At 45.3% G+C, this 127,817-nt stretch overlaps 9 protein-coding genes across 11 annotated transcripts; 4 read left to right on the top strand and 5 right to left on the bottom strand.

The window, feature by feature from the left end:
* The first annotated feature begins 6,993 nt into the window (after positions 1 to 6,993).
* LOC147336833 (uncharacterized) lies at positions 6,994 to 10,717 on the top strand. Its single transcript, XM_086287690.1, has 5 exons — positions 6,994 to 7,655; positions 8,106 to 8,271; positions 9,233 to 9,784; positions 9,921 to 9,988; positions 10,499 to 10,717. Exons 1-5 carry the CDS (start codon positions 7,452 to 7,454, stop codon positions 10,589 to 10,591), a joined length of 1,083 nt encoding a protein of 360 aa, XP_086143816.1. The 5' UTR covers positions 6,994 to 7,451; the 3' UTR covers positions 10,592 to 10,717.
* Positions 10,718 to 14,064: 3,347 nt separating this feature from the next.
* LOC147336832 (uncharacterized) lies at positions 14,065 to 19,915 on the bottom strand. The gene is made up of 15 exons (XM_086285643.1): positions 19,229 to 19,915; positions 18,889 to 19,006; positions 18,718 to 18,786; positions 18,181 to 18,555; positions 17,953 to 18,054; positions 17,502 to 17,734; positions 17,226 to 17,404; positions 17,037 to 17,130; positions 16,281 to 16,637; positions 16,068 to 16,185; positions 15,902 to 15,993; positions 15,686 to 15,800; positions 14,856 to 15,023; positions 14,575 to 14,730; positions 14,065 to 14,339 (listed from the first exon to the last, which is right to left on the bottom strand). Exons 1-15 carry the CDS (start codon positions 19,475 to 19,477, stop codon positions 14,125 to 14,127), a joined length of 2,640 nt encoding a protein of 879 aa, XP_086141769.1. The 5' UTR covers positions 19,478 to 19,915; the 3' UTR covers positions 14,065 to 14,124.
* Positions 19,916 to 29,999: 10,084 nt separating this feature from the next.
* aco1 (aconitase 1, soluble) lies at positions 30,000 to 41,706 on the top strand. Its single transcript, XM_086285642.1, has 21 exons — positions 30,000 to 30,839; positions 31,900 to 32,014; positions 32,104 to 32,272; positions 32,686 to 32,823; positions 32,910 to 32,979; positions 33,050 to 33,233; positions 34,625 to 34,764; positions 34,846 to 35,017; positions 35,111 to 35,211; positions 35,403 to 35,519; positions 35,783 to 35,942; positions 36,015 to 36,150; positions 36,706 to 36,790; positions 36,941 to 37,097; positions 37,420 to 37,544; positions 37,638 to 37,742; positions 38,355 to 38,497; positions 38,639 to 38,786; positions 39,764 to 39,886; positions 39,959 to 40,144; positions 40,218 to 41,706. Exons 2-21 carry the CDS (start codon positions 31,906 to 31,908, stop codon positions 40,332 to 40,334), a joined length of 2,685 nt encoding a protein of 894 aa, XP_086141768.1. The 5' UTR covers positions 30,000 to 30,839; positions 31,900 to 31,905; the 3' UTR covers positions 40,335 to 41,706.
* A 3,971-nt stretch (positions 41,707 to 45,677) lies between these two features.
* paqr9 (progestin and adipoQ receptor family member 9) lies at positions 45,678 to 50,006 on the bottom strand. Its single transcript, XM_086285641.1, has one exon. It carries the CDS (start codon positions 49,075 to 49,077, stop codon positions 47,932 to 47,934), a length of 1,146 nt encoding a protein of 381 aa, XP_086141767.1. The 5' UTR covers positions 49,078 to 50,006; the 3' UTR covers positions 45,678 to 47,931.
* A 1,065-nt stretch (positions 50,007 to 51,071) lies between these two features.
* LOC147336829 (leucine-rich melanocyte differentiation-associated protein) lies at positions 51,072 to 57,220 on the bottom strand. The gene is made up of 5 exons (XM_086285640.1): positions 57,134 to 57,220; positions 56,271 to 56,458; positions 55,607 to 55,798; positions 55,450 to 55,527; positions 51,072 to 53,661 (listed from the first exon to the last, which is right to left on the bottom strand). Exons 2-5 carry the CDS (start codon positions 56,423 to 56,425, stop codon positions 53,472 to 53,474), a joined length of 615 nt encoding a protein of 204 aa, XP_086141766.1. The 5' UTR covers positions 56,426 to 56,458; positions 57,134 to 57,220; the 3' UTR covers positions 51,072 to 53,471.
* Positions 57,221 to 57,328: 108 nt separating this feature from the next.
* frem1a (Fras1 related extracellular matrix 1a) lies at positions 57,329 to 77,294 on the bottom strand. The gene is made up of 36 exons (XM_086285639.1): positions 76,908 to 77,294; positions 75,863 to 75,957; positions 75,395 to 75,705; positions 74,760 to 74,956; positions 74,355 to 74,678; positions 74,164 to 74,272; positions 73,814 to 73,945; positions 72,511 to 72,855; positions 72,274 to 72,416; positions 71,664 to 71,860; positions 71,486 to 71,576; positions 71,231 to 71,398; positions 70,935 to 71,143; positions 70,188 to 70,281; positions 69,859 to 70,111; positions 68,121 to 68,324; positions 67,854 to 68,039; positions 67,590 to 67,786; positions 67,305 to 67,509; positions 66,760 to 66,904; positions 66,532 to 66,673; positions 65,937 to 66,132; positions 63,959 to 64,223; positions 63,002 to 63,419; positions 62,554 to 62,755; positions 62,340 to 62,484; positions 62,147 to 62,276; positions 61,836 to 61,908; positions 60,804 to 60,953; positions 60,527 to 60,729; positions 60,366 to 60,413; positions 60,132 to 60,293; positions 59,018 to 59,149; positions 58,798 to 58,913; positions 58,630 to 58,715; positions 57,329 to 57,974 (listed from the first exon to the last, which is right to left on the bottom strand). Exons 1-36 carry the CDS (start codon positions 77,148 to 77,150, stop codon positions 57,772 to 57,774), a joined length of 6,519 nt encoding a protein of 2,172 aa, XP_086141765.1. The 5' UTR covers positions 77,151 to 77,294; the 3' UTR covers positions 57,329 to 57,771.
* A 4,714-nt stretch (positions 77,295 to 82,008) lies between these two features.
* LOC147336827 (uncharacterized) lies at positions 82,009 to 84,999 on the top strand. The gene is made up of 2 exons (XM_086287689.1): positions 82,009 to 82,306; positions 84,052 to 84,999. The coding sequence occupies exons 1-2, from the start codon at positions 82,009 to 82,011 to the stop codon at positions 84,462 to 84,464; spliced, it is 711 nt and encodes a 236-aa protein (XP_086143815.1). The 3' UTR covers positions 84,465 to 84,999.
* Positions 85,000 to 86,688: 1,689 nt separating this feature from the next.
* Positions 86,689 to 95,880, top strand: tspan5a (tetraspanin 5a). 2 transcript variants are annotated; one of them, XM_086285637.1, is made up of 11 exons: positions 86,689 to 87,018; positions 87,552 to 87,602; positions 88,452 to 88,598; positions 88,675 to 88,845; positions 89,166 to 89,291; positions 89,401 to 89,448; positions 89,973 to 90,089; positions 90,179 to 90,240; positions 91,458 to 91,565; positions 93,499 to 93,524; positions 93,613 to 95,880. In XM_086285637.1, the coding sequence occupies exons 1-9, from the start codon at positions 86,938 to 86,940 to the stop codon at positions 91,528 to 91,530; spliced, it is 876 nt and encodes a 291-aa protein (XP_086141763.1). In that variant the 5' UTR covers positions 86,689 to 86,937; the 3' UTR covers positions 91,531 to 91,565; positions 93,499 to 93,524; positions 93,613 to 95,880. The 2 variants fall into 2 exon arrangements, with proteins under 2 accessions (XP_086141763.1, XP_086141764.1); XM_086285638.1 differs by lacking the exon at positions 91,458 to 91,565 and having other exon boundaries at positions 86,690 to 87,018.
* An 831-nt stretch (positions 95,881 to 96,711) lies between these two features.
* Positions 96,712 to 122,374, bottom strand: rap1gds1 (RAP1, GTP-GDP dissociation stimulator 1). Of its 2 annotated transcripts, XM_086285635.1 has the most exons (15): positions 122,046 to 122,374; positions 118,666 to 118,773; positions 116,043 to 116,165; positions 114,323 to 114,448; positions 110,563 to 110,709; positions 107,234 to 107,362; positions 106,494 to 106,619; positions 105,124 to 105,267; positions 104,443 to 104,574; positions 103,014 to 103,148; positions 100,449 to 100,574; positions 100,089 to 100,228; positions 99,083 to 99,209; positions 98,733 to 98,861; positions 96,712 to 98,343 (listed from the first exon to the last, which is right to left on the bottom strand). In XM_086285635.1, exons 1-15 carry the CDS (start codon positions 122,047 to 122,049, stop codon positions 98,216 to 98,218), a joined length of 1,824 nt encoding a protein of 607 aa, XP_086141761.1. In that variant the 5' UTR covers positions 122,050 to 122,374; the 3' UTR covers positions 96,712 to 98,215. The 2 variants fall into 2 exon arrangements, with proteins under 2 accessions (XP_086141761.1, XP_086141762.1); XM_086285636.1 differs by lacking the exon at positions 110,563 to 110,709 and having other exon boundaries at positions 122,046 to 122,363.
* Positions 122,375 to 127,817: the final 5,443 nt, after the last annotated feature.

Genomic DNA, 127,817 nt, shown 5'->3' with positions numbered 1-127,817 from the left:
GTCTTGTCCTGTGGAGGTGGCTCTTCTATGTTGTGCCATGCGCTTGTGAAGTGGCTGTTTGGTCTCTCCAATGTAGAGGTCTGGGCATTCCTCGCTGCACTGTACAGCATACACCACATTGTTATGTCTGTGTTTTGGCGTTTTGTCTTTCGGGTGAACCAGTTTTTGTCTGAGCGTGTTGCTGGGTCTGAAATGCTTGGAGAAAACCCTCCTGAGTTTTTCTGATACACCGGCTACATAGGGGATGACAATGTTGTTGCGTCTGTCCTTCTTATCCTCCCTCGCTGGTGTCTGATCTTCTTTTCTGTGCCTCTTTGCTGACTTTAAGAACGCCCATTTAGGATAGCCGCACGTTTTGAGTGCTTCCTTTACATGTGTGTGTTCCTTCTTTTTTCCTTCAGGCTTAGAGGGAACATGTTCTGCCCGGTGGTGTAGGGTCCTAATTACTCCAAGTTTGTGTTCCAGAGGGTGATGGGAGTCAAACAGGAGGTACTGGTCCGTGTGTGTGGGCTTCCGGTAAACTTCGATGTTGAGGTTGCCGTTCTCTTCAATGTGCACAGCGCAGTCCAGGAAAGGCAGACAGTTGTCCTTTGTGTCTTCCCTGGTGAACTTGATGTTTTTATCCACAGCGTTAATGTGCGCAGTGAAGGATTCCACTTCTTGTATCTTGATTTTGACCCAGGTGTCGTCTACATATCTGTACCAGTGGCTGGGTACTCTTCCTTTGAAAGAGCCAAGAACCTTCCTTTCCACTTCCTCCATGTAAAGGTTGGCTACAATAGGTGACACGGGGGAGCCCATGGCACAGCCATGTTTTTGTCTGTAAAAGCCTTCGTTGTACTTGAAATATGTAGTGGTGAGGCAGAGGTCTAATAGTGTGCAAATCTGATCGGGTGTGAAGTTGGTCCTGTCCTCCAAGGAGCTGTCTTCTTGTAGTCGTTTTCTGACAGTCTCCACTGCCTCTGTGGTGGGTATGCAAGTGAAGAGAGAGACTACATCAAAGGACACCATGGTTTCATCTGGATCCAGGGGAAGTTTCTGGACCTTGTCAGTGAAGTCGGTGGAGTTCTTGATGTGGTGTGGAGTGTTCCCCACGAGAGGAGCAAGGATGGTAGCAAGGTGTTTTGCAATGTTATAAGTGGCTGAGTTTATGCTACTGACGATGGGTCTGAGTGGGACAGCTTCCTTGTGGATTTTAGGAAGTCCGTAAATGCAGGGTATGGCATCCCCTGGGTAAAGGCGGTGATATGTAAGGCGGTCAATGATTTTGTCCTTTTGAAAGTCTTGAAGGCAAGCTATAACTTTCTTTTTGTAGCTGCTTGTGGGGTCTCGCTTTAAGGCTTCGTAGGTATTGTTGTCACTGAGGAGAGTAGTGATCTTTGTATGGTAATCTGTAGTGTTTAGGACCATGGTGCATCTTCTCTTATCAGCTGGTAAAACAGTGATGTTGTGATCTTTGCTCAGAGAAACGTGCAGAACATGTGATTCATGTTGCACAGCAGTGGGACATTTGAAATAAAGTCAGCACACTCAGTACAGATAGTGCATCAAATATGATGCTGCTGCCAGACGTCTGCCTTTGAACACGTCCCTGCATCGCGCACAACACCAAGGTTGCCATGGCAATCACAGCTAACAGGGACAAAGTGCACAGCTGGAAGCCTGCAGGTATATTTAACACGATGTATTTCTCAGTGTCCTGTCTGTGTGTGAGAGACAAACAGCCTCTGTATGTGTGTGTAAATACAGCATGAATATGTAGAGGACATGTTTGTGGATATAAGTAAATGAAAGCTCTGCGTCATTTGAATCTTTGACTCTTGTTTCTGTTGCAGGTCTGTGACTGAACTTCTGGGAGGAGAAAAGTTGGTTTCATGCTCTGTGATTCTCTGTTTTGTCATCTCTCTCAGGTGATGGAGAGCTCAGATGATGACCCCGTCTACGTGGTCAAATTCAAGTCTACATTCAGAACAGACCTGGAGACACGCAAGAAAAATGCCAACATTGTATATGTGCAAACTGCTGCTGCACTGGAGCCAGATTCAAGGAGCTCAAGTGTTTACCCAGATCTTACTGAACTTACTGCAGGAACAGAGGGTTGTTGGAGGGAAACCTGTGGAAGCAACAACATACGAGCCACCAGAGAAAAAGTTGGCCCTATTGGTGCTTCATCAGAGTGTGAACAGGAGGAAGACTCGGCTGAGAAGAGTGTGGTGGATACAGAGCAGAGCTCACCATCAGTACAGAGGCCTGTCCATTAGAGTGCTGCTCCAAACATGCACACATAAGATAAGATAAGATAAGATAAGATAACCTTTATTAGTCCCACACGTGGGAAATTTGTTTTGTCACAGCAGGAAGTGGACAGTGCAAAAGTTATGAGCAAAATTAGAATACAATAAGAATAAATACAGTACACAACTGTACAGAATAGAATAAAATAAAATACTATATACAGTAGAATAAAATATACAATAAGATAAAAATAGAATACAAATGCTATATACAACTGAGTAAAAATACAACGATGTCAGAAAAGTATTGCACTTAGTGTTATTGCACATGTGTGGATGTGTGTGTTTGATCAGTTAAAGTCTTTATTGTGGAGTCTGACAGCAGTGGGGAGGAAAGACCTGCGAAATCTCTCCGTCCCACACCATGGGTGCCGCAGTCTCCCGCTAAAGGAGCTGCTCAGTGCTGTCACAGTCTCCTGCATGGGGTGGGAGATGTTGTCCAACAGGGATGCCAGCTTAGCCACCATTCTCCTGTCACTCACCACCTCCACTGGGTCCAGAGGGCATCCTAGAACAGAACTGGCCCTTCGGATCAGCCTGTTCAGTCTCTTCCTGTCCCCAGCAGAGATGCTGCCGCCCCAGCAGACCACACCATAAAAGATAGCAGAAGCCACCACCGAGTCATAGAAGGTCTTCAGGAGTGGGCCCTCCACTCCAAACGACCTGAGTCTCCGCAGCAGGTACAGCCTGCTCTGCCCTTTCCTGTAGAGGGCGTCTGAGTTATGAGTCCAGTCCAGTCTGTTGTTCAGATGAACACCAAGGTACCTGTAGCTGTCCACAGTCTCAATGTCCATACCTTGGATGTTCAGTGGTTGCAGTGGAGAATGCTTGTGCCTGCGGAAGTCTACCACCAGCTCCTTGGTTTTACTGGCGTTGATCTGGAGGTAGTTCAGCTGGCACCAGTCCACAAAGTCTTGAGTCAGTCCTCTGTACTCTTTGTCGTCCCCATCAGTGATGAGGCCGACTATTGCAGAGTCATCAGAGAACTTTTGCAGGAAGCACTGGGTGGAATTGTGGGAGAAGTCTGCAGTGTAGATGGTGAAGAGGAACGGAGCCAGAACCGTTCCCTGTGGGGCCCCCGTACTGCAGACGACCCTGTCCGACACACAGCCCTGAGTCCTCACATACTGTGGTCGGTCGGTGAGGTAGTCCAAAATCCAGGTAGTGAGGTGATGGTCCACTCCAGAGTTCTCCAGCTTGTCCTTCAGAACCGAGGGAAGAATAGTGTTGAAGCCACTGGAGAAATCAAAGAACATGATTCTCACAGTGCTTCCAGCGGTCTCCAGGTGAGAGAGGGAACGATGTAGGAGGTGAATGACGGCATCATCTGCTCCAATGCCAGGCTGGTAGGCAAACTGAAGTGGGTCCAGTGATGAGCTTGTTAGGCGCCGAAGCTGAGCCAGGACCAACCGCTCCAGGGTCTTGTACATGTACTTGGCCACAGCTGCAACATCTGTACCTGTGAAAGCTTCTTCTCTGTTGCTGCTCATATTGTACAGAAGAAGAGAGTTTCTTTATCATCAGAAAATGTCAATGAGCCTGTGTGTCTTTGCAGCTGGCTCGGTGCAGAGGAGGAAGAACATGTCAAGACAGAGGAAGATAAATGCAGTTCATGTTGTCAACTCAACCTGGACTATTGAAAGAGTTTTTCTTTGTCTTGTTTCTGACTGAGATTCTCCAAAGGAAATCCAGCACAAACACATACTTCACACACTCAAAGTCCTGCACAGTAAATGAGCTGATGAGCGTTTGTGCTGCTGCCTGATAACAGAACAATAGTTCTGCTGCTTCCTGTTCTGGAAACACACATTTATAAATGTTCACTTGCTGTTGATCAAAGGTATGTTGGTGGCTCTGGACGCTGAGGGAACTTTGTAAAAAACTAGATCAAATATTAACGTCCTGGCAGAGGCAAAGAACTTTGATTTGATATTTGATTTGATTCATGTTTCAGCTCAGACTGACAGAAATGTTTGAACTGCTGCTGTGTTAAAGGGAACACTGCTGTTAGAAAGCACCTGATCTGTTTCTGCACACTGAATGTTGCACTTCTGATACTGCAGTACTATTAATATATGTTGTTGTAACAAAGCCATTAATGGTGATTCAAAGTGTTCATGGTTTCCCAGCACAACAAATGATCACACAAGTGTGACTGATCCACTTTCTAATGTGTGTGTAGCCCACACTGTGTGTCACTGTGTCACAGGTGAGTCTGTGTGTCCAGGTTCTATGAGGACAACAGGATATAGTGACTGAGTCCAGCAGCTTAAAGTCTGACTCCATCCTCCATTTAAATAACTCACAGCAACAACTGAATAGCTTTGCCTTTGTGTAGCTGACACTTCATTTTAATCTCCTTCTATTCTGGTTCATCTGGTCTCAGTTTCTATAAGCACACAGGTTTCATCAGGGACTCTATGACCTCAGTAATCTTTGCTGGGCCTTAATGCTCTGAACAAAGCTGCACATCACAAGACTAAATAGAAATGAATCAGTCTTTCATTTCTCACTGCTGTTTGACTTCAGCTCTCAATGTCCCACCATAACCCATGGAAAGAATTACTGTCCATCCAGGCTCCTGAACATGAAGCTGAAGAAGGTGGAGTATTGTGAGGGCTGATGGAGATGATGATGAGGAATCCAGGAGCAGTGGGTGGATGGCAGCATCAGCATGAAGGATCAGTGTGAGAACACATCATCATCCACAAAGGAAACCAGTCTGAGTGTCTGACGCTCTTGTTAGAAAGACGCAGTCCCAGCAGTTAGCTTACCTGCTAGTTAGCTGAGAGCTAACTCACTTGTACATTGAATACCAAACTGTGTAAACCAGGGGTGTCAAACATATGGCCCGTGGGCCAAATCCAGCCCTTGGAATAATTTCATATGTCAAATATTGAAGAATTTTCAGGCTTCCTGATACTCAATGTGAGCACGGCTGAGATTTTATTCTGATGAGCAAACCCTGTGGCCAAACACATTAAGAGACAGACTGGGATCATACCATTATGTGAAAGAAGACGGAAATGTCCCATAGACAGCAAGGGTAGTGGTAGAGACCAGTACACAGAGAAATGGGAGCTGTATTGAAATGCAAGCGTGTCAGGAAAGAGTGAAAAGGCAAAATGAGCAGCATCTGGCTGCATTTCAGTGATATTGGAGACCACAAAGCTGAGTGCAACATTTATACAGGAGATATACAGGAGACGCTGAGAGTAGAACTGATAAAATTAGGAGCTGGCTAAAGTGAGACCCATTTTTATTTCCACCCATTTTCCATTGTGGAGGACAAAAGGTTTCAAACTCGTCCAGGTCTTAAACCTCACGTGTTCTTCCTAATAGCAGTAAATGGATAAAAATAAGGCTTTTATGAAAACACTGAATACAAATTGCTGCCTTTAAAAAGACTAAATGTACAGTTCAGTATTGAATACTACATAAAATAAACTATATATAAAGTGTGTCTGAATGGCAGAGATGCAGAAATATGTGCATATAGCACAGAGCCACGGCTCAGTGTCTGAATGAGTCTCACAGACCTGAATGTGCTGTTGAAGCCATTTATAATTATAACGTAATTCTTTACTCGTTTGATCTGCTCCTTACCACAAGCGACCAGACGTGGAAGGTTTTGGACTTTTAACTATATTTTCTGAAGTTTTACAACTTTTCTTACTGTTAAAAACCTCGTTATGGCCATTCATGCTATACAAAGTAATGAGACGTGTGTTATCTACAGAAATGTCAGAATCTCAGCTAAAAGTTCACAAAACCATCTCAACAACCGCCAAACCAACCCGTTCTCACTCCCAACGCGTAAAATAATGACGATTTGTCACGTCCCTTAACTTCTCATGCTGACGCCTAAGGTACCCTTCCACGTTTTTATGTGACGCTGTGGGTTGTCAATTCATTCCAATATGAACCCGCTCGCGGCGATCAGAGACGCTTCGAGCAGAGGCTCCAGCCATCCATTTACTCCAATAATAACCCCGTCACGGCGAAACATGACGCCGAGAAGCACAATCTAACTGGAGAACCGGGGACCCTCTCCGCGAACGGGTTTTTCTCCCTAATTTAATGCTTTCTTTTAATGACATCGTTAACATTTCTCAACAAAAACACGAAAGTATCACTGATAATTCAACAATAAAATCGCTTCATGTTGTGGCCATCACACAGTGTTTTCCAAACTGATTCACGATCTGAAAGTGCGCAGATTTAACATACATAATCCTTCGTTAGGTTTATTATTTTCATTTCACACGTAAAACACATTTATAGATTCATTCACCACTCCTGCTAGTTTTGGATGCGCTCGGCTCCAACCAATCAGACCAATTTACGCAGACGCACTAATCCCGTAACTGCACACTACCCATAATCCTCAACCACCGTCGCTATGGAAATGAAGATAACAACAGCTTGGTGCTACCCGTTATTCCTTTATTTACTCTAAAATAATAACCAGCGATAATACGAAATTAAACTGGCCCAGTGTTTAATTATGTAATTAAAAATTGCAAATTTTAGTATTTTATTTTTTACAAATTGCAATATTTATCTACAGCGCGCCTTTAGCGACACGTCAACAGATCTTAAGCAAGGCGATTGGATGGTTTTTACTGCAATGCATCTTGGCAGTCGTAGTAAATGTATCTTTCAACTCACGGTCCTGCAGCTAAGTTTTCGACTGGACACGAGGCAGATCCTAGCTAAGTAAGTTGTGATAAACTGTGGGTAATTTGCATGTTCACTGAAATATTAATTTCAGTGATATTAAACTGATATTAAACTTGAAATGTTTTCACAGAGCAGTCTGTGTACCAAGAGAACTACTTCTGCAAAAGTTTATTTAAATTTTTTTGTGATGTATTCTCATGTGTAAGACACTTGCTTGGCCACCCAGCTAATGTTAGTACTGCTCTATTTTAGCAATGTATCTTTTCTGTAATCAATTCAGGGTTTTTTTTAACCCTATTCACGTAATTAACTCAATATTAATGACTTTAATCTCGTAATTGATTTTTTTTTCTAAATATGGTGTAATACTGCCTCGTAATATAAGTTATTTCTTTGGTCATAAATTATTTTTGTAATCGTTTCACCAAAACAGACCTGAAATAATCCCTACATGTTCCATTTTCATTTGCAGAAATGACAAAGCCAAAAACCAAACCATGCCCTTCCTGTCAGGCCCCAAACACCTGCAACAGGAAGACATGCAGTGGATGCCTGGGCAGCCTGAACCTAAAGGAGGGATTGAAAAAAAAACAAGAACAGTTTAAAAACAGTAACTGGGCTGCCTCTGTTAAAAAAAACAGAAATGCGAGCAGGGTGGTTAATTCAGCCCAGTTGTCAGTAAGTTTAAAAGTTCTGATCTAATAAGTGGTTGGTCTGGTAGACAATTCTTTATTAATCACAGTTGTCAATGTTTTCTTGTATATCATGAAGTAAGAAACTAACAAGACATGTATATACACATAAAATATTAATTTATAAAAGAGCATAAATAAAAAAGTTATTCACATCAGAATAACATCATCACACTGAAGACATCCAACTAGAAAAAACTTGTTAAAAACTATTTTTATTCAAGCTACTTCTGATTTTTAATTTAATCGGCTATTAACTGAGAGACAAAACATTTCAAGATGGATTTTATCATACATTTACAGGTTTGGTCACCATAAATACTTTTTAACTATCGACAACAATAAAACAACAAAGATGTGAAACTTAAAGGTTTGTTATACATCAATTTGCTTACATGAAAGACTGGCTGCATGTTTTTCTTTGTTGTTCTTGCAGGTTTCAAAGCTACATGCCCTGGGCTACCAACCAATTCTGTTTCTTGGACAGTTTGACCGTAAGGGCCGTACAGTAGGGGACGTGATCACTCAGATCGAACCACCGGAAGGTGCTGCACGTGACATCCTCATGAAGATGAGGAAGCTTTATGAACACCTTCTGAGAAGTATGCTTTGTCCATTATCTGTAACCAGGTGTCCTTATCAGGTAGCCTATCCTAGCTGTCTTTGGGTGATACTCATGGTACACCCTAGATAAGAAGGCAGATCATCACGGGGTACATAGAGACAAACAAGATGGTGAGGATGAGGATAGTTAACAGTCACCAGCTATTCTGTTCTACTCTACTCTATTCTGTTCTATTCTATTATTCAGCCAAGGTTCAGACCAGTAACCTTCTTGCTGTGAGGTGACAGCTGCCCTACATGTCCTGTTGCTAACATGAAAATAGTGTTATATCTGCCTTATTACCTCCCCATGTGTCGGTCACATCACCAAAGCTAGCCATACTGAACCTCTGGTGTTACCCACCTGAACAATTTTGTATGTGTGTGTGTATAGTATGGTCTTTCACACTCATGTATATACAAATGTAATTTTAAAAATCTTCACGAAAACCAGACCTGATAATTCTCTTCGAGACTTTCTAGTATAACAAATGTTATATAATGTTACCAATATGAACACCAAGATTCTTAAATAACTTATATACTTCTTAAGAGGTTACCTGATTACCTCCCTGAGGTAGTTAGCATCACCATTGTACAAAACTCCTAAGTCACAGTACTAGCTTGAAGTGTCAAATGTTATTCACTACAAAGTCAGGAAAGTAGTGTCATCAGAGGAAAAAGTCATTATCTATCTGGATTTATAGTCACACTCATTAATTTTTTAATGTACAATGTAGAAAAGCACTACAGATGTCACACTACCCTAGAGGGCACTTGTACTGAATTATTTGGGTCAGTGAGTGTGCGAGATGACTTATTTGATGCCAATATTTACCAGTTGTATCTTTAGTAAAAACTTAACTGAAAACATGCAAATCACTACTTATTATGTGTTTATGTGTACTGTACATTTTTTCAACCCATTTTAATGAATGTTTAATATTTAAAATTTTTCAGAATTACAAGCTTCACCTCCTGCTAAAAGTTCTACACCAGCAGCTGGACCATCCTCTGCTGACAGTGTGGATGCTGGACCAGTCCCAGACCCAGAGGCTCTAAACCAGGAATTTATTCTTCATTTAGAGCCTGTACCAACATCTTCCCTCTGTCAGCCTCCTGCATCCTCCTCTTCATCTCTGCTTCCTCCTGCATCCTCCTCTCCATCTCTGCTTCCTCCTGCATCCTCCTCTCCATCTCTGCTTCCTCCTGCATCCTCCTCTCCGTCTCTGCTTCCTCCTGCATCCTCCTCTCCATCTCTGCTTCCTCCTGCATCCTCCTCTCCATCTCTGCTTCCTCCTGCATCCTCCTCTTCATCTCTGCTTTCTCCTGCATCCTCCTCTCCATCTCTGCTTCATCCTGCATCCTCCTCTCCATCTCTGCTTCCTCCTGCATCCTCCTCTTCATCTCTGCTTTCTCCTGCATCCTCCTCTCCATCTCCACATCCTGCATCTCCCTCAATTTCTACGGTGTACACCTCGGATGTCCCAAACAAAAAAAGGACAAGGAAAGGTTAGACGTAATGGTATTGTAAATGTACGAAACACATGACATGTTCGTTAAGTTTGTTAAGATTTCTTTTTCTTAATTTTTGCATTTTTTCCAGTTTTACAGAACTCATGTAAATATTTCATTTGTTATTTTTCAGAATGCCGAAAACACCGTACACAGAAGATTTTCAAATATGAAGAGATAGTAGACAGGAGAGTTGTAAATGTAAGTAATTTAGCCTGCTGTTGTGCAGATTTGTTTGCGTCTTTGGACTTCCCGGATTTGAACTGTGCCTGACTGAATATCCATAAGCTTTTGTATTTGATGAATCTACACTAATTCAGCCACTGAGTCAGGATTTCACTCCAAATAGGACATTAAATAAGAACAGACCACCTGATACGACCTGTTCATGCTGCCTTCCTGATGTTTACGTTCTTTAAAGTCCTCCTGACATCATGCTCAGAAGGAGTGATTGATGTGGAGGTGCTCCTTCCCATTCAGTAACATCTGCTTCAGTTAGTTTTGCTTGTGAGCCACAATGTAAGCAGTGTTGCTTTGCTGACATGCACTCGATGCTGGCAGTACAAGCATTGTAGTGGTTCTTATGTTTTTGTAAACTAATTGTATAATATATTGAGCCATTCAATAGTACACAAATGTTTATAAGCTCCTTTTTGTATGCAACTTGCATGTCTTTCTTAATTAATTGTTTGTTTATATCATGTTTTTCAGGAAAAAGAAGAAGTTAAAGTCAAGTGGAAGCCCTGCTCAACATGGTATGTAGTAACAACTTTGTTGGACGGGAACAGACATTCATATTGTTGATAAATAGTTATCAACTCAATTTGAATTCATGTATTTGGACTAAAGTAAATTGGGAGCTTTTAGCTATCGAGCTCCTCTTCTGTGAGGAGCTTGATAGCTGTCCACCTCCAAAGTCCATTATGAGTTTTGGAGGTGGACATGGTCAACACTTTTAAGAGTTGGCATAAGACTTTACTTCTTTATAGAGCTTATAGTTAGGGCTGGTTCAGCTCAGCCCTTAGTTATGCTGTAATAGGACCAGACTGCTGGGGGTTAGTGTCCCCCCCTCTGTCTGTCTCTTTCAGGGTTATGCAGGCTCAGTATTGGTTGAAGATGCAGTCACGTCTCCTTTTACTGAAAACTCTCCCCCTCTCCCTCACCACCATCTGTAAACATACATGTCTCAGTAATGCAGTTCATGCATGTTACTAACTAAACTTCTTCCCTGGAGTTTCTGTGCTCTCTCATCCAGCAGGTTCCAATGGATCGTGGCTGCTGCTGTGGTCCTGCTTGACATCTACTACATATATTATTACTCTCTGACTTGATTTGATTAATTTATATTACAATGAAGGTGTATAAAGCATGACATGAATATAGAAGATATTTCATCCTAAAAAATTGTCATATGTCACAACCTAAATTGTCCTATTTTGTGTGTGGTTGTCGTTGTTGTTTGTTATGTTTTTCTCCTGACAGTGGCAAAGTGTGGGATGACACATGGGAACCTGCGCAGTTTTACACACAGTAAACCAGGCACCACAGGTCGCAGAGATCGCACAGTTCACAGCTTGTAGTTCAGCATAAAAGTTCAAAATAAAATATTTACTATACATTTCAACCAGTGTCAGTCTCTGTTTCACTCTCTAATTGTGGCTTAAGTACCTAACATATTCATAAATCTGATCGATCAATAATATCTTCCCTGCACTCGACATCTCATAGTTTTACATATCAGCCAACATTATTGTCTACATCCTCGTAAATATAGAAGTGACTTGCTTATTATAACATATTACAAGGTAAAGTAATACTGCACTGCACGTATAGTAAGTAACACTTACTGTGTATGGGAGCCTAAAGCAAAGTTAACTGCACCAGTACCAGCTTCAGAACATATTGTATATTATATGTTTCTACCTTTTTGTAATATGTCATGTTTAGATGCAGTGACAATTGCACATTTGGAGTTGTGGTCATATGTGGTCTTTATATACAGGGTATTAAAAAAAATTGACATTTTTTGCTATTTTTCTTGTTTGTTTGCACAATATTATTGTGTACATATTACATATGTAACATCATTGTTAATATTATTATTAGATATCAAAGATACAATTTGATTGAGGGTTTTCCTGTCATAATTTCAATAAAAATGCAATTACACACGTAAACAATAGGATCAAAATAAACTTTTAAAAAGTCTGTTGATCAAATGCTGATTTTCAAAACATTCTAGAGGAAAACAGAGATAAAATAATCTGAACAGTAACAGTGATTGTGGATGATGATGGAGGCTTCAATGGATTATTCTGTTTCAATCAATAGGTTTGTATCTATGACAATAATTTGATAAGTTTAACAGGTTGGTTTAGGCCTGGCAATACAGCAAATATTCACAAACTTTTGTTTTTGAAGAATGTTTATCTTTTTTGAAGCTATCTGGCAAAATGAGACAACCCTTTTAACCTAATCTTTATGTCTTTTTTGTGGCTATGATACTGGATTTTGGTTTGATGCATATGCAGGTTACAGCTGGGGAATGGCAGTATGTTGTGGATTGATTTGGCATGTTCAACCACTGTTACACCAAACTCTCTCACTTATAACATGATAAAGGCCTCTTACTCAGTGTCATGGATTTTCTATACTTTTGGGGACACAGGGCCAAAGTCTGAGGCAATAAGTCAGATCAAAGAAGGCAATGATTCTAAAATGGGAGTTTACTTATGTCATTATATATATCCAGGAATATGTGCCAGAGGATAGTTGTCATGAAATCAATATTAAATCAAAGTATTCCTTAATTACCACAGCTGACACGAGTTCTCCATAGCTGCCTGCTGTCTCAGGATCTGTCTCCAAAAAGGACCAGGGAGCGCTAACATGTTATGTTCTAAACTGATGAAGAAAATGCACATTAAACATAGTATAAACTTACTGAGTGAAGTAATGTCAAGAGGATTCCTTTAGCTCCTATTGGGTTGGTTCCTTGATCAATGCAATACAGAATCATTAATCTGGTTTGATGTAATGTCCTCAAAACATGTCAAAATGAGGCTCACTAGTCTGTGTGGCCTCCACATGCCTGTATGACCTCCCTACAACACCTGGGCATGCTCCTGATGAAGTGGCAGATGCTCTCCTGATGGATCTCCTCCCAGACTCCAGGACTAAAGCATCTGCCCACTCCTGGACATTTTGTGGTGCAGTTGGTGGATGGAGCGAGACATAATGTCCCAGATGTCCTCAATTGGATTCAGTTCTGGGGAATGGGCGGGCCAGTCCACAGCATCAATGCCTTCGTCTTGCAGGAACTGCTGACACACTCCAGCCACATGAGGTCTAGGATTGTCTTGCATTAGGAGGAACCCGGGGCCAACCGCACCAGCATATGGTCTCACAAGGGGTCTGAGGATCTCATCTCAGTACCTAATGGCAGTCAGGCTACCTCTGCTGAACACATGGAGGGCTGTGCAGCTCCCCAAAGAAATGCCACCCCACACCAAAACTGACCCACTGCCAAACTCATGCTGGAGGATGTTGCAGGAAGCAGAAGGTTCTCCACGGCGTCTCCAGACTGTCACAAGTGCTCAGTGTGAACCTGCTTTCATCTGTGAGGAGCACAGGGCGCCAGTGGCAAAGTTGCCAATCTTTGTGTTGTCTGGCAAATGCCAAACATACGGCACTGTGTTGGGCTGTAAGCACAACCCCACCTGTGGACGTCGGGCCCTCATACCACCCTCATGGAGTCCATTTCTGACCGTTTGAGCAGACGTGCACATTTGTGGCCTGCTGGAGGTCATTTTGCACAGCTCTGGCCTTTCTTTCCTACCCCACAGTACCTTCCCTTACCATTTGTTTCCTACTCTTTTACTTCTTCTTTGATGACTGTTGTCTTTCTAGATAAGCAATTTCATTTGCTCTGGGGCGAGTCAATGGCTCGGGTGCATTCTGGGACTGTCAGTTCACCAGTGTGCTGGCATGCTTCTTAACAAACACACCACTACAGCAAACATCTCAGTTGTACTTGTTGATTTCTTCGACAAAACACTGAACAAAAAATTTACTTGTGAGTGTGCTGCCTGGTGCTTTTAAATTTTGTGATTATTTGAGCAGCCCAGAAAGCATCCCATAAATTAAATTATGTTATCGTATCTGAACATGTACACTAGTCATTAAATTAGATGGGAAATAATGATTCAGGGTAAACAACTGCACCAAGGAAATTCCATTTTTCTTCTCAAAATGTAAAATGTCTGTTGAAAAATCACATTGAACAGAGATGTGATTAACTTTTTATTTTACCAAACATAACATCAATGATGACACAATCAGTCTTCATCAGAAGTGCTCAAATCACTCTCAGTGGCATCGTCTGGAATGTCCTCCTCCTCCTCCGAGTCCATTTCCAGGAGTGGTTGGTGGCTGAGGATTCTCTTGTACACGTCCTTTACTTTGAGCATTTCAGCTTTCAGTTCACTTTGTTTTTTTAAAACCAGGCTACAGAGTCCCTTCTGTGCATCCTCCGACATGCCAACAAAGGAGGCTGTAAAAAGAACAAAACAAATAAATATGAGAAAAGTAAAAAAAACAAACAACAAAAAAACATCACCTCATAAACACAAGGAATTAGGATGCTGTAATTAAACATTTTTTTTAAAAGGGAGAAGGCAGTGTTAGCTAGCAATCTAGATATAGGTAAAAGATCCAGTAAGACTTTAGCATCTACTCTTATTTTCAATCGATTCATCAAAAAATTAATAAATAAATAAAGTGCTTACAGTCTGAGGAGATTGTCCCCAACACCACAGAACGCATTTGCAACACTGTCCAGTGATGCCGCATCTCCCTGCAAAGGATCATCTCCTCCTCTCTCAGGCGCCTCACAGCCATCACCTTCTCAAAGACCTTTCTCTTTGTCCGGAGGTCAGCAGCAGCTACAGTTTAACAACATCAGATGGGAAAACATAGCAGCATATTATGATTCAAGAACAAAACATTCAACTACTGCTCAGATACTGGGAGCTTGTTTAAAAAGGATATTTATAAATCAAGAGCTTACGTTCACTTGTGCTCTGCCAGGGCCAAATATCGGTCTGCATGAGGGCATCACTGGATACGATTTGCTTTGTTGGTTCAGCGAGCTTGTTGTAGTCGTCAACAGCAGCCACCAAGCGTTTCTTCTCATCTAAGATGACCTTGCGAATTCTGTGTCGCCTCTTGTTGCTATCTGTAAATAATCATAAAAAATTCACACCTTCACATAATGTATATAGTTTCATTTTAATCTACACTCATCAATTTGTTTGCTAGAACAAATCACATCCAGCTTAAACAAACCTGGATCTGATTTGATTCTGTTTACAAAGTAGCTGTACAAACTGAGCATCAAACGGTCCGTTTCAAAGAAACTGTGACACCATTTTGTCTGTAAAGACTTTGTGTTCGCACTCTGATGATGACGACAAGCTCCTCTATTCGTGCCTGCAACGCTCCAAGGCTGCCATCAGTTTGATCACTTTCTAAGTGAGAGGAATATTAATCAGAATACAGGATGAGTAACAGTCACCAAACTACAGTGGACTCTGTAATCACTGACTTGATGACATTCATTATAAGACATCTGGGGCCTTCATGTGCTGCTATCTCATGATAATCATGAGATAACAAGTATGTTGGTGTTCAGGTTTATAAAACCAACTAGTACGACATCATTTCAACCCAGGTTCTATCCAATTTGATGAAACGCAACAACTCTGCCATAAATTTGCTTTTACAAGGCTTATTTTTCATTGTTTGTTGACACTGTCAGAAAGATCTTAACTCTAAGTTCTTTAATGAGGCCATGGTGGGTCCTATTGTTATACATGAGTGCATTATATTGAGACTCACCTTCAGCCCATTTCTTCACATCGGCCACCCATTGCTGCAGTGTGTCGTCATCCACACCCAGCTCATTTCTGGTCGCATTCAGGCTCTCCACTTGTTCTCTAAGGATCCTTATGATATAAGAATACATTAATAAATGTCATTCATATTGACATTAAAAGAGTACTGGTGTTTTCCCCCCATTACCACACACATTAAAATGGGTGTTGAAAAAATGACCTTTAGATATCGCTGGCTCAAAGTGCGGCCCAGTTGTTCCACTTTCCTTTTGTTCCACCCCAAAGCCAGGAGGGTCAGCATGTTTGTTCGCCCTGCATTTCAGTTAGTATACAAATTAGAATTAATGAGCAGGAGACTGAGTGGAATCTCAGACACGGACACATACCTGCTTTAGACATGTACTTCGTTGTGATGGCCGCCCTAGACAGGAAACTGTTTACTTGTTCCACCTCTTCTCCAACTGTTGAACCGGCCCCATCCTGAAACGCACCTCCCCATTTGATCTATAGAAAGGAGGTCACAATACATGACTGCTGAATTCATTCAACCTTATAACAAAATGTCTCAAACTAATCCAAAACTACAAGCTGCAGTATACCTCGCATTTCCAAGTGTGAGCCTTTGCATGCATGACGGAGAGAAAAGGACGCATTGACAAGAGGTTCCTCAGCTCAGGGCACTGCTGAGCCACCTTGGTTAAATAGGGGAAATATTTACAGGCCACATCGGAGCAAAGGAACGTAATATGTCCTGGGACGCTAGCTGCCAACTTCCTCTGGAGAAAAAGGGGGTAAGCAAAGATCTCCCCTCGAAACATGTTCAATGCAGCTAAGAGGACTCCGTGGCGACAACCAGCTATTTCCATGCCCTCTTCATCCAACTTCCCAGTGGACTTTTTGGACGACTCCTTTGCTGCAGTCCAAGATGAAGATCCGCACAACCCTTTCCCCGGGACCTATACACTCAAAGATTTTAACATAAAAGACATGACATGATTAAGCCCTATCAGGGACAAACTTTTTAAAACAAATGCATAACAATTAGCTGAATTAGCCTCGAGTCACACAAGACCTCATATCTCCCCAGGACAGCACTGATAACACAAAATAAAAATCATGTTGTTTTTTTTAAATACACATGGTGACAAAATTAAGTACACATTAAGATAAAGTAAAGTAAATAGTATTACGACAACACCAAGAGAAAAATAAAAAAATATCGACCCATCCATATATGTCCACACACACACACACACACACACACACACGTATTTGTATATGGTTACGGCATTAACGTCATTTTAACAAGATTAACGCTAACAGCACTAATATATATATATATATGTGTATCTTACATGATTTGTGTGTCTCTGGATGTATTTCACAAACTCAGCAACTTCCTCATCTTTTTCAATGAAGACACCTTCAAAGTTCCCCTGCTCTGAAGTGCTGAACGAACACAGTGACAGTTGTTTGAAAAGAAACATTAAAATACATTTTTCTACAAATCCATATTTGACTTATGTACACAATGCATAACGTACCTTGCATTAGACTGAAAGCGATAAAGCTTGCGGTTTCCATCAACTGAGACGGCAAGCATGTCTGGAGTGCAGGCAGGGCAGCTAAAGCATGGCTCCTTGCACATCCTGTCCACCTCAAACTTTACAGCACTCCATTCCAAGAAACTTTTACTGAAGGCATCAGCTGATATTCGACCATTCTTTTACATAGAGGACATACAACAGAATATTCAAGGACAGTCATCATAAACATTGATTTGCACAATTTCCTTAAACTTAGCAAATTTAGAAACTCACCCTTCCGAAATGGGCTGTTCGTTCATCCAGCATTTTGACAAATGCCTTAAGTGACATCCCTGGTGCAGCCTTCTTAATGTCATAGAAAGACTGAAAGGCATCCATTGAAAACAGGGTGCAGAAATTTAAGGTGCCAGGCCAATATCCACTACCCAGGATGTCCTTAACTGAGGGGGACCACATTAGGCCACAGCTGGTGCAGCTCACCACTGGCAGTGCAAGGTTATAACGGCCTTTAGAAAGGATAAGGATGAATTCAGTCATGGCTCAAAGCATTCATATTTTTCATGTTGTTTTCAAATCGGTCTGGTAAATCCAAATGACCTTTGACAGGTGCCCACATATACTGCGGGCCGAGGGTAATTAAAACCAAGATAGCAATGCACAATTTGCAATAAAACCTCCAAACACATCTATTGTGTATGTAGTGTGTGACAAAAGGGCAACTTACCATTTATGGTTACAAGAGCCACAATTGCGCCGGGTGAAACCTCAACGTTACCTGCTGGGCAGTCACACACATGGTCTGGCCTTTGCACAGGCAACAGCCGAACTAACATTAAAACACACAATATATATAAAAAGAATTAGAAATTAACTGATACACAATAAATATACAATAACAGCACCCACTCATACTCATACATAGCAAGAAATGCATAAGACTTAAAAACTGTACCTATTGGCTTGTGAAACTCTGATGAAGGCTGCAAAAACCCTCCTGTTACTGCCTCTCTGCTGTGCAGGACAAAGCGTGTGTGAACTGCAATATCACAGTCAGCACAAAGGAATGGAAGAGACAGGCAGTCCAGACACCTCACAACTACTTGTTTGCCACACTGACACACACGGTGTGACTGTGGATCCAGAGTAGCTAACATATTGTCTATAAGACAAGGCCTGGCCTCTTTCCACTTTTGCGAGGACACCATATTTCTGATCGCCCAGTGAGTAGCAGCTGACTCAGACGACGTCTCACAAGTCATGGCTGTGTCCTCTTCTCCATCCTCCAACAACTGAAGGAGCTCCTGACGAAGCACCTCAGTTCCATACACTAACAGAAAAAAAATAAAGAAAGGAAGAAACTCTTCCACAAAGTGAAAAACACTCTAGGCAGTATGTTTCTTAGGACTCCACAAAAGCCCTGCATAACTCAACTATAACAACAAATATAAAAGTAAACAGAAATCACAACATATACAAGAAGGTAAAGTACCTTTTGTTGGGTTGACACTGGCAACATAACTAGGTTCTTCACGTGGACATTGATGCTGCTCTCTGGACACTTGGGGGGGGGGGGGGGGGGGGAATGAAGAATATTTACTTACTGAAATTCTTTGGTGAAAACAAGTTGTGAGATAAAATCAATGGTTGCGTGAACACTGACCACGTGGCATGCAACTAGTACTTCGACTGGTTGATGGTCTTTGAGGAATAAAATCTCCCTGTCTGTCACGTTTTTTCCAGCGCACTGGTCTTGGCTGAGGTTCACTCTGTGCATCATTCTACGCAATTAACAAGGAAAAAAGGGAACACCTAAAATACAGTCTATGATTAAAGCAAAGATTATCAAACATCTTAAGTTAACCAACTTAATTTGACATAAACTTATACACATACATAAAAATTTATTTAAAAAAATTTTCAGATAATATAACATTTACTCCGTACAAAATATTAGACAAGCGTGTTCCCTCTTTAACAACTGTTTCCACTAAAAATGTTACCTGCATATCTTGAAGGAGTTCGTCAGCAGCCTGAAGCTCTTCCTCCAGCTCGGGATCCTCTGAATCACTCATTTTCAAGCTAAAGAGGAAAGAGATTTTTGCAGAACTCAGTGACATAAACACATAACTAACGCAATTCAAATGATTTTCAGTCTTGGCGCTCCAGTTAACGTTAGCAATTAACGTTAGCATCATCAGTTTGTAAAGAGCTAGCAGAACTCTTAGCGCAAAAACTGCTTTACGCACCATGTGAGGGTATTTTGCAGCACACAAGTCCTTTAACGTTTGTAATAGATTTAATCCATCATCGTTGGATTAAATGGCTAATGCTGCAGTAGCCACGTGTAGTCGTTACCTAGCAAGCATGCTGACGGTAGCTGTAGCCATTTTTAAATACATTACACCGTTTCCGAGATCAGTCACCTCTGTTTGTTTGAAGCTTTTATGAAAAAACTAACTTTGAAACACACATCAAGGTATTACTTTAAATATATGTATTTTTTACATACCTGCATTAGAATCAATCAGTTCCGCCTCATTTTCTTATTCTTATAAATGGGTCTCTCCGTTCTCCCATCAGCCTTTGCTTACACAGGTTGCGTCTGATTGGCTGGAGCCGAGCGCATCCAAAACTAACAGGAGTGGTGAATTAATCTATAAATGTGTTTTACGTGTGAAATGAAAATAATAAACCTAACAAAGGATTATGTACGTTAAATCTGCGCACTTTCAGATCGTGAATCAGTTTGGAAAACACTGTGTGATGGCCACAACATGAAGCGATTTTATTGTTGAATTATCAGTGATACTTTCACGTGTTTTTGTTGAGAAATGTTAACGATGTCATTAAAAGAAAACATTAAATTAGGGAGAAAAACCCGTTCGCGGAGAGGGTCCCCGGTTCTCCAGTTAGATTGTGCTTCACGTCATGTTTCGCTGTGATGGGGTTATTATTGGAGTAAATGGATGGCTGGAGCCTCTGCTCGAAGCGTCTCTGATCGCCGAGAGCAGGTTCATATTGGAATGAATTGACAACCCACAGCGTCGCATAAAAACGTGGAAGGGTACCTTAGGCGTCAGCATGAGAAGTTAAGGGACGTGACAAATCGTCATTATTTTACGTGTCGGGAGTGAGAACGGGTTGGGATATTTAACCCCCCAGCAGGGTCACATTTTGGAGGAATCTGGGAGAGACAAATTCGCTCAGTTAGAAGAATTCTTAACCAGATCCTAAAGCAGCAACCTCTGGATGATGAATGCTTGCGGACATTGCTATGTGAAGTTGAAGCAATTGTCAACGGCAGGCCAATAACAAGAGCGTCTAATGACCCCAATGATTTAGACGCACTTACACCTAATCATCTACTTCTTCTTAAAGGGCAGCCAGTACTGCCACCTGGATTGTTTCAAAGAGAGGACTTGTATGCAAAAAAAAGGTGGAGACAGGTGCAGTACCTGTCAGACATTTTTTGGAAGCGTTGGACTAAAGAGTATTTGCCGCTTCTACAAGAAAGACAGAAGTGGTTAGTGACTAGGAGAAATCTGAGACCAGGAGATGTTGTTCTCATAGTTGATGACAGTGCACCAAGAAGTTACTGGTTAATGGGAAAGGTTGAGAGAACAGTTCCAGACTCACATGGACTTGTCAGACGTGTGTTTGTCAAAACCAAAACTAGCGTTTTGGAGAGGCCTATCGACAAGTTATGTTTGTTGCTTGAAATGGAGGCAACAGTTTGAATCTCAGCCTCATGTGTAACAGATATAGGTTCAACACATATGACTTATGTTTCATATAATGTTTGGTTAAGCCAGTTAGATTATGAGTGTTGATATTAAATGACGCTTTATTGTGTTAATGTGTAATTGTTATGCCTTAGCAGTAACAATTAGGGGCCGGAATGTTAGCGCCATTTATAGTTATTACATGTTTTATTTTGAAAGGCCTGAAAAGGATATGGTGCTTTTGTTGTGAAAGGTTTGTGAGAAATAAAGCAAGCGACACGATGGTTTTACCGTCGTTGTTGCACAAACCGACGCGTAAAACAGCCTCTGTCCATCCAGACTCTTATTTTAGATATAAGAGAAATAGAGAACTCCAAGAAGAAACAAAGATAGCCATTACAAACAGGGTCCCAGCTTCTCCTGGGAAAAGTCACCACTGCCATAATCCTCACAGCCCAGACCCTTCACACATCACACATCAGACTGCGGAGACAGGGCATGAAGGTGGTAAAGAGGAAGTAAGGGGGGCGAGGCTGGGCAATGTGACTTCGATTGCTCTGTTGAGGGTGGGGCTCGATGGCGAACCTTTGGCCGCTCTGGTGGGGGGTTTATGGGGGACAAAAAGGGATTGGGACGGGGGGTAGATCTGAGCCCAGCATTGACCCGCTCCATCATCTCCTCAGTGAATTTCAGGTGTGGGGAGGAGGGAGAAAGGGAGGGGGAGGAGGGTGATGGCCTGTCAGGGGTTTGGGGGACTGGGGAAGGTCGTGGTCCCTGGTCCTGGTCGTTGGTGTTGTTGAGAGAGTTGGAGGCAGATAGGGACCCCTCTTCTTGCCTTAGATGTCTCTCCTTTCTGAGGCTCTTCCTCAGATGCCTTAGATGTCTCTCCTTTCTGAGGCTCTTCCCGGGTGGGGGCAAATGGAGCTCCTCCTCAAGGTTTCTGCTGGGCTTTGTCTGTTCTTGGAGTACTGTTTGTTCCTCTTTATGAGATAACTCCTCGTTTATCTCAGCCTTGGCACCAAGCACAGATGGATGACGTATGGAATAAAACAAGTTGGAGGTGAACAGTTTCACCCCTGACTTGTTAAAATTAAATCCATTTGCTTTAAACAGATGCCTGCGTTCCCAAAAAACTATTAAAGTTGTCGATAAAATGCACTGAGTGGTCAGCACATGCTGATATAAGCCATTTATTCAGTGTAAACAACCTGCTGAATCTCTCGTATCCTCTGACCGGCGGTACAGGTCCACTGATGAATACAGCTGCATTCAGAGAGTTTACAGTATTTAATAATCCAGTAAAGTCCCGTTTCAGGACCTCCGACTGTTGTTTGGACACATCGTTTGACCCTGTATGCAGAACAATGTTTGTCACAGTTGGATATTCATCTGCAATTTGAAGAATTCTCTCCTTCAGGTTGTTGACCATATCATTAGGAAAGCAGAGGACTTTAGTGTTCTTACCGCATATCCTTTGTACATCCTTTACGGCAGAGTCACCCACAATCAGAGTTTCAGGCCTAGCCTTTAGCTTTCCCTGTGGTCTTTTACTTTTCAACAGATTTTCAGACCTTACTTCGCTGCTTTTAGATGGATGGTTGTCCGATATAGATCCAGGGTCCTTTGATAGTGGAGCAAATCTGTTCTGCAGTTTCACATTCAGTTGTTTTGGAGGTTTGTTGTTATCCTTCCTATTCACGGTTGTCCAGTCCTGTTTCCTCCCGTATACAGGGGTAGAAGAGCTTCTCTGTCTCGTAGGAAGTGAAGGCCAGTCGGTTTCAGAGATTTCAGCTCGCTGTGCCCTGCCTGTGGTACGTCCTCCCCCTTCCAGGAGACATGATTTATGTCTTGGTTTTGCACCAAGACAGTCCAAGGGGGGATTATCACTTGAGGATTTATAATAATGCACAGAGTCTACTTTCTTGGTCATGTTATCTGTGCTCCTTAGCTGTGTACTAGCTTGCTCATCGCCATTGTTTTGAATCAAAGGCAAGGTTGTTTCATTTCCACACAGTCCATTTACCTCCACGTTTATTTCTAAGCGATGAATTTTTGTCTCCAGTACTGCAATCTTCTGCAGGAGGCTGTGGTAGTCATCTGTGGAGAGGGAAGGCATCTTGTTGCTAGTTAGCCTAGCGGTTAGCCCCTTTCCAGGTTATTGAGGCTGTTCGGTGCCCAGACGCTGTAATCAGGCTTCAGCTGTGTCTAGGCCACAGACACACGGAGCGCTGAGGATAAGGTAACTATAAAAATGTTGCTGTTTCTGTTAAGAACACTTTAGTCCTAATGATCTATAAGTGTCCAGAAGCTATCGCAGGTAAGCTCATACGGAAAAAAGGGAAAAAATCAGCATAAAAATCAATAAAAATCAATAAAAGAAGCAAAGCATTTAAAGAGCAAAGAGATGAAGCGTCCACACTCACAAAAGGGGAGGAGCCATAGTAGGAGAGCAAAGTGCTGCCAGACTCTTATTTCTGACAGGAACAGAAGAAACCACAGCAAACTGGTCCAGTTCTTCATCTTCATCACAATCTGTTTATTTCTGATGGTGTCTTCAGTCTGAGGTTTGAAGTTTCCATGTCTGTGTGATGTGTGGTGTGAAGGCTGCTGGTTAAACTGGGACTCACTGGTTAAAGCACTGAGTGCTCATAGAGAGATGCTCCATGAGTCCCAGTACAGACTACAAACATGGTGGAAACTTAGCTTTGATATCCACACACTCTGCACGTCTGTGAGTAACTGTGATGAAGATGTGCAGAGATCTGTGTCCAAACAGGAGAAAGACTGTAAAGACTCTGTGCTTCTAACATATGTGAGGCTGTTTGTTGTTGTTGCCATGGAGCTTTGCACTGTTTGGGTCAGCAGGTCATGTGATCAGGTTTGTTCTGCTGGACGATGGTTCAGTGTCAGGGTTTGTTTGCATTCATCAATAAATATCTAAATAAATCAAAGACTCCATGTTTGTTCTTTCATCATGTGACCTCTGCTCATCCATCTCTGTGTGTATCAGGATACATTTGGCTCATAATACACAGAAAAATCAGAGTTATTACCTGTAATAAATGTGAAAGATTCCTGCAGTGATAACCAGGCAGGACTGAAACACATCCAAGCTGTCACCACGGTAACAGCACCGTCCATCCACAGGTGAGGGGAGGAGCAAAATCAGAATCAGAATCAGAATCAGAATACTTTATTGATCCCTGGGGGAAATTATTTTTTGTTACAGTGCTCCATTTTAAACCAACATTAAGACAAGACAGACAATACGCTAACTAAGAATAGTACAATATATACATATATATACATACATACATACATAAGTCACTTATAAATAAATATTTGGAAAAGAAACATGAAAAAGAGGGACTTTCACCATTTTATACTAAAAACACTCAACTAATGTTTCTAATATGAAACAAATAAGCCCACATTAATGTGAGCGTTTATTAAATAATAATAATGATGATTTCCTCCTGATCTCATTTCCACAGCAGAGAAAACTGTGGTGTATATTGAGGTGGAGGGTGTGGTCTGTGGCTCAGGTGTAGAGTGAGGGTGGGGTGCACCACAGCAGCATGCTGGGACTGCTGAGGGTGGAGGAGGGAGTGATGATGACATCAGAGCTGCAGCACAGAGACCAGTGAACACACAGTCTGTTCATCTTTGCATAGATACAATATACAGCACAATATTGAATGACAGACACGCTGTGGGAGCTTCCACAGATACACTGACGTCAGCATCCAGAGTCCTCCTGCTGCTCCCCCCTCAGAGCCCCGTGATCAGCACCAACACATTCAGTTAGATGACAGAGTCCAGCTGCAGCTAGAATCAGCTCCCCTCTGTGAACAACAGCACAGCGTCAGTGTTTCACACTCAGTGAAAGGAGGAAACAGCAGAAGAACACCATGTGTGCTACGTTTCCCAGGACACACTACAAACTGCACAAATACAGAGCAGCACGTGGAAGGACCTGGAGCTGCATTTACAGAGCTGCAGACAGCGTGATGTCCTGTATGGACAGGTGGAAGGAACCAAGTCCTCAGCTGGAACACTCGTGTTTGTCCACAGACAGGAAACACAGCAGGAAACTTCCTCACAGAAGTGCAGCTCATGGATAACACACTTCCTGTCAGTCAGAATGAGGCTGCAGCCAAACACAGAAAGGTGTTTTTGTCCAGATGAGCCCAGAGAAGAAACACGAGTGTTCACAGACATCAGAAGCTCAGAGAGGTGAAACATGAGGTTGGAGTCCTCGTCAGCATCCAGAAGAGCTGCTGTGAAACCCTGAGTACTCATGACAGACTCTGATGGCACAAACACATCATGATTCAAACAGAAAGACAAACATGGAGCTCCTGATCCTCCTGCATGAGAACAAGCTGACATGAGCGCTGTGTCTGAGAGTGTCTCCCTGTCACAGTGACAATAACACAGCTGCTGCTCACAGTCATTAAACTGACCTGAGGTCAGCTGTGCTCCTTACATATGAACCATGTGACCTCACATCAGTGCTGTGGATGACTGTAGTCATAGAAGAGTAGAGCTGTAGCAGGTGGTGTGAGGAGGAGGTGGTGTATTGTAGTTAACGCAGTACTGAAACACTCCAGCAGAGGGCGCTGTTAAGTCCTTATTGTAACACAGTTACTGTGTGCAGTTAGACTTCATACATAATCTGCACTTATTTCCATCAGACATGCTGTCAGTAAATGATTGGTTTCTATTGATTCTACTTCCTGTTGACTCGTTTGATGACAGTGAAACAATCACAGCTGATTGTGTGATGATGTAAACTGTCACTGTTACATTCAGTGTGTGTGACATAATGTTAGTGCAGGCTGATAACAGCCTGGTTCTGTTAGAAACACATGAACGTGTCCATAGATCAGTGTGTGTTTAACATGAGAGCTTCAGCCCTGCTGATGTGTTAAATAAAGACATGCAGGAAAACTGATGAGACTCTGAAATAACTCTTTATATTTATAATGTAACTCTGCATCAAAAGAACAACAAAGGATCCCAGACAGGTTTCTGTGAACAAAGACCATTCTGATGTTTCTGTGTTTCTAACAGTTTGACATTATTAGTAAACAGACTGCAGTGAGCAGCATTTATAAAGAGCTTCTATACAGTGGGGCAAAAAAGTATTTAGTCAGCCACCGATTGTGCAAGTTCCCCCACCTAAAATGATGACAGAGGTCAGTAATTTGCACCAGAGGTACACTTCAACTGTGAGAGACAGAATGTGAACAAAAAAAATCCATGAATCCACATGGTAGGATTTGTAAAGAATTTATTCGTAAATCAGGGTGGAAAATAAGTATTTGGTCAATAACAAAAATACAACTCAATACTTTGTAACATAACCTTTGTTGGCAATAACAGAGGTCAAACGTTTACTATAGGTCTTTACCAGGTTTGCACACACAGTAGCTGGTATTTTGGCCCATTCCTCCATGCAGATCTTCTCGAGAGCAGTGATGTTTTGGGGCTGTCGCCGAGCAACACGGACTTTCAACTCCCGCCACAGATTTTCTATGGGGTTGAGGTCTGGAGACTGGCTAGGCCACTCCAGGACTTTCAAATGCTTCTTACGGAGCCACTCCTTTGTTGCCCGGGCGGTGTGTTTTGGATCATTGTCATGTTGGAAGACCCAGCCTCGTTTCATCTTCAAAGTTCTCACTGATGGAAGGAGGTTTTGGCTCAAAATCTCACGATACATGGCCCCATTCATTCTGTCCTTAACACGGATCAGTCGTCCTGTCCCCTTGGCAGAAAAACAGCCCCATAGCATGATGTTTCCACCCCCATGCTTCACAGTAGGTATGGTGTTCTTGGGATGCAACTCAGTATTCTTCGTCCTCCAAACACGACGAGTTGAGTTTATACCAAAAAGTTCTACTTTGGTTTCATCTGACCACATGACATTCTCCCAATCCTCTGCTGTATCATCCATGTGCTCTCTGGCAAACTTCAGACGGGCCTGGACATGCACTGGCTTCAGCAGCGGAACACGTCTGGCACTGCGGGATTTGATTCCCTGCCGTTGTAGTGTGTTACTGATGGTGACCTTTGTTACTTTGGTCCCAGCTCTCTGCAGGTCATTCACCAGGTCCCCCCGTGTGGTTCTGGGATCTTTGCTCACCGTTCTCATGATCATTTTGACCCCACGGGATGAGATCTTACGTGGAGCCCCAGATCGAGGGAGATTATCAGTGGTCTTGTATGTCTTCCATTTTCTGATGATTGCTCCCACAGTTGATTTTTTCACACCAAGCTGCTTGCCTATTGTAGATTCACTCTTCCCAGTCTGGTGCAGGTCTACAATACTTTTCCTGGTGTCCTTCGAAAGCTCTTTGGTCTTGGCCATGGCGGAGTTTGGAGTCTGACTGTTTGAGGCTGTGGACAGGTGTCTTTTATACAGATGATGAGTTCAAACAGGTGCCATTCATACAGGTAACGAGTGAGGGACAGAAAAGCGTCTTACAGAAGACGTTACAGGTCTGTGAGATCCAGAGATTTTCCTTGTTTGAGGTGACCAAATACTTATTTTCCACCCTGATTTACGAATAAATTCTTTACAAATCCTACCATGTGAATTCATGGATTTTTTTTTTCACATTCTGTCTCTCACAGTTGAAGTGTACCTCTGGTGCAAATTACTGACCTCTGTCATCATTTTAAGTGGGGGAACTTGCACAATCGGTGGCTGACTAAATACTTTTTTGCCCCACTGTATAAAGATATGACAGCTGTTTGACAAGTTTATCACTCTGTGTTTGGACCTGATCAGTCCAGCTGTTTACTTGAAACATGTTCATTTACCTGTTCTGTTATATTCATGTTCTTGTCTCTGTTGAAAACACATTTTAATGTCCCTCAGATTTTTCTCCCAGATGAATAAATATAAAAATGACACAAACTGACTGCAGCTACTTTTTGTCCTTTCTGTCAAAAACCTTCATGTGACTCATGAGAGACATGTTTCAGCTGTTTGTGACAGATCAGAGGCCAACAAGTCATTTATAACACTTTCCATCATTGTTTAGCACAAACACATGTTGACACAGCAGCGGGGCCGCAGTGACAGTCAGAGCAAGGAGATAAAAACTCCTGTTTGACCACAGCCTAAACTCAAAAGGAGTCAAAAATGTCCGGTTGTATTTCAGACCTCAGAGGGTTAATCCAGCAAATCATGAAAAATGAGGTTTACATGTTTGTTCATGACAGTGCAGATTTCTGACATTTTGTGTAATTTAAGCTGTAACAATGTGATTGTTTTCTAACAAAAAACAGTGAAACTTAAGTTAGACTTGTGTTTGTAAATGAAGCGCCCCAAGTTGTGTAGCTTTCTGGAGTTTATACTTATTGGGCTACATATTTATTTATTATACAGGCTATACAGTACATAACATCAAAACACACATGTTTCATGTAACTAAAGTGTGTAATCATGTGGGCTACAGACAATAATTAAGTTACAGAATATATTTATATGAAAAACGTGCATACTTACTGCATTTGAATCATTTTAACCATATGTAACCACCTGCATATGTGTTTGGAAAGGAAAGTGTTGCATAAGTAAGTAGTTCTGCAACTACAAACTATAAAGATGTGCTAGTTTAACACGAGCCACGAAGCAAATGACACATGTAAGAACATAGCTGCTGCTGCAGCACCATCTACTGGTCATTTTGATAAAAGCAGCTAATCTTTTAGTATACAGTCTGCACAGCGCTACATTGTATTCGTTTTTTGTTCGGGGGCACATTTTACCTGTGCTGGATTATGGAGATATTCTACATATGAATGCTTCTGCTCCGGTTGATACTGTGTATCCTTCTCTGAGGTTCATCACTGACTGTAAATCTCAGACTCACCACTGTGAGTTCTACTCTCAGGTAGGACGGCCTGTCTATTTTATTCTATTGTATATAGTATTTTATTTTATTGCATTCCAGTGTTTTCTAATTTCTGCTACATAACTTTGTACTTTTGCTGTAACGAAACAAATTTCCCACCTGTGGGATTAATAAAGGTGTTCTTATCTATCTTATCTTGTGTTCCCTGGCTGCAGTGAAACATGCTGGTCATTATTCTCTTTATGAATGTGTACAATATAACAAATCCATTATTGCGTTAGGTTTGCTGTTCCCCATTTTTGCTTCATGTTGGTTTGCTCATGATAGTTTTTAATAGCATTGGTTAACTTCTTGCCTAATACTAACTAAATGGCAGTGTTGGGAAGGTTACTTTTAAAATGTATTCCATTACAGAATACAGAATACATGCCCCAAAATGTATTCTGTAACGTATTCCGTTACGTTACTCAATGAGAGTAACGTATTCTGAATACTTTGGATTACTTAATATATTATCATGCTTTTTACAACAACGTGAATGTACTATTGCTGTGTGATTTATTACTATTACTGAAGGTCCGCGACATGTAGTAAAGGGACCTCTGACTAATACGGCGGGGTCCCTGTCGGCTCGTAGCCGAAAAATAGCTTTACTTTGTTGTGTGGGTCAACTTTTCTTGCGAGAGACAGAGAGAGGCGTTGAAAGGCTGCTCCAACGGAACTTATTGTTTTCGGAGGAAAACACGAACACGGTGTACAGTCGAGTCTTAATAGCTTACTTACAACTGGGCTCGTCAGGCACTCTTCTTGGCTGCAGTGGTTATTATTATATTTACATGCTTCCAGCTCCCGTTTTTCCTCGACGACAGCTCGTACCTTTCCACTCACCTTTTTCTCCCTCCTGGCGCTCACAGACCCATAACGTGTATGGCAGTCCATTCTCCCAGCAGCACGGACTACACTGCCCATGATGCTACATTCTTTAGAGCTATGCTTGTAGCATTCTGCCTGTTAGCTTAGCACAACAACAACAACGAAAAGGCGCTCTCTCACCCAGGAAACACGCAGTCGCAGAGAGAGAGAGAGCGTCACCCTGTAACCATGGCAACCGTAACGCTGCCGCCTGGAACAACAGATCGTAGCTGTCAAACAAAACCCAAACAGTCCTGACCCGCGACAAAATGAAACAGGAAAGTACTGCAGTGTAATCCATTTATTTCAACAAAGTAACTGTATTCTGAATACCACCTTTTTAAACGGTAACTGTAACGGAATACAGTTACTCATATTTTGTATTTTAAATACGTAACGGCGGTACATGTATTCCGTTACTCCCCAACACTGCTAAATGGCGAGACTTCGTGATATTCTCTTAATCACCTAGTTTGTTTGTTTTTTAAGCTTCCACTGGTTTTCTATGGGACTGAAGTTTAGAGACTGGCTAGCCCACTCCATGCCCTTAATGTTCTCCTTCTTTAGTCACGGCTTTGTTGCCTTGGCAGTGTGTTTTCACTCAGTGGTATGCTGGAAGCCCACGACCCATCACCACCCCGTGTTCTGGCTGAAGGAAGGTTCACATTTTATGGTGCAAGACCCGTCTGGCCCTCAATGTGGTGAAGTCATCCTGTACCCTCAGTAGCTCCAAAGCATAACAGTCCATGCTTGACTGTGGTTCTAGGGGTCTTTCTGTCATACTCAGCATTTCTCTCCCTCTTAAAATATAAGATAAAATATATAAATGCCAAATAATTGTTTTGTATTATGCCACCGAAAATAAATAAATAAATGAATAAATAAATAATCCATTTCCCGTTCCAGTTCCTTTCCATAGTTGTCAGATATACGTGGATATGAAGCTGCAAAGCCCGGCGTGGGTTCAGCTTTTATTCTGAATAAAAACCTAACCGGAAGTGTCCCCAGTGGAGGCGGAACCTGGGCGGAACAAGCAGCAGGTTTTGTGGCGACTAGCTGGTTGTGACCTAACTGCTGTGATCTGGTGATACTTCAACACTGCATCTAAAGTAAGCAATAACCATCCGACCACATTCAGTTTCTTGGCTTATTAACGATTTTCCAGAAGAACGTCTGAACTGAAATTCTCGTTGTGTCGCTACGAAAGCTAATTTATCCAACTGTCACATTATGCTTTATACCAACTCACACTAATAAGATATCATGTCTGAATTATTAGCTAATGTTATGCTTCTTTCCTTCGTTTTAGTGTTCAATTTAAATGTTCATCTTTGAATAAAAGCCTGATACCTGTCTTCATAAATGCTGAACTTTGACCCATGAGCTATGCTAACTGAACACGTAGCATCAAATTTAGCAAGTTTTGGTAGAATTCGTAAATGGGTGCAGTTAACCGTGATCGTTAGCAGGTCAGGTTTTCTTCGCACGTTTTTACTGATAATATATCAACGTGACGGATGTGGAGACAAAGCTGTACTTTAATCAGGCTTCAAGTGTAAAACTTTCTGATTGAAACTGGGACCATTCTGGGACCATTCTGGTAAAAATGGCATAACCGAGGCTACAAATGTGACCTAAAGGTCAGCGTCACGTTTTATATCGGCAGGAGTGACAGTAGTTGTTACACAGGACTAAACCATTAGAAGTAAAGCTGTCCGGATATTGATGTCTTTGTCACTGTCGTGGCAGTTTGACTTTGCACTTGACAGCAGAGGTTTAGCCTGAACTTCAGCTAACCAGCCAAGTCTGTGGTCATGTAAGGTGTGCAGGCATGCGCTGTTTTCACCTTTCACACAGATAACGCCTCTTTCTAACAGGCCCCAGAACCTGAATTTCACTTAATGTGTGTTTGAGCTGCAAGTGACTGACACACAGTCAGCGTCACATTTTTGTTAAAGGAATTGAGTTACGCAATGTTCATAGAACGAGGTCAACGACCCTCCACCACTAACCCTGAATCCAAGCAGATCCACCTGCCGTTAGGGAACGAGTAACAGGCCCGAGCTCTGCCTTCCTGTCAGTCTTCATTTGGTTTGTATGTTGTTGACGTATTTGAAAGGTGCTTCTTTAGTCTGCATCATGTAAGTCAGGCTTTTGATCTTCTTTTAGGAAAAGATGTCGGCAACTGTGAAAAATCCTTTTGAGCACATAGTTGAGCCTCTGGACCCCAAACACCCAGAGCAGCAGTTTTTCAATCTATCCAAGCTTGGAGATCCCAGATATGGTAGGAGCACATCTACACTGAATGCTAACATGAAGCATCTCGTCGGTGCACACAACCGAGAAGTATTGACTTGCACGTGCGCTCCTTAGACCGTCTGCCGTTCTCCATCCGGGTCCTCCTGGAATCTGCTGTCAGGAACTGTGATGAGTTTCTAGTGAAGCGTTCGGATGTGGAAAGCATCCTGAACTGGAAGCAGACGCAGTTCCAGACTGTGGAGGTGCCGTTCAGGCCGGCGCGGGTCATCCTCCAGGACTTCACGTATGTCTTTTCCTCACAATTTGAGTGTCAGTGTCTTGTTTTAACTTTCACACATTTAATACGTTTAATGCACCTGGTGTGTCAGTGATGTCATCAGAGTAACGCTGGTCTGTAAGAAGAACGTTGTGTCACGAGGTGTTTGCAGGTGTTGTGAAATCCCTGTTTACATCATCTCAGGTGCAAAAAGAACCTTTGAGTGAAATAACCAGCTCAGGATTTAAGTGCAGTTTGCAGCAGCATCTGCTAAAAGCAGTCTGGACTTTAACAACAACAAAGTTATTCCCTGTGTAAGCAACAGGTTTCTACGGTAACATAGACTCCAAACACATGCTTTTGGGGTCTTATTAGTGATGTTTAAAAAGGTGACATCACATTCTGAGCGGTCCCTGATCAGCCTGTGCTGTGTCACGCAGCGGTGTTCCTGCTGTGGTCGACTTCGCTGCCATGCGTGATGCAGTGATGAAACTCGGTGGCGACCCAGAAAAGATTAATCCAGTTTGTCCCGCTGACCTCGTCATTGATCATTCCATCCAAGTGGACTTCAACAGGAAGTAAGATCTCTCGCCTTTCTCCCACCGTGTGTCAGCTCATAGGTGTTTCATTCACTGCTTCATTTCACTTGTTGTTCTTCACGCAGGTCTGACAGCCTTCAGAAAAATCAGGATCTGGAGTTTGACCGCAACAAAGAAAGATTTCAGTTTCTAAAGGTATGAAACTGTCGTGTGTCCATGTAAGTCTGATGGTTCGGTCCGTAAATATGATCTCTGGTCTTTGCAGTGGGGCTCCAAAGCCTTCAGAAACATGCGAATTATTCCTCCTGGTTCAGGAATCGTTCACCAGGTCAACCTGGAGTACTTGGCCCGCGTGGTGTTTAACCAGGATGGGCTCTTGTATCCGGACAGTCTGGTGGGCACCGACTCTCACACCACCATGATCGATGGTCTGGGCGTCCTGGGCTGGGGTAAGACGTTGAATATTTAGGAGCAGCTGTTTGTCTCACTCTCTTTTACAGCAGTTATGCTGCTGTAGGCTGCTGCTGGTCCCAGTATGAATGCAGCTTCTCTGTTCCATCATTAACTAGATTCTCTCATAGTTTGTTTTTGCCGTGTTTATTGTTTGATTTCTTTTGCTCTGTGCAGGATCCTCACCTCATGAAATACACACTACTAGTCAGAGGTTTTAGAATGCACACATTTTTCCATTGAAAATGATTAATGTCTCGTTGCACTCTGAAATCAAAGCACAGCACAAAGTAATTGGAGTCAGTTTTAGACCCAAACATATTCTAACCTTTGACTCGTCAGTCGCCTCCTTTGGCAGATGTAGCAGCTGAACGCAGTCGTGGCTTCTGTCTACAACAGAAATCAAATCTTCTCCCACATCTGGAGCAGAAGTTCCATAAATGTGGACCTTTGTAGCTGCTTTGCTTTCAGTTCAAACCAGCTCGATGGGCTTTCAGTCTGGAGGCTGTGCTGGACACTCGTTCTGGCACAGCTTGGACTGATGTGTGGGTCGTTATCCTGCTGTAGGATGAAGCCCTGACGGAGCGCAGGGTGCTGCATGGTGCTGCAGAACGCTGTGGTAGCTGTTTTGGTTCAGTCAGCAACCCTGGATCCAGCAAACAGCCCCAGACCATCACACTTCCTCCTCCATGTTGATGCCACACACTGTGGAACTTTGTCCTATTCTGACGTCTGGCTTTCTTTCTGCAGCTCGTCCTGTCAAACAGTAGAAACTGAGACTTTCTTACTACGACCACTATGAAGCTGCTTGAAGCTGTTGTCCTGTGAGCCGCCGTCACACAGCTGTTAACTCTCAGAAACTTGACTCAGTCGTGTCTTTGGCTCTGCAGACCTCTGCCTGTCACAGGTTGCATTTGATGCTGAAGGAAACTGGACTCGCTGACACCTCGACTCTGTCTGCATCTCTCTGCAGCACAGACCTGCATCTAGAAGTGTTGTGATGGTCCGTCTCTCATCACTCTGTCTGTTCAGCTGATGCTGACGAGGGTTTGTGCCACAGTGTGTCCAGCACTGCTTCATGCAGACGGGGGGCTGGAGGTCACACCTGTAGGAGCAGCAGCAGCGTCTGCACTGTTAGCCCATGTTGTTGCCTTTTTGTATCATTGTGAATGTGCATTATGTTGTTTAACCTCTGACAGTTCAACACTTTGTTAACATAATTAGTAGTAATAGTGTTGTTTTTAGTTATGCATCCACACATAAGTGCAGATTGTTTGATTTGCAGTAAGATCACTCAGAAACATTTGCATTAGCTGCTTGTAATGGTGTGAAAGTGAAAAATCAGGTGTGAGCTTGGTGTCCTAAATAAAAGTTGACCTTGCCCCTTCAGGTGTGGGTGGGATTGAAGCAGAAGCTGTTATGTTGGGTCAGCCAATCAGCATGGTGCTCCCCGAGGTGGTGGGCTACAAGGTGCACGGCGCTGCGGATAAGTTCATCACGTCCACCGACATCGTCCTGACTGTTACCAAGGTAGGAGGGCGTTTGATGCAGCTGTTCCAACAGCAGTCAGCGCTCTGACGTCACAGCTGTGCTTTCTGCATGCGCCCGCAGCACCTCCGTCAGGTGGGCGTGGTAGGAAAATTCGTGGAGTTCTTCGGCCCAGGTGTGGCTCAGCTGTCGATCGCTGACAGAGCCACCATCGCCAACATGTGTCCAGAGTACGGCGCCACGGCAGCCTTCTTCCCCGTGGACGATGTCAGCCTTCAGTATCTGGAACAAACCGGTGAGCTGGTGGCGTTTGACGTCAGCACAAAGGTTGCATTCATTCATTGCAGGCGATTCTTTTTGTTTATGCGACTCGTTTGTCTAAAATCAGGACGGGAACCAGAGAAGTTAGCATACATTACCAAGTACCTGAAGGCGGTGGCCATCTTCAGAGACTACAATGATGTTTCCCAGGATCCAGAGTTCACTCAGGTCAGCCTCTGACTTCCTTTATGTTTGTGCACATGTTTGCTGAACCCACAAAACACTCCATGTGTTCATGAGGAAGTCTATTTTCAGGGATCACAGGTCATTGTCTGTTTTGTCTTTTATAGATTTTAATGAAAATTGTGACATGATGCAAATGTAATAAGAATAAAGCTGGATGTGTCTGTCTTCCTCAGGTTGTAGAGCTGGATCTGAGCACGGTGGTTCCCTGCTGCAGTGGTCCCAAAAGACCTCAGGACAGAGTTCCCGTGTCTGACATGAAGAAAGATTTTGAAGTTTGTCTGGAAGCAAAGGTGCGTTCCTACACATTTACAGGTGGAGGCTGCTGACACTCAGCATTAGCTCTGGTCAGTATCACTGCTTGTAGCATGAGGTGATACCTGCCTCTAGCACAGGTGCACAGGTGTCTAGCTGCTGTAGGGGGGCTCATTAGTGCAGGCCGTTCACTTCAGTCTTACCAGGAGTCACTCGTGTGCTGGTACAGGCTTGTTGCTAACCGACACGTCTGTCACATAAGATGCTCTGAAATCGTTCTTTTCTATAATTCTCGCCTCAGCAAGGCTTCAAGGGCTTCCAGGTGGCTCCGCAGCGCCACAACGCTACAGCCCCCTTCCAGTTCAACGGAAAGGAGTACGCGCTGAGTCACGGCTCGGTGGTTATCGCTGCCATCACGAGCTGCACCAACACTAGCAACCCATCCGTCATGCTGGGAGCAGGTGGGTGTGCTGCGCTTCACTGTCACACAGTTTTCTGACACAGTGACTGAATGAGAGTCTCTCGTATCTCAGGACTCCTGGCAAAGAAAGCAGTCGAGTGTGGTTTGAGTGTGAAGCCGTACATAAAAACCAGCCTGTCCCCTGGCAGCGGAGTGGTGACCTACTACCTGAGAGAGAGCGGCGTCATGGACTACCTGTCTCAGCTCGGGTAAGCTGCTTGTTGTTGAAATGATCCCACGTTTGTGTTGACTGACTGTTATTTCACTCACACCTCTCACCTGCTAGAGACCTGGTAGGATCCAGTGTAACCAGTGTTTAAAAGCAGGACATCAGCACAGTGATCAGTGAACGTTTCAATGATTGTTTTTAATGTTGTTTACGTTCAGAAGACTTGAGGTGTTTTAACAACACAGAGTTAGGGTTAGAGTTATTTCTGAGCGCTCAGCATCACTGCGTTAATGTCTCGTCATAACTGCTGTTTGATTCTGAAGCGCCCCTGTGTGCTGCACGTTTGTGGCGCCCCTGTGTGTTGCACGTTTGTGGCGCCCCTGTGTGTTGCACGTTTGTGGCGCCCCTGTGTGTTGCACGTTTGTGGCGCCCCCGTGTGGCGCCCCTGTGTGCTGCACGTTTGTGGCGCCCCTGTGTGCTGCACGTTTGTGGCGCCCCTAGAACTGGTACTCCTGTGTTTACATCTGAGGAAGTGACAGAGTGACAGAGTGTGTGACGTGCAGATGTCTAATAATCCCTTTGTGTCTTCTGCCAGCTTTGAGGTTGTTGGCTATGGTTGCATGACGTGTATAGGCAACAGTGGGCCGCTCCCAGAGCCGGTGGTGGAGGCCATAACCCAGGTACTAACGGCTTACATCGGAGGCTCCTCCTCCTTCCTCCTGTGACGTTTATTCATTCCTAACACACTCTTTGTTGACTTGAAGCAGCTCCGTGTTCAGTCACCATGAGCCTTCTGTGTGTCATGTGACTGAGGTGTTTTTGTGCCTCAGGGGGATCTGATCGCTGCAGGCGTCCTTTCAGGCAACAGAAACTTTGAAGGACGAGTGCATCCCAACACCAGAGCCAACTACCTGGCTTCCCCACCGCTCGTCATCGCCTATGCACTGGCTGGCACAGTGAGAATAGACTTTGACAATGAGCCCATTGGTAAGTCACTGATTGAAACAGGTTTGAGTTGGATCTCCAAGCTTTCACTTACTAACCCAAAACATTTGAGATACTAAGCTGAAGCCTTTTAGTTATAGATGGCTGGTGGAAACAGGTCCAGGTCTAAATAAATAGGAGTGATATTTGAAAGAAAGAGACGAGACAACCTGCGCTCTGGGTTTAAACCTGCAGCTCACTTCCAGCAGCTCTAAGTGTGTTGATGAGCTTTAAGCTGAAGCGTCTGTATATGGTTTAGGTTATTATCACAATCAGCTGAAAAGACGTTTGACTGCTGTCCTCTTTCTTTCTCTATCCCCTGTAGGGATGAGCTCTGAAGGCAAAGACGTTTTCCTCAGGGACATCTGGCCCACTCGAGAGGAAATCCAGGCTGTGGAGAGAATGTTCGTCATCCCATCCATGTTCAAAGAGGTTTATGAGAAGATCGAGGTAGTGTGATCTTACGTTTGTTGGGGAGATCGTGCACTGCTGATATGTCTCGTTGACAGAAAGCCTCGTGCTGTGTTTGTGGTTTCGCTGCAGCACGTGAATGAACGCTGGAACTCGCTGGCTGCTCCCTCTGATAAACTCTACACCTGGGACCCCAAATCAACCTACATCAAGTCTCCGCCCTTCTTTGGTGGTTTGGTAAGTACATGCCGTACACGAATGTTCGTCTGCAGACTTATTCAAAGGTTATGTTTTGCCTTCATTGAGAAGAAGAGTGGACTTGCCTCCATAAAGCAATTGGCCCCACTAGTGTAGGGTGTAGCTTACAGTGCCTGGAGGTGACTGTGGTGGTGAACTGTGCTCCACCACAGCTCCACAGTCTGTCACAAGGAGGCTGTCGTGTTATTGGTTGGGCCTCCCTGCAGTAGGACACGCCCGGTTCCAACACCTGACCCAGGTGACCTTAGCCAGAGAGGTGGGCCTACTCTAAAGCCCTTCCGAATGACCTCCGCCCCCTGTCTGGAGCCCATCCACCTTTCAGAGAAAGCTCATTTCCACCATTAACAATTGATTTGTGCCGTTTCTCACTAACAACGCCATCTGGTGGAAGACGGGTGCATAACATTTATGACACAGTAATGTCCCGGCTTCAGTTAAAACAAAGTGACAGCTCGTTGACTAGTCTTGCACATCATTTAGTTAAGACAGTGAGACATTTTGAGCCGTGTGGTTTGGCGAGCGTGTCCCCGCTGCACACAGGAAACCCTGTTGTCTGACCTGACGTGTCTTGACTGTGTTGTATTAACTCAGACCAGGAAGCTGCAGCCTCCTGCCTCCATCACAGATGCCTGTGTGCTTCTGAACTTGGGAGACTCGGTCACAACCGACCACATTTCACCTGCGGGGAACATCGCCAGGAACAGCCCCGCAGCACGCTACCTGACCAGCAGGGGGTGAGTCAGCGCACACGTGTTACTGAATAATAATGGTACTTAGCCCACGTCACAGACAGTTTTCATATGACTTCATCTCTTGATGAAAAACACTTGTCGGTGTGAAGCCATCAACATTTTCTGCTGCTGCTCTTTTGGCAGTTTGAACTCCCGAGACTACAACTCGTACGGCTCTCGGCGAGGTAACGACGCCGTTATGGCCAGAGGGACGTTTGCCAACATCCGTCTCTTCAATAAGTTTCTCAACAAGCAGGCGCCACAAACCATCCACCTGCCGACAGGAGAAACGGTAGGAGCTCGTTACCACTGAGCTACAGGAAGCCTCACGCTGCATCGTTGTGCAGCACTTGTTTATAAGAAGAAGGGGCACGGCTGTGTCAGCTCAGACTGAACCCACATGCTGAAATATCAGAGCCAGCACAGTCAGGGCTGCATGCTGCCCTCTGGTGGACAAACTATGCAACTTCAACTTCTCAACAGAAGTCAGACACAAGCTGTTTAAACTGTGATGTTAAATTACATTTAATTTATGCCTCGAGCACATTTTCTTTATTTAAATTACAAACCAGCTAATATTATTATAGCTATATATACATGACCGTCAGTGCATCTAAAGGAGTGTGGAGAGCAGATCATAAATGTAAGGTTTTCTGATGATCTTGAGTCAATGTTGTGATATTAATAAACTGAAGGAGAGCCTGCGGACACTCTTGTTTACGAGTTTTGAGGTTGCATAGTTTGTCCACCAGAGGGCAGCATGTACCTAACAGTACCTACCTAACCCTAACAGTAACCTGCAGCTGTTTCAGGAACGCCACCAACACCCAGCTGATAATAACTGCACATAGCAAATGTTAGACACATCTATATGTTTCCCATATTTATATCAACGGTTATGCCTGAAAGAGAAAAATCAGAGCTTTGTGCCGTGACTCTTTATCTCGATAATAAGTGAGCTATGAGGAAGTGTGCGTTCTGGTTCTTGGTTGACATCAGGAACTACAAGCTGCATGTAGATTCATTAAACACTGTTACAGTAGCTCTAACGGTGCTCTTAGGTTTGTTCTTGAAAATGAAGTTGTGAAATAAAATGCAGCAGTAATCTAAAGTAGGGCAGGGTTCAGACCTCACAGGGTTAATTATCACTGTTGTGTAAAAGCATCAGTGTAGACCATGTCAGATGTGTGGCATTGCTGACCATGGTAACAGATGCAGTGCTGTTGCCGGGCGTATCTTATGATTGGAGCATCTGTGTTCTTGTTTCAGCTGGATGTGTTCGATGCTGCAGACAGGTACCAGCAGTCCAGAATCCCTTTGCTCGTTCTCGCAGGGAAGGAGTACGGCTCTGGGAGCTCCAGGGACTGGGCTGCAAAGGGCCCCTTTCTGCTGGTAAACTCAAACTACTTTGTTTGTATGCTCACATAGTTGTTTGCAGGTCTCAGGTGTTTTTTGTGTTTGCAGGGGATCAAGGCTGTCCTGGCAGAGAGCTATGAGCGGATCCACCGCAGTAACCTGGTGGGGATGGGAGTGATTCCTCTGGAGTATCTACCAGGAGACACGGCCGACAGCCTGGGTCTGACCGGCAGAGAGCGCTACACCGTGGTCATCCCTGAGCTGCTCACACCCAGGATGGTCGTAGACATCAAGGTACGGACAGACGGTACGCTGCTGCAGGCGTGTTGGGATGTGACGCTGACCTGCTCTCTCCCTGCTCCCACAGCTCGACACGGGGAAAACATTCCAAGTGCGCCTGAGATTTGACACGGATGTGGAGCTGGCATATTTCCGGCATGGAGGCATCCTCAACTACATGATCCGCAAGATGTCTGAGTCCTAACTGATGTGTCACTGTGGGCTACACAGCATAACTGTAGTGTGTGTGATTCTGGTTTTACTACTGGTGCCAGCAGCTGTGTTTGAATGGCAAAGCAGACTGGTGATGATGATGAGTATTTATTAACCGTACTAAAGATAAGATGAAGCTTGATTCAAACATGGGAAACAGCATCCGCCTCAGTCCAGGGCTCAGCCTCAGCAGCTTTACTGCTTTTATTGTGCACATGAAGGTGACCCGTTCAGTCAGGTTTGCCTGGCCCACCGTCCTGTAACCATCCTGCTTTATGAACCATCAGCTGTGTACATGTCACAGACAGACGTGGCTCTCTGCTGTTGGTCCTTAAAGCAAAGACGTCCCCCTGTGCCATAAGACCAAGTGCTTCTTCATTTTAAGACTTCTTGTTGTTGACCTCGTGGACCACAGTTAGTATCACACACATGTCAGCAGCAGCCAGACCTGCACCTTGGACTGTTCGATGTAACCATATATATGACGATGTAAAAACGTCTGTCGATTCCTATCACGCTATCGTTTGTTTCGTGGTGTCGCAAAATAAACTGTTTACTGCAATATTTGTTCATGGTTTTGATGTCACTGTAGTATTAATTTCTTAAGTTCTCTCTTTCTCTTATATATAATATAACCACACTACAGACGGACAAGCGCCTGTTTTTACATGTTGTTGTTAGCAACAACGACGGTAACACCATCGCGTAAACCTTTCATAATAAAGCTCAAGATCCTGTTGAGACTTTTCAAAATAAACTGAATCACGTGAAAGATGCAGAGAGTTTATGGAGGAGAAGCAAAAAAGAGCCGTCAGGTGCTAAAAATAAACCTCAGCCTGAAACTTTGAGAGAAAACTGCGTCCGTTACAACTTATGTCTAAAAATATATCGTTTCATGCATCGGTTAAAACACTCGACTCCAGCTGCAGGACGCACAGCTGGAAAAACTAAACGCCAGTCGAGCTGCACGAGATTCACAGGAAATATCACATGTTTGTGATTTATATCGTTGCCAGGACGATAAATGTCTTATATATATGAGATTGTGGTCATATCGCGCAGCCCTACATGCACCGATGACAGCATAAATATGGTGACAATGACCTCGTTAGGTGATGTAGTCGTTCAGCAGGCAGTTTTAAAAAAGCTGCTCTCAGACTCACAGCCAGTGTTTTAACTGGAAACTGAACGTTTCTCCCAGTTATTCCTGCTGGGATTAAAACCTTCAGTCCATCCTCGCTGTCTGCGTGAATCCTTTATTCACACATGTTGCTGTTGTCCTGCTTTTCATGGCTCTGAGAATCACAGTTTTTGTAGCTCTCACATGTCAGATGAAGTCTCAGAAATAAAAGCTGGTTTCTGGCTCCGCTGTCCTGTCGTCTTTATACTTTTCATCATGTTCACTTGTGTAGCTTGCGTTAGTGTGCACTCTTTGTTGGTTCTTAGACGGAGCCTTAAAAGAGTCACTGGACGGCCTTCAGCTGCATAAACAGGCTGCCAGCTGACTGAAGGTAAAAGTAGGTCTGAAACGGCTTCAAATATCTTTCTGACAGGAAGTGAGAGCTTTGTGGTTCGCTGGGTTCCTCTGACGTGCCTCACGATCTGCTCCTTTCTGACACTAGAGGGTGAACAGAGCTGCAGAACAGGAAGTTTACTGGCAGACGAAGCTTCCTGCTTCTCAGAAAGGCACAGGCGGCAGCATGAAAGCAGCTCTCCATTGTTTAAAGTTCTGCTCTCACACAGCACTGATTTCTGGAACACCAACAAACGAGGCAAAGATGCACACGCTTCCTGTCTGCCAGCAGTTTTCTCCAGCACCTCCTCTAAGCCACGATCCCATCCCTGAGGTCTACCTGATGCAAAAGCCAGGTGACCAGAGGGCCTGAAGCACCTCAACCAAAGCAGCTCGCTCCTCTCAGTGTGCAGCAGCAGGTTTACTCCCAGTTACTCCCAGTGTGCAGAGAGAAAAAGCCCAGACACGTGGAAACAGATTTCAGCTTGTACTGGTTCAGGACCACAGGTGAGGACGGCACAAAGAGCAGCTAGCAAACTCAGCTCCCTCCTCTCCATGCTGTGCGTGTGTTGCTTCCACAGCCACCAGCAGACAGCTGCTGTGGGTTATGAGCTCACCTGGAGAAAGAAGTGGAGCTTCCCCTCTGTGGAATACCACCTACTGGATCTAGAGATCCACCAGTACGCCTGGCAGACTGACACCAGAGGCCAGTGCCTGCTTCAGGTCTCAGCAGTCCTCAGCAGTGAGCCAGCCAGGCTGACCCAGAGGCGTCTGTGAGATTGTTTAGAGCACAGAAACATTCAGGGAGCTGCTGAGACTTGCATGCATGAGACTGGGGCTGTGTGGGTGGGGACGAGCTGATCAGCCCCAGCCAGGTGGGAGAAAAGAAGTGTGGAGAGTTTAGTGACATTACTCAAGTAAAAGCTGTGCTACATTTCCACAGAGTCCTGCAGAGCAGGTCCAGACTGAACACAGCAGAGGAAGCCTTTCTGTCTCCCACACAAACAGCAAAACCACAGTTCACACACAACAGCTGCTTCCTTCTGGGTCCACTCAGCACCCTCCACTGGTCCCCACTCTCCGACATGTTTCAGAGTCCTGCACAGCGACCAGCTCCTCCCACCACCTGTCATCATCCTGGGATACTCTCTCTCTTCTGCTTCTGTTTGGTACTCAGACAGCAAAGCGTTTCCCTGCTGGGTGCTTCCCTCACTGCATGATCGAGGACAAGAAGCTTAAAACATTGCACGTCATGTAACTGACAGTGGCGATGGATGAAGCTGCAGCTGTGTTCAGACTCGTGATTATCTTACCAGACAAAATAAATCCAGCACAGTCTGATTATTTCACACTGTTTCACCGACCTGCTGCTTTTCAGGGATCACTGTGTCAGTTTCATGTGAAAATAACAGAGAGCGCATCGTCCTGTATGAAAGCTCAATAACCAAACGTGATAGGGTCGTGTTTTCCCTTCAGCCTATCAGCGGTGAATACCACACTGCCCCTCCCCAGTTCAGACCACGAAGCTTATCTCAGCTCACAGCTGTCAGAACTGAATGAGTAGATGAAACAAACAAACCCTCTTTGTTGTGAAAGTACGGACATTTGCAAACGATGTTCCACCTGATATTTGAATAGTCTGACTTCAGCTTCTCATGTTGTTAAAGTTCCTCCCTTAAAACTGGACTTTGCACAGGTTTGAAGCCCACACACTGAGCCCATATGAAATGTTTTGCATACTTGTAGTAATTTGCATCACCAATTGAAGAAGCTCATCAATCTATATGTAAGATATCAAGCCTGAAGAGGTTGCATACATGTAAAAACTGTATGTACCCATACAGCCTTTGCCATGACACTCATCATCAGCTATCAAAACAAGCTGACTGGAGTCCACCGGCTGATAGGACATGTGTTGACAGTGCATGTTGGAGCACTAAGCCATGAAGTCCAAGGACTTCTGAGACAGGACTGTATTTAGGCACAGATCTGGGAAAGGGTATCGAAGCCATCCTCCAGAAATTGAAGCAGTTTGGAACAACCAGAACTCTTAGAAAGGAACTCAAGGTGACCACGAAGCCAATGTTCACCCTGACAAAGCTCCATCACCGCTCCTTGGAGAAAGACAGGAGCCACGCCTCAGTTAAAAGCACAGGAGTCTGATCAGAACCTGGTCTGATGCCAAACGTCATGTCAGGAAGAAATCAGGCAGCGGTCATCACCTGGCATGAAGCATGGTGGCAGCAGCGTTTGCGTGCTGCGGAAACGTTTTTCAGCAACAACCAACCGAAAGACGTGTCGGGGTGCCGAGACTTGAGCTGGACTGATCATGAAGTGGATCTGACGTTCAGAGAGCTGCTGTGGGGCTGTTTGCAAACAGGCTCTTGCTGTTCGCTCGTTCCTCTAACTCCCTCACTCGCGCTTTTTCCTTTTGCTTTGGTAAATCCTCGTAAAACAGATAAAACCATTAAAGAAGTCAGATTATAAAACAAATCTCTTTGCCTGCATCTGATGCTGTGACAGTTATTTCTCACTCTTCATTTCGGTCGCAGCAGATGGCCCCGCCCCTCCCTGAGCCTGTTTTTGCCGGAGGTTTCTTCCTGTTAAAAGGGAGTTTTTCCTTCCCACTGTCGCCAAAGTGCTGCTCATAGGGGCTCATATGATTGTTGGGTTTTTCTCTGTATGTATCATTGTAGGGTCTACCTTACAATATAAAGCACCTTGAGGCGACTGTTGTTGTGATTTGGCGCTGTGTAAATAAAGCTGAATTGAATTCATTTACATTAGCCTTTGCCTCCATCACTCTCCCCTTTGCTTTCACCACCTTCTTGACTGTTTAAAGGCTCCCTGATTTAGCAGCAGCTCTGCTTGAGGATGATCTCCACTCTGATGTTCATGTCTTTCCTGCAGCTGTGGATGTTAAAGTCAAATGAGACAAAGTGATGCAGTGGGGTAGAAGTGGAAAAGCCAGCTGTGCGTGCAGGTACGTGCACGTGGCAGAGCGTAGGGTCCTGCAGACCTACAGCACACACAGCATGCAGCAGGCTGAGAGGAGGAAGTGCTAGACTTGCAAATCAGGGCAGGACAGGGAACTTCTTTGAAAACATTTGAATTATTCAAACCTCTGAGATCCCCTGACTTAGCGAGTCTAAACACCTATAGACATGTTTGCAGCTGTGTGGGGCCAGGAACCAGGACTGTGTGCGATGGCTGAAACTCAACACGTCACACTTTCATTTGCTTTCGTCTGTCAGTTAGAAGATTAATAACAAATCCATTCGTTCAAAGGTTAAAAATGCACCTGCTAGCATCTGCATGGACACAGATAAGGGTGCAGTTAATATGTTTGATCTCACTTCTTTAATCCAAACGACGCAAAAGAAAAGCTGGGAAACACCGGAGGAGCTCAGCTGCACACGTTAACGCCACGACACAGGAAGCAGCAGCAGGACTTCCCAGTGTTTGTTACGTCAGCTTCAGAGTTTGCAGTTTCAAAACGACGCTTGAAGTGAAAAACAAACTTTCTGTTCTGCACATGAACCAAACATTATTTTGTGATGTCTGCTTTGTGTTCAGTTGCTGCCCACAGCCCACATGACTGTTCTTCAGCCTGCTGTGTTCAGCTTGTCGTCGCACGCTGTTGTCACTTTGTAGAGGCTGGTCTCTGACCCACACCAGCTTACAGGAAGTGTTTGTGTTGCACTCATTACAACGAAACCAGCAGTGCTGTTTGTGCAGCTGAAGCTAAGGACAGCATTCAAGTGGCATTGATTATGAAAGCAGTAAAGAAAATAAAGACCCACAATGACAGAAGTTCTCTGTGTAATTTATTGAAAACTCAAAGATACACTATTTGATTAGGATTTGTACACTGAGTGCTAGAATTACCCTCCTGAAGTCATTCATAATTAAATGCATGTGTAAATAATCTATTAGAGTTTTCTTCACCCTGAGTACTTCACTAGGTAAGATGAGTAGTCAGTGAGTCTAACATCCTCATACTGAACACAGCTTAACAGATTCCAGACTCAACCGGACACGATCGGTTCCAGCGATGGTTTTTCTCAGCAACACAACGATTCGAATGCTGAATTGAGGTAAACACATTGCTTCAACACAGACGAGTCTCTCAGGCCGTTCATCAGACAGCAATACTTTAACCTGAAATGAAATATCACAGCACCACAGACCCTCAAAGGAGCCACACGAGGAGCCTGAAGAAAGTGCAGCATGATTTCAACCTCTATGTTCCCTCCGTACATATTCCAGTGTCACGTGTAATAAACAACTCTGATCCATGAGAATTAATTTCTGGTGTGCAAGTATAAGCAGGTATATGTGCAGATTTTAGTACATGATCACAACGTCACCACGTGAGATTAACAAACAGGTCAAAGAGAAAAAAAACCACCGATGGTCACTGTCCGTTTGAAGAGCGCAAACCCGGCGGGGTGGAGGACCGGACCACACCGATGTCTCGCTTCTTTTTGTGGAAGACATGAAACTAAATGATCAGAAGAATATTTCTGTTTAACTAAAATCATCATCATCATTATTACACACTTACGTTTGTGTTCAGCAGTACAGATTTGGGGACATTAGTCACTGTATGGTAAAATCTGGCTCTTATGCAGCTTTTCTAATCTGCTCAAGCACTTTATACAGCAGGTCTCTTTCACCCGTAGATTCATACGAGCATCTTTTCTACATCTTTCACACTCAAACGCATCTGCAGCGACTGGTGCTTCGAGTGTCTCGCCCAGTATACTTTGACATCCAGCAATGAAGCCACCAAGCTGACCTGCTCCACCTCCATGTTCGAGTTCTCAGCATATGAGAGGTTATATGTCCACTTCATCCACTACTAATGCTTCTCTGGACAACCCACATCTAAATAACACGATGTACATGGATGGTGTCTAAACCAAACCCTACAGGGTCCAAGTCTCACGGCTGAGGAGGTGTGATCAAGCAACGCCACAAAGCTTAACTTTGCTCAATCAAGACTTGGTGGTAAAGTTAACATTTAACTCGACCGTACAGCCTCAGGCTGTTCATGACTGAACGTCGCTGGTTTCAGCCTGTATTTAAAAAATGGACACACTGAGCGTATGGCTGACGATAACACACGTGGTCATATCAGCTCGTAGGAACTGAAATTGTGATGTTAGCTCAACACTTTTCAAACTATGGCTTTGACTCTGAAGGCTGCTCAGCACATGAAGGGTCTCGGACACAGAGCCCACTGCTGCAGTCACTGTGCTCACGCTAACAAAGCAAACCTTTAAAGTGGAACAGTGCTCTGCAGACTTTGCTCTCATCATAAAGATATAAAGTCTGCAGTGAGCAGCAGAGCCTAAGGGGAAAACCACACAAACAGCAGAAACAGTCACACAAACACATTTCACCTGTCAAAAACTGCGGTGTCAGAAGGACACGGTTATTTGCTTTGAAGTGTTGTGTCCTTACAGAAAGTTAAGCATGGCTTCTTAATGACGGGGCGAGTATGTGCGGCCCCTGAAAGTGCTTCACTGTAAGACTGAGAAGAGCTCTCAGCTATTTCTGTCGTCGTGTGCAACGCACACTTCCTGCTGCAAGGGTCACTTGCAAAACAGACAGGAAATGAGATTCGTGTGCGAATGTTTGTGCAAGTAAGAGGAAGAAAAGGTATGTTATCAAAGGAATCATTGGACATGAAACAATGGGCTCGGCACAGGCCGCAGCAACACACCGTTTTAGCTCGAAATAAAAAAGGGAGGAGGAAGAACAAAAAGAACCTAACAGCAGACAGCTCATCAGCAAATGTTCTTAATGGTCCCACTAACGTCTAACATGTTAACCAGTCGTAAAGTGGAACATTAGTTCTCCTGGGCAGCAACCATAATTGCAGAGCCCTGAGAGGTAGTTGTTGTCCCAGCGCTCAGACGTCCTGTTAGGAGGTGCTGGAGCAGCTCTGGGGAAAGAACTGGCAAAGATATGCACTCAACCACACGTGTGAGCTCTACATATAATCCTTATAATCCAAAGGGGGCGGGAACATACGGCGGGTCTAATGATGGCGGTGACTTCTCCGTGATCAGTGACATTTCAGGTGCTTCTTGGGGTGCTCCTTTTCCAGCTGTTCTCTCTGGGATCCATAGATACAGTTGGCCCGCCAGGAGAACCATACGATGATGGAGACAATGGTGGTCTGGAGGAGGAGCATCACTCCGTAGGTGGACGCAACGGTGGGTCCAGGGAGGTGGGAGAGGGAGGTGGGGGGCAGCAGCAACGCTGGGCTCAGCAAGATGGCCTTAATCTCAGCCTTGATCATGTGAAGTTCATCCAGGATGGACAAAAACGTGCAACAGTGGAACCACTGGTGGCTGTGCCCCCAGATGTCAAAGCGTCCTGGCGCAAGGCGTTCGGGGAACTTGCTAATGTTGAAGATGGCTGACACCAGCAACCAGAGGCAGTGGCGATAGAAGAAGCGGGCCATGGGGGTGGAAGCGGTGAAGGAGGAGGAGGAGGTGGAGTAAGGCGATCGGGTGAGGAGGCGGTAGAAGATTGGTGTGGAGGAGATGAGAAACGGAAGGAGAAAAACCAGCGTCCGGATGATATAGCGATGCTGCCTCCACCTCTGCCGAGTATTGCAGCAGGATAAAACACAGATGATTGCTACAACACATGCACACGGGATGTAGTAGGTCTCAAAGAACACGTTGCACTCTGGGATTGCATAGGCTGAGGGTGCAGCCTCACGGTTCAACTCCACCCGGGAGCTGCTCCCTGTCTCTGCTATTCCTGCCTGAGGGTGGATGTAGTAGTAGTATGCCAACGATGAGCCGACCGTGTACGCACTGATGGTGCCGTAATCCACGAAGAAGCAAACCTCTCGTACCACAAGAGACATTGAGTTAAGCAGGTGAGCCATGCTGCTGGCCATCAGTAAACAGGACACCCCAATAAAGTAATTCCACAGCGGATAGAAGAAAGGCTCACCGCTATCAGGCGCACCTTCCCAACCAAAAACCTCCACAAAGTAGTAGAAAAAGATGAAAACAGGAAGAAAGTGCGTCCAGAAATTGCCCGTTTCATTGGTAGGCCTGAACGCTGACAGTAAGCAGTCCCACAGGCTGTAGTTTGGGAAGCGGTAGCCCGTCAGGATAAAGTTTTCTATGACTCGAGGCGGCACGTCCGTATGCCTCAGGAGAGGCAATGGCTGACCGCAGTTCAGAAGCATAGTTAGAGTTTATTTATGCTGCCGATGGACAAAAACCTCCGCTGGGATCTCTGTTTGCATAAGTTCTTCACTTTTATTGCTTGGCTGTTGACTTTATTGCTGATCACATCGTGGTTTGCGATTCAATCCGTTGCTTCTGGGTGGATAAGGCATCTACAGACGGGCCCAGCTCTAAAAGACCATTCAGCACCCTCTGTGCACCTCCAGGCCTCGTGAGCTGCACACTAATCCAGTGAGCAGCTACTACAAAGCCCAGGAGTGAACCAAGAGCAAAGAAGAGTTATGCAATATCCAAAAAGCTTAGGCCACTGGTTAATTTTTCATTTTGGTTTCCAAGGTCAGCAGAAACATCCAGCATGCAAAGTCCATCTGCCTGTTGGTCGTTCCTTCTTTTGCATAGTGGATCACACACACACACACACACACACACACACACACACACACACACACACACACACACACACACACACACACACACACACACACACACACACCTGTCTTGTGATGCTTAGTTCTGCAGCAGCGAATAAAATGGAGCTCAGTTATTACTGTGTTACAAGGTGGAACAGCGCGTCAGTGAAGGAGTCCGTACAGCTGGTGTCCTGGAGACTCCGTGGCATGTAGGCCGTGTTGTTCATCAGCACTGTCCTGTTTGCTGCAGCGAGTCTCCACGGCCCGGCTTCTATTCATTCAGCTGCCGGTGTGTTGCAGTGCGCTGCGGGCACGAAGAAATCCTTCAGGACTGACACGAGCCGGCGTTCAGTCCTTCGACGCAAGGTCACGTTTAAAAATAGCATTTTAGAGCCGAGAGCGCGCCTTCATATGTTCCACGCGTAAAGGGTCGATGAGGCAGGAGAGCGCGATGCCCGAGGAGGGCGACGGCAGCCGGCGTTTCTGCGAAACACCGAGCGGAACGGCGCTTTGACAGGCACCTGCGTCAAGTTACGCGCAGTCACAGCGAGTTTCCGGTCAGCGCTTTCAAACGGGAACACCGAGGCTGTGACGTAACACTTCTAAGAGGTCATTGTGTCCACCATTTGAACCGCCGCCGCACTGCCAAAGCGCAGTCTCTAACTACAACACAAGGCAGCACCAAATACAGGACGTGTGAGGTGAAACTGTTATTTGAGCCGAGGTTCATTATTATTCATTATAAGGAACAACTGAGCAGCTGCACTGGGTGCAGAGGGCAGCAGAGCAGAGCTGGCAGCACTATCAGTGTGGCAGGACGTGCGTCTCTGAATTCATCATTTACGTTTAACTACGACCACAAACTGCTCTGGAAAGATGCGCCCGCGTCCTTGTTACTGCTGAATCTGATCCTGAGGCAGGCTTCGTGTTTGACACCTGATCGGGAGTGTTGTGATGTAGCAGTGCGGTGTGTTGAGCAGGGGTCCGAGCAGGCAGACAAACGCAGAGAGATCACTCTAATGCGGCCTGTTATTGGTCTTTATAATGGGAAGCAACATGACGTCACTGCTGTTGTGATTTGGCGTTACAAACAAAATTAAATAAAACGGAATCGAAGTGAAATCTTCCAAGAGCCTTATTTTGAAGGGGATTCACTCAGTTTCCGGTACAGTTACGACTCGTGCAGCTGATACAGAAATCTTGAGTGTGCGTGTGTCCGTGTCGTGTGGTTGAGGTTTGCTGTAGTCACACTGGGGACAGATGAGGACTGCACTGTTAGGGGCACCATGCTACACCACTGCATGTCTGACAAGACAGGGAAAAACAAAGGGAATAATCTTCAGTGCAGAGGACGAAGTCTGCTTCCTGTCCACTACCAACATAACAACTCAGTTTTTCAATATCCTAACCAGCTAGTTAGACAGCTATTAATCACAAAGGCAGCCAGCAACATCCTGTGTGAGAAAAACTTCATTCCTGCAACCAGTTTGATGAATTCCTGTACACTGAATTATTTATTTAAATAATCTTTATTCATCTCGTGTCCTCCTTATTTAGACAAGTGCAAAGATAAATGCAGAGGTAGAGACTAACAAAAGTTACACAAAATACAAACAAAAACATGTACTTGAGAACAGAAAGCTAGTGTAGAGAAGTCGCTCTCAGAGTGAAGTATTGTGTTCCACAAGAACAGGAAACTTTTACCATTTAAAGATATTTGGTTCATATTTCACATTTGGTGACTATCTGACCTCAAACCTCAACACAGTCATCTGAATACAGGACAAGTGGTCTTAATGTCAAAACGTCCTCCTGTTGTAATGAGTGAAGGGTTCAAATATGACCTTTACAGTTTGTTCAGGGAATAAACAATCATGTCGTGTAGACGAAGCCCAAACGTGACACTGATAGCAAGAAGAACATCGTGGAAATAAAGGATATAAAGATGACACAGTCAGCAACCAGCCCAGTTCCCCTTTTTACGAGTATTTATGTCTATATTTTTAAACACATCAGCATTAGATCCAGACAAAAGAAATCTAGAACATGTTGTACAAGACGGAAAGTTTATATGAAAAGATAGAGTCAGCAAAGGTGAATGTCAGGTTTGATGCATGTGTTGTAGGTAGAAAGCTAGAGTGCTTCTGTTTGCTAGGTAACCACACACATGACTGCGTGCACGACCTCGATAAGGGCAACAAGCAGCCTTGAGACGAACAGATTCTACCGACAACAATCTGGGAGAGCTGCACTCCCATCATGTAACCACACATTGTATAACCATGCTCGCACAATCACACTTTGTAAGCAGTTATAGGAATTTCTCATAGGTAATACAGCATCAAGCTTTATGAATGTTCATGTGTGTAACCAATAAAAACAGCCTGCAGGGGGAAAGCAAGCTGAAGTGGTTTGGAGATCAACTGCTTCCCCTCACGAGTGAAAACCTGAGCTCTGTGTGACCTCGTTCCTGAGTGAGCTTCTGTTCATCAGTATCAGGGGAAACTCTGACAGCAACACAAATCGATCATACAGGAATAATTGGATTCTGAATGCCTTCAAAATGACTAAAAGCCACAACTTATACAACATTGCGCACAGAGCACAGATATCTGCACCTGTTCCAAACGCTGCTCAGAACTATAGCATGCTCAGTGGGGCTGCACATCTGCCCAGAGGTTCTGTCAGCGCATATGTGAAGACGTATCCACAGGGCTTAGTCGCAGTGTCCCAACCTTAGCCGAGCCTGTGCAGCTGACGTAAGTGAACTAGATATGGAAGCTAACACATCACATACACTCCTGACTTGCTATCATATGTGGTCTGTGGGCATCATTAATGCTAGCGTGCGCTGTCAGGTTACCTGCACTGTCTGTTTCACACAGACGTGAGACGTTCTAACAACACTTTGATCTTTGAAACGTGGTAACAAATAACATGTCTGTAACTGCTAGCATGTTGTGACACAAATGTGAGAGCTCACGGCTCCTTCAGTATAAGCATGCAGGACCACATGCTGGGAGACTGAGAGAACGTCTCATACTGAGAGCTGCAGAAACACACTGAGGGTGTCAGCTGAAGCACAGGAAGGAACCGAGAGAGCAAAACACAGAACAGAGAAACGAGAAGTCATGTGAAACAAAGGTCTCACTGCAAAGCATCGAACATGAAGAGTCGGGTTTCTGACCAAACAGAGCTCGCAGTAGGAGGCCGGCGTGTGTGAGTGCAGGGTGAGCCAATCAGATGGTTCGATTTTCTAAAGAAACACAGGCTGTGCTTCACACAGCGAAGAAAAGTTCAAGGTTTGTTGATTCAATTAACGTTTGATGTCGTTCTTTTCTCTGGGAAACTACCAGATGTGTGAGTTTGACAGTGGTGCCTCCTGCTGAAAATACCGACTGTAACACATGCAGACACAACCTCACTCCCTCTTCCTGTAGCTGATGCAAAGAGACTGCTGAGATCAGTATGCAGAACAACATTAATCTGAGAGTGTTCTGATATCTCCACAATCACAAACATCATGATTGGAGTCATTCGGAGTCCTGCCTGTTGCAGCTCTGACGCTGGTGACCGAGCAGACAAACAGTCGATTTAGTGTTGTTAAAAAAATGCACGTCATTAAAGTTATGATGCGTTTTATTGCACACAGTGATTTTGATGCACTGCTCAAAAACAAAAGGAACACGTTTCTGTCAGCAGATGCAGGAACATGTGAGAGCACCTGTGTGAAAGCTGATGATGGAAACATTACAGGCGATAAGAGGAAGAATCCTCTGGCTGCTTTATTATTCATTCAGTAAAACAGGTGCTCTGCATTAAGAGCTACTCGCTGCACTTCCTGTTAATTATTGATTGTTTTTCAGATGAAGCCCAGCAGACACACATGCCCATACATGACCACAAACCACAGCTTTAGATGAATGTTAATACAAGCAGACAAAGAACGCACAATTATAACATTAACACGGGCGACACAGGCTTTATTTCATGATGCTGCTGGGCTTTTTCTGAATGCGAGTGTGCTTCTTGGATGAGTCCTTTCTCCGTTTTCTGCTGCTGTGACCGCTCTGCTGTAGCCGGTAGGTTTTCCGAGCCTGGGCTCTCTCCTTCTCCAGGACCTCCGTGTCATCCAGGATCTCCAGACCTGGAAGCTGACTGATCACATAGAGTCTGAAGAGGCAAAGCAAGAACAGGGCCAGATGGGTGAATGCACCACGGATAGACTCGTAGAGAAAAAGCACACCGACTGTGTTGATTCATAACCTTTTAAATCATCACAGCTTACAAGTTTAAAGTTTCTTAAATGGGAGATGTTCCACTGGATGGAGGTCAGGTGGCCAGTCAGATCACTTCCTTCAATCTCCAGGAACTACCTGCATACTTTTGACACGTGATGACAGGTGCTGCTGTGCACCAGGAAGTATCCAGGGCCCACTGCACCAGTCTGACAATGACTCCAAGAAACTCATGCCAACACCTACCAGGCAGTTAGACATCTGTGTGTGGATGATCATAGATATGCCTCCACACAAGTGGGTGGTGTTCCCATAAAAACCATTTGAACAGCACTGGTATTATAATACACATGCTGAGCACTGTTACAGGCACAATGTCTTTGTAATGTCCACAAAACATTTACATGTTCGGACTGTTTTGGTTTGAGTCATTCCAAAGATGGGCTTACGTATAAACACAAAGACAGTGGTTTGCAAATCTCATAAACACATCAGAAAACAGTTCAAACTACATTTTACTGTTTTTCTCTGTTTGGTTTTCAACAGTTGGAACAGGGCAGCAGGTGGCTGAGAAGTGATAGTAAGAAGAAACAGCTGGACAAGCAGTGTGCAGCTGTTGTGGTTCACTGACAACAGTAGCACAACATGATGGAAGAGGTAAAATCTACAGCACACAGTATGAAAAGATTTCAAGGACATGGAAAAATCTGTGCACGAGGGCCAACAGCCAACACTGATGCACGACTGTGAGACACAGGAACAGCCGACAGATGCAGACTGAAGATCGTGGTGCAAAGAAGGCTCTGCTGTTTATGTGAACATGCAGAGTTATTGCTGTGTTCTTCAGGCATCATTAACACGGAGCAGGAAGCTGTTCTGTGGTCAGCCATCAGACAGCGTTCGTCTGGTTTCCTTGGATACCACGTGTTTACTGTTTATCTTAAAACTGTATGTTTTTCTGTTTTACTGTGAAAACATGTGTTTCATGCACTTCCGTCTGTCTGCACATGTTGGCCCGTAGAGGAATATTTCAAACCATAGCTGTTTCTAAAAGCTGAAGTTAGCGAGGTGCCCACAGCAGCTGATCCTCTGCAGGTGTCACGGCACACACACAGGCACACACAGCATGCTAATGATTTCACAGGCTTGTGTTACGGCTAAACTGACCTCCTGTAGTTCTGTGCTCGTCTGTTCAAAGTGTCCGTACAGCCGACCGTGGCCATGAAAACAAAATGTTTATTCTAACACAGGACATCTTGGCCTTGTGTTCTTGCACTGATGACTCAGATGGGGGCGCTGTATACAACAGACAGCGTGACTAGATTTTGCATGTAGTGTTTCTATAAACATCATGTGGTAACGGTGGTAACAGAGGGACACAGGTCATTATGCTGTGTGGAGCACATGTTTGTATGTATCTTTCTTTAGAGAGTGTGCGTGTTAGTCCCCATAGGGAAATAGTTCCTCTGCATTTAACCCATTCACCCAGTGAAGCAGTGGGCAGCCACCAGTGCAGCGCCCGGGGAGCAGTGTGTAGGGACGGTACCTTGCTCAGGGGTACCTCAGGGTAGCCGTTCAGTGGAGTCGAACCCCCGACCTTCCGATCATGGGGCCACCACTCTACCTACTGAGCTATCCCTGCTCATACTGATAATATGACGTTTGCACACTGTGTGTAAATTCAGGAGAAAGCTCTCGCTGTGAAAGCAACCTGCACGCTCACCTGTAGTCTGTGTACTGGGTCAGACTGCCTCCATTGAAGTAGCTGGGTGCTGCCTCGTTGTTCATCATGCTAAGGATCCTGCGGTTAGAAGGAACAGAAACACATGAGGCAGCAGTAACAGCAAACACAGACGCTTCATCAGAGAGAAAAAGCTCACTTGATGTTGGGGAACTTTCTCCAGATCTCCTCCACAAACACAGGCAGGTTGTTGATCTTGTTCTTGTTGATGCACACTGTGGTGACGCTTGGCATGTAGGGGAACTTGACATGAGACGTGTAGTTGTTGCAGTCCAGGATCAGAGTGCTGAGCTTCTCCAGGCGGCCCAGCAGAGCCGGGTTCCAATAAGGACTGAGTGAAGGACACTAGGCTTGTACGTCAGTGAAGAAAGCTCTGACACCCCCACAGCATCCCACCGATCCACAGGACCCTCATGTCCAGGAGTGGGTAAATAATAACTGACATCCTTCTGTTTGCTGCCCACAGTCAAACTGAGATTACATGAAAAACTTCATTAATACGAATAAACTGTTGTCGGGCGGATTGCTACGCAGACTGTTTATCAGCGTCCAATGTTTCTTCTTACACTGAAACTCGGATCAACACTCGATGGCTTTTTATTGACTATGTGCATCACTTACAAAACCAAAGCAGGATCATCATCTATATGAAGATGTTTGCTAAAGAACAGAAGCCGTCAGGTTAAAGTTAGAGTTGGAAACAGTTAGCGTTATTGCCAATACACAGATATTATTCAGCATTTTTAAGCACACACAGCTTAGCAAAGGGTCGGCACGCTGCTGTGCTCTTTACAAAAGGATACTCATCCAGCAGGTTGTAGCTCAGGTCCAGCACCTGCAGGCTGTCTGTCTGTGTCAGGATGGTTTCATAAGGGATCTCTGTGAGGCTCTGGTACGCAAAGGAAAGCCACTGGAAATGTGCTGCATGGCTTTGTTGGCCTGATGCATGATGATCCATGACCCAGCAGTGAAGTGTCTTCTGTTCCTCCAGCTGGCAGTGATCAAGATTAGAAGTCAGATGATCAAACAGCAAAGCAACAGCTGGTTAACAGTCTGGATGCTTCTGGAAGAAATGTTGTTTTTCCCTCGAACATTATCGACTCTCAGGACAGTCGGGAAATTACACACTCACACAAAACTAACGTACAGACAGCGTGTCAGTGTGTGAAGAGCATATTCACACGTGTGTGCTGTTACAGAAGGCAGGATTCAAGGAAAACATGCTTGTGCTTCAATCAGCAACGCAGCATGAAGACAGAACGTGTGAAGAGTCGACACATTTTACAGCTGGAGACACAAATCAAGTCAAACTGAAGCAGATTAAACAGATGGTAGGCTACCAACAACACGTTTTACTGTTTGAAAGGAAACAACAGGAAAAAACCTAGTAAACAATATGGGAACAAAATGTACAGCAACGATGTCAGCAACAGGACCCGAAACATCAAACTGCTGCAGACTTTATTTCAACGCTACCATGGATTTAATGTGGAGCTCATGAAACAATGATTTCAGTTGGTCTGTTGCAACACTGTTCAGCATGTGATGAACCAGAAATCACTAAAAAAAACGCCAAAATGTGTCTAAATGCCTTGATTGGTGTAGATGGAGCAGCCTGTTAGTGTGAAAGCAGCACGAACAGATATTCAGTTTGATCAGGACTCACCGAGCTGAAGAGGATCAGATGTAGCCTGCATACCAGCCTCTGAGAACTGCTTACAGCTCGTATAAAAGGCCTCCTTTCATGCCCGGCCTGCTGATCACATGATGCGGATAATCACAATAACAGCAGCGCTGGCTCGGGTCGGAGCAGCAGAGATAATGTTGAAAAGAGAAAAACGACAGCAGCAGCAGCTCGTGACAAACAAAGCCTGTTTTTATTGGTGCAATAACATTAACTCTGTTAATATGTGTTTAATAAAGTCGATAATGCAGCAGCAGCTGGCTGTCACTTATAATTGCACACAAATACAATATCAGCACATTTACATGATTCAGTCTTTTAATAAGGAAAATAAATGAACGGATTCAGCTTCATCTTCCCACGTTTACATACTTATGAACGAAACGCATGAATGTTTAATAACTGTGGTTCAAACAGAGGCTGAGGAGCTGATTAAGGCCCCAAGGACATCTTCACTGTAACACTTGCAACACTTGCACTGTAAATATGAGTCCAACATGAACTGTGTTTGGACACCAAGCTCTCTTTTCACGTGTTAATTGTAAACAGGTTGTGAATTTCTGTCACGCACAGTGGCAGCTCACTGCTGCCGGACCGCGCTGGACTGGACGGTGCTGAACTCAGATTTTAACCGAGCAGACAAAGCGATGACCTCTGCTCGTCTTACACTCCCTGATTTGCCACTTTGCCCTCCTCCAAACCAGAACACACTTTCTGCTTTCTTTCTTTTTTGGCTGAAGAGGCATTTTTCTCCAGTTGGTGTAGCCGACCGGCTCGCCTCCGGCCCACTCCCAGCGTCCTCGGCCCTCCCTGTCGTTCAGACCTGGCGCAACAGAGAAGATGAGCTCGTTACATTCTGCATAAAAAATGCACGGACAGAAACGTGTGGGGCTTTGGCCCTGGGCTATACGGCTCCCTGCAAACACAACATACAGATGTGCAGCGTCGGGTTTAGCTCGGTGGGTGAGCAGCTGCACACGGTGGATCGCTCAGCCCACTGAACTAAACCAGCACCCCGTCTCTGGACGACTAAAGCAGGAGTACCGGGATTGAATCCATGTAAGGATGGAGAGAACAGGCAGGGAGCAAAATCAAAACCTTCTGCCTCAATAAAACGAATCAATACTTTCACTTTGGGGACCAGATGTTAGAAAATAATGTTCTAGCAACGCTGTTGTTATTGAATTCACTTTACTAACTTATTTACATACTATGATTATATTTTTTAAACACATTAGAATTCTTTGCACTGGATACAAAAATGTTTCGTTAAACTTAACGAATGTTCCAGTCAGATGAGGTGGAGGTTGTAGTTACTTTGTGTCCAGTGCACTTTAAACTTTACATATTAAACTAAACTGAAAGTCCATTTTTACACAGTGAGTGATTTTTTATTTAGAATGCATTACAAGCGAATGAGGAGCCGGCACCATTGACACCGTTACATTTACTCACACATGTAAAAACAGGACACCTACCGATCCAGAAAGGCTTCCTTCCACCAAAGTCCCACAGCCAGTCCATGTCAGCTTGAGACGCAACACTGGCCAGTGTTCCTCTAAACCTGCCGTTAGGAAGAAAAAGAAGCGCCTCATGCTCATCGTGTTTGTAATGCACAAAGTGTTTGTGGGAACACACAACTGTACCTTTCCCTGCAGGCCCTGTTTGCTTCACTCCATGTCAGCTTGCGTTCAGTACTGAGGGTGTAGCAATAACCACCATGAAAGGTGGAGCCCTGAGGACACATCTGAGCACTCACCATCTATTCAACAGGAAAGATGATTTTAGATCTGCAGCTTTTCAGTTTCCACGTGTTGTCACAGGTTAATGTGCTTGGCTTGTGTTGGTGTTGTGAAGCTGTAGTACCTGATCAGTTGGTGCCCAGGCTTTCCAGGAGACACCGTTGCAGTGAAAGAGCTCGTTGGTAGCTTGGTGAAAATGAAGGAGGCCTCTAAGTCCTGGCACACAGGGTTTGTGGACGGGGTTGCCAGCTGTAGTCTGTGACCCACAAACATTCACACAGATTATAGTGCTGCTCCACAATAATATGCAACATACTTCACAGTGTGTGGAGCAACAGAAGGTCCAGTATGTGCACTAGCAACAGAGCTACCACCGTGTTGCTAGCACATCATGCTACGCCAAAGGTGCACACATCTGAACGACAAGAACGTAAACTCTACTGTGCTCTACATGACTCAGTGCTGCAGCTTGCCTGGACTTTATAGAGCATATATGTCTGCGTCTGTGACCCAGCATTTTGAGTTTATTTTGGGTTTTTGATTTCTTATCATTGGAATAATGTTACCTTGTTGTGTTATTTTTAGTTTGGGGTTCGTTGAGTTTTAATCTATTTTGTTTCTTCTATGTTTCCTTGTTTTCTTTTCCTGTTTGTGCTTGTGTCTCCCTTGTCTCTTCTCATGTTTCTCTCCAGTCTGTCATGTGTTTCATGACAGACTGTCTGCGTGTTTCATGTTTGTCAAGCTCGTGGTGTCGTCTCTCCAGGTTTCCTTTTTTATTTTGAAAGTCTTGTGTTTCCCTGTTCAGTGTGTTTAGTTTTGCTTCCTGTGTGGCGTCAGGTTTGTGTCAGCTGTGTTTCCCCAGCGTTTCCACTTCCCTCATTACCCTCCTGTGTATTTCACATCGTCTGTCCATCTCGCTTCATGTTACGTCCAGTTTCAGGATGTTTTCAAAGTTGCTTTGCCTTGTTTTGCGTTCGTGTATTCAGCCTAATAAACGACTCGCTCTGTGTTACACTTCTGTGTGTGCTTTCAGGTCCAGCGGCCGTAACAACATGTGAGTGTGAGCAGCTGTTCTCCAGCTGAAGTGCTTGGTGGAGATTGAAGTGTGAATTTGCAGCAGCATGAGCAGATTCTTTCCTTTTCTTTTAAACAGATATACAAGCAAAACAAAACGATTCAGCGTTCCTAAAAGCCGAGCTGATGGAGTTCGAGGGGGAAGAAAACCCGCTGGTACTCACATGTCCCTTCGCCACGCCAGCTTTCTGAGGTTTTAAGATGTTTCTGTGAGGGTGGGACCGATGCTGTTGTGCCCCCCTGCTAACCACCTGGATGTTTGCCTTTCTGCCCTTCCTGGATGGTGAGGTGTCGTCTTCTACTTGCATTTGGATGATGCCGTGATACTGAAATTGAAGAAGCAATAGAAGTGAAAACTTTCAGAAGTCTCATTGGTAGGAGTGGGGAGTGCTACCTACTGTGTAAACGGTGTCTGTTCCATTGTGAAAAACTGATGACGGTGCAATCTGAAAGAAAAACCCAGAGCAGCAGTTTACCCACGCGCCACTGCAGAAAGATTCAACTGCAGCGATTTCATATATAATACATTCAAACAGCAGAGCTTACAGGATGTACTTACTGACTTTGCATTGCCTCTGACTCTGAGTTTCTTTTTGGGGACTCCTGGCCTGGAGATGCTGTCTCCACGGGTCCAGATGATCGAGTCTGTCCCAAGAGGAAGTTTCTCGAGGTGTATGGATCCATGCTGAGGGTACGTGTTGGCCTGAATCTCCTGTCCTCCAAGAACAGGAGCCTCCTGATTCTGGTCTAGCCTGCACTGCCCTGTGGTTTTAGTTCGGGGGTAAGATAAGTCTATCCTCAAATGCCATCATGTGTGGCAAAATAATCATTTTTACCTCCTGCTGAGTCTCTGATGGTGAGCGTAGCTTTGTTGGTGCTGCCAATGACGGTGCTTTCAGGAGAGACCAGCAGCACTTCAAAAGTCTCGTCAGCCTCCTCGAGGTGATCTTGGATAATCTCAGTTTGCCACCTTCGCTTTGACACTCCTACACACAGTGTTTGTGTGTGTGTGTGCGCGCACAGGTCAGCAGTCCATCACAGTGTTTACACAGAGACATTTAATCATTCATTCACAGTAGAAAACGTAACCAGGGACTGAGTGTAAAAGCTGCACTTCCTAAGCTTCCTAAACTGTTTTGTGTGAAGGATTTAGAAACATTGTTACAGACATTTTATTTGTTTTATTGCTCAAAAGGATGAACGCACGATGTTAAAGTGCATCCAGGAAAGAGGAAACATCTGCATTATGCTTTAACACAATCCACAAACTGCGTCACTGTTTTCTTCCTCCAGCACATAAACTGAAATCAGCTGATTGTAGCACAAGTGGAACTAATAAGGGGAACAAACAGGCAGCCAGAGGAACATGAAACTACTGGGAACCGCTTCTCTACGAGGCTTTCATTCAAAACTCTGAGGAGGACCGTTAACACGTCGCACTAAGCTGTTGCTGCAATAATAAGAAATTCAGTCACAACACAATTAGAAGAACGTCATCATCAGGGTGTGTCTGTAGGGACCTGAGGTTTGTCCTTTTCTTTGGACTCATCTTCCACTTCTGTGTTTTCAGTTTTCAGTATTTATATTTCTTGTTTTTCATGTTTGTTTAACTGGTTCTTTTCACGTGACTGGATCCAAGCTCGTCTTTAGACTGTGGGTGAAAGACAGTATATCCGGAGGTAGCCCACACATGCTGCCTCCAGCCACTTATCATCAAACTTCCAGTGTGAAAGACACTGACACAGATCCTCACTGAACTTTAATGACCTTCTTTCATTGCCTGGACTCAAACTCTGCTCCATAAACGGGGACTTTTGGCCTGACCCTGCAGACAGACAGACCTTCTGTCTCTATTATCAAACACATACCTGGATCAAACTGGACGAGTGCAGATGGGTTTGTGAGGAAGTCCTTTCCAGCTGTTGCAGTGACCTCATTTACCTAAATAAAGACACAAGTCGCAGAACCACATGTTCATCAATCTGCATACAAGCTAAATGTCCTGTAGCTGAGTTATCACAAATCTCTTTTCACCTCAGTCATATTTGTGTAGAGCCAGTTCACAACAACAGTCACCTCATAGTGGAAACTATACGTATAACATGTCTTAGTTAACCATTGTTAGAATAAGAGAAATCATAACTACGCCTCAGTTTCAGTAACCAAATGACGTGCAAACCTTGACAGAAATATATGACGATACGGCCAAATTCCCCCGACGAACGATGTCCAGTGAGATCGTTCCCTGCTCCTCACAGGCTGACGTCTCGGTCTGCAGCAGCTCCACCCTGGACCACCTGAACTCGAGTCTGCAAAGAACGAAGTTAATACAGGACAAACTCTGCACTGTTTATTTAAAGTATTGTTCTTACAGGTGACGAGGCCCTGTGTTCCCCAGCAGGTCGGACACTGTGAACTCCAGGCTGTCTGAGACAGACTCCGTGTCCAGACTGATGATGTACACAATAGATCTCTTCTTTAGCTCCATCTGCAAGAAGCGCTGTGGCACAAAACCCCCTGCACAAAGTAAGAAGGATGAGGCTACAGGTTTCTGGTTCAAAGTTAAAGTGTAAACATCGTCCTTACCTGTGGTAATGTTTTCTAGGAAACCAAAGTGTGGTGGACGAACTATGCAGAATATGAGCTCTTCTTCTCTGCTGTTGCTGTCTCGAGCCTTCAGTTCTTGGGATGACAGGAAGATGCCGTATCGGCCATCAGCTAAAGGCTCTGCTTTCCAAAGGGGAAGCACTTTCACAACCTCAGGAGGCGACTTATCCAAAGGCCTGATCTGAAATTACACACAGCTTGATGTTGTACTAGAGATGGCACAGCGTTAGTACATTTCTACTGTGCAGTTTCCATGTCCCTCTCCTTCTGTGCACAGCTTTCAATAATGACCACAAAAGTGGTTTAGCACTGTGTGGATAAAACAGCTAACCAGTGTTTGTTTGCCTTAACTAGTGCACATGTTTCCAACACAATTATGGCACAACCACAGTATCTGTCACAGGTAAAGCCAGCCCTTATAACCTACCTGAAATATGAAGAAAACAGGCTCTCTGTGTAACTGCCCATCCAGCAGGAACCCTCGATTAGTGCTGTCTGAGCCAGTGAAGGAGAATCGGTCTATCTGTGATGGCCCCCCGTCATGTTGATATGCCACCTCCAGCTCCTCTATGTCTCTCTGGGTGAAATTAGAGCCTGTGCTCAGTGGTTCACCAGCTAAAACTAGTCTGCCATACTGTGGAGGCTGTGAAAGGACAAATGTCAGGGTGCTGGGAGGAGTGTCGGGGTCTGACAGAGACAGGTAGTCTGGACCCAGGATAATGGACGATCCCTGGGGCACCGTGAGGACTTTGTTGGAGGACAGAGATGGTAAGATACGATCCACCGTTTCCACCCCGATCTCAAAGCTGCCATTTACGCTAGTTTTACCATTGCTCACAATAAACCTGTCAAAAGAAATGCAAAGGACTGGGTGTTAGGTGTAATGTGATCAAAGTGATGACTACAGTACATCAGTCGCTAATTTACTTTTGAGGTTAGCTTTCACCAGACAGTTTAATTCGATTCAGCTCAAATCAATGTAAGATTATTTATATGGTGCCTAATCACAATAACAGTTCCCTCGGGGAGCTTTATATTGTAACGCCAAGACCCTACAATAATATAGTGAAAGCAGTGGAAACACCAACAATCATATGAGCCCCTATGAGCAAGTGCTTTGGCAACAGTGAGAAGGAAAAACTCCCTTTTAGCAGGAAGAAACCTCCAACAGAACCAGGTTTAAGGGTGGGGGTGGAGGTGACCCATGTGCTGTTTGATTCTCCACCAGTTTGGGTTATTAGTCTAACAACCAATAACTGAGTGAATCCCACTGAAATGGGATCTTGAAAGGTCTGTCTCATTAAGAAAAGCTGCAGGTCAAAGTTAAATACGAAGCATCGTTTGAAAGAGCTTTCCTTGATCTCAGACAGCGTTTCAGACTCACTGGAAAGTTTCTTTGGGCGTGCTGGCTCTGTTATCGTGAACATAAGCCACCAGGTTGGCTGCTATGTCCATCTGGCTGAAGGTAGAAATGATGATGCCAGGATGTTTCATGTACTCTATGTGTCCATGAGCAGGTGGGCTGGTGATGACGTACAGAAGCTCCTCTGGCTGGTCTGTGCCATCTGTGGCCTGCAGCACATGGGTGGTGAGAACGATGCGATCTCCACGGCTGACGTTCGCTGGTTTCACAAAGATGACGATGTTTCCTAAAAAGACAAAGTACACGGTGTGACTTCACTGCAGACACTTCCTCTCTTCAGATTTGCATTTATTACATCAATGACTAAAATATTGTTTTGTTGGACTGAGATTAGGTGGCTGTATGCTATGGGTGTATTAGGTATCGTTGCCGGTCACCAAGACTACATCAAGTACTCTCAGCAGGTTTACTAGACGATATGAATGCAGCATCACTTACAATCCCTGCTGTGACCATCACTGAAACCAACCAGCTGATCTACACCAGCAGCAGAGACCACGGTGATGCTTGGCTGCAAGATGAACAGCAACAAGGAGCAGTGTCCTCCATGGAGACTACAGGCCATCAGCTAAGGTGAAGGTAGCACGGAGGGACGTTAGCCAACTACTAAAAGGTGTGATGAAGAAAGGGGTGCCTAAGAAGCACAGCAAGCTGCCAGCATCGAGACATTGAAGTCTGCCATTTGAAGAGGTATACCAGAGAGATAGAAGGCAGGAGAATGAACCAGCTACACTCCAAGGAAACATCCATCCATGGTATAACCTCAGTGGCAGGGGAGGAAGATGAGAACACCAAGCCTGGAGACAGAGCAATACCGGAAGAGCAAACAGGAGAAGACACAACAGCAATGCTCAGTGGCTAATGGATCTAATAGCAGACCACAGCAACCTTCCTATGCAGGGTCCCGTAACCATCACCGTGGCAGACATCCTATTGGCCGATAACCTGCCTCAGCACCAGGTGGAAGCTCCTGTCAGGCATCATAGCGGCTAAGATGAACAGGCACATGAGTGGGGCACAGAAAGGGGCAAGAATACCTGAGGAGTGAAACCCCTGTTACTGGTAGACTGAGCAGCCTGACCAGCCTGTGCACTGCTGATTTGACTGAAATAAAGTCTATGACTCACACCTGGATCCTGGGATCCCAAAGCTCTACAAGATCAACAGGACCCTCAGAGGCTTCATCAGGAACTCAGTGGGAATGTGAAACCATCAAGTGTTGTACCAGGGAGAAGCTCTGTCCCCACTGCTGTTCTGCACAGGCTATCAACACCTACGCCCTGCCCGTGACCACATACCCTGCTGGCATAATAAGCTGGCCAAAGGAGGAGATGCTGACATATAGACTGTCACAGGTCTGGGTCATTTCGACCCAGCGTTTTCAATTCATTTGTGATTTATTTCTATGGTTCCTGGGTTTGGCTTCCTTGGCCCTCGTGTTTCTCTTTGCCCCCTCTGTCCTGTGTTTGGATCCCAGTGGCTGGACAAAGCTGGACAGAGGCACTAATCACGGCAGCACAAGAACAAGCTCTGAGTACAAGATCCATAGAGGCTGGGGTCCATCACACCAGGCAAGACCCCAGGTGTAGGGTGTGTCCAGCACATAAAGTGTGTGTGTGTGTGTGTGTGTGTGTGTGTGTGTGTGTGTGTGTGTGTGTGTGTGTGTGTGTGTGTGTGTGTGTGTGTGTGTGTGTGTGTGTGTAGTTGACTAGAATATTCCAAGATTCCTGCTATTTTAGAACATTTTTGTTATTTGTTCAAAAGGATTCAGTCTGTGTCTCTCAGATCTTTCCAGTTGTCAGTAGACTTGCTGACTCTTATCTCCCACATCAGTGTTTTAAAATATTATAGTTGGTATGACTTCTGCTTACCGACACTGAGCAGGATGAACGTTCGTCATTGATCAAGAACCTACACAAGTTAAATGAAGCTGCGATACCTTTGTCTAGGTCTTTGATGGAGATCTGGAAGTGCTGTGAGGGTGACTGATTCTCTCCATCCAGCAAATGGAAGACAAAGAAATCCTGACTTTGAGCAGCCCGACGGCCTGTGTTTACATAACGTAGAAGGTTCATGTCGACCATTTCTTGGGTGCAGTTCTTCCCAGCAGCCAGTGTGACCCAGCCCTGATTCTCCTGAGATCAGATGAGACATAGTTAGGAACACAGCAAATTCCTTGGTAAGGGAGTAATGGTCGGTCACCCTTGAGTCTTAAGATGCAGATGTAAAGAAACAACATGGATTAAAGGAAAAGAATAAAAGTGCAAAAACAGAGTTGGCAAGGAGAACAACATCCCAGGTGCCCTTATCCTTGTGATTTACAGCAGTATAATAAGTGCTGCAGACTTTTAACATCACCATCGTTTGTGTCTCAGAGACAAAAGCAGCTCTGTTAAATTAAAACGTGCTGCACATCAGAGGCTCTCGATGTTTAAGTTGCTTCAGACTTATTGTGTATAAATGTAACATTTAATCTCTTCTTCCACCAAACAAACTGATATATTTTATATATAATAAAATGATACTGCACTAACTTTAAGCTGAAGCAGTCCTTGGGTTGGAACACTTTCAAACATGTACATGAGCTCTGAAGGAGGGGTATCACGGTCCTGTGCGAACAGTGACGCGCTGGATATCAGTCTGCTTTCACCTGGATCCACGTCTAGGCCGGCGTTCCTGAAGGACACAAGATGGTACAACGTTCACTTTATTTTGCACAATCGATGCTGCACCGACTTTAAACGGGGAAATGTTGGTCCAACCTGGTAAGCTGGGGCTTCTCGTCGTTCACCTGCAGCACTTTAACCGTCACCTGTTTCAGGACGTGGTGCCGTCCGTCAGTCAGCTGGATGGTGAAACTATCCTCCACACTCTCAGAGTCATCGTGCACGTACACCACACCCACAGCTGTTGGACAGTGACGAGCACGTTGTTTTGACTCAGTTCATTTATTTAAATTATTCATTTTTAATCAAATGTGCACATTAGTGGGGTTTGTATTCGGTAACATGAGTTTATTTAAATATCTTTCATGTAGTTTTAACTTTTGTTCTGATTTAAAGGTTCCAGATTTTCAAGTCTTGGATCTTTTTGTAACTTGGCCTATATTAATATTCCTATTTACTCTCCACTCATCGCTGCATCAAGGCAAACTAATAAAACTGTTATTGTTTGTTTGAATGCACAACAGAAGACAACATGTTGATGTGCAGCTGGTTAGATATGGCTTGTTTGGATCATCTGTAGTAATTTAAAACATTTGTAAACTATTTCAGTCATAACTGAAGCTTTAACATGTAAACAATACCATTTATAAGATCCTCCACAGTAAAGGCAACCACAGGAAGCTGACGCTGGGCCTCTCGTTTCTCTCGCTCTCCACTGCTGTGGGCGACGATGCTGCCGTGTCGAGGGGGTGTGGCCACGCTAAAGAGCAACACGTTCTTGGGGATGTCCAGATCCGTCGCATGCAAGACAGACGAGTCTAGCCGCTTCATTTGTCCTTCGTGTACCTTTACATAAACGGACGTAATGACCATATTCAACGAACAGTCATGAGTACTATGATCAATAAGAGTTGATAAAAACTTACCGTGATGTTGTGAGCCACCAGCTCTGGCACTTCATCATTTGTGGGGTTTATAATGATGTAGAAAGAGACGTGGGCGGAGCTGTGTTTGCCGTCTGATACACTGAGCATCAGGTGGTCAGCTGTTGGCTCCACCCTCTGATGTCTGGACTGCACATAGTTGACATGACCCTCAGTGATGTCCTTGTATGAAAAAGAAGCTGAGAGAAAGAGGTTGAAATAAACATCAAATATTGACTCTGTGGTCACGTACAGCGAGATGCTCACCTGTGCTCACTCCTGTGTTGCTTTTCTCAAATCCAGGACTGGGGAGGACATTTTCAATGTAGCCAAACTGAGGTGGGGAGGTCAGGCTGATGACCAGCTCGTCCAGCACTGTGTCCACGTCGGAGGCTTTCAGGTGAGCCGCAGTAATGGGGGCCGTCCCACCTTCATTCACTTTAAAGATGTCTGCTACAAACAAGCAAACAGGGCGTCGATATCAACAAAGTACATTTTGCTTTTTCCCCGAGTGACTAAAGGTGAGACGCTCACGTGTTTCTAGCGTAGGTGGTTGGCTGTCAACAGGAAACACGGTGATCTGCAGGTCGTACACGGGTAGCGTCTGCCTCAGGTGAGCGGTGCTGCTGGTCCTGACAGGACTCCCTCCACTGCAGCATAAAGCCAGCGTCTCCGTCTCTCCGTCAGAAATGACAAAGGTGACGGTGTCATGGCGAGGAGGGAGTCCGATCTCTACTTCTAAAACCACAAACGTGATAAGAACCTTTAGAGAAGCAGCTGCGTCTCTGTCACACCTCAGTAACATTTATATCATGTGAACTGATAATTTGACAGCTTGGTGGGAGACCACAGACGGGAATCAGTCGAGGGTGACGCAGTATTTTCTGCTTCCACTGAGACTCTTTGGATTATTCTTTGTTAGTGATAGTTTCTGGTTTCCTGTTCTGTGTCCACGTCTCAGTCTGCATGCTTCCTGTTTATTGTAATAGCCCCTGATGTGAGCAGACCTGGGGATGCCACCCAGAGTTTTTACATTATTCATGTTGATTTTGATATTACTGATCTTTTCTGGCCTTTTGGTTTCTGCTTTCTGCTGTATCCCCTTGTCAAGTCCGCGTCTCCGTTATGTTTCCTGTTTTACTTTCTGTGTCTCAGGTTATTGTATCAGGTTTTGCTTCCCCTGTCTCGTTAGCCCTGATTTGCTGTGTATTTAAGCCCTGTGTTTTCCTCAGTGTTGTGATGTCCACACTGTGTGTTCTGTCTGCTTAGTTTGTTTGTGTTCTCAGTTTTGCCACTTTGAGCCGTGTCTGTCTTTGCCGTAAAGAATACAAAGAACCGGATTTAATACTAACAATAAATCTAAGTTTACTTTCCGCCTCTGAGTGTCTGCACGTTGGGTCCTCCTCACCACCATCATCTGCATAATATCCTTCTGAGAAAGGAAAAAGTCTCTTTCAGGTGAACTTTTTTGTGATTTCTGCCTCTTTGGAGGCCACGTGAAACATCATTGTTTTAGCAGGTAGCTCACATAGGTCAAAAGACACAGACAGGGAACATAAACTAACAGTCTGGGTCTCAGGAGGATGTCGTCAAAAGATTTTGAAAATCTGAAGAAATTTGTGATCCAAAGACGAGACCAAAACCAGCTCTGATCAATGCTGAAACAAACATGACAAAGAAGAGCTCTGGACTGTCCTCGACATGAGAACAACAAGAGTTCAGCACCGGGTCTCCAGACGTGCATCAACTGCTGCTACAAGGAAAGATTCATTTCTTTCATTGAATTAAATACATTTCTCATATTTTCAATGTGTTTCATATATTTGAAATAAATGTGTGTTTGTCTGATTTACATATCATTGCAATATTTTACTTGTGTCTTATTCAGCGTCCCGGCTTTTGTCGGGGCCTTACATCATTATGACAGTGTTTGAGAGGCAGGTGAACCGGATGACACGAGGTGACATGTGTGCTACTGAAATTTCCAGACTGTGAGTACCGATGGCTGACAGGCACATCCTGAGGTTACATGTTTGTTACCCATGACTGTGGTTTCTAAAAGGAGCAGAATGAGACCAGGTCATATCCAATCACAGAAAACGTTGATGTTACCAAGCGTTCAATGAGAGAAACTGGTCTTAAAATATGCTTCTAAGACCATCAGTCACATGAAATTCCTGATGTTACTGTTACCATCCATCCAACAGCATCAGCCATCACACTAATGACTTGCATATATCTATAATAGGTATACGACTCTCTCTGTTTGCACCTGTGTGTTTATATGTGACGATCCCTGCAGTGATGTCTGCCTGGATGAAGCGATCCACCGCTGCACCTTCTCTCAGCACCACACCGTGATGCGGCTGCTGCACAATTAGGAAGGACAGGCTGCTGTTGTCGCTGTCTCTATCAGTGGCATAGATGTACTCTGCGGTGAGGACTACTTCCTGCCCCTCTGCACAGCTGAGACCTGCTTTCAAACCTGCACCGACTACTGGGACCTCATCATTGATGGGCTTCACCTGGAAATGGACAAAGAGGGTGAAGCAAGTGCAAATTCTCTGTTTTCTGTTGGATGTTGGGCATTTCTTTAATTACCATCACTTGCAAGACAAAAATGACTGAGCTGGTCCCATCTGTTGCAGTGAATTCAATGTTGTCCTGTGTAGTTTCTGAGCTGTCATGACTGTACCTACATGACAGATGAACACAGATATGACATGGATGTGTCATCTTAACATGGAATCAGATGTTTAAAGTAATCACCTACAGAGAGGGTGAAGAGGACGGTGACTGAGGAAGAACAACAGTAAAAACAGAAGCGAAGACAATTTAAGATCCTAAAAATGAACCAATGAGTCAACAGCAAGTACAAATACTGCTATTATACAATAAGCCTGGTTTGTATTGATTGTGTTTGTTGAGGAAATGATGGAACATTTCATTAATCATGCAGAGTCCTGAGCACCAGCACCTTAAAAGGACACCTTGTGCTCACAGAGGCTCCTGTTGTCACTATCCAGCAGCAGCTACACCAGGTTACTTTAGATGCTTCTATGGTAGCAAGATAAAATTGGAAACTCCAGATACTGGGATGCTGCATGGATGCTCCATTAAGACAAGCACATGACTGCATGATCCTGAGAAAGGAATAAACAGTTTCTGCAAAAGCTGGCAGTGCAAATGAAAAACTGCAGACAGAGGTGATCGGCTGTAAAAGAAGATTATATGTGCAAGATCCAGAACGCAGTGTAGGAAGACGTAATCCCAATCGTTCCTATACATGCAAGAGACATGCAAAGCATTTTAAATCGTCAGCGGCAAACAGAACTAAGATCGTCTGACCGAACGTTGTGGCTTTGCAGATCTTGCAGAGTGAAGCTTTGCCCTGGTTTCATCAGGAGGCCACTGAGATGCAGAGTCCCATGCTGGGGTTCCCTCTGCAGCTCCACCCGCAGAGCTTCTTCTGAAGAGTCTTCATCCGACAGCAGCAAGTGTTCAGGGCCAAGCCTGCACTCCCCTCCCTCATCTACGGTCAGAGGCTTGGAAACAACCTGAAGGAGAATGTAATCACGTTTATTTTATGCATTCACATTGCTGCATGTGATAAAAGATACGAATGTGATCATTTTCTTTTCCACCTGAGGCGGCTGGTTGTCCACCGGCTCTACAGTGATGTTAAAGCAGATCCCAGTGACTGTTTTACCTCGATGGTTGGTTACAGAGAGAACAAACTGGATTTGCTGGGGGTGCGGGCCGATGTCCATGATAGGAGGCATGTAGGCTACTTTCATGAAGTTTACTGCATGCTGAAAACAGGAAGGAACCAGAGTTTTGAGCCAGACCACATATGTGCAACATTACAACATCTACCTGACTAAGAAATAAAGGTTTACCTGAGTGAAGACCCTCAGCATTGGCGCGTTGGCGTCTTTGGTAAATTTGGGTATGCTGTCGACCAGAAACAGCCTCCCCGCGTCCGGATTGCTGCTCAGTAAGACGACAACACAAAGACAGCAAAAATTCAGACCGAACATTTCCCCACAGCAGGTTTGTGAAGCTGAGGCGACTCACCTGTGGGGACGAGCGTAAAAAGGTGGAGTAGTCACAGTAAACGTGAGCTCTCTGTCAGCTGACTGCTGGTCTACAAAGTGGAGCTGCTGCCGTGTGATGTGGACTACGTCCGTTTCTTTGAGCACAAGACTCCGACTGGAACCTGGAACCTCTTTAGGAGGTTTGTTGGGAACCGGCTCCACGTGCACCATCACCACCTCCAAACAAACAAGCAAATAAACAACAAAGAATCTGACGAGATAGGTTATGTATGCGCCCCATGTGCTGCCAGTGCACGTTGTGTGGGGCACTCTGGGCTGTGTTCCTGGACATCATGTGAAATCAAAGACAAAGGGAAGAGTTTCAGCTTCTTTTTTCATGAACTTTACAAGGAAACGAGATTTCACTGTGTTCACCTGTTTAGCCAAGAGCCGTTTAAAAACGTATCCATAGATGTGAAGCTCTCTGCTGCTACATTTAAAGGTTAGCTTAAGAATGAGGAGTATTTAGTATTTGGGGAATACAGATAAATGTGACTGAGCTGTGTCAGAGCAGCCTGGTGCTTCGCTCAATAGTACATCCTCATCCAAACTAAATTACAGTATCTTTATGGTGAGACAGTGCTACACACCTGAGCCTCTGATAGGTTGGGTGGGTCATGGAAATCAGACAGTACCACCTCAAACCAATCATCGGACACCTCATGTCCAAGATGACGATAGTAAACCTTTGACTGAGACAGGTCCTTCTGCAAAAAGTGGCTGACAGGGTAACCTGGATTAAAACCAGTACGTACGATACGACGTGGTTAGAACACAAAGAGACGCTCGGTACGATACAAGTATAAACACATGATTAATTTTCCGACCTGTTTTCCCTGGTCCAGGAATTTTCATAACCTCTCCTGACTGAGGGGGGCGGGTAATGTTAAAGAGGATGTAGTCATCACTGGAGTCCATGTCAGAGGCCTGAAGGATGGAGCCTCTCAGCAGAGCTGTGTGGCCCTCAGGGACCTCCAGCAGCATGTTGGTGATAAGAAAAGGAGGCGTGTCATCCTTGGGGAGGATCTTGATGGGGAACTTGTGCCGGGTCTGATGATGACCGTCAGTGATGCGAAAGATTATGAAGTCTTTGGTGGAGTCACTGTCGTCATGGTGATAGCAGACCACTCCCCCTTTTATGTCATTGACAGTAAACATGAAGCCCTTTCCACCTGGAATCATATCAAACAATTACAGTCAAACAGATACAGATACAGGCAGCATCCGAACCAAGACGTCAGTGCAAATATGACCAAATGGTGACGTGTGAAACTGTGCACGGGACAGATCCCACTGTGGGGGTCAAACCACTGGCTGGGTGATAACACTGTTCCCACAGACAGCTCCAGACAGACTAAGCAAGAAATGCAACAATATAATTTCATTTTTTCAACAAAATGGACAAAAAGATGACATCAAACAATTTTTGAACACCAACTTTCTCCGGCTTAAGTGATGGAGGAGCTCAAAGGCTCATATGAAATGTGAACAGGTCTCTCATTTAGATTCAGCTGCGACTACACAATGACACCATTCGTTTATTAGCATTGCAACACTTTCTGTCATGGAAATAAGTCTGTTTCTGATCGTCTGCAGAGGAATGGTTTATTTGAAGAGTTTCAGTCAGGTTTCAGAGCTCAGCACAGAAACAGCTTTAGTGAAGGTTACAAATGACCTTCTTATGGCCTCTGACGGTGGACTCATCTCTGTGCTTGTCCTGCTAGACCTCAGTGCAGCGTTCGATACTGTCGACCATAATATCCTATTAGAGCGATTAGAACATGCTGTAGGTATTACAGGTACTGCACTGCAGCTGTTTTTCACAATCTGTGTGTTTATACAAATCTCTGTATTTAATTGTTAGTTATTATTAATCTCTGGCTCTCTTCCACAGCGTGTCTTTGTCCCGTCTTCCTCACCTCAGCCCCAACCCGTCGCAGCAGATGGCCCCGCCCCTCCCCGAGCCTGGTTCTTCCTGTTTTTCCCTCCCACTGGTATCAAAACGTTTGTTCATGGTTGAGTTTTCTCTGTTTTCTCTCTATTATTGTAGGGTCTTTATCTTACAGTGTAAAGCTCCTTGAGGTGACTGTTGTTGTGATTTGGCGCCATATAAATAAATTGTGTTAGCACCTCTGACTGTTAGCCGTCCATGCTGCAGGCCGTCCACAGTTATGATACGAACGGCATCCAGGTTGTCGTTGTCCACAATCTGAAGCTGTTCCCACGTTATTGGACGAGACTGACCCTCTAACAGGCTGAGACCTACAAACCAAAGTGTTAATGGTTAAAATTCACGTAACTGGTCATTCTGGAGGACACCAGCAGCACCAAAGATGGAAAGATGAAATGTCTTTCTATATGTTTACAGCAAATTACAAACATCACTTTGTTTTCTTGAACACCAAAACAATAACCTGTCAGTCTATATTTTTAGTTCTAACCAACCAGAATGCTCAGGTCATGTGACAGTGATGACGTACCCATGTTCCAGGACACCCTGGGAGCGTTTGTGTCTGCAGTCCTTACAGACATGTGAACAGTAAGTGGTGGGCTCTTCTCAAAATAAAAGTCATGAACTTCAAACTCCACCTGTAATTAAACAGAAGCTTTACACACCAGGACACAAAGACATAATGCATGAAAAAAGAACAGTAAAGCTGGATGTGCTGACCTCATAATTCCTGCGTTGGTTATGAGAGAAGTTAGCAGGCTGATATCCAATGAGCATGTCATTGAGATCAAGCCACGTGAAGGAGGAGACTGGGCGAGTGTGGTCAGACAGATGTGTGATAAAGCCGTCCTGAGGAGGTGTCGTGATGTTAAACACTAAAAGCTGTTTGGGAGTTTCTTCGTCGTCAGCATCCAGTGTAGCAGTGGACAGCGGAGTAAGGATGAACTGATCGACTTCCAGAACAAACGTGGACATGTAGGCTGGTGTAGGAGGCTGGTTGGGCATTGCACCAGTGATCTGCACTGGGATCCAGGCTTGTTCAGACTTAAAACACACCAGGAGAAGAATTTTGTATCAAATGTGTAATTCATGGAAACTTAAAGTACATATAAAGTGTATAATTACCTGATATATGCTGCCACTCCTGGTGTCCTTCAGATCCAGTCTGACTGCAATGTAATCCACATGTGGAGATGGAGGGTCTGTATGTTGATACCTCAGCCCCATCACCAGGAAGTCCTCACAGGAAACTTTGGTGAGCTTCACCAGCTTCAGACCCTTCAGGCAGTCTTCAGATCGACACGTTGCTCTGGCTTTGTTGTCTACATGATGACACGGCACGTAACCATGACCAAACCATAACATCACCATCTGGATTTTGGTTATATTCAGTGTGACACCTCAAGTAACTGCCATGCCAAAGGTAAATATAATGAAAATATTGTTATTGCGTGACGGTGCTCCAAATTGGTATATCTAAAACTGATTTGACATCACAGTCAAGATGACTTTGCATTTACATAATTCAGTGTGTTCGACATTCTGTGAGCTTCAGTCACACCAACATCTGATCAGGTCATCCTGGAGTCCAGGTCAATGTTCACTTCATGTTTTAGATGTATTCACAAGAACATGAAGGCTGGGCGTCCATGAAATGCCTCGTGCACTGCTAGCTGCTCTCAGTGAAGCATAAAAATGACTTTTCCTTGTTATTTTATTTTGATTTTAGGATCTAATATTCAACCAGTGTCATGGATTACCCAGCTGCTGACGCAAATGGATGAAAGTCTCCGGCTCATCCCCTCTCCTTGTGGCTTTCTCTGGTTCCCCTGTGACCAGCTGACCGTGGGTTGGCAGATGGGTGTCGTGACTATTCAGATGGATGCTACAATCCAAGCTTGACCTGCTTTCATAGTGGAAGGAGACCACATTTCCATCCACAGCATTCGAGAGGCTGTAGAACTCGGGAACCTCCAGGGATTTTGGCCCCAACCTAATGATGGTGCACTCAGGTTCCATAATTTCTACATGGATGGCAAAGACCTCCATGTATGTCTCTGTCTCTGTGAATCTGATGTCAAAGAAAAACAGACCTTCACAGATAAATAACAAACTGTGTCCCAGTAAAGAGTCTTGTAAAAAGGAAATGATTCAGAAATGTTTTTCTTCATGTGTGAAATATACAGTCTCTTTAAAAGCCTGCATGAAGGACTTCAGCAGATGTTTACCTGTACAGGCGAAGCTTGACAGTGTCTTCTGTCAACAATGGGCAGCCGTTGTGGACGTACTTTACTTCATCAGCCAGATAATCACAATCAAACACCTGTGAGGTGAAAATCACCAAGCACAACGAGTCAAAGCCATCGTCACTGAACAAACATGTTTCATCATACAGCTCAAGTTTTTCACAGTAAGTTTATTTGCAGCATTTTTGGCTCTTTTCAGAAATGTTTCCTGGGTGCTGCTTTAGCTCAGCGTCACGGCGACTACATGTCACATGTCTGAGCTGCAGATCACTGCTGTGGGTCTTCCCCCTCTACTTCCCCACAGTGTCCTGTCTAACTTTACACTATTCAACAAAGGCAAAAGAGTATATATCTCTAATTAAACAGAAAATAAATAGAAACGTGGGTTTTCTAAGACCTGACCTATAACTGGACATTTGCAGTGTAAGAAAACCACACTGAGCGGTTGGAGGTGAAATTTGTCTGAGATCAACAGAGATCAGCCTCTGGTAGTCTGAACAACACCTGAATAACATCAAAACACTGTCCATTCAGTTTTTTCTCTTCTATACTTTGGCAACCAGGAAAGATTTATTTTTTCAATAGGAACAATATGGCAATGCTATATTATTATTGTTTATTTATTTACTTTATTTTAAATTATTACAAATTGGACAATCACAGAGAAAGGGAGGAAGAGAAACAGAGGGGACAGTAAGAGAACACTGAGAAAACCTGTTGGATCACCTGTTAAAAGAAGAACAAAGAGAACAACACAGAGATGAGAGCAACAACCTGCACAGGTGTAAGTAACAGTAAATACTAAATATTGAATGTTATTGAGCAGCACACAACACGGACAGCGCACGATGTGCTTTAAGTAGCTGCTCCGTCACTCATCATGTCATAATTACTGTTTTATACAATTAAAAGAAATACTAATGGATCAAATCCACTTTTGACGTGAAATACTACAACTGGGTGTTCAGTGGTCAATAAGAAGTTTAGTGTGAAACATGACGTCCAATAACAGCTTTGCTTTTATTACCTGAGGCACCAGTTTTCCTACTCGCTGAGTTATGGGCTCATTCACTACCACCTCCAACTTGCACGAATCCTTCTGATGGGGAATGTGGAACTGCAAGTCCTCCACATGAAGGTAGGCCGATTGGCCTCGTTTCACTTTTAACCCCTTGTTGACTTTTACAAGGGAACCATGCAATGCACAGGTTATTTCAACCAAAAGCAGAGGAAGGCACATCCAGGCCAGGAGTCGAACAGCTGAACCCATTGCTGTCAGTCACAAGCCAACGTCTCGAGGATCCTTCAGGCCTGCAGCAAACAAGAGCACGATCACCTTCAGGAAAACGCTTCAGTTCAACTCTTCAGCCAATGAAAGGATCCCTGCTGGACTTTACTCTGGCTGCATGCTGATTCAGCTTCCTGGCTTTGAGCTTGTGCCAGGCGGGAGGATGAGTCAGGAACTGCAAAGGAAGTGAAAAGATTTCAGTTCAAAGCATTTCATACATGAAGAGTGTCAGTATGACCCCTGACCTCTGTGACACCATCAGAGTGTAGGTGGGATGGTAATGGGAAATAAAGTGAACAGGATATGATGACACTCATGATGCTGTGAGCATATAATGGCTAGCTAGTCACCAAAATATTTGCAGTCTCCAGCGAGTTGCTTCAAGACAGTTTGATTCCCAAACCAGGCATCAGCCACTGATGATGGAAACGTTTGCCTTTATGTGTTATCAGTGCTGTTCCTGGGGACTCTGGTCCCAGACGCCTCCAGAGCATCAAGCTCTTTCAGTGAGGATCTTTCTGATGATCATCCACACCCCATGAGGCCAGATGTTCCCAGGAGCTCCAGACCAGAGTGATTAATGGTTCATTTACATTTCTTCTGTTTCTGAATGACTGCACCAACAGTTGTCACCTTTCCAACAAGATCTACAACCCTGACATCCTTTGACCAGTCTTTGGTCAGGTCCATGGTGGTGGAGAGGCTGGGGGGGAAAACACCATCATTCTGTGGACAGATGTGCTTTCTCCAGCTGCTGGGTGGACATCAGGAGTATCTGTAATGGAGCCAATCACAGCCTGCAAATCATTGGAACTTTTATATGACGTGTTTTTGGATTTGTGGGTGATGTTCTCTCCATTAAAACTAAAGATGCAAATGAGTGATTGTTCATTTCTTTCTAATTTATAAAGGGTTCAAATAATCATTTCCCCCAAGCTGCTGGTCACACATCCTGAATAAGACTGCGAGAAAGACCCCCCACCCACCCAGTGTGTTGCACTGAGTAATTATGTGCTCTACAAATGAAAACGATTGGAAACATGATGCTGATATAAACTTACACTATTGGGTCTAAATGAACATGTCAAACCAAACAAGCAGCTCCAAATGAAACAGGTGTAATAGAAGCTTTCACCTTGGACATGTTTCAGTATGAATGTTATCTCTGTCACTCCTTTGTAGCTCCATCAGTGGCACCAGAAACAAAGAGCATGAAGCTGGAGTAAACACACCGGCGCTTTCTGAAACCAGCGACACAAAGCTGTTTGTGGTTTTGGTAATTATAAGTGAGGGAACAGCAACGAGACAGCTCCAGACATGTTTGGGACACATACGCCTGCTCCTGCCAAACTTCTTTAGGACAGCTCCAGTGGGAAAGGCTTCATTAACCCAACTGCTAAATAAATTCCTACAGGATGCTTTAAACGTTTTCACATGCTGCCCACTTCAGCTTACACAGACCGTCTCATTTCTGGAGCCGTTACTTTTCCACAGTAATCAAAACAGCTTAGTCCTGTCTGACTGTCGATCAGGCTGAGGATGCAGATCAGAGCTGTTCAGTATCTGAAAGCTGATCTCAACCCTCCACATTCTTTCAGCGTGTTCCTCAGGTAGGACAGCTGTCCCAGACCTCACACATGAAGCACCTTATAATCACCCTCTGTGCAGAGAACATGCTGCAGCTTGTCCCGCATGTGTGGGAGCTGTGTGGGAAAACTGGATTTCCACTGGTCAGAGCTTTAGTGTGTCTCAAGAAAGCTTTTCTGATTGTTCATCCTCAACCTCTCGATGTAGTACTACGCATTTAAGTGAAAAAGCTCCCCAAAGTGCGCTGGTCCAGGTAAAAATGAAACATTTGTTTTGCAAAAGCGTGTGAAGTTACAGTGTGTGCTTTCTGTCCTCCTGTGTAAATATGCTCCATGTACAGTCAGCATAGATTTCCAATGATGCTGATCAGATGTATAACAACACAGAGCAGTTGAGTAAATGATGGTCCTTTATTCTGAAACTTCAGTGAAACCCAAGTATCCTCCTGAGCCTGCTGGAGGTTTCTTCCTGTTCAAAGGGAGTTTTTCCTTCCCACTGTCGCCAAAGGTCTTGCTCACAGGGGATCACATGATTGTTGGCTTTTCTCTGTATGTATTATTACCTTACAATATAAAGCACCTTGAGGCGACTGTGTTGTGACGTGGCGCTGTGTAAATAAAGTTAAATTGATTGTTATTAGAGATGCAGTGCGCCCCTCTGTCATTCCTGGCTGTCGGTCAGAGATCTTCTCTCTGTGGTTTTATTCACCACACTGATGTAATGAATTCCTCTCATAACGATTTATAATCTGGTGCACACAATAACTATTGATGAGCTTCACAAACTGACTGACATGCTTTGAGCTCCCAGTTTTCATTTAGTTTGAACAATGCTTTGCAGAGTATATAACAGCTGTTGTTCAGAACTTTTGTTTATTTTTAAAAGATGTATTTGTTGGCTGCAGTCGTGCGATCAGACTTCCTCAGACACAGCTCAGGTCAAAGGTGCTGGAGTGGAAAAATGCTGCTGTGCTCCAAATGTTTTTCAAAACGACGACAGCCGCTACAAGATGTGTTTGCATGTCAAGTACACAGCTGTAAATATGCAGCACACATCTGTACCTGCAGACAGATACTGTGTGTTCGGGTACAGTAGCTAATGGAGCGTGATGACAGCAGTTTGCTCTGTGTGGATGCACAGAGTCTCTATAATGAAACTACAGAACCAGCCTGGACAGAGTCTGGACACGGACCTTATCCAACACCTTTGGACAGCCAGAGCTCATCACTCAGCATCAGTGTTGTGGATGAGATGGAGCGGACAAACAAAGCATGGCAGGTCAGATAACTGTCCAGGACTACATGGCACTGCATGATGCTGATGTCTGTGTGTCGAACTCTCACAGAGCTGGATGTCTCTGTGCCTGATGTGCATCAGTGTGGAGGCAGGAGTCCTGGGAAAGGTCCAAATGTTACGCTGCCTGCAGCACTTTGGGTTGATCCTCTTCCTGTTTTGGCTCTTGTGTTACAGTCCTTACACAATACATCAGCAAGACATGTTCTGTCTGCTGTCCACTCCTGAACCACAGGCTGTGGTGATCCTGTGGGATGCTGGTGGGGGACACACAACAAGCTGACATGTGGTGCGTCTCCGATAAGGTCATAAAATATTCTTAAGGTCAAACAGCATTTCATAATCCCTCCCTTAAATAAGATGAGGACCTCCCTCGTTTCTTTTCCAAGCCCAGCACACAACGCTGATGTGTAACTGCTCCATTCCTTCGTCTCATCATCTCATCGACATAATGACGGGACCTTCAGCAGCCAGCGCTTTTAAAGCCACGAGGGGAAAAAGGTAACGCTGTTGAAATCACAGGCTGCTAACATTTCACTGCTATTGAGTAGAGTACAGCAAAATGTCCAAGAGACTGCATATAAGTGAAGGAAGAAAGAGGAGCTCAGAGTGATGAATCTGTGCACAGCTGAACATCATGCAGGACACAGCACGACCATGTTTTGTTGTCTGAAGCTCATCATCCTCCTTAAATGCACAGTTAGTAATAATTACAAGTTTTAATAAGTTTTATATGGAGCACATATCCTGCTGTATTCAAGCTCAGTGCAGTCCTCAGATTTAAGGTGAATGTCAGCACAATAGCATGCACACATGAAGACAGATGTATGAAGCTAAAAAACACACAAGAACAAAAAGAGATGAAGAAGACGTGCAAGGAAACAACACAAGGTCCTCCAACAAAGATCACCACTTAAACATGTTCTTACCTGAACAGCTGGCACTTCCTTCCTTCTCCCTTCAACTGCCTCATTGAAAGAATCTGACTCCTTTCTGGGTAACAAACTCCGCCCCCGAGAGACAAGTAGAGACGCCTTCCTCCTCTTGCAGCCAGAGTGGAAACACTCTGACAGCCAGTGTGTAGTAGTTTGTAATTACTGAACGAAAGCACAGATTAAAGGCTTCACAGGGCACTAATGGAAAGAAGTGCCTCTGGGTAATACATGACCTGGATAGTAGCTGCTGCTTACCTGCAGGGGGCAGCACCATGTTCCAGTTGTATAATATCATACATGCAAAGCCACACAACTCCAGCAGGAAAAGCAGCTGGTGTTTTGTTTCCAAGGATCACATAGCTGATGGATCCTCCTCTCCAGCACTTCCCAGGGAAGCTGAGGATCTGCTTGAAGTTTGAGCCCAGCTTTCAAGAGGCTGAGCTAATCTAGAGGCACCGTCCCAAACTTGATGCTGTAAAGGGATGTCAAACAAGACACCACGACAGCCAACAACCACCACTTCAGCCACTTAAGCAGTGAGGTGTAAACACTGAAGGGGAACGTGGGTCCATGTAGCAGTCCAGGTGTGCTCCCACAAGCTGGAGGCCTCTTCTGTTACAATGCAGTCCTGCCTTCTTACCATCATCAGGGGAGTAGAGACTGATGTTTGATCTGTAAGGTTATAGAGCTGTGTGAACTAATAAACTCTCTTCTAAAGCAGCCACATATTCATAAAGATGCTTTCATTGCATGTATTTCTGCATAAATGTATCAAGACTGATTAATGGAGAGTATGTGGGGTGAGTCACATGGCCATGGTTTCCAGTGCATCGGCCCAGTGGTTGGTTGTTCAGAGAGTGCAGCACTGTGCTTCATTAAACTCCATTTTCGAGGGGAAGTAGCATTCCTCAGGTTCACTAAGCTCTGACAGCTCCTGGGGTTCCTGCACACACTGTTATGCTGCCGGGTGGACTGTCTGCAGCAGCGCAGCAGAAGTGCTGATATCTGATATAAAGGTGGAAACAATGAAAGTGAGAATGGCTGGACGAACACGTTTGGAGGTTTCGGATGTGGCGCTGGGTTTCCTCCTGCTGTGCTCTGTAACGGGCTTGTTGTTGATGGATCAGCAGAGAAACGCCGAGGATGAGCAGGAGCTCGACAAAGCTATTCTGGAAATGCTGCATATCAACAAAGTGTCAGCAAGCCACCATGCTAAACCACATCCTTACATGAGGAAGGTTTACCAGAAGCTGGACTCGCTGGAGGTGCAGGATTTGGGGAAATCAGACGGGACGCTGGTGCAGGGGTTTCGGAGTGTCAGCGGTAAGGATTTCAAAGTCTTCCTTTAACACAGTAATCCTTTACATGTTGCTTTGACAATAACGATGTGATCAAAGACCGTGATCTGCAGTAAAGCAAGAAAACAGCAAGTTCCCCGTGTGTGGATGAGGAACTGGAGCATGGTGTCATGTAAGGGCTCATATGTTTCACTGGAGCACTTGCAGAGCGACTGTGGCCACAAACATGGCCGTGCAGGGCTTCAAGGTCCTGCACGGCCATCTGACAGCACATGAACTGTAAGGGTTCTGCTGCCAATCACAGTGTCATGCTTGTAGTGCCTTGTAATTAATATTAATGAAATGCAGTCAGTCCCTTTCACACGTGCAAACCTCAAGTCAACATTAAAATGTTGCCTTCAAAAGCAGCTTAATTAGTTGGATATTGTAGCGTTTAAGAATAATCACAGATCCAATCCTGCAGTTTTAAGGTGGAATCTTTAGTTATCAACAGGTTAAAGCACCATTTGTGCCAAAGCAGCTAAAGTGAGAAACATGCACATTATTTCAGTCTGTTAATCTCACAGAGACAGTTCAGCGAATCAGCTGAAGTAGCATCATTCAGCACAGACACTGGAAAGTCCCACTGCTGCTCCACAGACCTGTAGCACAACAAACTGGTGCTATAGCTGTTTTTTGAATCCCCCCTTTGTCGTGCAGACTCACCACAGAGCTTCATGTATCCCTGTTTCATGAGTGGAGAGGAGCGTAGTGGCAGCCATGCTGTTCATATCCATGCGTGCTGCTGGAGGCCGCACAAAGCCTGCATAAAATAACTTTTTCCAGCAAACTGTTCTGTACCATCCTCCCCCTCCTCTTCATCCTCCTCACTCCACTAATAACAACAGTACAGCCCACTGCTCAGTATAGTTATGTGAACTCATCATCATCAGCGTGGCTACAGGACAGCTTTGTAGCTTTGGTCACTTTAAGTGTAGGCGTGAACATTAGCTTATAGCTGTGCTCCAGCTGAACACAGCTGCACATAGACAGGTAACATCTGGATCTGGAGCTGAAGTCCAACTGGACCAGAACAGGAACAGAAATGTTTTAACAAACTACAATAATAAAGCGCATCAGCTCCTTGGCTGGTAACGAGCAGACGAGCGGATCTTTTATCATCTGCAGTGATTTTCGATGTCGATGTTTTTGATGCTATTTAGAGGACAAATAAAACTAAGCTGACACTTTGTAGTTCACAGCAACATCCCTGCGTTATCAGAACAGCTTGAACTTTGCTATATGTGTTTTAAATTTGCATCACTGACGTGTGACATGAAGTAACCGCTGCATCTTCTTTCTGCTGCAGCAACAAACGTCTTATTGTTCACGAGAAACCCTGACGTTGCATGTTTGGCCTTGAGTTTGGACTTCCTGTATGGTCCCTCTCGTCACTGTCATGTGCTCCCTCTGATAGTGTTTCCTTTAGTTTCTCTGCTTTCAAATGTCTTCACATGCAGACAGAACGATCTTCAGATGTTTCCACTGAAATCTGCTCATCGCTGCTGCTGTAAAGTTTCTCACCACCAAGAGAAAAAAGACGACATGCAGTGCTGACTCGCCTGATCCACTGCTGATTTTTCTATTTTGTTTTAATTCTTCAAATGAATGAACCTTTGGTGCATATTTACAATCATCTTTGAAGAATACATTGGACTTCATTGATTCTGAGCCTTTACACGGGCGGAGCTGTGTGAGTCCTTCTAACACTCTGTATTTGATGCTTTGCAGGCCCGCAGGGATGGATCTGGTTCAACATCACCAGCTTGAGCCCCTTCATGATGGGTGCAGAGCTGGTCCTGTTCAGGAAAGCCCTCCACCCTCAGCCGCTCAGCGTGTCTGTCACTCTGCACAGTGTCATTGCTTCACGAGGACGCCTGGACGAACGTCCCGTCCTGGAGGAGAGACAGCTGGCCCTGGACCAGCGGCCGCCGTCTGGCTACGACGTCTTCGATGTGTCTGCTGTGCTGACTGCGAAGCCCGTGGAGGCTCTGGGCTTCCAGCTGCGCTACACGGACGAGAGCGGGAGTCTGGTGCTCCATGAAGCCCTGACACAGAATCTGTACTGTCTCCACAGAGGCTCTCTGAGCGAACCCTTACTGGTGCTCTACCAGGCACACCCTCGCTCGCTAACATCAGTCTAATGTAGGTGGAGCCGCCCACCTATGGCTTTAAAGCTACTTTACACGTCACAGACAGTCACGTAGGAGCACGGCAGCACTGAGGCGGGAGCTCTGGAACATTTTGAGGTTAAATTGTGCTCAAAGATTTTTAGGTAACATTTGCATTTTGTTTTTGTAAGACTGCTTAATATTAATAATGCACATGTAATTATTCCCCGGGGAACAGCTCGTGTGCTGAGTCAGTATTAGGGAGCTGACACTGCTGCCTGCATCAGAGGATGATGTAAACATCAGCAGCGTCTGCAGGCGGCTCTGTTCTGTGTCAGCGGAGCTGCTACGTCAGCAGGTGGAGCTCTGTGGTGTAAAGCTGTTACTGTCTTCTTCATGTCAGCGGTCTTTACACTCGCACAGATCCTCTGCCGCTCACGCCTCACATGAAACGACTGTTCCTAAATGTTCTTCTGCCTATTACATCACTTCTATCCACTGTTGCTTTGACCTTTAACCTCTCTTGAAAACTGAACTGAAATAAACCCTCAGCATAAAGAACGGACTGTGGCTGTGCTTGGTTTCTGCTGACTGTGGTTACCGTGATGGAAAACTAGTCAACATGTTAAAGGAACTAGTCAAAGGGAAAATGAGTTGGTGAGGAAACAATATGTGCACACATCCTTCCTGGATATACACAAAAGGAAATGAAACATTTTAAGGCTGACGACAGATCCTTGGAGAGATTTGAAACTCACTTTAACGGAACAGAAACAACACATAGGGAACAGAGAGAGATGTGCCAGCATTGTCCCGGCTCGTAGGAGGAGCTGTGTGGCTCCTCTGATGTGAGGAAGCTTCATTAATGGAGGTGGTAAATACACAGCGACAAACAGAACTCCCTTCATTGGCTTCCTGTTAAATCCAGAATTGAATTCAAAATCCTGCTCCTCACATACAAGGTCTTAAATAATCAGGCCCCATCTTATCTTAATGACCTTGTAGTACCATATCACCCTATTAGAGCGCTCCGCTCTCGCTCTGCAGGCCTACTTGTTGTTCCTAGAGTATTTAAAAGTAGAATGGGAGGCAGAGCCTTCAGTTTTCAGGCCCCTCTTCTGTGGAACCAGCTTCCAGTTTGGATTCGGGAGACAGACACTATCTCTACTTTCAAGATTAGGCTTCAAACTTTCCTTTTTGCTAAAGCATATAGTTAGGGCTGGACCAGGTGACCCTGAATCCTCCCTTAGTTATGCTGCAATAGACGTAGGCTGCCGGGGGATTCCCATGATGCATTGAGTTTTTCCTTTCCAGTCACCTTTCTCACTCACTATGTGTTAACAGACCTCTCTGCATTGAATCATATCTGTTATTAACCTCTGTCTCTCTTCCACAGCATGTCTTTGCAACCAACCAATCACAGCAGATGGCCCCGCCCCTCCCTGAGCCTGGTTCTGCTGGAGGTTTCTTCCTGTTTAAAGGAAGTTTTTCCTTCCCGCTGTCGCCAAAATGCTTGTTCATAGGGGGTCATATGATTGTTGGGTTTTTCTCTGTATGTATTATTGTAGGGTCTACTGTGCAATATGAAGCACCTTGAGATGACTGATGTTGTGATTTGGTGCTATATAAATAAAGTTGAATTGAACTGAATGTATCAATATGTGCTGGCATAAAGAACACGTGTATCAATGCCAGCATCGGATGATCCAATAACTTCACATGAATCTGAAAATCAACCAGAAACATGTTTTTATTTATTCACCAGCTGTTTTAACTGGACCACGCGGAACAGAGCGAGGCCCCGTGTTTCCTCCACAGACTCAGTGACTGTAGCAAAACATTCATTTAACTATGATTATAGTTTTGCTGCAGCGTATGAGCCGCTGTGGGCTCCTGGAGAGAAAGAAAGAAGCTGCAGCATTGAGATTTCTACTGTGTATGAATGTGTGTGTCGTTTCTCTCCAAACATGAATGTCATAAACTTTGGTCTTGATCTGGTTCCGTGGGTCTGACACGACTGTGGGTGAAACGCTTCCTGTCCGCGCGCTTTAAGGCTTCTCCGTGTAATCCCGGGACAGTTTGCGCGTCTTCATTAAACACATTCAGGAGAATTTTCCAAACTAGTGTTTGATCTGGAACGATCGCTGCAATAACGACACGGAAGTACATCAGTGTTCCTTGGATCCTATTGGTAGACTGTCCTGCCTTTGTGTCGTTCTAACCAATCATCTCCGACTCTCCGTCGCACTGGCCCCGCCTCCTGCCGCCTTCGCTTGTCGGGAGCGGCGGAGATGCGCTGCACTTGTCCGGCGTAGATCAGGGCCGCTGTTTGTTTGCTATCCGTGTTTCCTCCGTGTTAGCGGGTCACATCCGTCCGTGTGCCAGGGCCTCTGTGCGGACCGGAAGCCCACGGTGACATGCGTCCACGGAGCGCTGAACCTGTTCCCTCCCGCACGGCACGAACCCCGTGAAGCAGCAGCAGGCCGTGTCTCCTCCACCCACGATCATGTCGGGGAATCATTACAAAGGCCACGAAGTCAGCTGCTGCATCAAATACTTCATCTTTGGATTCAACATCCTGTTCTGGGTGAGCAGCTGTGCGTGGGTGACGTGTGTTATTATCAGTAACGGGGGAGGCATCGATCCGTTACTGACACTTCAGACCACCACCCGTTGCCTACCGGTGGTGGTCAGAGGGCCCGGTGGCGCCAGTGTCCGGCAGCCTCGCCTCTGTCAGTGCGCCCCAGGGTGGCTGTGGCTACAATGTAGCTGCCATCACCAGTGTGTGAATGTGTGTGTGAATGTGTGGATGACTGGATATGTAAAGCGCTTTGGGGTCCTTAGGGACTAGTAAGGCGCTATATAAATACAGACCATTTACCATTTACTCAGAGTAACGTGAGCGTTCCTGCTGCAGCTTAGTCCACAGCACAGCTAATCGGCTTTAATGACAGCTGAGGGCCTCCGTGTGATGGACACGCACACACACTGCTTATTGTTGCTGAGTGACACACGAGAAACGTCACGGGGGAAACCTTTAAATAACACTGAGTCAGTGACGTCATGTGATTGTGTTCGCGTGCATCTTCACCTTAATGAGATGTGGTCCGTGTCTTGCAGCTGCTGGGCATGGCCTTAGTGGGAATCGGACTGTGGGCGTGGAGTGAGAAGGTAAGAACACGTGAGAACAACGTCATTACACTGACTGAGACGTCAGCGTGTTCCAGTGTGACGGACGCGTGTGCGTGACTCCGTGAGCTGCTCACGAGCGTGGAAGCAGCACAGAAACCCACGCTCCTGTCCTGCAGCGTGGACAGCCAAGCATTTCAAAGCAAAGTCAGGTGACCTCCAATCCAAAACCTGATTCATTTAATGAGCCGTCAGTCATTTTCCACACGTGTGTTCGTGTTGTTTAGTGTACTTGACTTTCATGTGAACTTTACTAAAGTCAGAAATGTGACGCAGCTGAGGGCTCCGTGTTTCCCAGGGTCATGTGACAGCACTTCTGTTTGAACGTGGGAAGTGTTCACAGAACTGATAAACGAAGCACTGAAATAAGCAACTTTGGAAAGATGATGTCAAATGTTGGTTTTTGCTTCAAACACTTGTAACTGAAGCCAGATAGCACACACCAATGAGTTAAACTGCAGGAATGTCTTAAAGACATAAAGACCTGGACGGCCGCTAACTTTCTGCTTCTTAATTCAGATCAAACTGAGGTTATTGTACTCGGCCCTGAAAAGCCTAGAAATATGGTATCGAACCAGATTCTTACTCTGGATGGCATTACCTTGGCCTCCAGTAACACTGTGAGGAACCTTGGAGTCATTTTTGACCAGGACATGTCCTTCAGTGCACATATTAAACAAATATGTAAGACTGCTTTCTTCCATTTGTGCAACATCTCTAAAGTTAGAAATATCCTGTCTCAGAGTGACGCTGAAAAACTACTTCATGCATTTATTTGTGGCCCTGTTGACCAAACCGGCTCAGACTGAGTGCTGCGTCTGTCCTCTGCAGGGGGTCCTGTCCAACCTCTCATCTATCACAGACCTGGGGGGTCTGGACCCAGTCTGGCTCTTCATGGTGGTTGGGGGGGTTATGTTCATCCTGGGCTTTGCCGGATGCATCGGAGCGCTGCGGGAAAACACGTTTCTACTGAAGTTTGTATGTTCCAAATCGTTGTCACGCATCAACAAGCAGCAGGCTTCAGTGTGCTGAGCGTCTGCTTCTTCTGTCGTAGTTCTCGGTGTTCCTTGGAATCATCTTCTTCCTGGAGTTAACGACGGGAGTTCTGGCGTTTGTCTTCAAGGACTGGATTAAAGACCAGCTCAACCTGTTCATCAACAACAACATCCGGGCGTATCGGGACGACATCGACCTGCAGAACCTCATCGATTTCACTCAGGAATATGTAAGTACTGACGCGTGACAATGTTATTACACCATCATCATACATGATCATACTGGTATTGGTGTCGTTGTAACAGCGTCCGCGTCACGCCTGCATGCTAATACACGTGCCGTGTCCATGAAGCTGTAAAGCTGCGGTGCAGTCTATGTGCTGGACGGGTTCATTGTAGTGAAAGTTTGTATTTGACATGAACTGGATCATTTAAGGAGTAGTGTCCATTTTTAACGCGCGTCTTTCTACGTGTCCGTCCTCGGACCACCTTAAAGCGTGTGCTGATCGTGTGCAGTCCTATTAACAGGAGTGTTTGTGCCTGGCTGCAGTGGGAGTGCTGTGGTGCTTTCGGAGCAGACGACTGGAACCTGAACATCTATTTTAACTGCACTGATGGAAACCCCAGTCGGGAAAAGTGCGGCGTTCCCTTCTCCTGCTGCACCAAGGACCCAGCGGTACGACTTCCCCACACATCGTTGTTGATGTTGGCGTTTGTTTGTCACCGGTGTGGTCAGCTGACTCCACCTGCTCACGGCTAAACCCAGGATTGTTTCTTGCTTTCAGGAGGACGTGATCAACACTCAGTGTGGCTACGACATTCGAGCCAAACCAGTAAGTAACTGGTAAACCAGTGAGTAACTGGTAAACCAGTGCGGGGGCGCAGAGTTGGGTCATCGTAATGATTTATTGGCCTCACAACAACATATAGAAGGTATAATACTAAGATTTAAAACATGTCATATATGACCTCTGACCTCTTGTTCGAGGGCAGCAGATTGGATCATAATAAAACTAAATGTGTTTCAGACTTCCTGTCAGTGTGTGTGTACACGTGAAGGCTGTGATACATGCATGTAGCATGTGATTAACCAGCATCACATGCTCATCCATCAGCTCCATAACGCTGTTAAAGGCCCGTCTGTCACAGGTCAGGTCACGGCAGTCGTGACAAAAACGCCACGTTTGTTAAACTTTTAGTAATCGAGGATACAAATGATGATCTCCGAGTATCAGAAGTCTGAACGTTGCAAAGAAAGAAGGAAACAGACTCGTTGTTACAGGTCATTTCTGTTCCTGTCACGACCAAAGCCCCGGGACATGAATATCTGAAATGACACATGTTTGTGTGCACGCAGGACTCCGAGCAGAAGGACTACATCAACGTTAAAGGCTGCGTGCCCCAGTTTGAGAAGTGGCTGCAGGACAACCTCACGCTGGTGGCGGGGATCTTCATCGGCGTTGCGCTGCTGCAGGTCGGTGCCGCGCACCTTCGGGTGTCGAGCGAACGCATCGTGCTCTCGGGTCCTTCGGGTGTCCAACTCTTCTTGTGTTTCATCCACAGATCTTTGGAATTTGTTTGGCTCAAAACTTAGTGAGCGACATCGAGGCCGTGCGGGCGAGCTGGTGAGAAAATGCTGCACACACACGTTTCACTGATTGGCAGCTCGAGCCACACCGACACGGGCTCTGTTATTAACTGATAGCCATACTTGATGTGAGAACAGACAGCTCTGCTCCCAGCAGCTGGTCCTTACAGCAGTCAGAGCGCCCTCTGCTGGATCCACTGTGCAACATCTGTACCAGTAAATGAAACGATTTGCAGACAGCTGCTGTGGCCAGTACGTGTCCACACATCCGTCAGTACTGGGAGACAGTTTTCCCCAGTTTTGGGACAAACTGTGTAAAATGTGAATAATAACAGAACACAACAATCTGCAAAGTCATAAATGTGACAGCAGAACAGCTTTATAAAGAACAAAGGTTCGTTTCATTTGATGGCAGCAGCACGTCTGAAAGAATTATAGTTCGTTATATCCAATCACTGTTATTGGGATCGTACTGGTTGCCATGACTGGTTTGTTAAATGCACTGATGGAGAGCGTCTCTTTTTGCTGTGTAAAGTACTCTCAGGTCTTAACATTTCATTGAACAATAACCAACCATAATGACATTTGTCTGTAAACATCGTGTGACCGTACAGATGTTTGATGGCTCTGTGTTTTCCAGCCTCAGTAGAAATGCAAACGTACCTCTGGGAGGTGTTAAACACTCGCACAGCTAGGCGACCTCATGGAGGGTTCACGCTGCGCTTTGATTGGTGTTGCTGTTTGAAAGAGTGGAGGTCAGAGGTCAGACTCACTGAGCAGGGTACTGAAGTGGACTGCTGTTCTCAGGACTTTGTGAATCTTCAGTGAGTCAGATAAATGTGGCTGCACTTCCAAACAGGACTTCGACACACTGGGTGCAAAACGCCCTTTTTCACAGTCGGTTCACTTTGCAGCAAATGATCATCAAAAACATTCGTAAATCGTTTAAATGTTCTGCAGTAAGAGCTGTCGTATTAGTGAGTGTAACAGTCAGCAAACATCAGCACAGCTTACGGCTGCAGTGTGAACTAAAGAGCAACATTTCTTCATTGCAATGCTCCATAATAAACCTGCATCCACACAAACACTCCTGTCTGCTGGGACTCGTGTTTGTTTTCATAGCTGTTGTAACGTCACAGTTTTATCCTGCAGCTCTGACGCATGAATCAAGCGTAACATTCAGTTTGCTGTTTAGGGACAAGGCTTATTGAGCTCCATCATCACACTCATTCTTCCTCCTCCATGCTTCATCAGGGTGCCCCCCCCTCTCTACATGCGCCGACTCCCACCGTACTCCAGCAAGAAAGCGTCGGCTTACTACTCGTGAGACACTCGCACACACCGCATGTGTGTTTGTCACCGGTGGGTGTGATGGATCCATGTGGAGACTTCTCTTGAGCTTTGCTGTGTGATCTGTGTGCTGTTTAAGGTGCAGCTGTGGGGTAGTCATGTGACCCTAACAGTGTTGTGTGGAAGCAAGAATGTGCCACAAACTCATCATTTTTCATTATTATTATTATTTAAAAATAAATGTGAATATATAACAAATACATTTTATTTAAAAAATTCTAAAAAATAAATTATTAAATTAATAATTCTTTAATTACAATTAATGAATTCAGTTTCGTATTAACACCTAACTACTACTAATTACTACAAGCTGGCAGTAGAAGAACCCCCACCAGCAGCTAGCATATTAAAGCTTTGTTAGCACTTGAACACGTACGTCTGTCCCACCATCCACACGCTGTATTTCAAACCAAAGCCTGGCTCTTTGCTCTCCATGCAGCATGTCCTGTTGTTTTAGTGTAGCGGTGTTAGCTAGCTGTAGTTAGCAACACGTTAGCGACTGTCGCAGCAGACCATCTGTCCTGGTTTTAAAGTGCCACAGTTAGAAATGAAATGCTGATATGATTTTGATCACACACATAACGACGCCATGATGAACAGAAACACAGGAATCCACGTGCCCAAGAAGCTGAAAAAACAATGCAGGAACTAGCTAACAGCTAGCATGTTTGGCTACAGTGGCACAGTCACAGCTCACTTTCTCCAAACGTGGCTCCTGTTGTGCTAAACTGCACAGAAGCCCTGTAGCTGCATCTGAATGCTACCAAAGCATGCTAATATTAGGCTTGCCTTCACTGTGGTCAGTGTTGTACCCACAACATTCAGCAAACCTGAGGTCAAAGGTCAAACTACACTAATGTATTTACTACTTACTGTGCTGGTAGCACAGCAGCTGACGTTTAATCAGAGTATAGCATCACGTCAGTACTGCTTGCTGTCTGCTAGCATAGTCTGCAGTAGCAGGCAGGTAGAGGACTGTACGTCCATAAACCATCAGCAGGACCAGTATTTGCTTCTTTATGCAACGAGGAACAGGATGACCTCTAACTGGCCACTGTGTAATGGCTCTGACCAAACAACAGACTTCATGGGGCGGCCTCCAGTGGACTCTGATTGGCCTTTGCCATAGAATACCAGAACTGGCAGGTCCACCAGTGGGGCCCTGTGCTTTTCATAGATTCACCCTGAGCAATGTGAAAGACACGAAAAGGGTCTGGAGAGGCCGTGGAAATGTTATGCTGCCTGTGACGTCCTTAATATGATGGAAAAGAGTTCAAACCCACAGAAACAGAAGAAAAAAGATGAAATAACGATCAACAATAGTCCAGGAAAATTAATAAAAACGTTTGTTTGCAGCAGAAACAGCTGTTTGACCTGCAGGAACAAAGCAGGCTGTCAGGGTTAGGGTCCAGCACAATGCAGGGCCTTCAACATAAGCACTAAGATGTTCAGACCAATGCTGAAATGAACCGTAAGCCCATGTAATGTCTAAGTGCAGGCGTTTTATTGTTGTGCTGTGAGCAGTCGATGTAAACGCATCATTTCAGGTAAAACAGATCAGAGGTTACATCAGGTACAGGTGCAACTCAAACATGTGGAGCAAACATGCTGTTCATGTTTGACTGGACCCTGTTTGTCAGCGTCCAGTTAAACTCATAAGGATCAGTTGTCTGTTACTGAACAACATCGTCATTCAGGAGTCTAACAGTACTGAGTGAAGTGATGCTACTGTACATCAGAGATGCAGTCATGGTCAGCGGTCAGAGTTGGGGCACTTTGCTTTCGAAGCCGTAACCTGTGATTGTTGCAAAGTCTTCCCTGACCCTGCAGAAGATCCTTGGTGGTGTCACCCTAAGCCTCAGCCTTCTGTCACCGCAGCAGGCTTGTTAGTGACGCACCGAGTCGTACAGTTACTAAACGCCTCTTTCTGTCTTTTCCTTTCCAGCTTCTTTACCTAATGCAGCGTTTAAGGTAAACACTTAAACTCAACCAAACTTACACGGTGATATAAAAGCAGATGTGACCTGTAATATGTTTTGTCCTTCTTCCCCATGATCAGCTCCAGCACGTCGGGGAGATCAGACCCGATCACGGCACCATCCCTTACTGAACCAGCACCTTTGTTCCAAGGCACTAATATGTGAAATGACTTGTATATAAACACTGTGAGTAACTACTGTACAAAGAAGGAGAGCACTGTTAGCATTCGCAGCGCTCCAGGTTTGATAGCTACATCTAGAGTAGAAGTTTTGATAATGTTTTTGATATTAGATATTTTTCACTGTAGTCATTACGGGCCATCGTTAGGACTGCGGCTCGTGCTCCTCACACTCAACCACTCGCTTCCTGTACCTTTGCATTAGTTGCGCTTGACTGCAGCACCGTAGGGAGGAATCTGTTTGTAAGTGGATATCTTTGCATGCTGCACTGACAGCAGCTAAACATGCTGTAAATACACAGTACGAATGAAAGAAGGGATCACTTCAATGACTTCCTTCTCTACTGAAGAAGGGAAGTGTTTGAGGATGTTGCTGCCACGTTCATCACCACCTTGTAGCTCTGCAAGCACTGGAGTGGATCGCTAAACTCCTCCCACTGCCCTACCCCTCGCTCCGGTGTGACACCTCAGTATTCTTTAATCGGCTCGTTTCAGATTGAAATCAGTTTTAGTGAAGACGTCCACCTTAGAGCTCGTTGAGACTGACCTGGAACTTGAAAAACAGAAACCGTTCTTCTGTTTAAAGAGGATTTATTATTTGTTCTTATCTTCTTGGATCATTTTAAAGGCAGCAGCTGTAGCTTCTCTCAGTGCTGCTTGGCTCAAAGGGAACCAGTTCCCATGGACTCGTGAGAAAATACCCAACTTCACAGTATTTCTAGAACAGCGGTCTCCACCCTTTTTTGCACCACGGACCGGTTTATGTCCGACAATATTTTCACGGACCGGCCTTTAAGGTGTCGCGGATAAATACAACAAAATAAAACCAGTACTGGTACCAAAAAAGATCAGATTTATTCATAACACACGGGAAAAGACCCAGGGAAACTGAGTTAGCGAAGAAACTGATTAAAATAATAGCACTGGCTGACAGTCGGGCTGGCCTCCACCCTCTCGTCTATAAAGCTGTGGCTCCTAACATGGCTGCAGCCCAAACCTCCACTTTTCAGCTTTAGATTTCAAAACTGTGACACCACTTTGTTCTTGTCTGTTTGATATCATCTGTGGAAACTACAGACAAATTATTTAGAAAATGTTAGTACATTTCAGTTTGCATCACAAACACAGAGTTCAGCTGATCTGAGGCTCCAGCTGGGCTCAAAGACAAAGCTACACGTGACTCCGCCCAAAACAAATCCTGATACTGTTGCTCAGTAAAGTCACAGCTTTGGATACAAAGACAAGAAAATGATTCTAAAAACGACCTGTTCAGTTACAGTAACTAATGATGAAGGACAGAGACGTTTGAAGAAAGTAGTTTGTGTTGTTGGACAGTTACTCGCTCCGTCACATGTGAATAAACGAGTCATTATTACACTTGTGCTGTTTTCAGGTGTCACTCTGATTATACTCGTTGGTTTGTTGTGTCCTTACATAACGTCACGCGCCGTCTCGTTCCACATCTTTACTTAAACACTGAGTGAAGTTTGGTGAAAATTATCATCCTCAATGCTTCATACCCAGCGTTTTTCACTTGAATCAGGGGTGTCCAACTCCAGGCCTCGAGGGCCGGTGTCCTGCAGGTGTTAGATCTCACCCTGGGTCGACACACCTGAATCACATGATTAGATCACCAGGCCTCTGGAGAACTTCAGGACATGTAGAGGAGGTCATTTAGCCATTTAAATCAGCTGTGTTGGATCAATATAACATCTAAAACCTGCAGGACACCGGCCTTCGAGGCCTGGAGTTCGACACCTGTCACTTGAATGAAAACAGACGTCGTTCACCAAACGAGCTCATGTGCTCCGTGTTTCCTTTGGTGATTTAAAGTGATTTGATTGGCTCACAGCATGTACTTGTATTAATGTGCTAACTACCTTGTTTTCCTTGTCACGGCGGTTATCAAGTGTTCCCCGGAGCTCCACAGAGTTCTTTTCTACTCACAAAGGGATCAGTAATGTTTTTGATAATAACTATTTTACAGTGAACTTGGTTTTCTAACTCTACACCTGTCAGTACTACTGAATCTGCAGCGACACGTTTGGAGGTGGTGACGATGCCTCGGTGATCTCAGAACACGCCATAGACACTGGACTGTAACCGCCTCCTTTCATGTCTTTGTCTCAAACTGCTTTTAATATTAATAAAGGTGATGACATTACTGATCATTGTGCGTCTGAGTTGTTCATATTTATGGTTAGTAAATATGTTTATGAACTGCACTTCCCATGAGTCAGTGTGCCGACTGTCACTGCTGATATTGCAGAGACGTGTTCGTGAAGCAGAGCCATGCTCCAGCCTAATGAGTCAAAGCCTTGATTCTCTGAGCAGAGCACTACGGTGAGCATGAAGAACACTTAGGTCCTGAGACTGTCAGAAGAAGAACCAGAGGTCATGGTCGAGACGAGGCTGGAGGAGCTTTAGAACAAGTCACAGATGTTCCTGAACTCTGAAGATGTTTCTTCTGCAAAGAAGACTGTAGTTCCTCTGTAGCTCTGTAACAGTGTTTAGGCTACAGGGAACTACAGCTGTGCCACGTGCCCACAGCAGAAGTGTCATGATGACGAGCAAAGACTGTGACTCTCACTTTGTATCAGTGGCTCCTGTTCTCCAGCCTTTCATTCAAGTGTAACTGAATTAACGCCATGATGTGTATTATTACACATGTATGTGTGAGGAGGCGAGCGCCACGGGGACAGGCCACGCGAGCACCGGGCGGTTCAGTCCCCCAGCACCTCCTGCAAGTGTCCTTGGGCAAAATACTGAACCGTCAACACTGAGCTGCAGTAAAAGCTGCTGCACTGACTGTTTGTGGGGAATAAAAAGTGACTCGTCCTGAAGTCAGATGAACTCAGTGGCACTCTGGTCCACACCACACGACCCTTCATCATGTGACCCGTCTGTGTGCTTAAATTATATCTTCAGTTCAAATCTAAAGATTCTTTGACTTCACTCGAGGACTCGAGCTTCACTCTAGACAAAACAAGAACACGTGAGTCGTCACCAGCTATCGTCTTTAATTATCTGCATTACAATTATCTGAGTTACAATCCTCCAAAATATACAACTCATGACATGTACAACAAACATATATGCTTATAGTAGTTGATGCAGTGACTAAGGATCTCTACTGGCATGTGTCATAGAAGAGCACGACTCTGATAAATAACCATTCATACCTTTAAAAAAGAAAAGGACCAGGTGTGGGCCCGGACAGGGACAGGGTGAGGAGCACGGACGACAACCTGCTGCATGTAAACCAAGTCTGTCCTCCAGAGGGCGCCGTGCGAGGGCTGCTTTGTGTCTGTCCTATTAACTGTTAATCCCGGTTCCAGCTGTGCGGCCACAGAGCGTACACAGCAGTGACCCCACGGACACTCGGGGCTGCGTTTGTGGGGCCTGATCTGAGGTTTCCTGACAGTCTGAAACAATAACAGCTCACTGATGCTTTTTGTGTTCAGGCAGAGCTACCACGTACTAACAGGAAGGATGTCATATATCCGACATGCAGCTCCTACTGACCCTGTGGGATTTGACCTCTCCTGCTGTTACTGTACGCTCTACAAATTCCTGTGAAACTTCCGGAGTCTGCAATTAAAGACCATTATTCACAGTATGATGTCTTGGATAGAGTCCAGGAGCTCCTGCCGAGGCCATCATTTGTTAGGAAGGGCACACGTCCAATTTGCTCCTCTGCTCGTATTTTGTTTGTTTGAACTGTTTGAACAGCACAATTTAAAAACGGAATAAAATCGAGTCCAGGACTCGAGGTGTCAGCAGGAAGAGGGCTGGCTATGCTCTGGAGCATGCAAGCAGCGGACAGGTAAACGCGGCACACCTTGAACGGGACTAAAACATGCACAGCTCCTAGTCAGCGTGTACTCTATCTACATGGGACACAGCTGGGCGCGTCATGGCTGTCTGCTTCGAAAAACCAAAGAAGATTCACAACAGGAAGGATGTTCTGTGCACACTTTCTTGGACGGCTTACCGGCAGATGGCGTCACAGCTATGGTCATAAAGGAGTGTCGTCTTCGATCTATTGCATCAGGCAGTCTGTGGCGCTCTGGTGGAGCTACGGAGACGCATGCACGTGTAGAGGGGGTAGGGTTAGACTAATGCGTTCGTTAGTGGCTCACACATCAGCTGGTGTGTGAAGCCTCCTGCTAACCGTCTGAATAAAACTACAAATATGGCTTCCAGAGGACTGTATCCGTCGCGCGTCTAAAAACAGGTTTTCACTTTGACTAGTTTGGAATGATGGTGAGGTCTTCAAAATAAAAGCTGAGCTTGTAGGTAAGCACAAAGTATTACACATCAGTCTAACCCTAGTGGAGGTGGCAGAGACATGAGTGGACATCTGGCTCGCAGTTCACATGACATGGTACCTTGGCACATGACGATGGGGCACGGGGGAGCGCAGTGGTGAGGTGTCACTGGAGAGGTGGGTATCAGGCAGGCATTGGGGTGGGCAGGTGTGGGCGGGGTCAGACTCAGTCATTTAGCTCTGGGCCGTTAGCCGCTGCTCTGTGAGCGACGCCTGGTGTGATACCGTCTTGTTTTCGTGAGCCCTCAGCTTGGAGACGATGTTGATAAACGCCAAGCTCTGGACCTCTTTATGAAGCGGCTCTGAAGAGAAACACAGGAGGCAGGCGTGTTATCAAAGGCACAGGTCCCAGCATGCACAGTGTTTAATCACGTGTTTAAACACAGCAGTTTGTGCAGAGACCCTCCAACACTCCTGCTGCTGAGGCAGTCCATCGCTTGCACACTGACAGTGAGACTCAGGCAGACGCAGTGACCTCAGCGCTCTGACGCCAGGGCGCCGAAACACCGACCGGTTGAACCGTTTCAGCTTTTATTTGTCCGTCTGCTACCTTCTTGTCCTGCTGTTATTTCACATTTTTAAAGCTGCGTTACACGAAGACATCCAGAGTTTCATCAGCACAACACATTTGATCTCTGCAGCCAATCAGCCGTCACATAGAGCTCAAACATGTGAGTGGTTACAGTCTCACCTGAGCCCATGACTGCACAGATGAGGATCATGGAGTTGTACTTGATCTCCGGTGCGCTCCTCTCATCTGACAGCAGCTTGTGAAGCACAGACACCAGGCCGGCTCCCACCAAGTCCTTCTCAGCTGCAACTGAAATGCAAACTTTCATCCAGCTGCAGTGCTGCACAAACGTTACAAGCTTCAGCGCCACATTTCTAAACACGCTCGTGTGCAACACGGCTCCTGAAACGCCTTCAAAGTCCATTATCTGAAATTCAACAGTAGCGTGTAACCACAGCTGCTCACACCTAAAACATGTTCTGTGTCACAGATGGTGACGACAGGGATCATGGATCCTGCCTGGAGCTTACCTAAATCCAGGGCTGCTATGAGACCCAGAGCCACCAGGGCTTCATTCTGCATGATCATGTGCTCACTGGTTGCCATGGTAACTAAGTGTTTGACTCCTCCTCCCTGGATGACAGTCCTCACTACCTCCTAAAGAGAGAAAAACAAAACCACAGAATTAAAAACACGCAGAGGTTCAGCGCACTGTGAGCTGTTTTAAAGAGAACTACATGTAATAATAGTTACATGTGACAGGTTCTATCATTTAAAATAAATCAAACAGTCACATCTTCCATAAAAGGCCTCTCATCCACACATGCAGAACAAATCCAGCCACAGGAGTCCAGAAATCAGGTGTAATAATCAGAAATCACCGTTGGGCCTGAACATTGACTGTTCAGTTCAATGTATGTAGCATATTCGACTGTCAGTACCTTCAATGCTAATCGCTCTGATAGGACATTATGGTGGACATTATGGTGGACAGCATCGGACGCTGCACTGAGGTCTAGCAGCACAGAGACGACTGTCAGAGGCCATGAGAAGATCAGTTGTATGAAAGCAAGGGTGGAGATTGGCCTATATTAGCTAAGAAAACGAATTCACAAATATGGGTGGAGGTGACAGCGTCCAAATAAAAAGCAGTGTTAGTGAAATGATCCTGAATATTCTCCTCTGTAAAGGTCAAAGGTGAGCGCTGAGTGTTTACCAGCCTGGTCTCTGAACAGTGATGTTCCAGCTCCAATAACGCTAAAAAGAAGCTGCTCAAACATGCAGGATGAACTTTCTGGGAAACTCTGATCAGTGCCAGCTAACTGATCTTCACTACACAACATAATCAGCACGTGTGGGTGGAGTTAGCTCTCAGAGCTCAGTCGTTATCGATGCCTTTGACTTCCAAACGTCTGCCAGGCTGCGATCCTGGATTACCTCCCACTCTGGAAACCTGAATGTGGACCGGCTGCAGACTTGAGCAGTTAGCAAGCACAGCTGCAGTGTTGGAGGGTGAGTGATGGCGTGTGGTCTGACCTTGGACTTGCTGTGTCGAATGAGGGCAGACAGAAGCCTGTTGGACTCGCCCATCACGCCTGCGTGGTCCTTGGCTTCGCACCACTCCACCAGCCTTTCCACCAGCTTCCCATTGGTTCCCAGGTGGTCTGCTGCTTCAGCTGAGCCAACACACAGTGGGCAAGGCTGCCGTCATTGATGCTGCACACGTGAGTAGCTGCTTTCATATTTGTCTTAATGACTCAAAATGAAGGCTGTTAAGAACCTCTCCTCATTGCCCCGCACAAGCAGAACTCCAGCAATCACCATAATGATGCCTTTGGATACCAACGGTTCCAACATGAATAAAACTGAACATTAAAGACAGAAGCCAGCGTTTACCTTGGGTGTCGATGAGCATGCGTAGCGTTCCCAGCAGTTTGAACTGCACTGGAGGCATCTCCGACTGCAAGAACTTCAACACCACATCTGCCACTCCAGCTGACAGCATCTTGGATTTGTTCACCACTGCAGAGGAAATAACAGAACAAACACTGTTCACAACAAAAAACAAAGTTATATCGCGCTGACAGCATCAGGCACACCGCTCCTCCTTCACTGTGAAGCAGCTGGCCTTCCCAACCCTGAACAACAGCTCGGGAAGAACTCCCATTTCAGCATAAAGATCCATCAGCTGACTCACGAGGAAACATCAGCTCTTTAACTACCAGCAAAGAGAACATCAGCAATATGCTGTTATTAAACCCGTGGCTGCCAGACAGTATTTGGTAAGAGCTGAGTGATTATTGCAGGCTGGATGAGTCACAAGTGGATCATGACGGAGCAGATCACAGGGAGAAGTGTGCCATAAATCCACAGCTGAACGCAGCAGAGAGCCCACAGTGTGCAATAACACACACAAAGAGCAGAGCCACAGGATCAGACTAGTTCCTGGCCTGAGCAGCAGAGCTGAGGATGTAAAGAGCTGCAGACGGAGCGGTGACATCAGTCAGTCCTTATGTTGCCGTGTGCAGCTCCGTGGTCAGTGTGAAGATGCAGGCAGTGTTCAATCCTCCACAGCGAGAGCTCAGCGTCTTTATCTCAGAGCTAATGAGAGATTTTATCCAAAGAATAAAACTCTTTCTACAGTAACTTATTTATTGAGATGTTAGCATGAGGTAGCATATAAGGTAAGGTAACATATAATAACAGAATAATCTAATAACATGTATCACGCTGTTTGTTTTACAGTTTGTTTACTAGTAGATTATATGTTACACCCTCAGAATCTGTTGATTGTTTTGTTGAAAATAAAATGAACTTGTTCATGAATGACTTCTTGACGAGCATGTGGGCGAGTCCTCCGACTGGGACCACCGTCACCCTCCACATCCTCTCCAGCTCTTCTCTGAGCCCTTGGTACCCCTACAGCTTCTCGTGTTCCTTCTTCCTGATATTGCTGTCATTCGGAAGCGCTACATCGATCACTACGGCCGTCTTCTTCTGTTTGTCTACCACCACTATGTCCGGTTGGTTAGCCACCACCATTTGTCCGTCTGTATCTGGAAGTCCCACAGGATCTTAGCTCTGTCTTGGGGGCATCTCCCATTTTGACCTCGGGACTTCCAGGTTATACTCGGCACAGATGTTCCTGCACACTATGCCGGCCACTTGGTCAAATATCCTTGGGGAAGATACTAACTGCTCTCCAATGCATCCATCAGGGTATGAACTTAGCGATAAAACATGGAAAGAGGTGCTTGTGGGGAATGACTTGTGCAAATCCTCAGTCCTGACTGCCTCCCCTCAGGACTAAAGACTGAAGCTAAAGACTTTCTTGCATTAACTGACTCTTAACCTCGTTCAGTGGGTAGATGAACCTACCCAGGCTAAGGGCCACACCCTTGACTGGGTCTTTTCCTGAGGCTTGGACATTCGCATAAAGGATATAAACAACGTTGGGATCTCCGACCACGCCCCAGTCATGGTGACTTAGATACTGAACTGGACTTTACGAATAGTTGATGCTGAAACTGCGGCAGATTTCTCTCTGTCTTTCCTGAATTCTGCATCCACTACTTTTGGTTGTTCTGCCTCTCATATGGTTGAAGACTTTGCAAACACCTTGTTATCTATCCTTGACGCTGTTGCACCTAAAATGAAGCGCCCTACAACCTTTTCCCAACGCTGGTTAAACGACTCTACGCGCCTTAGGACGTGTCTGCCGCCGTGATGAGAGGAGGTGGAGGAAAGATCAACTCCAGGTATCCTGTGAAATCCTACGTTCGAAATTTCAAACTGCTTTTCAAACCTACTTGCTGATTATAAGTGAAGTCAAATAGATTGGCAGCACTTGGCTGCCACAGTAAGGGTGTACGTAGTTTTTCTCAGGACTGCACGCGGGTCAACATTTTCTAAGGAATGGGTCGATCTCTGGAGCTCAGTGGACAACTGTCAAACTGTGAAACGTCTGAATATTCCAGCCAACTGTTAGTGGAGGTAACTGGGAAGGACAGCAGCTTAGCCACACAGTCCCCAGACGGTACATGTCTGCCTGCGCTCTGTGTGACTGTTTAAGAGTTTGAATAAACACTTGGAAATCGTAACCCTTCCCAGAAGAGTTGAAGCTGTTACAGGGAGGGCCAACATCATATTAAACTCTGTGGATGAGACATCACCCAAGATCGTGTGCAGGCAGACAATACGTTTGGTGATATAGTGTGCATGTGTAGTGTGCACGTGTAGTGTGCATGTGTAGTGTGCATGTGTGCATGTGTAGTGTGCACGTGTAGTGTGCACGTGTAGTGTGCACGTGTAGTGTGCATGTGTAGTGTGCACGGACTTGTAATCCCATTTTCATGCATGAAGACTTCACAAAGCTTATCATTACAGCAACTATGTAGCTGCAGTGTCCACATCTGGTTGTCATCAATCAGGTGTCACCTGTAACCTGATATATTGACCCACCGGGTATAGCCAGGTTCCTCAGGGCGCTCAGGGCTGCGTGCTGAACAGTGACGTTTCCTTCCTCAACGTGCCGATCCAGCAGCTCCAGAAGCTTCTGCACGATGCCAGTGTCCACCATGTGGATGCAGTTGCCATCTGCAAACAGCAGGAACAGTATAGTTGGGTGCATAAACACATTGTGTGGTTATGTGGGTACAAATGATCCTTATCTGCACTGTTTAAAGCTGCAGACGACCCCCAGACTCTAACCCAATGAATGTGGCCTAAATGAAAACAGCCCCAGACAGGAGCCTGTGATACTGGTGTAATGGATCCCCACAGGTGTAACCCTCCCAGCAACTGGGAGACTGGATCATAGATTTTAGTTGTTGCTACTGAAGAAACTGCTTTTCTCCAACTCTGTGTTGAAGGATATGAATCGAATACTGTGAACGAGGTGAAACAGTGGTGAGCATTTGGTGCTTATTGGAGTACTGAGGATAAATCATTAGTCTGGATTCTAACTGGTGATAATGGAGGGTCGATGCAACTAAAGCGTGTAACAGAGGTTAAATCTAGTTCAGGGTGCTGACTGTGAGCATCCTCACAAAGTGGCAGAACGCTCGACTTCCTCTCAGTGATGTCTATTGATGGGTTAATAAACACACAGAGTGGGCGGGGCCTCTGGCAGGTCTTCGTATGAGAACCATGGCCTTGGTTTACTGTTGTTCTGATTTGTGTTACTTTTGGGAATAATGGTGGTGAAACTGGTGTTTCTAAAGTTTGCTTTGTGTGTCTGTACTGGGGATACTGGTGTAGCAGTGTGCTAACTGATATTTAGGTGCTGCTGTCTGTGAGTTTCAGGACGTGGCTATGACATCACTTCCTGTAAGAGTAACGCCAGGAGTTCATCTCCAGAAAGAACGGCCGCTCTCTCCTAGTCGATGAACACGTGGGAGCGATGAAGCTTCAGCTTCTGTTACATGTGACTGAAACGTTGCAGCCATCACAGGTGCTGGATCTGTGTGCTGCACTCTGTGCATGAAGGCTGCTCCGACTATCACCAGGTCATTAAGGATTCAGTGTTTTATTATCAGCTACCAGGTGAGTCTGGCCAACGATGCCTCCTCGGTAATGCTAATAACACTCTGTGCTGCTTTATTCCTCATTACTGACGTTTATTTTCAGTGAGGGAGAAAAACATGGAGGTCAGCGCGTTTCTTTCTTCACTCCATCGTTCAACTGGGATACCAGTGAGTGTCATTAAACTGGTGTGAGTTCCAGAGTCACTGGGACTAAGATACAGGGCTGACATTTCCAGATTCCCATCCCCTCAGTGATGAAACGTCTAACGCTGGTGCTGGAGGGCACAACGTTCCACAGTGTGGCATCATGTCACTCCATAGTTCACATTTTGACTTCCTCAAACATAGAGCGACTCACAGCTTACCATTGCGAGCAAAGTTAGCGATGGCCAGCGCCCCGGCCAGCTGCAGCTGATGGTTGTGAGATGGTACCCAGGACAGGACCCTCTGGAAGACGCTGCCCTTTCCTCCCTCAAACAGCTTCTGCATGGACTCGTCTGCACAAAGACAGGAAACAAGAAGAAAGGAGGCAGGAACAGAGCAGCTGTCAGCACTGTTACTGTTGGGTTGCTAATGTGTGGCAAGACTGCAGAGAGCCAGGACCACGCATGGAGCAGCAGAGATGTCAGGACTAAACTAAATGAATCACGTGATCAGGAGCTAGTTCCATTTCCAGCATTTGAACTGGGATCAGTGGTTTCCTCCCAGCGTTTGCTCTTCCTCTCACCCACGTGAGCCGTCTGCAGCACTCGCTGCTTGCTTCTTCTCTGGCGTGCTGGCCTCAGAGAGTTTCTGCCTCCAGTTTGCTGTTTCTACTTTTACCAAGAACAATCTGGTTGCATATTTTGCAAAGCATTGTGTTTTTATAAGAACTTTACTAGAGGAGCACATGCAGCTCCAGCTGCTCCGACACGTGTCCTTGTTTTAAGCTTTAGGGACCGTAAACACAATGAGACCACAATATGAGACATTATCACATACAGACGTGGATGCTATCGTAGCTTCTGAAGGCTGCTGTGGAACAACTGTATTAAGGAGAGCCATACCCCCGAGCAGCAGGAGAACCATCAGGTCAGAGGCGGTCTTCAGTTGGGCGATGTCCTCCTCCCGCTCTCCATCCACCGTCTGAGCCACGACTTCCAGCAGACACTCCACCAGGCCCGCCTCCACCAGCTGCAGCTTTATGACATCTGGCACAGGGAGGCAGAGAAGACCTTCAGAGAGCACCAAAGCCTGAAACTATCTGCTGCAGCCTGTCCCTGACTGGCCCGAGCTCTTCAGGAGCCTACATGAAAAGTACTGGTGGCCACCAGCGCTACTGTTCAGCCTCCTAGAAGCTAGAAAAGCTGAGCTCTGGAGGTCACTGAGATTCAAACAGGTCCAACGTTTTAAGACAGGCCTGTTGTATCAGTCTAAACTGCTACGGTCCCTCAGCCCACCCAGCGGGGTTTGTACCCCAGAAGGAGCCAAACTGGCTAAAACAATGAGAAGTGGCAGGTCTGTGGTCATGAACTCAGGACACAGTGTTGGTTTAATCAGATCGTTGGTACTGAGGCTAATGACAGTCACAGCCGGATCAATGCAGATAATTAAATCATGCATGATTTTAAAGCTCCAGGAACAGGAGACAGAGCTGCACCAGGTTCCTCTGAAAGACTCGTTTCACCTGTAACACAAACAAGACAAACGTGACACAATGCACCCTAACAACAAACAGTTATCCCCAAATGAGATCAAAAGTAATGAGAATCACCAATCACCACACAGGTGATGCTGCAACCAGTGAGCCGGCTGCCGTGGCAACCAGAGACAACTAAACAGAAAGGCTGTTTGCTGTAGGCAGGCCACAGAGGCAGAAACAGGCTCGGGTCTGTGCAGACGAGACGAACTCGCCAGTACGTCGTAAGCAACCATCCCTCTGTCTCACAGAGCACTGAGCCACCCTTCAAGCTAAAGGCTCGTGTTGTCCCAGCACAGCCTGCATGCAGTAACCAGCGTTTTCCCAGTAAACCGATGCTACACTGAAAGCGTGGCTCAAAGCGTGCGCCACCAGGACGCTGACGTTCAGGTTATTACAGAACAGAGCTGTCTGTCCAATGAAAAGCTGCATGACAAATAAAAGGCAGAGCGTCTCTGGAGTTAAGTAGGACGTTGTCCTGGAGACTGACAGTGTGGGAGGACTCGTGTGCCTGCAATGGTGATAACAGTCAGCTCTGTGCTGCTCACACACTGGTGTGTGAAAGCAGGCAGCTGAGACCCACAGGAGCTGCCATGACTGTGCAGTTAGCCTGATGAGTCACAGCATCGTTTACTATACAGGAGGTGGTGAGCATGATGTCCATGTGAAGCCCTGCAGCCTCCACGGCCTCCTCCTGACTGAAGAATAACAACGCTGTTAAAGAAAATAACCCGTTACCATTTTCTGCGAGCGGAGCCAGAACTTCAAAAATCATTTCCTTCTTCTCGTGCTCCATCTGTTTCTGGAAGAGGTGCACCAGCTCCTCAGCAATGTTGGTGGATGCAAACTGCTCTTTGCTGGACTCTGGAAAACACAACAGGAGAAAGCTCACTAGTGCACCGAGTGTGCTCACTGCAGCTAACTGAGCTAACTGTGTTTCATGAGAGCGTGTCTAACAGGTTAAACTCTGTACTGGAACATGAAGCCAGACGAGCCACCGCACCACGTGGGACATGGTGCACGATCCTCCAGGCCTGGAAGGACTGGTACACATGGGACTATCTGGAAGCTATGCATCAATATCATAGGGAGGCGGAGACTGCTACTGTGTGTGTGTGTGTGTGTGTGTGTGTGTGTGTGTGTGTGTGGGGGCTGAAATGTCAGTTTGTGTTGTATTAAACACAAACCACATTTTAATTTCCATATTTAGTCTATTTGCTTAAAATCGTACTGTGCAGCTTATTTAAGCTGTTAAAGAGAAAAAACACTGATGAAGTAAAAGTCTCTTTACCACAAAAACGTAAGTGGGAACAGCCGTCACATGTGACAGGAGGAAATGATGGTCTGTAGCACTGCTGCTGCTACTTATTCATGGACTCAGCATGTGAAGTTTAGAAAAGGCTCAGACTGGTGCCACACATGTTACTGTTGTTTTTAAAGTCCTGTCACAGACTAAATGCACGTGTACATGAACTCACCGAGCTCGGCCAAGTTCCCAAAGGCAATTAGACACATTTCTGTCAGGGCTGTGTTGTGGGAGTGGATGCCAAGCAGCCTCACCAGAGTGGGAATTACACCCATACTGATCAGCTGGGCTTGTAGGGAATCTGTAAAAGCAGAGAGGCACAGAGTTGTCAGTGTTACATAACTCAGCTCAATGTTATTTTTACACAGCGCCAAATCACAACAACGGTCGCCGCACCTATTGTAAGGTGGAGCCATTAATAACAAAGAAACACCAACAATCACATGACCCCCTCTGAGCAGCACTGTGGCCACAGTGGGAAGGACAAACTTCTTCTTCCAACGTACTTTTAATGCAGCTACACCGAGGATTTGTGAGCAGGCGTGGCCTGTCTAAGGTCACGTCCACGTGTCTGACTTGGAGTTCAGACTTCGTCATTTGGTTTTCTTGCTGTCTGTCCATGCAGAGATGGACATCATTGGGCTTCACAAACTGTTGGCCACACATTCTCCTTCAGACTTTGTTAGCAGACTTCATGGTTCCCTCACAGTCCTGAACCACATCATCTCATCACCACTGCCACGCTGGACTGTTGGTAATAATGCTCTCAGACTTCTTCATCGGCTCTTCAGTCGCTTCACTGGTCAGACTGATTTAAGTGAAACAGTAATCAGACCAGGCTGTGGTTGGAGGAACTCACAAGAAGGTGGTGAAGTCACTGAATTTATACTTCAACAAGAAGAGGCCAAAGCCTGAGTCAATGAGACAGCAAAGAGAAAACTACATGTGTTTATTCTGAGTCCAAACAGTTTGGTCCAGACACTCAAACCAAACCTCTTCAGTAGGACTCAAGTCCAGACTTTGACTTGTCCATCAGCTCCAGGACGTCCTTTTGTCTGTAGACGTGTTTCTGCTCAGCTTTGAAGCTCACGCCCGTTGTCTTGTTGACCAATCAGGGATTCGGTGAGGATCTTGTGGCAGACTGTCGTCTTCATGACGCTGCCGACCTTCCAGAGTACAGCCTTCTTCTTCAAAATGCTCCTCAGTAATGTGAATGGCCGCCCATGTGTTTAGTCACATGCCTTCAAAGGTCGGTGTGTTGCTCCATGGATCAGCCAGACCATCACTGACCCACCAGCAAACCAGTCACGTCTGTGAAAGGCACAGACTGGAAGCACTGGACCTCCCAGCTCTGCTACTCCATGGCTATAGGTTCAAATCCACTGAAGGGCTACCCTGATGTACCCCTGAGCAAGAGCTGCCCACTGTTTCACTGAATGAACGGATTAAGTGCAGAGGACTGAGCACATTAATTAATAAAATATACATTATTATTATTATTATTATTATTATTATTATTATTATTAATAATAATAATAATAATAATATTATTATTATTATTATTATTATTATTATTAAAATACCACAAAAATATTTTTTAAAAACTTTCCCCTTTAAATGTGACCTATGACCCATACAGTTCAACTCCCCCACTAAACTGATACTCTGAAATTATGAGTGTAGGTCACATACATGTCTTAAAACTCACACACACGCACACACACGCACGCACGCACACGCGCACACACACACACACACACACACACGCACACACAGTGCAGTAAGCATGAGTGTGAGCTGCTGTCAGAGCTGCAGAGGTTGCAGCACAGTGGAAACAGCAGTGAGTTTATGGACACGATGGCAGGAGGAAGAAGAGTAATGAAACTAGATGAGGCACAGTTGCAGTGACAGAGCAGTGGATGAAGACTTAACACAGCCACCCAACGACATCCCTGAAATGCCCCAAACCAATGAGCTGATATATCCCACAGGCCTGAACCACCCAGTGAGTCAGTGAGTATCTTAAGCTGTGTGGACGCTGGAAACCAGTGTGCCATCATGGTTCCCTTTGATGGGGACAGCTTGCAGCCATTCGAGGCTGTTTCCCCTCTAATGCAGTTACTATTGGTCAGTCTCACTGGTTCATCGCTGTCAGAAACCAACCATTAAAACGAGCGCTACCAAAACCACCGGTCCACATTCCAGCTGCCAAAACTGTCACGCTGAAGGTGAGCTAGACGCCACCGATCCTGTTCAAACCCATCTCTGCACATTACACTAGGCTATGATCAAACCCTGTGTCATTGCTTCAACAGCAGCTACACGTGAAGTCAACCCCACCAGTGCCACCTGTCAGCCTCCATCTAGGGTCACCTACAAATAAATGTGATCTTTAGAAACCATGACCTCTGACCTTGAGGTCAAACATTTTCAGTAGAAGCACCCATGATGTTAACCTTATTCACAGTCACAGGATTTTTAGAAAACGTGACCTTTGACCTCGCTTCTGGTTTGATTTATAAAGACCTACGTCACCTCACTGTCATGTAATCACATTCACAAACTCGAGTGACCACGCCACCCAGCGGGACGCCGCCTACACCACCCAGAGGGGGCGCTCATTTTATTAATGAGCGACAATAAAAACAACAACACTGGTCTTTCAAAGTGAAATGTTCATGTTAGAAATCGTCCCGTTTTAAAGTGTAGCTGCATTTGACATCTATCAAAAAGACATGAACACCTTGATCGCATTCATGTGCCAACATTTCCACGTGTGCGTGTTTACGTGTGAATGATTGTTCGTGTCTGTAAGACTTTAGAGGCCGAGGAAGAGCTGCGAGCTGTCAGCATCCTGACCTTTGTGACCAAAGTTTTGGTGCAGCTGAAAGCCAGCCGTCATGAAGTGTAGCTGTTCATGTTAACAATAATCCAGTGTGTTAAACTGTGCTCGTGTCATCACCGCTGCTGTGCTATCAGTGTTGTTGACAAACTGCTGCAGGTGTGGCAGCGCTGTGCATCAAACTGAGCATCGAGTTTGTGTGGAGAATGTTTTACAATCAGATTTCGTGATGCACGGCTGCAAACAGACATGTTTGAGTCAGTGTGACCGGACGTGCCTGAGAAAAGCGTCACCTTTCAGAAAGCTACGTCCATGTTTACAGCGTCTGTGTGCATATAGAAGCTACCTGTAACCAAACAAAGCAGCTGCTGCTGACCAGCCGATACACAAACGTCAACAAAGGATTACAGCCGAATGACAGTGACAGACACGCCCCCTGGAGTCAGGCAGAGCAACATGAGGCATGGAGGAGCGCTAGCCTCGCAGCAATAATGGCACATTAGATGTGAAGCTGAAACAAAGAACAGGAGAGAGCACAGGAGAGTAGAAACCAGGCAAGAAAAGAATCTGTCGGATTCTACTGTGTCTGCACTGAAACAGAACATCCGCTCATTAGTTAGGATGAGTTAGAGTGCTTCTTTGGGGGAGATGGTCATTACCATTATCATTGCTATAGTTCATCAGCATGCCACAAAAGACAGTCAAGAGCTTCTCATTTGCCGGCTCAGTATTTTGGGAGAGGGACTTTATGTGTTCAGCTACTATCTGAGCCCCTCCTGCCAGGTCAACTGCACTCCTGCCCTCATCTGCAAAACAAAGAGGCCGGGACACAAATCAGCCACACAGCAAAGACAGATGGTCAAAAACAACCTGGAACATGGAAAAGCAAGGTTAAGTGATCAGAGCATTCATAGAGCCATTTAAACCACGGCTGTCAAAGGTCAAAGGTGAACGACAAAGGAAAGGACTACGGCGACGCTTCAGGTCCAGTCCGAAGCAGACGGGTCGTTGTCATGGTTCAGCGAGGCTTCATAGATGTTGTTTGTTCTGCTTATCAGCCACCGTTCATGTAAGTAACCCAGCTCGCTTTGTGTGGCAGCAATAAGACGCAGCGAATCAGCAGCTTTGCAGATGTAATCAAAGCTCCAGCGAGCCAAAGCGTCCTCAGACAGGACATCGATCCCCGAGCTTTCAGTGCGATACAGGAACCATGTGCCGCTCACCAGAGACCTGTCTGCGCTGCTGCTGGTCTTTAACACCACTGACTGGACTGAAGCCCATCACTGTGTGACGCTGTAGACACTCGGACACTCGCCTCCACACGTAGATAAAACCAGCATCCACCGACTGTCATAAAGCGTTCCCTACCAGGAATCAAGAGGCCAAATATCCAGCTGGGATTATGTTTGTTGATGGCAAAGCCTGGTCCAGGTCAGGATCCACACATTAGTGGATTTATATTTCAGAGAAAGAGACGTGTAACCAAATGTGTGTTCTCTTAAAGTCGTATCCTGTGATTTCACTGGAAAAAACAAACAACTCAAGATTGCGAGTGTAGGTGACACATCCGAGGCCTCTGCTGGGCTCTAAGCCACCCCAGTTACCTGGACTGGTCTCCTGCTGTGTTTTTGCCTCGAATAGTCAAACTGTGGTTTCCACATGTTGCAGAACTGGTTTCTGTGTTGTATTGTTGGATGTTGCTGAGGTAGAGCCTTTGTAGGTGCTAGGGTCCACATTTAGTCCTGCGTGACACCAGTTTAAACTGGGTTTGGGCATAAAACACGTACTGTTGGCCTTTATAAAGAGCGCACAGGCTTCCATGGACGAGGCGTTTTTGTGACCCAGGTCCTTTCTTGATGTGCAGACGGCAGGGAGGGAGACATTTAACCTGAACACACCGACAGTTGTGGGCTGGATATGGTGTCACAGCTGCACAGAGGCTTTGCTGAGAGTCGCCCTTCTCCATTGTGAGGAACGACACAAAGATGGGACATAGATCAACAAACCACCTCACTCTGATCAATGAGGTGACCGAAAGCTCCAACTTGAAGGAGTCAGGTAACATCACCAACGATCTTCTTCCATCTGCAGTCGGAGGTGTTGGTTCTTCTGACCATCCTGAGGCACAACTTTCACCTCCTGTCCACTGAAGTTTAAAACAACATGGCTGAAGAACGCAGCGAGCGAGGGATGACGATGCTGACCCATCATCGTAGGACAGCAACGACCATCCAATCAGACAGTTATCTTCATACATCACTGACCGAACAAACATCTGTTTTTATTACACTGACAAACGGTTTCATGCTGATTGAGCTCTGACACCATGTGACATTAAACACACACACACACACACACACACACACACACACACACACACACCGTGTGGCATATTTAGCATCAGCAGTCTCAGAGCATTGAAGTAACTTTGGGTCAGTCCGGCGCCTCAGGTTCGTCTGTACTCCACTGCGTTGACACTACAGACCCGACATTAAAACACTGTGCGACCCACAGTCCTCCACCACCTCCACCACCTCCATCACCTGAAGCCTTTCTCCTTTAAGGACTTAAACTGCCACCGTAAGCCTACATTTAGCAAGTGCATATAATCTGGTGTGAGACGGTCATCAGAGGCTGGCACTGATGGCGGGCCGTGTCTCGTTATGCGTGCTCGGAAATGTGACCACATGTGGCGTTGCTATAGCAACCGTACTGCAGTATGACACATAAAATCTGGATTTTTGGACAACATAATATAGCACAAAGTAAAGTGTGCATGAAGCGGCGCTGAGGTAACAGAGCGTCACAGCTCTCTGCACACGCTCCCAACGACGTGCCGTCCTGGCAGGAATGCTTACTCCCAGAGATTTACTGGTGATTCCCACGTTCAGGAATCCCATCTAAACTTCACCCTGACTACTCTGCCTCCATGGTGATTCATGCTGTCACCCACCTTGTTGACACAACGGCTGTATCCCAATCCAGGGTCTGCAGCCTCAAAGGCCGCATTTTAAGGCCGATTACGCCACAGCGGCGCGACGAAGGCTGTCCCAATTCAAAGGCTGCTCAAAATGCGTCCTTCATTTCCCTGAATTTTAAGGCTGTGGCAGTGTAGACTTCGTGGCCCAACATATCCCAGAATGCATAGCGCGGCGGTGGGTGTGGATAAATTTGCCGAAAAAAAAACGGCGGATGATGGGCGGCCGAAGAGTAAACTTTAAGTAAGTACTGAATATGATGTCACTTATTTATGTGCAAATGTTTAATAACGAAGAACAAAACATTACTGTTGGCCACACAAAGTCATGTGACATTAGTGACGTTTGTACTAACTTGGTTTTAAAGCCTTTAAATATACGCCGTCCAATAGCTGAGCTTAATCAGAGAATGATCAAAGCTCAGGTAGAAACAAACAAATGAACAAAAGATTGTCTCCTTCATCTCTGTCAAACACAGCTGTATGACACGTTTCCAGCTGTTAGTATCATGGTTGCTAGGCAACCTGGGCAGCGCAACGGAGGCTAGACCGTCCCTCGCATTTCCGGCCTTAGCGGTCTTTGAGTACGCGGCACTCGAGGATCGTTGAGGCTGCGTACAGCCATACAGACAGTGTACAGCAGTCTGTGCTTTAAACTGCCACACAGCTGCACACAGCTGCACACAGCTGCACACAGCAACGACACTACGAGGCACCTTAAGAAGAAAGCAGCAGTTTGTCACAACATGGAGGCTCCGCCCCACAGCGCCTCTCACAGCACCTGCGAGGCCTTTAAAGTCGGCTCACACGCACACGTGCGCACACAGCAAAGCACAACTAGCATGAGTGCACAGGAGTGCAGGACGCAGCACAGATCCTCCCTGCTGCAGGAAGGACGATGAGATTTCTTTAATGGTCATTTCGTCTGTGGTTTGTGCTGGACAGACGTCCTGTTGGGTACGAAGGTTGGGGTATTCACTCCTCCACACACCCAGCTTGTTAGCAACACAACAGAATATGCACGGACCTGACAGCTGTGACTTACATGTCACTGTTTACATGTACCAACTGCATCTGCACTGCAGCCGTCAGCACTGCAGCTGCAGTGTCTGCAGCAGAGCGTCATCGAGGCCTGAAGCTTCTAGAGCTCAATCAGGAGCCCGACCCTCAGACACAGGCTACATGTACCAGTTTCAACACTATCATTAAGATGAATAAGCTGTCTTAATTACACAAGTACAGCACTCACACACTTCCCCTCTAATGTTTCTAACTAGACACGGTACAGCTGCAACACTCAAGGTTCAGGAGGCGGGACAGTCAATCAGTGTGTCGTCAGAACATGTGAACATCACATTATCCATAAATAAATGACGTACCTAAACTCCAAATCCTTCTGCACCACGTGCTGTGAAGACTGAGTGTGTGAGACTCCTACTTACGGCTGTCGTAACAGATGTTGCCCAGAGCTCGGCCAGTCTGCAGCAGCACCTCCTGATCGGTGGAGTTGAGCAGCTGGACTAAAGGAGGGATGAGGCCGGCTTCCACACAGGGACTCCGCATGAACTCTGGAAGCAGAAAACAGGTCAGCATCCAGCTGTGTCAGATTACCAAGCTCAGAGCATCAGCTACATACAAAGGCCGTTATTTCATCTTCACATGCTTAAACCAGCTGAGCCCAACCAAGAGGCTGAAAACATCGTCCTTTCATCAGACACAATCAGACTTTCTGTTAGGCAGTGGTCAGGGATGGCTTCGTACCAGCACTTACTAATGTTATGTTAGAGACCAGGAAATGAAATGAAAAGAAGAAAGAAATGAAACAGGAAGTAGATTACTGACTGCTGAATGAACAACTGACAGTCGTCGTATCCTGTCTGTGGGAAGGAGGCCTCATCAGTCAGTGTGGATCATTTGGGCTGTCGAGTGGATAAGACGCTGCAGCAGCAGCTTGATATAATCAGGTGAAACTGCTGGACTGTCTGTAGCCCAGCAGAAGTTTCCAGAAGCAGTGGCATAAATGCCAGCAGGTCACTGCCAGGCTTGGCAAACTGGTGGGGACTCATCATCAGCTGCTGGAAAGCCAGCCATCATCCTGACCTTCTCCTGTTCTGATCATTGTCTGTCTTTAAACCACACTCAGGAAACAGAAGCCATGCATGGATCCTGTGCTCACACAATAACCTGCACGGACAGTTTGGCTCTGAAATCCACATAAACATGACCCCTGTGACCCCTGTGACCCCTGTGCGCCGACAACGCTCACGCGAGTGTCAGAACTGATCCGCAGAGAAGCCAGGTAGGAATGCAGACACCCAGGAGGAACGACAGGCTGCCCACAGCAGGAGGAAGAAGCCACTGATGCCAAGACTAGGGGCTGTGAGTGTCAGATCCACAGTCCGGGATGAAACAAAGTGTCAGCACATACGTGTGATGAGCTCACATGTATGTGCAGCTACCGCAAACAGGCAGCTGAAGACTGATTGTGACGCAGAACAGTCCCCTCCATGAGGACTTGGTCACCCGTGAAGCTTCCCTCCTATCATCATCATCACTGCACAAAGGTGCCCCAGAGCAGAGCAGAAGATCCAAACTGGGAGCCAGCAGAGTGGCTGGGACAGGCCTCAGGAGCCGGAGTCCTGCAGCTTTGAGATCACCCTGGTGAACACGCCTGAATCAGGTGAAGAGCTCACGTTCAGGGCCTCATTCAGGATTTAACTCAGCTGACATGTGTAAAACCTGCAGGACACTCGAGGCCTGGAGTTCCCACCCTGGTAAAGAAACATCTGTGCCGCATACGACGCGAGGTCCCCAAGACGCCACCACAGCTGCTTCAGAACAACTGGGCTCCTCCTCCTACGTGTTCCTGCGTGACGTCAGGTCCCGCACAGTCGAGCAGCTGCTAACCAACCAGATATACGGCGTTAAGAACCCCGACAACAGAGGAGCAGGGTCCAGGCGTGACATCAGGTGTGTGTGCAGCGCAGCCCTAAAACCACCAGGATACTACACAGGTAGATGAAGGAAGGAAGGAAGGAAGGAAGGAAGGAAGGAAGGAAGGAAGGAAGGAAGGAAGGAAGGAAGGAAGCAGCTCGCTCCCTCTTTTGAGATGTAGGAAAGAATCGTGTTAGTGGGGGAATAAACCTAGAAAGCAAACCTCACCATTTTTTGCCACCTCGGCTATAATGTTGGCGACTTTGGGTGTGCAGGAGGACTGTGGGTGTAACAGGGTGGGGAACAGGGGCAGGACGCCCATCTCATGGATCTTCATGCTGGCTTCAGTGCCTGAGGAAGGAAACACACTATTTAGTCGAATCATGTGAACGCATCTGAAAACCTTTATTCATGTAAAGCATTCATGTGGAAGTAACAGTGGTTAACGTAGCTCCATATCTACTGCGGCACTTCTCCTCTGCCTGCACTGACATTAAATCAGGCGCAGCTTTACTGTTGTTTCTTACAGAATTAAGTGTTTATTGGAACACTGCTGAATTATACAACCAGATACTGTCAGGATGGTCATTTTGCTTCAAACATCCTGCATTGACTCGTGCATGTGGAACTAATGTGTGAGGGAAGAAATCTTTGTGTCCAGTGAACAATTATTTACCATCTTAACACAAAACTGCTGTGCAGCATCAAAAGAGGGATTGTTGTGAGTTATTGTGCAGGAAGTGCAAAAACGATGACTAGGAAATGTTCCTGTGTTGTGTCGTACGGTGATGTTTGCAGCAGCTGAGCAGAAACAAAGATCAGGGACACGTTTCGTTTGCTAAATTCTTTTAGAGAACATGTTTGAGTCTTTACAGCTCCACCAACTCCACGGTTGTTCTGGGCTGCATTTCAGAATAATGACAAAGCCTGATGAAAGTTTTTGAAATAAAGCTTTGGACAGATTCTCTGCACTGGCAGACCAGTGAGCCCAGTACAGAAGAGGGCAGGTCCACTGGGAAAGAAAGGAACTGGATACGTCTTATTTATTTTGCAGACCTCTGCTGTCACAGGTTGTTTCTCAGAGCATTTGATGGTGCAGGAAACTGGACTCACTGACACCTCCACTCTGTCTGCAGCACAGACCTGCATCTAGAAGTGTTGTGATGGTCCGTCTCTCATCACTGTTAGTCATCTTTTCCTCACAGCACCGTTCATCTCAAATGGGCATCTTTATATTTTTAGTGCCGTCATCACGACTGACGCGATTAACAATGAACCCCTCTGAGAGCAGACCGAGTCTAAGGCTGCGTTCACACTGCAGGCGAAAGCGCATCAAATCCGACTTTTCTGACCCTCTGCGACCATCTATCCATCATGGTGACAGTGTGAACGGCACAAATCCCATATCTTCAAATCCGATCTGGGTCACTTTCGTATGTGGTGCTGAATCCGATACACAGCTGATGTTTCAGAAAGCGACTGCTGTGTGATGGTCCTGTCACATTAAATCCATTTTTTACGTCACTGACACAAGACAGACGGCAATTATCAGCGCCGGAGAAGACATCGCGAACGCTTCCATCCAGTGAAACTGCTGGGAAGACAACGTGAACATTTTATTTGTTCTGTATAATCTGCAGATCCTGACAGAAATCTGCAGCTGTGAAGCAGCTCCTCTAAAACAGCAACAAGGATCATTATTAGGCCACATGTAGATAACACAATAACTTTAGAACTTAAAGCTAAACTGGGAAACGTAAATCAATGAGCGTTCATTCTGAAAGACCTGCTGCTTTTCTCTTTGAACATTTGTTGTGGCTCATTAATAAGACAGAAGCACTTCTGTGAGCAGCTGTAAGCATCGTCTCCTAAACGCACTTTATTCACCCCTGAAACATACTCCTGTCAGAAACACGCACACGTTGGATTTTGCATTTTCTAAGAACATAATCGGAGCAATGACATAATCGCGCTGTGCTTCCATGTCAGCATAACCCGAGTGCGAGCATCACTTGGTCTCACTTGCTCGGCGTGCACAGCTGCTCCAAGCATCTACAGCAGTACTTTAATGAAAGGCTCACATTATGATTCTGTCCTAATGATCGAATCCCTGAACAACTTTCAAAGGCACACATACAGGTAAGTATAACAAAGTATTTGCTTGTCTGCCTTCACGTATGAGCCTTTCTTAATCCACAGGTTTAATACGCAGCTATAACAGGTCCATCAGGACGGCACCGGGTTAGGGCTGTATTTGTCTCACACTCTTCACTCCAGTTCATCCCAAAGGTCCTCCTGGGTGGAGCTCAGGACTGTTGCTCCACACCAAATGCACTCCTCCGTGTGTTTTACGGACCCTGCTTTGTGCAGCGGTGAGCAGTCGTGTGGGAACAGGAAGAGGCCGGCCCCCAACTGTTCCCACAAAGCTGGGACCTTGAAGTTGTCCAAAATGTCTCAGTGTGCTGAAATGAGTTATTTTCAGTGGAACTAAGCGGTCCAACTCCTATAAATCAACCCATCACCCCCACCAAACATGGCACTGTGCAATAAGTCACGCTGATCAGTGCTTGTTGTTATAGTGGTCCATCTATGAAACTGTGTGTACTGTAACTCAACCAATCAATTCATTTATTCAGAGCACATCTGAAAAGTGATCATTCTGCGAGGACATGCAGAAGACTAAAAACCGAGGACGGGTTAAGTACGGTTCATTTGTAAACACACGGATTTACGAGCTCAAGTCCAAACATGAAGACTGATATTTATTCACGTTTCTGAGTTGTAGTTCAGAAACGTGGTCCAAGGGAGGCGTGCTGACAGATGCACGCGGAGGTTACACGCCTGTACTCACTGTTGTTGGCGAGGGCTTTCAGCAGGCAGTCCAAACAGCTCTCCACACTGTCAGTCGCGCTGTCTGTTGACGCGATCTTCAGCTTCTCTAGGGCGTCACTCAGGTTGTCTGGAAGCAGAAACATTTCATCACCAAAGGTCTGACAGGCAGACGTAGACTGTGGAACTGTGGGAAAAAGCTTTGAATGAAGTTTAACATTCAGCCTTCGAAGCTAATAAAGTACTGTACCTGCAGACTGCACGTCTCCACACCACACACATGATATTGCTTTTTTAATTTTACACTGGTTTCATATTATGTCTGCAGCTTCTCTGTCTCTGGATCTACAGTAACTGCACCTCACCGGTGCTCTGGACAGTACACCAGTTGGCTTAAGTGTGGTACAAACAACCCATAAATACAACAGATTACTAATACTTTCCAGTGCTGCCATCATCGAGTACTAATCTAATACCACTGTTAAATTATGCAAGTGTAATGCTCAGTGGGAGAAGAGACTGGGAGTTGTAACCACACAGCTCAACTATATTTCCAATAACATCAACATCATCTGTGTGGTGTGCTGATGATTATGTCACATGATGCAACCACAAAGTGGCGAGAGTTCAAAACGTGCTGATAAAGAACTAAAACAAAGTCACGTCTACTCTGAAGAAGCAGCCTCACATCTGCCATTTGGCCTGACGCTCTGTCACATGTTTCAGTACGACTTTGCTAAGCTACGAAGCTGCACCGCTTGATGGATTGTTGGAGCGTTACGGCTATCGTAGGCGGAGCCTCGCGGAGTGATACGTGCTGTGCTTCAACATAATGTTACCGTATTGTGTGTGTATAACCTCTTTTTAAGTTTTGTGGATATTATACATGGTTGTGCTGAGGATATGTCGGCCAGTTTCCACTGGAAATGCCTTTTGGTTAAACTGTCAGCGAGGAATTTGCACTGTTACATTTTTATATAACTTTAATACACATAAAAACAGCTGCTTGTTTAAGTGCAAATACATTGATGTTTGTTTGTTTTTTGCACTAATAAAGTTGTGGAGTTGTAAAGTATTTTGTCTCGTGTCAGTTATATCGTTATCGCAAATTTTCTAATGTATATCGTGATAAATGTTTTTGGTCATATCGCCCTGCTCTAATGCAAAGTATTAAAACATGTTAAAACACAACAGCCTTTTTAAACGTAGTGTAGTTTACTCATACGTCATCACTTACTGACTGCATATCCCACCTGTTTTAATGCAGTACAGTTATTGTTATTATCACTCTTACTGTTCATGACAGTTAAAATGAATAACAATCATATAAGAAATAAAATTGTCGTATACGGGGCCCCATTCATGAGTGAATGAAACCAAGAGTAAACAGAGTAACTGTAATGTTGCTCATGTCTTTTCCAGACTGATTTAAGTGTACATGTTGTCTCCGTGTTCATTTTACATATGAGGTATAATGAAAGTGGGTGAACAGCACGAGGCTGTGTGGTTAGGTGTTGGTCATGTTGGAGCTCAGTTAGAACCATCGTTGAATGGCTGACCAGACTCCCCAACACATGTTTCCAGTGGACGTCTACCTGTAGACGTCCACCATCTACTTACAGTTTGTAAGTCAGATTTCTACCATATTATTCCATTTTTGCTCCTCACCTGTCAAGTGCGCCAATAAAAGCAGAAATACAAAACTAATTCAACTGCCAGTGTTTGTCATCTAGGGTTTAATTCTAATAACTCTTCTTTTTGCTCCCTCGTCTGCCTCTGCCTGAGCTAATATCATTTTCAAAGTGTCCCATTCTGACATATGCTATTCAGATAGCTTGAACGACTAAATATTAACATCAGTATCAGGTCTATAATGCAGTACTGGTGGGCAGAGAGAGCAATATGTCAGGAGGACAAAGGCAGAGTAAGAGCTTAGAGTGGGATGGAGGCGTTGATACGGGAAGGAAAACTGTCAACATGAAACATCCCTGAGGATCTGGTCACGTACTGACCTCATCAGCCTCCTGTCCAAAATGTTTAATGATCTGATTTCGCTCATTCTTCTTCTCTTTATTTTATTCAGTTCAACTATGAGCAAGTAGTTGGCGACAGTGGGAAGGAAAAACTCCCTTTTAACAGGAAGAAACCTCCAGCAGGAGTGGCTTATTGTTGTGCCCAGTTACGGGTGAAAGAACAGGAACAGGACAAAAGACACGCTGTGGAAGAGAACCAGAGATGAGTAATAACTGATTATTACACCTGTCAGCATTTAATGAACCAGAGTAAAGAAAAAAGGTGAGAAAAGAGGAAACTCAGCACAGCGTGGAGAAGCCCCCACAGCCTACAGCTAGCTAACAGAGGACTCAGGGTCACCTGACCCAGCCCCGACTATCACGAGCACTACAAGTCATCAATCTGCTGATCACGCAAACTGAGTCCCACGCAGCAACAAACCACTTGTTGTTTGGATTCATATCTAAAACAGATTATAGGATGTTCGTCATTAGTTAGTGTAGTAGTGACTATGGGCAGCTTTAAGTGTTGTGCACACAAACAGTTCCTTAAAAAGTATCACAGGTGCTGATGCAGTGATCTGGCTGTCAGCTGCTAATGCACTGCACAACCCACACAAATGGCATGAACAGACATGATGGACATGATGCCAAATATACAGTTGGTGGAGTATTTTGCTTGCTTGAGCTGTCAATCACTGACGCCTCTTCTTCACAGCAGTGCTGCATTTGAAGCCTGACAGGTAAGCAGTAACACACAGTGAATGTACAGCATGCTTTAAGGCCAGCTCACACACACACCTACAAAGATGCAGTGGTACATGAGCTCTGTGCTCAGTCTGTGCACAAACAAGATGCAGAAACAACAACGTCACACAGAGCAGTGCAATGCATCCAGCAGCACAAAGTGGGCTGCTGGATGCATTGCATAACAGCTGTGGACATGGAAGAGTGCCATGAGCTCCATCAGCAGCAGCGCACTGCCATTTCAGAGGATGCACATTCATCCAACCGAGCGCTGCTTCGACCGCTTTCCAGTCCCAGCTACGCTGCGGGGAAGCGGTGATCAAACGTAATACTCGTCCGGCTAAAGCGTTGTTACAAAGGGAGGCGCGGACAGTGGGTAACGCTACCCCACCCACCCAGCCGAGCACACGATCCAGCTACACTCAGCTTTTCATTAAAAACAGCGTTAAACGGGACACGGTGGAAGCAGAGCAGCACACGCAGTGGCTGCAACGCCGACACACAACGCCCGCCGTCAGACACACGTCGCATGTTGCGGCCGCTTTCATAACAAGCATCTGAGGATGCCCCGACTGAATGGCGAGAGCCGAGCTGGTTAGCAAACCCGGCACAGAGGGAGTCGGCTAGCTAGCAGTCTACTCACCCATCGTGGCAGGACGTGTCTGTGGAAGAGAAATTGGCGTGTTCAGCTCCGTAAACAGAGTAGTACTAGCGCCGCCGTTCGTCTTTTAAACTGCCTCAGAATCGTGAAGTTAGCGGGTGTAGGTTAGCTAGCTCGTTAGCCACTTTAAATAGCAACCACAGCCACAGGGCTGGTAGGTCAGGCTAATAGATCTGACTTCCTCTCACATCCACTTTCACAGTTACGACGTGTAGGCTGGGTCTCGTATCAGCGACTGGCTTTGACATGCCACTGTCAAGGTAGCCGGGCGGGCTTCACGCTGCGGCTTCCGGTCTTTCAGCTTAAAACATTTGGCAGCGCTTTGAGACCTGTCGATGGTGCTCATCGCTGCCCGAAAACGGAAAATGTGGCATAAAAGAGCGCACGTACTTTCCTTCCGTTACTAAAAGAGTCCTTATTTTCTCTCTCGCTGTCTTTTAGGACGGTCCTACACGGACTACAACTGTTTCTGCAGCCTAATGCAAAAGATTTCATGACCGCAACAGCGGAAAACAGTACTCAAAGATCAAAGGCGGAGCCGCAGCAGTGGCAAAAGTACAGACCTCATGTTTTTAACTTAAGAACAATTTAATTTAATTTTAAAAAGTACAGGCTCTAAAATGTACTCAAAGTCATAAAGGTCAGTATTTTGATCCAACCTTTGAATTACACAGTTAACATACCTCTGTTTGTTTTGCATAGCATTTTATTTTTATATATGGATCCAGTATCTGATTTTTTTTTTTTTAAAGCTTTAAATTTCCAGTTTCTCAAACACAGCAGTCCTTACCTCTCTTCTTCCTCCTCATCTCGTCCATCTGACTGACCCTCTTATTTCACTGGGAAATATGAAAGACACACTGTATGTCAAACTGCAATTCAATTCAATTTTAGTTATATAGCGCCAAATCACAACAAAGTCGCCTAAAGGCGCTTTATATTATACAGTAGATACAGAGAAAAATCCAACAATCATATGACCCCCTATGAACAAGCACGTTGGCGACAGTGGGAAGGAAAAACTCCCTTTTAACAGGAAGAAACCTCCAGCAGAACCAGGCTCAGGAAGGGGCGGGGCCAACTGCTGTGATTGGTTGGGGTGAGAGAAGGAAGACAGGATAAAGACATGCTGTGGAAGAGAGACAGAGGTTAATAACAGATATGATTCAATGCAGAGAGGTCTGTTAACACATAGTGAGTGAGAAAGGTGACTGGAAAGGAAAAACTCAATGCATCATGGGAATCCCCCAGCAGCCTACGTCTATTGCAGCATAACTAAGGGAGGATTCAGGGTCACCTGGTCCAGCCCTAACTATATGCTTTAGCAAAAAGGAAAGTTTTAAGCCTAATCTTAAAAGTAGAGATAGTGTCTGTCTCCCGAATCCAAACTGGAAGCTGGTTCCACAGAAGAGGGGCCTGAAAACTGAAGGCTCTGCCTCCCATTCTACTTTTAAATACTCTAGGAACAACAAGTAGGCCTGCAGAGCGAGCGCGAAGTGCTCTAATAGGGTGATATGGTACTACAAGGTCATTAAGATAAGATGGGGCCTGATTATTTAAGACCTTGTATGTGAGGAGCAGGATTTTGAATTCTGGATTTAACAGGAAGCCAAAACAGGAGAAATATGCTCTCTCTTTCTAGTCCCTGTCAGGACTCTTGCTGCAGCATTTTGGATTAGCTGAAGGCTTTTCAGCGAGTTTTTAGGACATCCTGAAAATAATGAATTACAGTCGTCCAGCCTGGAAGTAATAAATGCATGAACTAGTTTTTCAGCGTCACTCTGAGACAGGATATTTCTAACTTTAGAGATGTTGCACAAATGGAAGAAAGCAGTCTTACATATGTGTTTAATATGTGCGTTGAAGGACATGTCCTGGTCAAACATGACTCCAAGGTTCCTCACAGCGTTACTGGAGGCCAAGGTAATGCCATCCAGAGTAAGAATCTGGTTAGATACCATATTTCTAGGCTTTTCAGGGCCGAGTACAATAACCTCAGTTTGATCTGAATTAAGAAGCAGAAAGTTAGCGGCCATCCAGGTCTTTATGTCTTTAAGACATTCCTGCAGTTTAACTAATTGGTGTGTGTTATCTGGCTTCATGGACAGATAGAGCTGGGTGTCATCTGCATAGCAGTGAAAATGTATGCTATGTCTTTTAATGATGCTGCCTAAGGGAAGCATGTATAATGTAAACAGAATTGGTCCTAGCACTGAACCCTGTGGAACTCCATAATTAACCTCAGTGTGTGAAGAAGAAGAAGACAATCGACCTCTGTTGGGGTAGCGTTCAGATAGCTGCTCTGCTCTGTGTTGGTACAGGGCATTGGAGATGATAACAGTGGGTGGATTATATTCTTAAACTTAGCTACAGCGCTTTCAGAAAGACATCTACTTTGATAAAGTCTACTCTTTACCGCTGTGTAATCAATTATTGTAAATGTAAATGTTATCAGGAAATGATCAGACAGGAGAGGGTTTTCAGGAAACACTGTTAAATGTTCAGTTTCTATGCATATGTTAAAACAAGATCTAGAGTGTGATTAAAGTGGTGGGTGGGTTCTTTTACATTTTGAGAGAAGCCAATTGAGTCTAATAACAGATTAAATGCCATGTTGAGGCTGTCATTTTTAGCATCTACATGGATGTTAAAATCACCCACAATAATTATTTTATCTGAGCTCAGAACTAAATCAGATTAAAAGTCTGTACAAAAACACAAATACTTGCCAGTATTTGTTGCTCTGAGAGAAACTTCATCCATTTGCTTCCACTTATCCTTTTCAAGGCGCTGGAGCCTATCCCAGCTGTCATAGAGCGAGAGGCAAGGTACACCCTGGAAAGGTTGCTAGTGTGTCGCTAACACACAGAGACAGACAACCATTCACACACAATCAATTAACCCATCCCTACAAACTGCATGTCTCTGGAGTACCCAGAAGGAACCCACGCAAACATGAGGAGAACATGCAAACTCCACGCAGACAGGCTCTGGCCTGATGGTGGAATTGAACTCAGGACCTGCTTGCTGTGCAGCAACAGTGCTAACCACTGTGCCACTGTGCTGACAAACTTTGCACTTGAAATGATCACCATTTGAAAAAATGTTACCCCCAGCACAGTTTATGGGCATCTGCACCAAAAGATGCTCTTCTAGTTAAATGGTAAATGGACTGATTCTTGTACAGCGCTTTTTACTCAAAGCGCTCTATGCAACATGCCTCATTCACCCAATCACACCCACTCATACAAGCACTTCTAAACCCAAGTGCAAACTAATCTACATTCACACACATTCACACATGAACGCATCAGAGTATGAATGTGAGTATGAATCAGTTCTGACTCACTTTAATCAGTGTTATAAGTGATGCATATGTTACTGTACATGTTTAACTGTTTGTATATGTAAGTGTTGAGTTCCACCTTGTGCTCTGGCCTTTTTGCTTGTTGTTCTCTGCACTTGGGTGATCTTTACACTCCTGGAGTTGCTGCTGCACCCTCCACCTCCACTATTTCTGTGGCTCTGCCCCCTCCACCTTCTGCCTACCTCTTCTGCTCCATCCCCACAGCTTCCCCACAGGAGACATCACAGGAGACATCACAGGAGACATCTCCTGCATCCTTCTGAGCGACCCTGAACATTCCCTGACCCCTTCAGGGGGAGTGAGAAAGAGCCAAGGCTGAGACATGGATCAGTGTCCTGTGGGCCAGTGAGGGGCAGCAGCCTTATTAAGGTGGCTGTGAAGTTCCAAAGGAGCTGCATCCTGTATCCTTCTCTTCCATGTCGATGTTTAGCATTTATCTTTATCACATCTTAATTTGAGGAAATTGTCTCGTTTAAAGCTGAGTAAACCCAAAACATTTAACTTAATCACCTTGTCAAATGACAACATTTCTTATATAAACATTTAAAAATTGGTTATATTCTTGTCTGATAACAGTAATAAACTCTGCTGGCTTCTCACAGTTCTGGGTCTTTCTGATGGTTTATGTTTTGAGTCCTTTGTACTGTGTTTGTTATTTCCCTGTGGTTTCAGTTCTGGTTATCACAGGTTTAGTTCTTAGGTTTTATAATGTGGCTTCCCTGTGTTCCATGCTGTGTCTACTGCGCCTTTCTGTCCCATGTTTCAGCTTCCTATGTTCTGTCTCCCCAGTTGCTGCTCAGTTTGCATGTCTAGAGTTCAGTCAGTGTGTTTCCTGTTTTACTTTGAAGGTAGTTCAGTCTAGTTTTGCTTCCCTCGTCTCGTCCAGCCTGATCACTCCCAGCTGTGCTCTCCTTCTGTGTCTCATCCCTGTATTTAAGCCCTGTGTTTCTCTTTGTCAGTGTCGTAGTCTCCCTCATGGCTGTGTTTCCCTGTGTCCCAGTTTAGTTTGATGTTTTTGTGCCGTTCTGCAATAAAGCAGCTTTTTGAGTTTGTTTTTGCGTTTTTCTCCTGCCTGCACACAGCCCAAACATGACATGGCTCGTTTCTTTTCCCTCTTTTTTAAAAAACATTAACACATAAATGAGAGTGTGTTTTGAAACAAACTGTTACATTCTCCTTTATTAAATGTATCTGTGTATGTATTCTGCCATGTTTAGTGTGTTTAAAGAGTTCAAAAAAGGTTACACGTTAGCAGGAAACAGGAAGTAGGTTAAATAGCACAAATTCAACACACAAGAAATAAAAACGAACAGAAATCAGGCGAAAAATCTTCCTTTTTCTATTGATTTTAACTTGAAGTGCTGAATCAGTTATGTTGGTAGTTCAATTCACTTCAAACTGTATCACGCCAAAGGAAATGAAATGATGGTCTTTTTAAGGCGCTTCATACTGTAAGGTAACAACTTTATGTATTACTGTGAGTTTGTTGCCTCAGTATTAAAAGAAAACCCAACAGACGAACCCCTCTGAGCGAGCACATGGCGACAGTGGGAAGGAAAAACTCTCTTTTGACAGGAACAAACCTTCAGCAGAACCAGGGAGGGGCGGGGCCATCTGCTGCAACCTGTCATGGTTTTCAGAAATGACTCGATTAAAGAGCTATTATGATTTATAACCAGCCAATTTAAAGTCTCTAATTAGTTTTATAAACATGTTTTGAGTCTATATCAAGATCTCCCTACATTACAGAAACCTTATTTCGTTTCCTGGTGAACATTCGGCCTGTAAATGCGAAAAAACAAGGTATGGGACTTTTTAGATGGTTTGGCTGCCTCGTCTATGAAAATGTTACGATTGTGATGCTGTGGTCTGGACAATCCAATTCCATGAATTCCAGAATTCTTTTTGCATGTTTACACCTTTTACAGAGGGCTTTGAAAATCCCCTTGTGGGAGTTTTTGAACTTCTCTAAGGTGATTTTATAAGATTCATCGTGAGTTCAGCACAGATTTGGGTTGTTGGTGATGGCAGAAACTGTCCTGACTAATAACCTGGCCTGACTTTTTTACAACCCGCATAGCAAGTTCTTCCAGACAGTTTCCCACCAAAAATCAGTATTTTTGCAGTTCTAGTTGATAGATATTAAATTGGTTAACCCTTTGTTCACAATGACTGATCCCCCATTTTTGATGTTTTGTGCTGTGACTTCTGTAGAGGTTGCTGTGTCATCACTGCTGACAGGGTCTGGATTACTCGAGGCAGTCTTGTTGTCTTCTTTTGCTTTTGGGTGGATATTTATGGGAATCAGGCTCCAATCGTTAAAGCAAGGTAATTTCCTCATGTTGTTATATTTTCGGGGCATATGTCCCTTGCAGTGACAGGTTTTA

Source organism: Aulonocara sp. 'chitande type north' Nkhata Bay, linkage group LG3 (assembly GCF_057382095.1).
Source record: "Aulonocara sp. 'chitande type north' Nkhata Bay isolate Kocher_YH1m ecotype deep benthic linkage group LG3, A_spYH_male_GT1.1, whole genome shotgun sequence".
Lineage (NCBI taxonomy): Eukaryota > Metazoa > Chordata > Actinopteri > Cichliformes > Cichlidae > Aulonocara > Aulonocara sp. 'chitande type north' Nkhata Bay.
This window is presented reverse-complemented; position numbering and strand designations above follow the sequence as displayed.

Coding starts and splice junctions, on each gene's coding strand:
- aco1 (XM_086285642.1), top strand. CDS start 31,906: ATGTCGGCAACTGTGAAAAATCCTTTTGAGCACATAGTTGAGCCTCTG. Junction 35,212..35,402: donor AGGATCCAGAGTTCACTCAG/GTCAGCCTCTGA, acceptor TGTCTTCCTCAG/GTTGTAGAGCTGGATCTGAG. Junction 38,787..39,763: donor ACCTGCCGACAGGAGAAACG/GTAGGAGCTCGT, acceptor TTCTTGTTTCAG/CTGGATGTGTTCGATGCTGC.
- LOC147336827 (XM_086287689.1), top strand. CDS start 82,009: ATGAAAGTGAGAATGGCTGGACGAACACGTTTGGAGGTTTCGGATGTG. Junction 82,307..84,051: donor GGGGTTTCGGAGTGTCAGCG/GTAAGGATTTCA, acceptor GATGCTTTGCAG/GCCCGCAGGGATGGATCTGG.
- rap1gds1 (XM_086285635.1), bottom strand. Junction 114,449..116,042: donor AGCCGAGGTGGCAAAAAATG/GTGAGGTTTGCT, acceptor TTCTGCTTCCAG/AGTTCATGCGGAGTCCCTGT. Junction 104,575..105,123: donor GGTTCTCCTGCTGCTCGGGG/GTATGGCTCTCC, acceptor GTCTTTGTGCAG/ACGAGTCCATGCAGAAGCTG.
- LOC147336833 (XM_086287690.1), top strand. CDS start 7,452: ATGACAAAGCCAAAAACCAAACCATGCCCTTCCTGTCAGGCCCCAAAC. Junction 7,656..8,105: donor TTAATTCAGCCCAGTTGTCA/GTAAGTTTAAAA, acceptor TTGTTCTTGCAG/GTTTCAAAGCTACATGCCCT. Junction 8,272..9,232: donor TTATGAACACCTTCTGAGAA/GTATGCTTTGTC, acceptor AAAATTTTTCAG/AATTACAAGCTTCACCTCCT.
- tspan5a (XM_086285637.1), top strand. CDS start 86,938: ATGTCGGGGAATCATTACAAAGGCCACGAAGTCAGCTGCTGCATCAAA. Junction 87,019..87,551: donor GATTCAACATCCTGTTCTGG/GTGAGCAGCTGT, acceptor CGTGTCTTGCAG/CTGCTGGGCATGGCCTTAGT. Junction 90,241..91,457: donor GAGGCCGTGCGGGCGAGCTG/GTGAGAAAATGC, acceptor ATGCTTCATCAG/GGTGCCCCCCCCTCTCTACA.
- paqr9 (XM_086285641.1), bottom strand. CDS start 49,077: ATGCTTCTGAACTGCGGTCAGCCATTGCCTCTCCTGAGGCATACGGAC.
- frem1a (XM_086285639.1), bottom strand. CDS start 77,150: ATGGGTTCAGCTGTTCGACTCCTGGCCTGGATGTGCCTTCCTCTGCTT. Junction 75,958..76,907: donor TAGGAAAACTGGTGCCTCAG/GTAATAAAAGCA, acceptor TTCACCTCACAG/GTGTTTGATTGTGATTATCT. Junction 60,294..60,365: donor GAACAGACACCGTTTACACA/GTAGGTAGCACT, acceptor CTTCAATTTCAG/TATCACGGCATCATCCAAAT.
- LOC147336829 (XM_086285640.1), bottom strand. CDS start 56,425: ATGGATCATCATGCATCAGGCCAACAAAGCCATGCAGCACATTTCCAG. Junction 55,528..55,606: donor AGAAAGTTCCCCAACATCAA/GTGAGCTTTTTC, acceptor TTCTAACCGCAG/GATCCTTAGCATGATGAACA. Junction 53,662..55,449: donor ACCCAGTACACAGACTACAG/GTGAGCGTGCAG, acceptor TTGCCTCTTCAG/ACTCTATGTGATCAGTCAGC.
- LOC147336832 (XM_086285643.1), bottom strand. CDS start 19,477: ATGGTGCGTAAAGCAGTTTTTGCGCTAAGAGTTCTGCTAGCTCTTTAC. Junction 14,731..14,855: donor CTGGCAGAGCACAAGTGAAC/GTAAGCTCTTGA, acceptor GTTAAACTGTAG/CTGCTGCTGACCTCCGGACA. Junction 14,340..14,574: donor GGGGACAATCTCCTCAGACT/GTAAGCACTTTA, acceptor TTCTTTTTACAG/CCTCCTTTGTTGGCATGTCG.